This window comes from Pan paniscus, chromosome 20 (assembly GCF_029289425.2).
Source record: "Pan paniscus chromosome 20, NHGRI_mPanPan1-v2.0_pri, whole genome shotgun sequence".
Classification (NCBI taxonomy): domain Eukaryota; kingdom Metazoa; phylum Chordata; class Mammalia; order Primates; family Hominidae; genus Pan; species Pan paniscus.
Genome location: NC_073269.2, coordinates 28,336,243 through 28,453,874, shown reverse-complemented (window position 1 = coordinate 28,453,874; position 117,632 = coordinate 28,336,243). Strand labels below are relative to the sequence as shown.

The 117,632-nt window shown below is 40.7% G+C and overlaps 1 pseudogene; it reads right to left on the bottom strand.

Annotated features, from left to right (window-relative positions):
• Positions 1–43,178: 43,178 nt before the first annotated feature.
• Positions 43,179–117,144, bottom strand: LOC100967297 (zinc finger protein 254-like; annotated as a pseudogene).
• Between the last annotated feature and the right edge of the window lie 488 nt (positions 117,145–117,632).

The window sequence follows — 117,632 nt, the reverse complement described above, 5'->3', positions numbered from 1 at the left end:
TCGAACTTCTGACCTCAGGAGAGCCACCTCCCAAAATGCTGGGATTACAGTCGTGAGCCACCATGCCTGGCCGACTCGATATTATCTTTAAAGCAAAATTAGGAATACCTTTATTCCCCAGATGTTGGAATATCTGGACACTCCTCCGTCTGGTTCTGCTTAGTAAACATTATTAATTCATTTCCTTAACCATAAATATCTAGAGGCTAGGAATGCCTAACTTACTAAGAATGCAGCCCAGCGAGTCTCAGCGTCATTTTCCTAGCTCTCTCTCAAAACGGAGTCGCTCTGGTTCAAATGATTCTGTCATATTTTTCGCCTTCCTTTACAAGAGGACCCTTAATCCTAAGAGTTGCAGAGAGACAAAGATTCGTCTTCTGTAACTTTTTCAGGCTGATTAGGGGCGATAATATTCCTGCCTAACCATTGGTCTCTTGCATTCAGGGTAGAGAGAAATTCAGTCAGACAGTGTTGGTATGGTGAAGGTCGTTCATAACTTCTAGTTCCAAAAGAAGGTGATATCTAGAAGATTAATAAGCGTCCAATTTAAGAAAGCATTTAGTGAGCTTGTCTTGCATTCCTACACAAAGAATACAACCACAATATATTCCACAACAGCAAAGCAAAATTAGTACAATTATTCCAAGTAAACTAAACAGGAAAGCCTTTCAAGAGGTGGGCAGTTGTTAGAACCAAACTGATATATGGTTCACTGATAGCACATAAATGGCAGAGATGTGAGTGCCTAAAATTTTTATGCCCTGGGTTATGTTATGTAAATAGTCTGGAGCACACACAAAACATTTGGTTTTGATCAAAGCATAGGTTTCCTTTTGAGTCTCTGTTTAAATGTCTACATACCCAACAGTTTGTTCGATTATGTAGACAGGATGAAGTCTGTGCCCACTCAGTAAATAAGTTACTCTCTGCATGATTTCAACTAATTCCCAAAAGTAGAATGCCAATCTATATGTTACCCATCCCTTTCATTTCTTCTGAACAGGAGTCAAAGGTCACTGGCTCATGGGAATAAACAGGATCAGTCTCTTGTGTTCTGCCAGCCTATAGGACTTCATAAGAGACAGGTTTAATTCGAGATAAGTGGACCCAGCTATTTATTCCCAGAATTTTAACTGCAGTTGGGGTACTAAAGAGAACTTGATAGGGTCCCTTCCACTTTGGGGAAAGTTGACCTGCTGGGGATCTTTATTTCCAAGTTTTTAATAGGACCAAATTTCCTGGCTGGGTTATAACAAGATTAGCTTCCTTAGTTGGGGAAAGGAGTCTTTGATTTCCATATTCAGAGTGTGTTTTGCACTTGTCACATAATTCTGTAACTTGAAAGTATCCGTGTCTATTAGGCACAGTAAAGAAGGCATGTAGCTAAAAAAGGACTTGCATACATTATTTCAAAAGAGCTGAGCTGCAGATTTCCCTTAGAGGCCACTGGAATCTGTAATAAGGCTACAGATAGTAAAGACAGCCAGGTCTTTGATATTTCTTGGCATAGCATAGCAAGAGTCCTCTTTTGAGTTTGATTAGCTCTTTTTACGTTCACTGAAGACTGTGGCCTTCACGCTGAGTGAAGGCAGTACTAAATTTCTAGGTCTCAAGATATGTTTTGTGTATTTGTCACTGTGAAAAATAGGCCATTATCTCTGTGTAATTTCTTAGCAGCCCAAATCTAGGAATTATTTCTTTTCTTTTCTTTTTTTTTTTTTTTGCAAAAGAGTTTCACTCTTGTCACCCAGGCTGGAGTGCAGTGACACACTCTAAGCTCACTGCAACCTCTGCCTCTCAGCCTCAAGTGATTCTCCTGCTTCAGTGTCCAAGTAGCTGGGATTAGATGTGCCCTCCACCACACCTGGCTAATTTTTTGTATTTTTAGTAGAGAGGGAGGTTTCATCATGTTAGCCAGGCTGGTCTTGAACTCCTGACCTCAGGTGATCCACCTGCCTGAGCCTCCCAAAGTGCAGGGATTACAGGCATGAGCCACCTCGCCCAGGGGTGTAATTATTTCTTTTAGTAGGAGTTTGGGAATCTCAATTGCCTTTTCAGATCCGGTAGGAAAAGCCTCGATCCAAACGGTAAAGGTGTCAATGAATACTAATAAATATTTAAACCCTTTACATGGGGTCATCTGAGTATAGTCTATTTGCCAGTCTTCACCAGGGTATATTCGTCTATGCTGAATAGGCCTTACTAAAGGAGGAGGTAAACATTGGTCATTTGGGTTATTCCAGACACATTGTTCACAGGCTCAAGTAACCTGGTTTACTGTTTTAAGTAATCCTTTTTCTATAAAAAGCCAAGACATTATTTGAAACAGGGAATCTCTTCCCAAATGGGTAGAGTCATGCAAATGTTTAACTATTTTTTATTGATTAGCACCTCATATCAGTAGTTTATCAGGAGTGTCTAGCAAAATGCCTGCTATTTCAATAAGCGTCCCCCTGTCATCCACTGGTGTCCTTTAGCTTCTAGGACTCCTTGTACTTGGTGTGAGTTTTAACTTCCAGGTGTTGTTCTAAAGCCAATTTATTGGATTCATCTACCAAAAGAGAAGTTGCTGCAACTGCCCTGAGGTATCCAGGCATGATAAGAAAGTTGTGTAAGAAAACCAAGGTCTCTGAAAAACAGCATGGAGAATAGGTAAAATGGCATCTATAGGCTTCTCAGTCTACCCCTGTGACCATGAAGTTTTGGGGCAACAGAGCCCATTATATGGGTCAAAACAGAGTAAGCCATCCAGAAGAAAGTTAATATTCTTTTTTGTTTTCTTTTCTTTTTTTTTTTTGAGATAGAGTCTCGCTCTCTTGCCCAGGCTGGAGTGCAGTGGCACAATCTCAGCTCACCACAACCTCCGCCTCTTGGATTCAAGCAATTTCCAGATTTTTTTTTTTTTTTGGTATTTTTAGTAGAGATGGGGTTTCACCATGTTGGCCAGGCTACTCTCAAACTCCTGACCTCAAGTAATCCTCCCATCTTGGCCTCCCAAAGTGCTAGGATTGCAGGCGTGAGCTACCACACCTGGCAAAAATTAATATTCTTACCTGCCATGGCAAAGGTTACTGAGGCTTCTCCAGATATATGGCTAGTTGTCTGATGGAAGCTGTGGTGGAAGGTCTCAGGCCCCGTCACTCTTGGGCACTTGCCTGGCTGTTTCACCCATCATTAGTTTGGGTGCTGACGGCTCTCTTCAGAACACTGGACTATCCCTCTTCTAATGGCCTGTTTTCTTACAGTGTGCACACTGATTTATGCCCAAAGCACAGTGACTCGGATTCCCAGCTTTGAGCTTTTCACCTTTCAGCTTCCCTTGTTCAAGCCAAGACCTAGGAAGGCAACCTCCCACATGGGAGGTAAGCTTAAGGTTGCAGCCAAGAGCTGCACCTTGTGGAGGTCCTTCTTCCTCTTTCTCCTTCCTCCACTTTGCCTCTGTTATTAAAAACTAAAAATGCCATATCCAAAGCTGTTCATAGAAGTTTGGGGACCCATAGCTGCTTTTACTAGTTTTCTATGGATATCAGAGGCAGACTGGGTTATAAAGTGGACTCCCAGAAGGGTTTATCTTTACCTTGAGGCAAGATCCATGTTAGTATATTTCCTGATTGCCTCAACTAAATGCTATTGAAACAAAGCTGGATTTTCGTCTTTGCCCTGAGAAACTTCCTTAACCTTTTCATTGTTAACAGGATTTTTCTTACATTTCTTCATCTCTTCCAACAAACAAGTAACCATATGACCTCTTCTCCCAAGTCCTCACTGCCCCTTTGATATTCCATCGTAGATCTTGATCTGGAACTGCTATACCTCCTGTCTGATATATATTATGGTTCAGGCTGCAAGCCAATACCTCATCTGCATGGGTCCTAGCTGTCCCCAAAATGCATTGTTTCTCTTCCACTGTACAACACAGAGACAACAAAACATACAGATCCTGCCAAGTTAAAGTATAGGTCAGAGTTAACTTTTCAAACTCATCTATGAATTTTTCTGGATCTTCAGAGAAATGACCAAACTTGTCTTATTATAGAGCCAAACCAGACATAGAAAAGGGGACATGTCCTCTCACAATGACTTCTTCCCTATTTGCAACCTCTCTAAGTGGACAAAGATTTCCTTTTGGAGGTTGATAGGCAGCTCCACTACTAGTAGTACCCACTGAGCTCCATTCTTCAGGGCGTGGTGGGTGTAGAGAGGAACTAGAAGGGTCAGGAGGAGGGACAAAGGGTTCTCAGTAGAACTTTCAGGTGAACTGGGGCAGATAGGACTGACACATCTGAACCTTCAGACCTGACAGAAAGAGGTTCCACTTCACCCAAAAATGCTCACTGAATCAAGTGGCAGGGGGCTTGCAATAAATGATCATATTGTCTAACTCTTTTTATTCTATTTCTCTCATGAAACATGCCCATGCCTGCTGCAGGGTTTCATTCTGACTGAGCAGCAAAAATGCTTGAACTTACGATATTTTATCCCATTTTCCCTACCATGTACAGAACAAATCGAGTTGAACTATAGTATGAATACCCATTAGAGGCATTTTTTCTTGTATCATTCTGAAATTATTTGCTGATTTTCCATACATATCATCCTTAAGAAAGCGCACGCTCTTAATCCAATCTGTAATCCCTATTCCTGAGGTTTTGGTAACCTGATGTTTCTCTTTTGCTGTAGACAGCCCTGAAGATGAGTTTTCACCCCTGAGAACAGAATGACAGAAGGCCAAGATGTGGTTGAAATGGCTGGTGAGAGACATCGGGTGAGGAAAGGCCAGGCTCACCAAGCATTCAGACACACCTGTGCAACTGTCCTTGCAATTAGGAGCCAGGCCCCAGTGAGCTTCTCACCACATGTGTCTTTGAACTATGCTAGGCCATGCTGTTGATTAGTTTCCTCTACTGAGCAGGTAGCTTATAGTCAGAGTATTTACACCCAGGAGAATGTTCCAGGCCAGCCCTGAGTCAACTTAAAATAATCAAAAAGTTAAAATGTAATCTGAAATATATTTACTCAAGGTCTGATATTGAGGATGGCCATCAGGAGGACAGATTTAAGTTGCCCTGAATATATATTTCAATTAACAGCCATTGAAAGTGAGTCTTTTCAAAAAAGTGAGAAGCCAGTCCCTAAGTTATTTACCAAGAATTCATACTTAAATGCATAAGTTATTGATTGGCTACATATATTCTTTTGTTTTAGAAATTTCAGAATAAAGAAATAATGGGTGAGACTGCTAGTCAGAAACAAAATGTCTTTAAACAATTGCCCCTAGTCCCAGCACTTTGGGAGGCCAAAGTGGGTGGATCACCTGAGGTCAACATTTTGAGACCAGTCTGACCAACATGGTGAAATCCCATCTCTACTAAAAATACAAAAAAAAAAAAAAATTAGCCAGGACTAGTGGCATGCACCTATAATCCCAGCTACTCTGGATAATCATTTGAACCAGGAAGTGTAGGTTGCAGTGGGCTGAGATTGTGCCATTGCACTCCAGCCCGGCAACAGTGCAAGACTCTGTCTCAAAAAAAAAAAAAAAAAGAAAGAAAGAAAGAAATGAGTCACTGTGTTAACTCTGGGGGCATGATCACATAAGACAGTCAGAATTTTTACTGTGGACTGCACTCACCTGTGAAATCAGTATCTCCCCAGTGGGCACTGTCCATGTGTCAGGGTGACATTGCTAACATTTGGTAGGTTGTGCATATGGGAAACACAGTCTCACCTGTGTGCTTGGTTCTGTGATGACATTCTCTGTACCATCCAAAGACTTAATATAAATGTGAAAGAATAGTAATCCTCTATGATGTTATTATATAGAGAAGACACAGGAATATTCCCATTTCTCTAAGTTTAGTTACAAGTGCCAGTATCTCTCCTTTTGGCTGATTCACGGTATTAGTGTCATCATCACAACTGTGAGCTTGGGTAAGGTATATGTCACAACCCAAACTGTGAGTAGAAAAAAAACAAAAGACTAACATCACCTGGGTGCTGGGTCAGAAATATGTCACAATTTTTCCAGGGCAGAGACCAGGCAGAGAGTAATATCACCTGGTTGCCTGGCCAGGGTTATGTTACAATTTTCTCCAGAAAGCAGGGCACAAACAGCAAAGACATATTACCTGGGTAATGGGCCCAGGTATATGTCACAATTTTTTCTGCAGGTAAGACCTGGGTACAAGAAAAACACCACCTGGTTGCTGAACCCAGAAGTAAATCACAATCTTCTGTGTGGGCATGATGCAGATGCAAGAGGAAAGTCATACCTCAAAGTCAAGGATGCAGAGAAATGTCACAAGGCCTCTAGTGGGCAGGGCCCAGGCTAGAGCCTCTCACCCACTTGATTTGACCCAGCAATATGTTTTAATACCTAAAATAGATGGGGCCAATTTGAAAGAGGAGAGTGATAAGGGCTGGTGCAGTGGCTCACGCCTATAATCCCAGCACTTTGGGAGGCTGAGGCTGGCAGATCGCTTGAGGTCAGGAGTTGGAGACCAGCCTGGCAAACATGGCAAAACCCCATCTCTACTAAAAATACAAAAATTAGCCAGCTGTGGTAGCACACACCTGTAATCCCAGCTACTCAGGAGGTTAAGGCAGGAGAATCACTTGAACCTGGGAGATGGATGTTGCAGTGAGCCGTGATCACACCACTGCACTCCAGCTTGGGATACAAAGTGAGACGTCATCTCAAAAATAAAAGACAAAAGAAAAGAAAAAAGAGGGTGATATCACCAGATGCTGGGTCCAGTGATATGTCACAATCCTCCCTTTATACAGGGCTCAGGTAGAAAAGGAGAGTTACATCACTTAGGTGATAAACAAAATATGTCATAATTCCCCTATTGGAAGGGCTCATGTGGGAGAGTTAGATCACATAGGTGTTGGACCCAGCCGTATTTCAATATACACAGTTTTTAACATACACAATATACAATTTGTATATTGAAATGTGGCTGGACCCAACACCTAGGTGATGGAACTTTTGAAATATGCCCTTTTTGGGCAGAGCCCAAGCACTAGAAGAGAGTAACATCACCTTATTACTAGGTGAAAAAAATACGGGACAATACTTCCTGAAAAATGAAGAGCCCATGCAGCAGTCTACCTAAATTAGAGCTTCAGAGATATGTCAAAACACCCTGTGTGGGCAAGGCTAATGCCGAAGAGAAAAGTCATAACCTAGGGCCTTCACCTAGTTATATGTCACAATCACCCCAGTGGGCAGTGCCCAAGGATGGGAAAAATATTATGTAAGTGCTGAGAAGAGTGATCTGTCACAATCCCCACTGTTGACAGGTCTGAGACAAAAATAAAAAGTCATATAATCCAGTTTAGTGGGCCAGGGACATTCACTATGTCCTCTGTGGACAGGTATAAGGCAGAAAAATTACATCACCTGTGAAATGTCACTAGGGATTAGTCACTCTCGCTTCTGTGGTCTGGGTCCAGATAGGAGAAAAAAGAAACGTTACATATGTCTCCTAGGGAAAAGCCCATGTAAGAGTGGAAAGTAACCCATCAAATAGATGGGTCCAGGAATATGGCAAAATGCCTCCTGTAGCCAAGGTCTAGGGCAGAGATTCATATCTCCTGGGTGTTAGACCCAGCGATATGTTACAGTAGCCAATGTGGGCAGGGCACAGAAAGGACAAGCACATTACCTGGGTGCAGGGACCAGTGATATGTCACAATGCCCTCTTTGGCAGCACCAAGGCATGAGTTTAGGGTCACATCACCTACATACTGGTTCCAACAATATATCCCAATCCCATCTGTGTGCTGGGCCCAGGCAGGAGTGTCAAATCACTCAGGTTATGAACAGAGATGAGTGTAACAATCACACATGCAGAAAGACTCAGGGATAGCATGAATAACTTTTCACATATTCCCATTCTAGGTATGAGAGTCAAGACCATTTGGAGGTTGGGTCTAAGTACGCAAATCACAATCTCAATGTGGACAGGTTTATGAATAAGAGTCTCATTCTCTCCTTCAGACTGTGTCTCCTCAGTAAACTCCATAGTCTCACAGGTGTGCTGAATCTTGATCTGAGTCAGCAGCCTAGCTGTGGACCAGATCCACATGTGAGAGTCAATTTTGCAGCTTTCCACTTCCTCCAGGGATGAGATTCAGAACTTCAGAAGTAGATTGTGTTTATCTAAAAGGATGACGTATTTACTGTTGACTGGTTGTGAATACCAGTATCACAATGTCACCTGTGTGCTGGACCATATAAGGGCATTCAATATATTACCTGAGGGCTTTATTGCTGGGTCTGTCCCACAGACCCTGGCTGATGGATGAAATGAGTACTCAGACACAGGTATGCAGTGTAAGAGCAGCTAGGCGACTGCCTGGCTATATTGGACAGAGTGCAGCCCTGAGAAGCTGGGCTGCTTTCTTTTATTCAGTGCAGGTACAATGCCGAAAACCTGGAGCCAATACAACCTGCAGGTAATTAACATTTATTGTTCCCCGTTCAAGAAACATCACATGTGCAAATGATCAAAGGTCAGTTCCTGGTCAACATAAGTAAACAAGCCTCTTTAAGATAAAGTTCCCTCACACTCCCTTGTATTTACTCCTCACCCCCTGACTCAAGGTTATAGAACAGGTGCCTTCAGCTATTATCCCCTGGGGCTCTGCAGGACCTTCCAAATTTTCAGGAGGTTTGCATTCTTTCCCTATAGATTTTTCACCACTCTGACCGACACCCCCCCAAGCCTTTTTTGCATCAAGTTTTGATGATTGAAGCATACAGATGTGAGCAGTGACTGGCATAGTGGTTACAGCTTGTGTTCCAGCTTTGCATCTTAGAACCAGTGAATAATATAAAACAAACATGAGTATAATCAATATTATTTTTTACAATCAAGGAGTGATATGTAATGGTACTTGCCACCTCAGTCCAATGTATGCCATTACTGAGGGACTCCCACTGGAGATATGTCAATCCCTCCCAGCCAATCAGTCACATTTTTAGAGGCTAGGAAGAGGGTCTCTGCCAAAGTAACAGTGCAGAAGAAAGGCGGATCTAGAAGATGGTCCCAATAGAGTATAGCAGGTATGGGTTGCAGGCAAAGTGAGAGAATAAGAAGAATCAATACCCTGCAAGAGTTACAATGTACGACAGAAAGCATAGAAAGGAACACATTATCTGAGGGAATGGTTTCTTTTTCTGCAGCAGAATTCACTCAGCCTCCAGAGTTGTCTTCTTCAGCATCCCCCAGGTAATGTCTGGGGCCTGTGATGTCTGAGAAAGTGGCATTGTCTGGGGTTGCAGGTTCTGCAGGATCATTTCCTTCATTTTTGGTACGGGGTTGGGTCCTAGCCATGCTGTGGTAAGGTTTGGTGTGTCACACTGGAATCCAAAGAGGACCTGAGGGGCTGTGAACACAAGCATATCCTCTTCCCAACATTAACAAATAATTTGGACCACACTATACATTACTATTTGCCGAGACCAGCTCAGTCATGGAGACCCTAACCCAATGGCACTAGAGGAATTAAAGACACATGCACAGAAATATAGCATGTGGAGTGGGAAATCAGGGGTCTCACAGCCTTCAGAACTGACAGCCCCGAACAGAGATTTACCCACATATTTATTGGCAGCAAGCCAGTGATAAGCATTGTTTCTATAGATTATAGATTAACTAAAATATTCCTTGTGAGAAATAAAGAGATGTGCTCTGGCTAGTTATCTGCAGCAGGAACCAGTCCTTAAGGCACAGATTGCTCATGCTATTGTTTGTGGTTCAGGAATGCCTTTAAGTGGTTTTCCCACCCTAGGTGGGCCAAGTGTTCCTTGCCCTCGTTCCAGTAAACCCACAACTTTCAGCGTGGGCATCATGGCCATCACGAGCATGTCACAGTGCTTCAAAGATTTTGTTTATGGCCAGTTTTGGGGCCAGTTTATGGCCAGATTTGGGGGCTTGTTCCCAACAACTATTTACATCTTTCCATAAAACTTGAGGTTTTATATTTTGAGAGGTTTTTGCAAAGTGCTTTTCTATGGCTGACTGAAATTTATTATCTAAATTTAAGAAATTTCGGGTAAATAAGGCTCGTGCTAATAGTGTTGTAGGGTTCCTACTCATATTCCCATTTTTGGTTTTTTAAGCATACTCTTAAGGGTGGAATGGGTACATTCCACTGTTATCTGGGTTAAATAATTGATAAATTCAACAAATGGCTCCTGGGGCCCTTGTCGTACATTTACAAAAGATCTCTGTTGGACTCTGCCTTTGGGAATTCGTTCCCAGGCCCTGTGAGTGCACAAAGACACATGCGCATAGGCTTGGAGGAAAAATTTAATTGTTGTTATACATTAACATAGGGACCCCTCCCCTGGAGCATAGTAGTTGTTATGTTTTGCCTGGCCCAACTGATTCTGGTTAACTTGTTGTTCACATAACTCATCATATTCTGCCCTCCAGAGGAGGTATTGACTGGCCTCTAAAGTTGTTTTAGCTACTATTGACCAGTCCCATGGGGTCATATGGTAGTTTTCTGCTATGGCCTCAAGTAATCCTCTCCTAAATGGGCTAGTGGCTCCATTTTCTCTAATGCTTTTTCTTTATAAGTCTTGAAAGTAATGGGTTCATGTACCTGATTGCCTTGTTGATCTTCCATCATCGCGCAGGCCAAGAGCTCCCCTTCTAATGCTGCTTACCTAAGACAGGGTCCCATAACTGTAAGGTATCCCTTGTCTTTTCCCCAATTTATTGGGAGAGGGGGCTCAGGAAAAATCTCTGCCTCCTCTGTGGCACCTTTCCTGGTAACAACCGGGCTGAGGGAGGAGGAGGAGGAGTAAGATGAGGAGGCAGTAAGGTAGATGATGATTCTTCCTCCCTTCCCTTTTTAGGCTGTTCTGTATAGAGCAGGGCCAAAGCAGCCCTAACTAAGGCCCATAACATTAAAGAACATTAAAGATGTTACTGGGACTCGTTGCCCATGTGCATAATGTTTAAGATTCCTTCTCACTTGTTCCCAGAGTTCTAGGTCTAGTATGCCTTCTTCTGGGAACCATGAGCTATGGAAAACAACAGTTTGCATTAGGTCCCTTAATTGAGCCTTTGAAACTGAGGCTCCACTAGCTTTTAGCAGTTGTTTCAATTTTTTATATACTGTTGCTGTTGAGCTGATAATTGTTGTCGCATGATAAAGCCCTAGCTTGAGTCTGGGCACAATGGCTCATGCCTGTGATCCCAGCACTTTGGGAGAATGAGGTGAGTGAATCACCTGAGGTCAGGAGTTCAAGATCAGCCAGACCAACATGGAGAAACCCCATCTGTACAAAAAAATACAAAATTAGCCGGCCATGGTGGTGCATGTCTGCAATCCCAGCTACTCAGGAGGCTGAGGCAGGAGAATCACTTAAACCTGGGAGGTGGAGATTGCCATGAGCCAAGATTGAGCCATTGCACTCCAGCCTGGGAAACAAAAGCAAAACTCCATCTCAAAATAATAATAATAATAATAATAAATAAAACCCTGGCTTGAAAAAATTCATTTGAACTTGGAAATCCCCAGTGGACACAAATTACTTACTGTGCAGTCGCTTCCCTTTCATTTTTGAGGGTTCCGTCATGATCCATTTTGTTGCTTCCCACATGGGGCACCACCTGCTGGTTCTGTTCCACACATCCTGGCTGACAGATGAAATAAGTACTCAGACATAGGTATGCAGTCTTAAAGCAGCTAGGGAACTGCCCAGCTCTTGTGGCCAGATTTCAGCACCGAGAAGCTGGAGCTGCTTGCTTTTATTCAGTGCAGGCACAATGTCAAATACCCAGAGCCAACACAACCTGTAGGTAATTAACATTTATAGTTCCCTTTTCACCACTCTGACTGATTCCCCCACACTTTATGCAATACGCATGTGAGTCACAATCTACTCTAAGACATTTGTGATGATATGGACCCATGATACTACATGTGACTCTAAGCCCAGGAATGAGAGTCAATATCTTTCCAATTGGCTGATCCATTTAGGAAAGTCCTCACCTGCCTATGAGCTACATTTAGAAGAGAGTCATCATTTGTAGCTTTAGAAATGAGCCATTCCTGGCTGGATGTTTGCATATCACAGTCACTATTCCAACTGCAGACTGCATCTGCATATGAGATTTAGGACCTCACCAGTGGGCTCTGTCCATGCTGAGGTTACAATTATAACAGGCGGCAGGAAGTTCTTTTAAGAAACACAAACTTTGGCTGAGTGCAGTGTCTCACACCTGTAATCCCAACACTTTGGGAGGCAGAGGCAGGCAGATCACCTAAGGTGAGGAGTTCAAGACCAGCCTGGCCAACATGGTAAAACCCCTACAAAAATTAGCTCGGCTTCGTGGCATGCACCTGTAGTCCCAGCTACTCAGGAGGATAGGCAGGAGAATCACTTGAACTCAGGAGGTGGAGGTTGCAGTGAGCCAAGATCGTGCCACTGCACTCCAGCCTGAATAACAGAGTGAGACTCCATCTCCAAAGAAAACAAAGAAAAGAAAAGAAACACAATATCATCTGTGTTTTTGTCCCTTGATGACACTCTCTGTGCCACCCAAGGGCTTTATACAGTATTTGAGAGCGTGGTAATTCTCTATGACCTTGGCAAAATGAAAAGACTAAGGATCGTGTTTGTTTTCCTAAGCCTAACTAGGAGAGAGTGCAACTCTTTTATTGCCTGGTTCAAGGTGTGAGAATCAACATAGCAATTGCAAGCTGGGGCAAGATATATGTCACAATTATGCTGCTGAGTAGGAAGTGAGCAGAAGAGTCACATCATCTGGGGCTGGTCTAAAGGCATGTCACAATCTTTTCTGAGGGCAAGAACCAGAGAGTAGAGTCATATCACATCACCTAGGTGCTTGGCCAGGGATGCATTAGAATTTATTCCTGTAAGATGGCCACAGGCAGACTGGGTGCATTGGCTTATACCCAGACAAGAGGGAAGGCTCTTGCATTGGGAGATCAAGACAAGTGGGTCACCTGACATCAGGAGTTTGAGACCAGCCTGTCCAACGTGGTGACACCCCACCTCTACTAAAAATACAAAAATTAGCCCAGTGTGGCAATGCATGCCTGTAATCCCAGCTACATGGGAGGCTAAGGCAGGAGAATGGCTTGAACCCAGGAGGCAGAGGTTGCAGTGAGCCAAGATCACATCACTGCACTCCAACCTGGGTGACAAGAGTGAGACTCTTTCTCAAAAAAAAAAAAAAAAAAAAGGAAAGAGAGAAAGAAAAGATGTGCACAGGCCACAAGTCACATTACCTAGGTGCTGGGCCCAGTGATACATTACAATGCTGTCTTTGAGAAACACCCTGAGTGGTTATACACACACCTGGTGGCTGATCCCAGTGATATGTTACCATCTTTTCTTTGTGCATGGTGCATGTAGGTGAGGAGAGCCCTATTTCATAGGTGATGGATGCCAAAATATGTCACAAGGCCACCTGTTGGCAGGGCCCAGGCAGGAGCCTCTCATCCCATAATGTCAGACCCAGTAAAAGTAACAATATGCAAAATATGCAAGGTCCAGTCAAAAGATGTCTTACATCATCTAGGTGCTGGGTCCAGTGATACATCACAATTCCCTTGTGGCAGTGTAGAGGCTGAAGAAGAGTCACATCACTACCTAGGTGATGAATGAAAAGATGTTTCATAATACTCTTGTGGTCAGGGCTTATGTAGAAGTCTCACATCACCTGGGTGGCAGACCCAGCTATATGTCACAATGCAAAATGTTTGTAGGGCCTAGACAAGAGAAAAGAGTCCCATCACATAAGTTCTGGGCCCAGTGATACATCACAATCCCCTTTTGGTCAGACCAAGCAGTAGAGGAAGTCACATCACCTAAATGCTGGACCCAGCAACATGTCACAATAACCCCTCAGAGGACATACGAGACAGAAAAGTCAAATCACCTAGGTAAAAGGCCCAGAAATATCTTATAATGCTATTGTTTTGTAGGGCTCAGGAAAAAAATGAGGTCAGCTAATGTAGCAGCTGGGCCCAGCTATATGGCACAATTACATTAGGCAAGGGCTTGGCTTGAGAGGAGAGTCATATCACATAGGTGCTTGGCCCAGTGATATGTCACATTTCCTACTGTGGACAGGTCCAGAAAGATAAGAAGAGACCTACCATTTAGGTGATTGGCTCAGAGATATGTCACAATGACCAATTGGGCAGGAACCAAGTGGAAGAATCACATCCCCTGTGTGCTGGGCCCAGCAATAAGTCACTCTCGCTTCTCTTAGCGTGACCCAGGCCCAAAGATATATTACAATCTAACCTATGGACAAGGTGAAGGTAAGAGAGGAGAGTCACATAAAATAGTTGATGGACAGAAAACTCACATCCTCTTCGTGTAGGGCCCAGGAACATGACACAATGTCTTACATGGGCAGGACTAAGAAAAATAAAAGTAATATCTTTCTGGTGCCTAGTTGAGTAACAGTGCCCAATCTTTCCTGCAGGAACAACAACAACAACAAAAAAATCAGCTACATGCTGTAAAATGTCTCAGTTCTTCCTATGAGCAAAGACATGGTAACACAAGAGAGTCACATCATCTGTGGGATTGGTGCAAAGACATTTCGTTCTTTCTTTTTTCTTTTTTTTCTTTTTTTTTTTTGAGATGGAGCCTCACTCTGTTACCCAGGCTGGGGTGCAGTTGTGTGATCTTTACAAATTCTGCCTCCTGAATTCAAGTGATTCTCCTGCCTCGGCCTCCCAAGTAGCTGGGACTACAGGTGCCCATCACCACACCCAGCTGCTTTTTGTAATTATTATTAATTTTTTTAGTAAAGACAGTGTTTCACCATATTAACCAGGCTGGTCTTGAATCCTGACCTTTTGATCCACCTGCCTCATCCTCCCAAAGTGCTGGGATTACAAGTTTGAGCCACAATGCCCAGCCACAGAGACATTTCAAAATGACCCTGTAGGCAAGGCCCAGACATAAAAGTTATATCACCTGAGTGTTGAATCCAGCCACATGTCACAATGGCCCAAATGGGCAAATCACAGGCAGAAGAATCACAAATTGTCAGGGCAGGGACCAGCAATATGACACAATGTCACCTGAAGGCAAAACCTAAATGAATAAAAGAGTCACATAAGCTAGGAGCTGAGTGTAGCAATATGCTGCAATTTCTCTGTAAGCAGGGACCAGAAGAAGAAGAGAGTCACATCACCTGGATGCTGGGCTCAGTAATATGTCAATCATCTTTCCTGTAATAAAGACCCAGGCAGGAGAATTACATCATCTGGTTGCTGACAACAGCAATGTGCCACAACTTTCCATGTAGGCAGGGTGCAGGCAGAAGAGGAGAGTCACATCTGCTAGGTGAGGAATGCAGAGACATGCCACAATGTCCCCTGTAGGAAGGTCCCAAGTAGGAGACTCTCATCCCTTAGGAGTTGAGTTCAGCAATATGTCACAATACCCAAATGTGTGGAGCCTGAGAAAAAGAGGAGAGTCACATCACCTAGATGCTAGGCCAGTAATCTCTCACAATTTCTCTGTGAGCAGAGACCAGGCAGGAGAAGAGAGTAACATCAGTATGGTGATGGACATTGAGTTATGTCACAAGGTCCCCTGCAGGCAGTCCCAGAAAAAAAAGTTACATCACCTGGGTGTTGAACCCAGCAATATGTAACAATGTCTAATATGATATATTGAGCCCCAATATGGCACAACATGTAAGGCACATTTGGGAGAGTCACATAACATGGGTGCAGGATTCAGCCAAAATTGACAATACTTAAAATTTGTGGGGTCCCAAAAAAAAGAAGAGAGTCAAATCACCAAGATGCTGGATCCAGTGATGAATCACAATCTTACCTTCAGACTGGGACCAGGCAGCAAAATCAAATCACTCAGGGCTGAACATAGGCATATGTAATAATCACTCTTGCAGGAAGGTCCAGTAATAAATTAACAATCCTGCACAGGTCTCAGTTCTAGGTATGAGAGTCACCACATTTTCTATGTTGGGTCTAAGTAAGGTAGTGATAACCTCACCAATGAACTGGATTGGAGCTTGAGACTCTTCATTCCTCCTGTAAACTGTGTTCACTCTAGCCCTAAGTCCAGGTAGAATTTTCATGGGTTCAGATAGAATTCTCACCTTCCAATGTACTGGGTTGATAAATCAGTCATCATTTCAACCCTGACTGGATGTTCACATATGAGAGTTCACAATTTCTACTGTGGACTGTGTCTGTGTGAAATTCAGGGCCTCACCAGTGTGCTCTATCCAAGTGTGAGGGTGACAATCCCAACAGCTGGTGGGCTGTGCACATTGCACATAAGAACTACAATCTCCCTGTGTGCTGAACCCTGGGAAGACACTCTCTGTACCACAAGAGATTTATATAGTATGCAAGAAATTGGTAATTTCCTATGACTTTGTACAAAAGGGAGACCCAGGATTATAATCATTACCATAGGCCTAGCTACAAAAGACAGCATCTCTCCTGTTAGATGGGTAGAGGTATGAAAGTCACCATTGCACCTGTGAGCTAGGCCAAAATATATTTCACAATCCCACCTGTGAATAGGCAGAGAGAAGGAGAGTCACATCACCTGGGTTTTTGGCCAGGAATACATCGCAATCTTTACTGAGGGCAGGGATCAGACAGGAGTGTCACATAACTTTAATACTCAGCCAGGAATATGTTACAACCTTCTCCTGAAAGCAAAACACAGGCAGCAGAGTCACATCACCTGGGTGCTGAGCCCAGCAATAGCTAATAACGCTTTCTATAGTCAAGACCCATGCAAGAGAGACACATCACCTGGTAGCTGGGCCTAGTGATAATTCGTAATTTTTCTTGTGAGCAGAGTACAGGCAATAACAGAGAGTCACAACTCCTAGGTGATTGATGCAGAGATATGTCACAAGGCCCTCTGTTGAAAGGCCCAGGCAGAAGCCTCCCATTTTATAGGTGTTGGGCCTGGTAATATGTTATACTATGCAAAATACTCAGGGCTTAGGCAAAAAAAAAAAAAAAAAAAATGGAGTCATGTAACCTAAGTGCAGAATTTAGGAATATATCACAATGCACCCTGTGGGCAGTGCCAAAGCAAGAAAAGACTCACATTACCTGGGTGGAAGGCCCAGCCATATGTCACCATGACACCTGTGGGCAACACCAAGCCTGGAAAAGAGAGTCACTTCTTTGAGGTGCAGAGTCCAGAGATATGTCACAGTCTCATCTGAGGGCTGAGCCAAGGCAGGAGAGTCAAATCACTAAAATGCTTAGCAGGCACAATCACACCTGCAGGAAAGTCCAGGAATGAGATTAGATATTCCATACAGGTCCATGTTCTAGATATGAGAGTCAACACCTCCTGTATGATGGGTCTAAGTTCATGAGTAACAATCTCAATAGCTGACAGAATTTTTGCAAAAGAGCTACCATTTCTTCTGCAGACTGTGTTCTGTTAGTGCAGTCACAGCCTCATATGTGTGCTGAATTCTTGGTCTGAAGTTCAGCAGCCCACCTGTGGCCCAGGCCATATTGGAGAGTCAATTCTCCAACTTTCACAGCCTCCATGTCTGAGATTTAGAACCTCAACAGTGGGATATGTTTATGTGGGAGAATGACAATCTTTATTGTCACTTGGGCATGCATTCAAGAGACATTATCTCACCTGTGTGCTGTGCACTCCTATGACACTCACCATGTCACCTGAGGGCTTTATACAATATGCAAGAGTGGTGATCCTCTGTGACCTTCGTACAAGAAGGGAATCCAGAATCTTTTCTATGGTTCTAAGCCCAGAGTCAACATCTCTCTAATTGGCTGAGTCTAGATGAGAGAGTCCTCACCTTCCTATGAGGAGGGTTTAGAAATGAGTCACCATCTGGAGGAGCCAAGATGGCCGAATAGGAACAGCTCCAGTCTACAGCTCCCAGCCTGAGCGATGCAGAAGACGGGTGATTTCTGCATTTCCATCTGAGGTACCAGGTTCATCTCACTAGGGAGTGACAGACAGTGGGCACAGGTCAGTGGGTGCGCACACCGTGCGCGAGCTGAAGCAGGGCGAGGCATTGCCTCACTCAGGAAGTGCAAGGGGTCAGGGAGTTCCCTTTCCTAATCAAACAAAGGGGTGACGGACGGCACCTGGAAAATCGGGTCACTCCCACCCGAATACTGCACTTTTCCGACAGGCTTAAAAAACGGCACACCACGAGATTATATCCCGCACCTGGCTCGGAGGGTCCTACCCCACGGAGTCTCGCTGATTGCTAGCACAGCAGTCTGAGATCAAACTGCAAGGCAGCAGCGAGGCTGGGGGAGGGGCGCCCACCATTGCCCAGGCTTGCTTAGGTAAACAAAGCAGCCGGGAAGCTCGAACTGGGTGAAGCCCACCACAGCTCAAGGAGGACTGTGTGCCTCTGTAGGCTCCACCTCTGGGGGCAGGGCACAGACAAACAAAAAGACAGCAGTAACCTCTGCAGACTTAAATGTCCCTGTCTGACAGCTTTGAAGAGAGCAGGGGTTCTCCCAGTACGCAGCTGGAGATCTGAGAACAGGCAGACTGCCTCCTCAAGTGGGTCCCTGACCCCTGACCCCTGAGCAGCCTAACTGGGGTGCACCCTCCAGCAGGGGCACACTGACACCTCACACTGCAGGGTACTCCAACAGACCTGCAGCTGAGGGTCCTGTCTGTTAGGAGGAAAACTAACAAACAGAAATGACATCCACACCAAAAACCCATCTGTACATCACCATCATCAAAGACCAAAAGTAGATAAAACCACAAAGATGGGGAAAAAACAGAACAGAAAAAATTGGAAACTCTAAAAATCAGAGCACCTCTCCTCCTCCAAAGGAACGCAGCTCCTCACGAGCAACAGAACAAAGCTGGATGGAGAATGACTTTGACAAGCTGAGAGAAGAAGGCTTCAGATGATCAAATTACTCTGAGCTATGGGAGGATATTCAAACCAAAGGCAAAGAAGTTGAAAACTTTGAAAAAAATTCAGAAGAATGTATAACTAGAATAACCAATACAGAGAAGTGCTCAAAGGAGCTGATGGAGCTGAAAACCACAGCTCGAAAACTACATGAAGAATGCAGAAGCCTCAGGAGCCGATGCGATCAACTGGAAGAAAGGATATCAGCAATGGAAGATGAAATGAATGAAATGAAGTGAGAAGGAAAGTTTAGAGAAAAAAGAATAAAAAGAAACGAGCAAAGCCTCCAAGAAATATGGGACTATGTGAAAAGACCAAATCTGCATCTGATTAGTGTACCTGAAAGTGATGGGGAGAATGGAACCAAGTTGGAAAACACTCTGCAGGATATTATCCAGGAGAATTTCCCCAATCTAGCAAGGCAGGCCAATGTTCAGATTCAGGAAATACAGAGAATGCCACAAAGATACTCCTCGAGAAGAGCAACTCCAAGACACATAATTGTCAGATTCACCAAAGTTGAAATGAAGGAAAAAATGTTAAGGGCAGCCAGAGAGAAAGGTTGGGTTACCCTCAAAGGGAAGCCCATCAGACTAACAGTGGATCTCTCGGCAGAAACCCTACAAGCCAGAAGAGAGTGGGGACCAATATTCAACATTCTTAAAGGAAAGAATTTTCAACCCAGAATTTCATATCCAGCCAAACTAAGCTTCATAAGTGAAGGAGAAATAAAACACTTTACAGACAAGCAAATGCTGAGAGATTTTGTCACCACCAGGCCTGCTCTAAAAGAGCTCCTGAAGGAAGCGCTAAACATGGAAAGGAACAACCGGTACCAGCCACTGCAAAATCATGCCAAAATATAAAGACCATCAAGACTAGGAAGAAACTGCAACAACTAACAAGCAAAATAACCAGCTAACATCATAATGACAGGATCAAATTCACACATAACAATATTAACTTTAAATGTAAATGGACTAAATGCTCCAATTAAAAGACACAGACTGGCAAATTGGATAAAGAGTCAAGACCCATCAGTGTGCTGTATTCAGGAAACCCATCTCACGTGCAGAGACACACATAGGCTGAAAATAAAGGGATGGAGGAAGATCTACCAAGCAAATGGAAAACAAAAAAAGGCAGGGGTTGCAATCCTAGTCTCTGATAAAACAGACTTTAAACCAACAAAGATCAAAAGAGACAAAGAAGGCAATTACATAATGGTAAAGGGATCAGTTCGACAAGAAGAGTTAACTATCCTAAATATATATGCACCCAATACAGGAGCACCCACATTCATAAAGCAAGTCCTGAGTGACCTACAAAGAGACTTAGATTCCCACACATTAATAATGGGAGACTTTAACACCCCACTGTCAACATTAGACAGATCAATGAGATAGAAAGTCAACAAGGATACCCAGGAATTGAACTCAGCTCTGCACCAAACGGACCTAATAGACATCTACAGAACTCTCCACCCCAAATCAACAGAATATACATTTTTTTCAGCACCACACCACACCTATTCCAAAATTGACCACATACTTGGAAGTAAAGCTCTCCTCAGCAAATGTAAAAGAACAGAAATTATAACAAACTATCTATCAGACCACAGTGCAATCAAACTAGAACTCAGGATTAAGAATCTCACTCAAAACCGCTCAACTACATGGAAACTGAACAACCTGCTCCTGAATGACTACTGGGTACATAACGAAATGAAGGCAGAAATAAAGATGTTCTTTGAAACCAATGAGAACAAAGATACAACATACCAGAATCTCTGGGATGCATTCAAAGCAGTGTGTAGAGGGAAATTTATAGCACTAAATGCCCACAAGAGAAAGCAGGAAAGATCCAAAATTGACACCCTAACATCACAATTAAAAGAACTAGAAAAGCAAGAGCAAACACATTCAAAAGCTAGCAGAAGGCAAGAAATAACTAAAATCAGAGCAGAACTGAAGGAAATACAGACACAAAAAACCCTTCAAAAAATTAATGAATCCAGGAGTTGGTTTTTTGAAAGGATCAACAAAATTGATAGACCGCTAGCAAGACTAATAAAGAAAAAAAGAGAGAAGAATCAAATAGACGCAATAAAAAATGATAAAGGGGATATCACCACTGATCCCACAGAAATACAAACTACCATCAGAGAATACTACAAACACCTCTACACAAATAAACTAACAAATGTAGAAGAAATGGATAAATTCCTGGACACATACACTCTCCCAAGAGTAAACCAGGAAGAAGTTGAATCTCTGAATAGACCAATAACACGATCTGAAATTGTGGCAATAATCAATAGCTTACCAACCAAAAAGAGTCCAGGACCAGATGGATTCACAGCCGAATTCTACCAGAGGTACAAGGAGGAGCTGGTACCATTCCTTCTGAAACTATTCCAATCAATAGAAAAAGAGGGAATCCTCCCTAACTCATTTTGAGGCCAGCATCATTCTGATACCAAAGCCAGGCAGAGACACAACCAAAAAAGAGAATTTTAGACCAATATCCTGATGAACATTGATGCAAAAATCCTCAATAAAATACTGGCAAACCGAATCCAGCAGCATATCAAAAAGCTTATCCACCATGATCAAGTGGGCTTCATCCCTGGGATGCAAGGCTGGTTCAATATATGCAAATCAATAAATGTAATCCAGCATATAAACAGAGCCAAAGACAAAAACCACATGATTATCTAAATAGATGCAGAAAAGGCCTTTGACAAAATTCAACAAACCTTCATGCTAAAAACTCTCAATAAATTAGGTATTGATGGGACATATTTCAAAATAATAAGAGCTATCTAGAACAAACCCACAGCCAATATCATACTGAATGGGCAAAAACTGGAAGCATTCCCTTTGAAAACGGGCACAAGACAGGGATGTCCTCTCTCACCACTCCTATTCAACATAGTGTTGGAAGTTCTGGCCAGGGCAATTAGGCAGGAGAAGGAAATAAAGGGTATTCAATTAAGAAAAGAGGAAGTCAAATTGTCCCTGTTTGCAGATGACATGATTGTATATCTAGAAAACCCCATTGTCTCAGCCCAAAATCTCCTTAAGCTGATAAGCAACTTCAGCAATGTCTCAGGATACAAAATCAATGTGCAAAAATCACAAGCATTCCTATACACCAACAACAGACAAACAGAGAGCCAAATCATGAGTGAACTCCCATTCACAATTGCTTCAAAGAGAATAAAATACCTAGGAATCCAACTTACAAGGGATGTGAAGGACCTCTTCAAGGAGAACTACAAACTGCTGCTCAAGGAAATAAAAAAGGATACAAAGAAATGGAAGAACATTCCATGCTCATGGGTAGGAAGAATCAATATCGTGAAAATGGCCATACTGCCCAAGGTAATTTACAGATTCAATGCCATCCCCATCAAGCTACCAATGACTTTCTTCACAGAATTGGAAAAAACTACTTTAAAGTTCATATGGAACCAAAAAAGAGCCCGCATCACCAAGTCAATCCTAAGCCAAAAGAACAAAGCTGGAGGCATCACACTACCTGACTTCAAACTATGCTACAAGGCTACAGTAACCAAAACAGCATGGTACTGGTACCAAAACAGAGATATAGATCAATGGAACAGAACAGAGCCCTCAGAAATAATGCCGCATATCTACAACTATCTGATCTTTGACAAACCTGAGAAAAACAAGCAATGGGGAAAGGATTCCCTATTTAATAAATGGTGCTGGGAAAACTGGCTAGCCATATGTAGAAAGCTGAAACTGGATCCCGTCCTTATACCTTATACAAAAATCAATTCAAGATGGATTAAAGACTTAAACGTTAGACCTAAAACCATAAAAACCCTAGAAGAAAACCTAGGCATTACCATTCAGGACCTAGGCATGGGCAAGGACTTCATGTCTAAAACACCAAAAGCAATGGCAACAAAAGACAAAATTGACAAATGGGATCTAATTAAACTAAAGAGCTTCTGCACAGCAAAAGAAACTACCATCTGAGTCAACAGGCAACATTCAAAATGGGAGAAAATTTTCTCAACCTACTCATCTGACAAAGGGCTAATATCCAGAATCTACAATGAACTCAAACAAATTTACAAGAAAAAAACAAACAACCCCATCAAAAAAAGTGGGCGAAGGACATGAACAGATACTTCTCAAAAGAAGACATTTATGCAGCCAAAAAACACATGAAAAAATGCTCACCATCACTGGCCATCAGAGAAATGCAAATCAAAACCACAATGAGATACCATCTCACACCAGTTAGAATGGCAATCATTAAAAAGTCAGGAAACAACAGGTGCTGGAGAGGATGTGGAGAAATAGGAACACTTTTACACTGTTGGTGGGACTGTAAACTAGTTCAACCATTGTGGAAGTCAGTGTGGTGATTCCTCAGGGATCTAGAACTAGAAATACCATTTGACCCAGCCATCCCATTACTGGGTAGATACCCAAAGGACTATAAATCATGCTGCTATAAAGACACATGCACACGTATGTTTATTGCGGCATTATTCACAATAGCCAAGACTTGGAACCAACCCAAATATCCAACAATGATAGACTGGATTAAGAAAATGTGGCACATATACACCATGGAATACCATGCAGCCATAAAAAATGATGAGTTCATGTCCTTTGTAGGGACATGGATGAAATTGGAAATCATCATTCTCTGTAAACTATCGCAAGAACAAAAAACCAAACACCGCATATTCTCACTCATAGGTGGGAATTGAACAATGAGATCATATGGACACAGGAAGGGGAACATCACACTCTGGGGACTGTTGTGGGGTGGGGGGAGGGGGGAGGGATAGCACTGGGAGATATACCTAATGTTAGATGACGAGTTAGTGGGTGCAGCACACCAGCATGGCACATGTATATGTATGTAACTAACCTGCACAATGTGCACATGTACCCTAAAACTTAAAGTATAATAAAAAAAATTTAAAAAAAAACAAAAAAAAAGAATAACTTGGCACTTAAAAAAAAAAAAAAAAGAAATGAGTCACCATCTCAACTGTGGCCAGATGTTCACATATGACAATGCACTGTGGAGTGCATTCATGTGAGATTCAGGACCTCACCAGTGGGCTCTGTCCATGTGTGATGGTGACAATTCTAAAGGTTGCTGGGCTGTGCATAGGACAAACACAATCTCATCTGTATGGTGAACTCTGTTATGACATTGTCTGTAACACACTGGGGCCTTATATATGTGAGAGAGTGGTAATTCTCTATGACATTTTTACAGAAGGAAAACCCAGGATTTTTTGTTTTCCTAAAAGTAGCTATGAGCAACATTATCTCTCCTACTGGCTCTTCGAGGTATGAAAGTCATCATTACATCTGTGTGCTTGACCAAGTTATATGTCACAATTCCACCTGTGAGTAGAGAACAAGCACGAGGGTCACACCAACTGTGTGCTGGGCCAGGGTTATGTCACAATCTTTCCTGAGAGCATGCACCAGGCAGGAGAGTCACATCACAGGGTCTTCAACCAGAGATGTTACAATCCTCTCCTGAAAGCAGGGCACAGGAAGAAGAGTATGATCACCTGGGTGCTGGGCTCAGCTAAATAATCACAAGGCTCACTGTAGGCAAAGCCCAGAAAAGATAGACAAAATACCTGGTTGCTGGGCCCAGCAATATATCACAATCTTCTCTATGGGAAGAATGCAGGTAGAAGTAGAGGGTTTCATCTCCTGCTGATGGATAAAAAAAATATATTCCAAGGCCCTCTGTGGGAGGGGCTCAGGCAGAAGCCTTCCAACCCCTACGTGTTTGTTTCAGTGATATGTCACAATAACCAAAATATGCACCTCTCAGGCAAGTGAAGAGATTCACATCACCTAGGTGCTGGGTCCAGCGATTTGTCACAATCTTTTCTTCTGGCAGTGCTCAAGCAGAAAAGAAAAGTCACATCACCAAGATAATAAATAAAAACATGTGTTAGAATATTTCTGTGTGAGAGCCCATGCAGGAAAGTCACATCACCATGTTGTTAGACCCACAGATATGTTGAAATACATGATGCATGCAGGTCTCAGGAAGGACAGGAGAGTAACATCACTCAGGTGCTGGATGCACATAAATGTGCATCACAATTTCTTCTTCTTTTTTTTTTTGTTTGTTCTGTTTTGTTTTTTTGAGATGGAGTCTCACTCTGTCGCCCAGCCTGGAGTGCAGTGGTGCAATCTTGGCTCACTGCAAGCTCTGCCTCCCGAGTTCATGCCATTCTCCTGCCTCAGCCTCCTGAGTAGCTGGGATTACAGGTGCACGCCACCACACCTGGCTAATTTTTTGTGTATTTAGTAGAGACAGGGTTTCACCGTGTTAGCCAGGATGGTCTCAATCTCCTGACCTCATGATCCGCCTGCCTTGGCCTCCGAAAGTGCTGGGGTTACAGGCGTGAGCCACCGCACCCAGCCCACAATTTCTTCTTAAGCACACTCCAAGCAGTAACAGAGAGTCACATCACCTAGTTCTTGGTCCAGCAGTATTTCACAATACCCCTGAGGGGAGGGCCTAGGCACAAAGTCACATTACCAAGGTGAGAAGCCTAGAGCTATGTCACAATGTCCCTTGTGGGTAGGGCTCCTAAATAAGAGGAGAGACATAGCCTAGGTGCTTGGCTTTGCTTTATGTTCCTATCACCCCAGTGAGAAGAAGCTAAAAATGAGTAAGAGTCACATCCCATAGGAGCTATGTCATGTCATATCACAATTCCCACTGAAGACAAACCCCAGAAGAAAAGAGTCACATCATCTAGGTGGGAGGCCTAAACATATACCACAGTGACTCCTGTGTGCAGGGACCAGGCAGAATAATTACATCACTGTTTTTCTTGCTTCAGCAGTAAGTCACTCTCTAATCTGTGGGCATGGCCCAGGCAGAAGAGAAATGTCACATCACATAGGTAAAAAGGGCATTTACCTGAGCTTTGCTCATAGGAGAGATTGTAATGGGTCAAGAAATATGTCACAATGCTTCCTGTGGTCAGGGGTAGGCAGAGAACTCACATCATGTTAGTGGTGGGCTCAGCCGTATGTCTCAATGCCTTCTAAGGGCACAGCCCAAGCAAAAAAGGCAATATTACCCACTGAGCATGGTGGCTCATGCCTGTAATCCCAGGAATTTGGGAGGCCGAGGTGGGTGAATCACAATTTCAGGATTTCAAGACCAGCCTGGTCAACATGGTGAAACCCTGTATCTACTAAAAATACCAACAATTAGCTGGGTGTGGTGGTGCATGCCTGCAATCCCAGCTACTCCAGAGGCTAAGGCAGGAGAATCACTTGAACCCCGGAGGTGGAGGTTGCAGTGTGCCGAGATCATGTTATTGCACTTGAGCCTGGGTGACAGGGCGAGTGCCGGGTCTGTCCCACAGACCCTTGTTGATGGATAAAATGAGTACTCAGACACAGATATGCATTGTAAGAGCAGCTAGGGGACTATCTGGCTTAAGTGGCCAGAGTTCAGTCATGAGAAGCTCAAGCTGCTTGCTTTTAGTCAGTGCAGGCACAATGCCAAAAGCCTGGAGCAAACACAATCCATAGGTAATTAACGTTTATTGTTCCCCTTTCAGGGAACATCACCAGTGTGGATGATCAAAGGTCAGTTCCTGGACAACTTCAAACAAGCCTGATCAAGATAACTTCCCCTTCACTCCCTTGCATATACTCCTCACCCTCTGCCTCAGGGTTAGAGAACAACTGCCTTTAGATATTGTAGCCCAAAGCTATGCAGAGCCTTCCAACTTTTCAGAAGGCCTGTTCTTTTCCCTATAGTTTCTTGCACCACTGTGATCGATCTCCCACATTTCCCCCTTTTTTGCCTCAGGTTTTCTGATTGAAGAGTACAGAGATGTGCAGGCACAGGTTTGACAGGTGCAGCAGTTATAGCTCGTGTTCAGGCTTTGCATCCTAGAATTACTAAATAACATAAGACAAATATGAATGTAATCAGTATTATTCTTTTCCAATCAAGGAGTGGAGGGTCCCCCAGGAGAGGGGGTCTATTAGGAGAGATGTTCTTGCACATCCTTCCATATGGCTGCTTGTTGGGTGTGTAGATTTATGGTGTTTATGGATTCTAGAACTGTTGTTTTAAGTTGCTTTACATCTGCTGTTACATTATCATGTAAGGTTCCACAGAGTTGTTGTTTCACCTCATCCCAACTTTGTACTGATCGATTCCATGGTAGAGAGGTGACACAAATATGCTTATGTTCCCAATATTATTGCTGTTGGAATGCCAGTACATCTTGTCATTTTCCTACATACTCCAAGGCAGCCTTCGGGGCTTGCCAATGTGCAACAAATTTTTGATCTATTCCCTGCTGTAAGAGAAATTCATTAGACACATATCTGGCCAGGCTATCCACAAAGGTAGCTGTTTGTACTGATTCAGTAATAGATGCAACAGCAACACTAGCTGTGGCTAGGATGACTATGGCTGAGACTATAAAGGCTATCGGTGGTGCCCTGTGTGAGGAACACAGCAATGGATCATGACAAAACCCTCAAAAATGAACAACAGTTATTCACTCAACAGCAACAGTATATAAAGATATTGAAACAGCTTCTTAAAGCTAGCAGAGCCTTGGTCTTGGAGCCCCAATTAAGGGACCTAATGCAAACTATTGTTTTCCATAACCCATGGTTCCCAGAAGATGGCACACTAGACCTAGAGCTCTGGGAACAAGTGAGAAGAAATCTTAAATGACATTCTTGTCATTTAATCTTAAATTGCACAAGGGCAACAGGTCCCAGTAGCATCTTTAACATTATGGGCCTTAGATAGGGCTGCTCTGGCCCCACTCTACACAGAAGAGCCTAAAAAGGGAAGGGAGGAAGAACCATCATCTACCTTACTATCTCCTCTTGCTCCCTCAGCCCCACTGTTACCAGGTTAAGGTGCCACAGATGAGACAGAGATTTTCTCTGAGCCCCCTTCTCCAATAAATTGGGTAGAATGAAAAGGAAACACTAAAGTTATGGGGCCACACCTTAGGCAAGCAGCATTAGAAGGGGAGCTCTGGGCCTGCTTGGTGATGGGAGATCAATAAGGCAATCGGGTACATGAACCCATTGCTTTCAACACTTATGAAGAAATAAGAAAAAGTATTAGAGAAAATGGAACCACTAGCCCATTTATGAGAGGATTAATTGAGGTAATATCAGACCCCTTTCTGGTAATGGCCACTGTTTTGATTTTTCCCCTACCCTGACATGGTTCTCTCAAAATCCTATGTGGCTAGAACAGTGGCCTTTAAAGGGAGAGAAATTACAATGAGCCCATGAATTAGTTGAGGAACAATTTAAAAGCTGGCCATATAGAACCATCAAACAGCTATTGGAATTCACCTGTTTCCATCATTGACAAGAAGTCTAATAATTGGAGACTTTTTCATGACTTACTTGCTATCAATGCTAATTTGCAACCTATGGGGCCCATTCAACAGGGGCTCCCTTCCCCCATAGCAGTTCCTTGAGATTGGCCTATAGTTATTATTGACTTAAAAGACTCCTTTTCTACTATTCCCCTTGCAGAATAAGACAAAGAAAAATTTGCATTTACAATACCAGTTATCAATAATGAAAGGCCAGCTTGCTGAATCATTGGAAAGTACTTCCTCAAAGAATGCTGAACAGTCCTACCATGTGTCAGTATCGTGTAAATCAGGATTTTCTCCCCAGTAGAAAAGGATTTCCTAATTGCAAGATCATGGATGACATCTTACTGGCAGCCCCAACGGAGCCAATACTTTTGAGTTTATATGCCTCTGTCAAAAGGAATACACAGTTTAGATGTTTAATCATAGTACCTGAGAAGGTACCGATGTCCTTCCCTTGGAAACATCTTGAATACATATTAACTTTCCGGTCAGTAAGACCTCAAAAGGTTAAATGAATACTAACAACTTACACACCTTAAATGATTATCAAACATTACTGGGTGATATTAACTGGCTTTGCCCCACCTCGGGCATAACTACTGATAAGTTACAGAACCTACTTTCTATCCTAAAGAGCAATGCAGCCTTGGACTCACCCAGGTATTTGACCCCCCACTGCAAAAAGGAAAATTGAGGAAATAGAGCAAGCTATTACTCAGAGGCTACTAGATTGCATAGACCCATGATATTAAGTCCAATTATTTGTATTTACTACTAAATATTCCCCAACAGGATTAATAAGACAGATGGCTCCAAGGCTGCACCTCCTAGAATGGGTTCTTTGCTCACATACCAGGACTAAAATACCATCTCCCTGTGTCTATCTAGTAGTAAAGTCATCTATACAGGCCACAAACAATGCAATCAATTGCAAGGTTATGACCTGGATTTTGTAAGAATACCCTTAAGTAAAAAACAATTCAAAGCAGTCATCCCCCTACCTCTATACCTTCAGATAGAACTCTCTGATTATGTGGGCCATATAGAACATGTCCTTCTCAGCTGGGTGCGGTGGCTAACACCTGTAATCCCAGCACTTTGGGAGTCCAAGGCAGGTGGATCATGAGGTCAGAAGATCGAGACTATCCTGGCTAACACAGTGAAACCCCATTTCTGTTAAAAATACAAAAAACAGCCAGGTGTGGTAGCACACACCTATATTCCCAGCTACTCGGACAGCTGAGGCAGGAGAATTTGTTGAACCCTGGAGGCGGAGGTTGCAGTGAGCCAAGATGCGCCACTGCACTCCAGCCTGGGCTACAGAGCAAGACTCCGTCTCAAAAAGAAAAAGAAAAAGAAAGAGAACATGCGCCTTTCCCACTGATAAACTACTTTGTTTATTTATTGCAAAACCTTGAAACAGCCTTCATTAAGTCCATTGTTGAGCTCACCCTGTGTGTCCTTTTTTTTCAACTTCAGCAATTGCTGGTTCAACAAATGCATCCTATTTTTATTACAAAGATTCAGGCCCACAGCTCACTGTCCAGTCCACTAGTTCACACCTATGATCAAGCAGACCTGTAGGTTATGACGTCACTGCTTGACCAAGCCACCCAATCACATCAATTTTTTCAGCAAAATTGGAGAAACTTAACTAAACAATTTTAACTTACCCAAAAACTAGCTATACAAATTATTTTACAAAGCCCAGATTGCCCTCTCACAGGCACATCCCCTCCTTCAACAGATGTTAACCCTAAAGGACTAGAACCTAATCAGATATGGAAAACTGATGTTATGCACGTCCCTGAATTTGAAAAACTAACATATGTACATGTATCCGTTGATACCAATTCCCATCTAATTAGCACTCCTGCTCTTCCTGGAGAGTCTGCCCGATATGTCGTTAAACCTCTTCTTTTAACTTTTGCATTCATGGGGCGGCCCAAAAAATTAAAACTGATAATGGTCCAGCTTACACCAGCTCACAATTTCAACAATTTTGTCACAAACAGAACATCCAACATTCCATGGGTGTCTCGTATATCTCCCAAGGAGAGGCCATAGTAGAACGTGCCCACTCCACCCTTAAAAATATGCTCAGAAACCAAAAAGGTGGGATATGAGTAACAACCCTGCAATACTATTGGCACAAGCCTTATTTACCCTTAATTTCTTAAATTTAGATGATAAATTTCAATCAGCTATAATAAAGCACTTTGCAAAAATCATTCAAGATATAAAACCTTCAATTTTATGGAAAGATGTAAATAGTAATGTATGGTGTGGTCCAAATGATTTGTTAACAGGGGAAGATGATATGCTTGTGTTCACTTTCCCTCAGGTCCTCTTTGGATTCCAGTGTGATGCATCAAGTCATACTATGATGTGGCTGAAACCAAACCTGGTACCAAAAATAAAATAACCCTGCTGGACCCACAGCCCCAGATGATGTGGCTTCCTCAGACAATACAGGCCCTGGACATTATGCTGAAAAAGACAACTCAGGAGACTGAGCAAATTCTGCTCCAGACAAAAACACCATTCACTCCAGATAATCTTCCTTGCTATGCTGTCTGTTGTACATTGCAACTCTTGTAGGGTATTAGTTTTTCTTATTCTCTCACTCTGCCTGCAACCCATACCTGCTACACTCTATTAGGCCCACCTTCTAGATCCACCTTTCTTCCACCCTATTACCTGGGCAGACACCCCTTTCCCAGCTTTTAACAATGTGACTGCCTGGCTAGGAGAGATTAACATAACCATGGTGGGGTTTCTCATTAACAGCCCTATATAACAGTGTGCAAAAACATCTCTCCTGGATAGATCCCCACTCCTGCGGGTCACTCTTTGATTGGGAAAGAATATTACTGATTATACTCATGTTTATCTTATGTTATTTACTAATTCTAGCATGCAAAGCCAGAACACAAGCTGTAACTGCTGCACCTGTCAAACCTGTTGCTGCACACATCTGTACTCTTCAATCAACAAAACCTGATGAAAAAATAAAAACAGAAAATGGGGATATGTGAGAAGTCAGTCAGAGTGGTGGGAGAAACTGTAGAAGAAGGAGCAGACCTTCTGAAAGGTCAAAAGGTTCTGAGTAGTTTTGGGAGAGAATAGCTGAAGACTGCTGTTCTCTAACCCTGAAGAATAGGGTGAGAAGTATGTTCAAAAGAGTGAGGAATAAGTTATCTTGATCAGGCTTGTTTGTCTGAAGTTGTCCCTGAACTGACCTCTGAACATCCTCGCGTGTGACGTTCCCTGAAATGGGAACAATAATTGTTAATTATCTACAGACTGTGTTTGCTCAAGGCTTTTGGCATTGTGTTTGCTCAAGGCTTTTGGCATTGTGCCTGCACTGAACAAAAGCAAGCAGCTCAAGCTTCTTGGGGCTGCACTTTGGCCACTAGAGCCAGGCAGACCCCTAGTTGCTCTAACACTGCATACCTGTGTCTGAGTACTCCTTTCATCCGTTGCTCAGCCAGGGTCTGTGGGACAGACCAGGCACTCCCTCTCTTTTCCTCCTCCTCTCCTCCTCTTCCTCCTCTTCTCCTCCTCCTACTCTCCTCCTCCTTCTCCTCTCCTCTTCCTCCTTTTCCTTCATTTTTTATCCTCTTTTCCTCCTTCTCTTCTACTTCTCCTTCTTTCCTCCTCCATATTCTCCTCTGCTCCTCCTCCTTCTCTTCTCCTCCTCTTCCTCCTGTTCTATTACTCCTTTTCCTTCCCTCCTTTTCCTACTCCACCTGTCCTCTTCCTTCTATTTCTCTTCTCTTCCTCTCTTCCTCATCCTTCTCCTCTCTGCCTCCTCCTATCCTCTTCCTCCTCTTTTTCTCTTCCTCTCCTCCTTCTCATCCATCTTCTCTTATCCTCCTTCTCTCCTCCTCTTCCTCCTCCTACTTCTCTCTTCCTCCTCCTCTTCTCCTCCTACCCCTCCATTCCTCCTCCTCTCTTCCTCCTTCTACTCTCCTCTTCCTCCTTTTCCTCCTTTTCTCCTTTTCTTCCTTCTCTTCCTCCCCTCCTCCTCTCCACCTCCTTTCCCTTTTTCTCCTCTCCTCCACCTCCTTCTTTCTCTCTCCTCCTGTTCCCCCTCTCTTCCTCCTCCTTCTCCTCCCCTCCTCTTCCTCCTTCTCTTACCCTTTTTCTCCTCCTTCTCCTCTCCTTCACCTTTTCTTTCTCTCCTCCTCCTAACCTTCTCTTCTCTTCCTCCTTTCCTTTTTCTCCTCCTCTCCTTCTCCTTTTCTCCTCCTCCTCACCTCTCCCCCTTTTCTTCTCTCTTCCTCTTTTTTCTTCCTTCTCCTCTTCACCTCCTCCTTCTCTTCATCCTCCTTTTTCTTCTCTCCTCTTCATCCTCCTTTTTCTTCTCTCCTCTTCCTCCCTTTCTTTCTCCCTTCATCCTCCTCCCCTTCTTCTCCTCTTCTCCTTCTTCTCACTGCCTCCTTTTCTTTTTTCTCCTCTCCTCCATCTCCTTTTTCTTCTCTTCTTCTCTTCCCCTTCCCTCCTCCCCCCTCTCCTCCCCTCCTCTTCTTCCTCCTCCTATTCTTTTTTCCTGTCCTACTCCTCCTTCTCTCCTCCTTTTCTCTTTTTTCTTCTCCTCTCTTCCTTCTTCTCTCCTTTTACTTCTCTTCTCCTACTCCTCCCTCACTCCTTCTCTTCTTATCTCCTCCTCTTTCTCCTCATTCTCCTCTCCTTTTTCTCCTCCTTCTATCCTCCTCCTACTCCTTCTCCTCCTTTACTTTTCCTCTCCTCCTCTCCTTCTTTCTCCTGTCATCCACCTCCTCCTCCCCTCTTTCTCCTCCTCTCCTCCTACTCCTCCTTTCCTCCTCTCTTCCTCCTTTTTCTTCTTCTCCTTCTCCTCTCCTTCTCTCCTCCTTCTTTTTTCTCTTCCTTCTTCTCCTCTCCTTTTCCAACTCTTTCTCCTTTTCTCCTACTCCTCCTTTTATTCCTCCTTCACCTCCTCTTCCTGCTCCTCATCTTCTCCACCTCTTACTTTTCTCTCTCCTCTGCTTCTGCTCCTCCTCCTTATTCTCTCTTCTCCTTTTTCTCCTCTCCTCCTCCTCTACTCCTCCTGCTCCATTCCTCCTCTCATCCTCCTCCTCTCCTCCTACTTCTCCTCTCCTTCTTTTCCTCTTTCTTCTCGTATGTATTTTCTTCTCCCCCTTCACCTTTTCTCCTCTTCCTCCTTTTCCTTCTCCTTTCATCCTCTTTCTCCTGTCCTCCTCCTTCTCCTCTTCCTTTCTCTTTTCTGCTCCTCCTTGTCCTCCTTCTCTACTCCTCCTCTTCCTTCTCTCCTTTTCCTTCTCCTCACCTCCTTTTCCTCCACCTCTTTTCCTCCACCTTCTTTTTATCCTCTCCTCCACTCCTCTTCCTCCTCCTTTACTGTCCTCCTTCTCCTCCTGTCCTCCTCCTCTCCTTTTTCTCCTCCTCTCCCCCTGTCCTTCTCCTCCTCTTTGTCTCCTTCCCTTTTCCTTCTCCTCCTCTCCCCCTTCTCTCCTCCTTTCCTCCTCCTCTCCTCCTCCTCTACTTCTTCTTTTTTCCTCCTCCTCCTCCACCTCTCCTCCTCCTCTCCTTCTCTCCTCTGCTTCTTCTTCTTTCTCTTCTCCTGCTCGTCTACTCCTCCTTCTCCTCTTTTCCTCCTCCTCTGCTCCTTCTCCTCCTTTTCTCCTTCTTCCCCCTCTCCTCTGCCTCCTCTTCTCCTCCTCCTTCTCCTCTATTCTTTCTTCTCTCCACCCCCTCCTCCTTTCTTTCTCCTTTTTCTCTTCCTTCTTCTATCCTCCTCCACCTTTTCCTCCTAAGTACTCCTTCTATCCTCTGCTTCTTCTTTCCCTCCTCCTTCTTCTCTTTTCCTCCTGTCCTCCTTATTCTCCTTTCTCCTTTTTCTTTTCTCCTACTTTTCTTCTTCTCTCCTTCTCTTTGTTACCTACTCCTTTGCTTCTCCTCGCCCTCCTCCTCTTTCCCTTCTTGTCTTCCTCCTCTCCTTCTTTTTCCTTTCCTCCTCTTCTCCAAGTCCTTCTCTCCTACGTCTTCTCTAGTCCTTCTCCTTCTTCTCCTCTCCTCCTCCTTCTCTTCCTGTTCTCCTCCTGCTCTCCTCCTTCTCTTCCTCCTCCTTCTCCACCTATTTTCCTTCCCCTCCTTCTTCTTCCTCTTCGTTTTTTCTCCTCCCCCATCTCCTCTCCTCTTTTTCTTCCTGCTCCCCTTCTCTTATCCACTTTCTCTTCCTTTTCCTCTCCTCCTTCTTGTACTTTCCTCCTCCTTCTTCTAATTTTTTCTTTTTTCTTTTTCTCCTTTCTCTCCTCCCTCTCCTTTCCTTTTCTTCTACTCCTCCTTCTATCCTTCTGCTTCTCCTTTTCTCCTCCTTTTCCCCACCTCCCTCTCCTTTTTCTCCTGGCCTCCTTCTCTTTCTCCTTCTTCTCCTCCTTTTTCTCTCCCCCTCCTTCTCCTTGCCTTTTGCTTTTTTTGTCCTCCTCCACCTCCTCTCCTCCTCCTCTCCTCCTCCTCCTATTCTCCTTCTTCTCTTCTCCTTCCTTTCCTCTCCTTCTCTTTTTACTCCTCTCCTCCTCCTCCATCTCCTCTCCTTCTTCTCTCCTCCTTTTTCTCTCCTCCTACTATTCCTTCTTTATCTCTCCTCCTCCTATTCCTTCTTTATCTCTCCTCCTCCTCCTCTCCTCCTTCTCCTCTCCTCCACGTCCTAGTCCACCGCATCCTCCTCCCTGCTTTCTCTTTCTCTCCACCTCTTCCTCCTTTCCTCTTTTTCCTTCTCCTTCTTCTCCTCTTCTAATCCTTCTTTTCCACCTCCTTTTTTGTCTTCCTTCTTCTCCACTCCTACTCCTCCTTTTCATCCTCTACCTTCTCCTCCTTCATTTCTCCTCTTCCTCTTTTTTCTTCTCTCATCCCCTTCACCTTTTTCTTCTCTCCTCCTCCTCTCTTCTCCATTCCTCCTCTCTTCTTCCTTCTCCTCCTGTCCTCTTCCTTCTCCTCCTCTCCTCTTTTTTCTCTTCTCTTCCTCCTCCTCCTTCTCCTCTGTCTCTTCTCCTCTTTTCTCCTTTTTCCTCCTTTTCCTTCTGTCCTCCTTCTCCTCCTCTCCTCCTCCTTTTGCCTTTCCTTTTCTGCCTCTACTCTTCCTCGTTTTCTTTTCCTCCTTTTCCTCCTCTCTTCCTTCTTTTTCTCTTTGCCTTCTCTTACTCCTTTTCCTCTCCTCCTCTTCTCATTTTTTCTTCTACTTTTCCTTACTCCTCCTCCTTCTCTCCTCATTCATCTCTTCTCCTCCCCCTTTTCTCCTCTTATACTTTACTTTGCTTCCTCCTCCTTCTCCTCTCCTCCTCCTCTCCTGCTCTTTCTTGCCCTCCTCCTATTTTCTTCTCCTCTTCTCCTCGTCCTCCTTCTTCTCCTCACCTTTCTCCTTTTCCTCTCCTCCACCTCCTTCTCTTTTTCTCCTGCTCTACTCCTTTTTCCAGGTTTTTTCTCCTCTTCTCTTCTAGTCCCGTTGTTCCCTTCCGTTTTTTTTCACCACTTTCTCTCTTCTATCTTCTTCGCATTTTTTTCTTCTCTTCTCTCACTTCCTCCTCCCTTCAGCTCTCCTCCTTTCCCACTTATCCTTCTCTTCCACTCTTCTCTTTTTCTCCTCCTTTCTCTCCACTCCTACATTCTTACTCCGCCTCTTACCTAGCCACTGGCAACAACAAGCAGCACCCAGCACACGTTGTGGCAGTCTCTGCAGTGCTGTGCTAGCAAGACCTGAAGTGCGTCGATATTAGCTTTTGGAAGCTAAGAATCCGGCCTAACCCAGGCGGCCGAGTTTATTTATATGTTTATTTATTTATTTATTTATTATATGAGAAAGGGTCTTGCTCTGTCACCCAGCCTGGAGTGCAGTGGCACAAGCTTATGACTAACTTTAGCCTCAAGAGATTCTCTCACCTCAGCCTCCCGAGTAGCTGGGAATACAGGCGTGGCCCACCACACCTGATTAACTATTTTTGTAGTGATTGGATCTCACCATGCTGCCCAGGCTGGTCTGAGACTTCTGCGCACATGTGTTCTGCCCTCCTTGGCCTCCCAGAATACTGGGATGAATTTATTTGTTATAACACTGCCAGGAATCGGATGGTGCAAGCCCGTAGGCCAGAAACATCTTCTCGATGCTGCTCTCCAACTTCTGCGCTGTCTCCCTGTATCCTTCCCCCTGTGAAAGGAGAAACTTTCCTTCTATGGTCTTTCCAGTCTCTCTCTGGCAGGGAAGCCTGGAAACTAGTGATCCTGCTTTCCTCTGCAGCCAGAAAGCATCGTGGGTGCTGGCCAGGAGGTGGCCTCCTGGGGTGTTCTCACCAGGGTGTTTGGTGGAAGCGCTTTCCGCACCCTGCTCTGCCGATTTGACCTTTCTGGGCAGAGGACACTGGCACTGAGGGGGCAGCAGGCAGCCCTGCACCCTTGCCCTTTCCTGGCTGGCAGTTGTGTTGTGGCTGACTACCACCTAAGGTGCCCAGGAAAGAAGGGGGCCACGGCCTGGCCATGGGGCGCCTATCATTCCTCACCCTTCCATCAGTGGGGTGCGTGTTTCACAAGGACCATCGGTGTGGAGATCACCTTCCTTGCAGAAGTGAGGGGCTCAGTGCCAGGTGCCGTCGTGAGTCCAGGAAAAAGGCAGGGGGCCTACTCCTGCTGGAACAATTTGTGGCTTGTTCTGGGGCTTCCCTTCCTCCTCCCACACCAGCCAGACACCTAGTGTCGCTTTCTCTAACCCCAGCACCAGCCTCTGCCTGGGCCCCCTCCCCTGCTGGGAAAAAGGCTTATGGGGTGCCTGTATAAACTGGCCATTAAAATATGGGACAATAAGTTGTGGAAAGCCACAGGAGGCCTCTGAGGAGGGAAGCCTCCTTATTGCCATCATGTTCCCATGACAAGAGCATGACCTGCTCTCTTATCTATAAACACTGTGCTGAAGGAGAAAGACACTCCTTTGAAGCATTGGAATGTGGCCATACTTGCTAGCTCCTAGTTAAGCCTACTCCCCACAGCTGCTCTCCCATAAGTTAAAGAATAAATCAGTAGTTAAGTTTATGCTGCTTCAGCACAAAGAAAATTTACCTAAACCGCCACTGCTATAGATTAGGTGTGTGACACACCTCCTCCCTTTCACCATTTTACCCTGAACATCTGCTTCTTAGATCTAAGTGATTGTACTCAATAAACAGTGTGGAGGCCTGAGATCAGCGCCTTTGCAGCCTCTGAATTGCACTGGCCCCCTGGCCCCCATCCTTTTGCACTCTTAATTTGTCTCTTCTCATTACTTCGTCACCACCGGAAATCAGGTACCCTACAGGTGGTGTTGAGGCTGGTCTCCAACACTCCCCCATTTCCCACTCATGTCTCTTAGGAAACTGCGACCCTAATGTTTGCTAAGGAGCAGGGGAGGTCCTTCCCATCGCCGACACTTTCCCTGGGAAGCAGCGCATTTTCTGGGCAGAGGGCGCATTGAGCATGTGATTCACGAGCCCAGATCCAGGCCAGCAGTTCACACTCAATTACAAAACTCTACACAACTTCTGAGCTAGCAGCAGCACACGTTTGGGGAACATTGGAGGGATTGTCTTCTTCTTTTGTGGGTGGTGATGTTAGTGGTTGTGAAGAGAGAGAGAAGGGTGAATAAAAACTATAATGATTTGGTAAGTTGAAAAACCTGTCTGGGAATTTCATTAATAGAAAATCGAACCCTGGTTCTTGTTTAAGAGTTTAGATTTAAGCTTACCCCTTTCAAAGTCAATAAAAACAAAATTTGCCTGTTAGATGAGAATGTTGAAAATAGTGAGACGCTTCTGTCTGGTGGAAACAAAATGATTTCTACAAAGGCAAAGTTGCCAGTGCATCCCCATATATTTGAGGGTTTTTTCCTTTTTTAGATATGTAATGGTCCCTGCACCTATGCACAATGATGCTGAAGTATATTTAATAGAAGTGGAAGGTGGGGGAAAGGGAATTGCAAAGAGAAGAATGTGATTTTGTTTTCATTTTTTCACACCCGTGAAAAGCATTTTCTAGATTTGATGCTTTTTCAAGTAGGCAGGTAGAGTTTCTAAGCCATATTTTAATCAGAGAGTCTGTTAGAGGCCAAAGGCTCGGCTAAAACCTTTTGGAAACACACAAAAAAATGCGCAGTTCTGTGCTACCTTCAAGAGTCCACAGAACTTTTGCAGGAATGGATATGAATTCCTTCAAAAGGGTCTTGTGCTCCATTTCAGGTGTTTGAAGTTGCACTGTTTATCATTTTTAGAAATTCCACTAAACTGGATGCATGTTAGCATATCTTGTTTTTAAAGGATTTGTTGGATGTGGGACAATTTTTGGAAATGCTACTGATGCTTATGGATATATGGAGTACCATTTCTGGGGTTTTCTAGGTACCACTTTATTTCTCATTAGAAATTCAGACTCTAAGCCCTGAGCATGGCAGACACGTGTTTGTTATGTGACGGTAAACATGCTTGTCACTAAGCTGTTACAGGTGACACATTCATATGTAACTTGTTACACCATCCAAGTGACTGCTTGATGAAAGAGTTTTATTTTAAGTCTCTTCAGGCAGACTCCTGAGGTCTTATTTGCATCTGACACAGGCACAGCATGTAGAAGGAGAAAAAATACATCTTACCTTATTAGTCCTGCATTAGATCAATAGCTGTTTATTAAGTACCTGGTGTATGCCAGGCACTGCACAACATAGGTGTCCTGGTAATAAATGGCTGGTAACAAATGTAGTTGTCAGAAGAACACAGTGGCTCATGCCTGTAATCCCAGCACTTTGGGAGGCTGAGGTGGGTGAATAACCTGAGATCCTGAGTTTGAGACCAGCCTGACCAACATGGTGAAACTCCATCTCTGCTAAAAATACAAAATTAACAGGTCGTGGTGTCATGTGCCTGTAATTCCAGCTATTTTGGAAGGTTGAGGCTGGAGAATTGCTTGAAACCAGGAGGTGAAGTTTGCAGTGAGCTGAGATTGCACCATTGCACTAAATAAATAAATAAATAAATAAATAAATAAATAAATAAATGTAGTTGCCCTGCATCAGGGGTCCTCAACACCAGAGCACAGACTGATACCAGTCTGTCCTGCTACAAACCAGGCCGCACAGCAGGAGGTGAATGGTGGGTTAGCAAAGTTTCATCAGTATTCACGGCCACTCCCCATCACTTGCATTACCGATCAGCAGCAGCATTAGATTATCATAGGAGTGCAACTGCTATTGTGAACTGTGCATGTGAGGGATGTAGGTTGTACACTATTTATGAGAATCTAATGCCTTAGGATCTGTCACTGCCTCTCATCACCCCCAGATGGGAACATTTAGTTGCAGGAAAACAATCCCAGTACTCTCACTGATTCTACAATATGGTGAGTTATATAATTATTTCATTATATATTACAATGTAATCATAAGAGAAACAAAGTGCACAGTAAGTGTAATGTGCTTGAATCATCCCAAATGAAAACCATCCCACCACATCTGTGGGAAGATTGTCTTCCCCAAAACCAGACACCGGTGCCAAAAAGGTTGGGGACCACTGTCCTACATTGTGCAGAGCCTGCATATACTAGGTAGCCAAAAAAATTTTTGGTGGGGTTAATTAGATAGAGCTTTTAAAAGCTGTATTTGTCTTTGGATAGCTTGCTTTGTATTTTCTCTTTTTTCCCTTTTCTCAGAGACAATGGGGTAGGATTATAGAAAATGTCTGATATTTCTGGTGGTTTAATTACTTTAAAATATTCCTTGTTTATTTTGGTGTACCTTTTTGGACTAAGTTATTTTCACCCTGTTTTTTGAAAGCACTCAGCAAAGATTTCACATTTCTACTCAGAGCAAAACTATTAGGGTTGGGTGGGTATATTGACTACTGTTATAGATGCTTTATGATCTACCCAGGGGCTGGCAATAAATTAAGCTCAGGATCCACAGTTCCTAACTATTGCTTAGCCCCATGGAACAGCTGCTTTATACAGTCAGCTTGATCTCAAAACAATGTAGTTTTAAATGTATACTGCTTATTTACCTCTGTATATGTGTGCTGTTATTTTTAATAAAGAAGACCATTATTTCTTTTCAAAATAAATTCAGTTGATTTGAAGGTATAAGGGAATTTAAAATGAAACTTTAGCTTTTGGTGGCATTGCCATTGATGAATATGATGACAGGCATCTTGTCAGTAGCTTTTCTACCTCATGGGATTGTTGTAAGCATAAAGCAAATGTTTCAGAAACTCAAAACCTACATATGGAATAAAGTGGTATATTTTGAGATCAGGAAGCTTTATGGGTGTCTACTGTGGATTTCCTTTCCAGAATTTTGAAATTTTTAGTGTCTTGCTTTGGGAAAGGGTGCTACTGGCCTTTAGTGTACAGACACTAGAAATGCTGCTCCACATATTACAATGCATAAGACAGCCCCAAATGTCAGGAGAGCTGAAGTCAACAAAGCCTGCTTGAGAGGTGTAGTAGTGGCCTTTATTGCATCCACAAGCACACTGGGTGCATTCCCTGTATTGCATGTGCTATATTTAGAAATCTGAAATTCCATAAAATAGGTAAGCTTTTATCTGCCTCTAAGGTGCCATGGTTGGCAAGGTCAAAGTTTTACAAGAAGCTTGGGATTGAGGAAAACATTAAGTGATGTTCAATGTATTTGAAAACTCCATAGTAAATAAGAGCTCTAGAACTCATCTTCTTTTACAATTGAGATGCATTGGCTCTGTAAAGCTGTTTTGGTAGGTGGCTCAGTTTTCCCAGTCACCTCCTCAGTTATTTAGGAAATTCGCTCTGATGCAGTCATCTGCCAGTCTTCCCCATGTTTCAAGTTATGTGGACTATATCTTTTTAAAAAGTTCTTTAAATTATCTCTTACTTGCTTGACAGTTAGTGTTTTTGCATTCATAGTCTCCATAATTTTAATTTCTCAAGTTCTTGCAAAATTCTTACTTAACTACCTGCCCTTTGCAAACAGCAGTGTTTCTGAGCCAGGTCTTCTGTCCTACATGTCCTCTTGAGAGGGTGGATGTCAGCCAGATGCTCTGGCTGAGGGAAATGGGGATAATACAGGGATGCAATAAAGGACACAGTAATAATTTTATGTTCTGGATCCCAGGCCTCAGACCAGAACTGTCTAGTAGAATGAAAGGAGTGATCTTTTAGCCAACCAGTGCTATTGGTCTGACCTTTGTCCTGCCCTCCCACTTTCCACGCTATGACACAAGCAGGAGATATGCAAGGGAGAAGGCAGGAAGATGAGGAGACTGAATTCCAGATAAGAAAGGGCTGCCTGCAGTAAGCAGACAGTTGCCCCCAAAGTGCTCTGGGCCCCCACTTACCTTAGAGACATGTGCAACACTTGAGAATAGTTGTTTTAAAAATCTTAAATCAGTGGACAGACTGTAAGCATTCCACTGGTGTCAGTTGCCAGTTACCCAATGCCTGTTCTCTGCAGCGACCTTTGCAGTCCCATACCTGGGGGTGAGTTCTGTTCTTGCAGAATGACCTGTGCATTCTGGTGCTTTTCTTACCTCTCCTCTAACCTATAAACTGGCAACTCTAACACTATATTTTCACTTACAACTTCTCTGAAGCTGTACTCTTTGTCATCCTGATCATACTACAAATCCCTCATCCTGTAGGTACTTGTAATAATGAAAGTAATCTCCATCCCTTCTGGAAGATGATTGCAATGTACACAACCTACTAGGCCAGGAATATTACTGATGGCTGTCCTGATGCATGTCTCTCTCACCCCCATGTCCAATCAGTCACCAGGCTCTCCCCCAAAACCATGCTCCAGTCACTGACTTTGGCTGTTTAATCACTTCTGACCTAAGGCCATCATTGAGTCATAAACACTTCTTAAGTTAATTTTCTGCCACTAATTTCTCCCTGCTGCCGTTAATTTTCCACCCTGCTGTCAGAGTCATCATCCTCAAAAACTAAAGCTTCTCTCGTTGTTTGCCTGCCTAATAATATTTCTTGGCTCCCTGTTGTCTACAAAAAGAAAAATCCAAACTCCTTAACTTGTTTTACAAAGACCGTCATCTGCTTCCAAACCAAATATATTTTCTTTTTTCTTTTTTCTTTCTTTTTTTTTTTTTTTTTGAGACGGAGTCTTTCTCTGTCACCCAGGCTGAAGTGCAATGGCACAATCTCATGTCAATGCAACCTCCACCTTTTGGGTTTAAGCGATTCTCCTGCCTCAGCCTCTGGAGTAGCTGGGATTACAGACACATGCAACCACGCCCAGCTAATTTTTGTATTTTTAGTAGAGATGTGGTTTTGCCATGTTGGCCAGGAGGGTCTCGGACTCCTGACCTCATGATCTGCCCACATCAGCCTCCCAAAGTGCTGAGACAAGCCAAATTTCTAGTGTTGGCTCTTGTCTCTATCTTCCACATCACTACCACACTGAATAATTATTTACTCCCTGTGCTGTTGCATGGGTTGCTGTTTTTGTTGTGTGTCCATCCACTTACCCCAGCAAAGAATATTTACTCCTCTGGTGAGACCCATCTCAGATACTACCTTTTCTAGGGAGAATTCAGTCTTTTGTTCCTAATAACTGTTACCCCCATCTGTCAAGTCTGTCTGCTGTAATTTATCTGTTAGCATGTTTCTCCCACCTCAAAAACATTTTTTCCATCTCCTTACCTAGCACAATTGCATGGTTGGTGCTCACTGACTACGGTATTTTGATTACTTTGCCATGTACACTGGTGGCCTGAATAAAGGAAGATGAATGTGGGAATAAAGACAAAGACAAAAAAGTTTATTTGGAAGAAGGGGTCAGGGGGCTCCTTGCTTCTAGTGAACAAGGGCCCTGAGTTCTAGAGCCCTTTATATTTATTGAGTAAAGGAGATAGGGAGAAGGGGGTGATTGTTGGTCAGCTGCTTGACTTAGTGTAGGCCTGCATGACAGCATTCTTTAAACAGTAGGCTCCAGATGTCCCAGTAGATAATCTCAAGGAGCACGGCACCAGGGAGTGGCTCCCCTTAGCATACCTTCCAGTGTCAGGCGCAGATGTGAGTTTGCCCACATTCTGCATTCATGATAAACAGTTTGCTCTTTGATCATATAGCTTCCAGTGGAATGCTGTGTTGGTCACAATCCTCAGGCTTCTGGCTCCCAACATCTCTCCCTTTCTGTTTTTGCATTAATTGAATGAATGTATGGCCAGGTTGGGCAGCTTTATTTTCTGATTGGCAATCCATCTGATTTTACAGGCTATGAGCAGGAAACAGAGACAGAACAACATTATTCCCAGAACTATATATGAGATGTTAATGTGGTACTTTAGATAGTTCCAAGGATTGAGGCTCTCCAGGCCTTGCTGGAATTCAGTCCAGGCTTCTAAAGAAGGCTGAAACTCTTGAGTTTGCTTATTTAAATCAAGAACTTTTTTTTGTAATTCACCAATGTCAAAGGTGATGTTGGATGTGAAAGCTCCCTGCAAATGGGCTTTTACAAGGTCCCATGTATACTCTTTGGTTATATTCTAAGTTGGTTACACAAATATGAGTGTGATTAAAATGACAGTGCAATTGCTGTTGCAACTGTAAGCTTTGTACTTGTTCCCCTAACCACAGAGCCATGGATTTTAACATTACCACTTCAGTTTGTAACTCAGTGTTAATTTTACTTTGAAGTAGCCATGCTTAGTTGGCTGTATGCTTCCAGTCCTCTACATACTGAGCCATTTGAACAGAACTATGCAAAGCTACAGAGGACATTACAGCAGAAGTGATTAGTGTGACCAAAGAAACAATAGCAAAAATTATCATGCCTGAGGCTCTACAGGCACGATGAGTAAGTTTAGTTAGAAGAAGTTTCACAAAGTGCCAAACAGGGGTGGCATCACAAGGCTCAGACAGATTAATGAGAATCCATAGCCCAGGAATGTGACCCAAATATCAAAGTAGAGATATTACATGTTTGCAATGTGCTATGATTAATGCAGTGATATAACCGGCAAGATTTAAGGTCAATTGAGTATTATTTACCTGGAGCTGGTCCGCCTTAGCTGCCAGAAAGACATAAGGATTAAAACCACAAACCATAAATTGAGTGGTGATATTCTTTACAAATGTAACATTAAGACTGTGTTGAGTAGCAGTACTGGTATTAGAGAGTGTTCCTACCCAGATACTACCGTTTGTGAACAGCAGTGCTGCTTTCCATATAGTTTCTTGAATTGGACCTTTCCTCCCTAGATAATGCCACTGAGGAAGAGGTGGGCTAAAGCCTGCTCCATGCCAAGCAATCCAGGTGGCAGACTGGGATTGGATCCCGGTGTGGTATAAAGAAGGAGTATTCAAAGCTTGCCACCAATGGCAGCGAAGTTTGTGTCATGATTTCTGATTTTCATCTTTTCCATCTAGTTGACCTTTAGTTCCCCAATCCACAATGTCTCCAGTTAACACAGATTCTTTTCTACCCAGTGGGCCAAGACACTGGGTCAATGGAGAGAGGTTGGAACTATTGAAGGGAATCCATTCCATATAGTCAGCACAGTTGGGGCAATTGGGCCAGGCATGGTTGGTTAGCACACCAATTACATAAATAGAACCAAGACCTATTAAGTACATAACTTTTCCATGGTGACTCAACCATGCTTGAGCTTCAGTTGTAAGACAGCTATGGTTGAGCGACATCTTTGTAGTGATACACAAGGGGAGTCCTTCCAGTGGGGTAGTATAATTGATGACATTGTTCTGAGAGTCTAACTGTTCTATGTCCGGGGGAGCCGGACATAGGGGTCCTGGAGCCCATGCTCTCTGATCACGACAGATCTCAGGAGGAGTGTCACTCCAAAGTACGGGTTGTATTGCTGGAGGATTGGGAACCTATGCCCAATATGTTTTTGACTCTGCAAGGGAAAACCTACCACACAGGGCATTATAGCTAACATGGCCAAGAACATGGAATCAGGGTTTTTTTCTGGCCTCCAGTAGTTAATCAGCTTCCTGCGTGGTTTTCTTGAGTGTCCCCCAGGTTATAGGGGTTGATGTCATCATGACTCCAGTTGGCCTTCTGTCCATTTTTGCACTCAGGCTCAGCTGGCTCATGGCCCATACCAGAGGGACTGGGCCCATGGTTGGCCACCATGGGTTCCTCCAGTCTTCCATTCCATGGTTGCACGCACCTTGAGGGCACCCACATGGTTTGTCCATCTGCTGTAAAAACATAAGCATACCCTTGTCCCCACAGCAGTAAATCCACCATACCTTTCCATTGTCCTTCTTCCAGGGATTTCCATAATAATTTCAGATAAACTTTCCTAATTTCCTCTAACACTTGCCAATGTCTTTCTGCTGCAGTCTTACCATTCATACAAGGAATCAAAAAATTTAAAGTAAATAAAGATAAACTTAGTTTTGTTTGAGGTGGTGGCTGGTGTCCTATCACCCTTTTTTTGTTTTCTCAACATGCGTTGTAACGTTTGATGTGCCTGGTGTAAGGAATTCCTGTTTTATGGGTCATAGCCCAAAGCTGTAGGAAAGTTTGAAAAGCATGACTAGTATAAGCAGGTCCATTGTCAGTTTTTAATTGTTTAGAAATCTCCATATGAGCAAATGGCGACAGACAATGTCACCATACATGACCGGATGTCTCACCCATTTGGCTTGTAGCATGTCTCTGATTAATAGAAGGCACAGAGAAGGCAAATCGAGGCTTATCCTTCTCATGTAATGGTATAGTAAAGAAAAAATCTTTAAGATCTATTACTACAAGAGGCCAGTTTTTAGGAATGGCTGCTGGGGATGGCAAGCCCTGCTGTAATGCACCCATTGGTTTAATTTGTGCACTAAAACTCTCAAATCATGCAGCAGTCGCCATCTTCTGGACTATTTTTAGGATAACAAACATTGGTGAATTCCGGGAACTGACTCCTCTAAATGTCCTGCATCCAATTATTCTTTCACCAACAGATGAAGTTGGGCTAGCTTCTCCTGTGTTATGGGCCATTGATCCACCCACACAGGTTTGTCACTAAGCCATTCTAAAGGTAAGGCAGTGGGTGGTGGAAAAGTATCAATGATCCCAATAATAAATCCTGATGTCCCAATCCTTTTTTTTTTTTTTTTTTTTTTTTTTTTTTTTTTTTTTTTGAGACGGAGTCTCGCTCTTTCGCCCAGGCTGGAGTGCAGTGGCGCAATCTCGGCACACTGCAAGCTCTGCCTCCCGGGTTCACGCCATTCTCCTGCCTCAGCCTCCCGAGTAGCTGGGACTACAGGCGCCCGCCACCACGCCCGGCTAATTTTTTGTATTTTTAGTAGAGGTGGGGTTTCACTGTGTTAGTCAGGATGGTCTCAATCTCCTGACCTCATGATCCACCCGCCTCTGCCTCCCAAAGTGCTGGGATTACAGGCGTGAGCCACCGCACCCGGCCCCAGTCCTTTTTTGTCTGTCTTTCCAGTTATTGATATTGGGTTAGGGTTTCCTTGTAGGAACTTTCCTAAACCTTTCCCACTCTGATATCCCATGTCCTTTGACATTTTAAACCCTAGGTTATAAAAGTTTTCATTTGTAAGTCTCATATCCAATGCTGTAAGTAAGTCTCGACCCCATAAATTGATAGCTATATTTGCAACATAAGGCTGGAAAGTACATGATTGTCCATCCGGACCAAGACAAGGTAAAATCTCAGCACTCCGTTGAACACTTTGAGCTGCTCCTACTCCCACTAGGGATGTGGAGATTAGTCTGAGGGGCCAGGATGGGGGTCAATCCTTACTGGATATTACTGACACATCAGCTCCTGTGTCCATAAGCCCATAATTTTTTTTTTTAATTTGTACCAAACAGGTGGGTCTATTAGAGGCTAAGGGTTGGAATAGATAGATTTTGCATGTAGTTGTGCTCCCAAACCCTTTATTTCCTCATTTCTCCTTTCATGCAGAAGGGTGTAATTTGCAGGGGATAAGCAATAATTGTGCTATATATTCCCCTGGTTCAAAAACACAAAGATCTTGTGACATTAAAACTACTTGAATTTCTCCTTAATCAGAGTCAACTACTCTGGGGACTACAGTGATGCCTTGCAAGTTAAGGCAGCTTTTGCCTAAAATTAGTCCCATGTATTCTGCTGGCAAATGTCCCCAAATGCCAGTGGGAACTTTGGAAGGTTTGTCTTCTCCAACTAATGTAATTCTATCTGTGGTGGGGATATCTAATCCTGCACTTCCTGGTGTTCCTGGGGAGAGGGAATCAATCAATATTCCTCCTGGGAACCACCCCTGAAGTGGGGTTGTGGTCTGAACTGGGAACGCCCTCATGGTTTGAGGGGCCTGGGTCCAGGCCTCCTTCTCATTTCCTGACAGGGGGTGCTATTCTGATGAAATTTTGAGTGGCATCGATGAGCCCAATGATTTCCTTTGTTACAGAGAGGACAGAGTCCTGGCATTATTTCCACTGGAGGTGGGGGGGGGGGCACCACATTGTAAGATCCCTTTTGTCCTGAGGTCTGGGGTGGCATTCCTTTTTAAAATGTCCAGTTTTTCCATAATTATAACATTCTCCCACTTTAGGGTTTGATCCTTGCCTCCTTTTAGATTTGTCAACTACTAAACTAGCCATTGCTTGAGCATGCTTGCAATCTGCATTTGCATTTCATAGGCTAGAGCTATGGTAAGCATTTCTGCAGCAGAGGCATGAGTGATCTGATGCTGCACTGCATCTTGCAGCCATGCGATAAATTGTGCATAAGGCTCCTGTGATCCCTGTGTGACATGTAGAAAAGACTGCACTGTAACTCCCTCTTCAGGAATTGTGCTCCAAACCTGCTTGGTGGCTAAGGAAGACTGGTGGTAAGTGGCCTCTCTGATGGGAGTGTTAATTGTTGTACCAGATCTGAAAAGGGGCCACAGCTCGTCAACATTTCCTCTGTAGTGTTTCCTTGAAGAGCGGTGCGATTCTGCCTAGCCTGGTCTGCACACATTTCTTGCCAATTTAAACTCCATGTCAGATATGCACTGGTGGATAAGCAAGTGCAAGCCAAAGGTTTCTCATCAAAAGGTGGAAGGCACATGGCTCTGAACACCGATTCTAACAGCCCTATAGTGAATGGGCTTTGCACTCCATTATTAACCACACCAGTTTTTAATTCTTTTAGTAATTTAAACTCTACAAGAGTGTGTTCATGTCAAAAATGTGGTGGATCATTCAGATCAAGCCTTATGGTAATAGGAAAAGCATAAGGTCCCAAAAGTTCCCCTGCCATAGCAGCAGCATGCAAAATTTGTTGTGTGGGGGTTTCTACTTCTGTTATTGGAGGGGGTGGCAGAGGCCAATTCTCTTCTCATTTTTTCTGCTTAGCAAATGGCCAATTCTCCTCCCCTTTCTCCTGCTCATTATTTTCAATATTCACTGTTGGAGGAACAAATGAGTTTTTTAATTCTTGAGACTCAGGAACTGACTTCTGTTTTCTGGCAGAATAAAGAGACAGCAGCAGTAGGACCATGCGAACCAAACCCCAAGCAGAAAAAACAGAAGGGTCTACTTTGAGACTTTTTGATGAGCCCATTTCAATCCCTCTCCTACTGTGTCCCAATTTTCCACATTAAGAGTGCCTGCCTGTGGAAACCATGGGTTATGTGTAATAACCTCCTGCAGAAGTTTAGCTAATGTCTGTGAATTAACTTGAGATCCAGACTGTTTCAACACAACTTTAGGCAACTGCACATAATGTTTTTCTTCAACAGACAAATGCTGCCCCATGGTACCATCATTCAGAAACTTCCCATTCCCAGTACTTTTTTAGAGCACTGACCTTATATCCACTGCCAGCATATTTGTCCTGGGGTCCCCATTCATCTTGTCTATTTCACTTCCTGTGCTCCAGCAGATCTTCCTCGTTCACTTCCTCGAAGTCCCTATTCATGACACCACTTTGCCACTGACCCTGGTGGACTGAACAAAGGAGGATAAATGCGGGAATAAAGACAAAGACAAAAGAGTATGTTTGGAAGAATAGGTCAGAGGGCTCCTTGCTTCTGGTGAAGAAGGGCCTGAGCTTCTAGAGCCCTTCACATTTATTGAGTAAAGGAGACAGGGAGAAGAGGGTGGTTGTCAGTCATCTGCTTGACTTAGTGCAGGCCTGCATGACAGCATTCTTTGAACAGTAGGCTCCAGATGTCCCAGTAGATAACCTCAAGGAGCACAGCACCAGGGAGTGACTGCCCTCAGTGTACCTTCTGGTGGCAGACACAGATGCAAGTTTGCCACATTCTGCATTCTTAACAGTTTGCTGTTTGATCATATAGCCTCCAGTGGAATGCTGAGTTGGTCATGACCCTCAGGCTTTTAGCATCCAGCATTTCATCCTTCCTTCCTTCTTTCCTTTCTTTCTTTCTTTCTTTCTTTTTGTGTGTGTGTGTGAAACAGAGTCTTCCTCTGTCACCCAAGTGTGGAGTACAGTGGTGCAATCTCAGCTCACAGCAACCTCCACCTCCCGGGTTCAAGCAATTCTCCTGCCTCGGCCTCTTGAGTAGCAGGGATTACAGGCATCCACCACCATTCCTGGCTAATTTTTGTATTTTTATTAGAGATGAAGTTTCACCATGTTGGTCAGGCTGGTCTCGAACTCCTGACCTCAGGTGCTCTACCTGCCTTGGCCTCCCAAGGTGGTGAGATTACAGGCATAAGCCACTGTGCTCAGACTTGTATGTTGATTTCTAATATAAAAATGAGATTTTTGAAGATTTTGGAGAAGAGGCACATATAAATTGCAAGCTAAGGCCTATCACTACACATTCAGCAAAGGAAGTGGATATAAACTACCAACTTCAGCACATCTGTCATGCAGTTGTTTGCTGCTAGGTGAAAAAGATTTAGGTGCTTTGGTGGCAAAGAATGTTGAATTACAAAAATTCTGAAAGAAGAGTTGGCTCAGCTTAAAGAGAAAAAAAAAATGCTTGTTAATGCCTTGTTGCACTAAAAGCTGTTACACTGTGGCCTTTAATAATTATAAACATTTTTAATGGATTCTAGTTTGAACATTAAATTCAACAGGAAAAATAAATGCACAGATAAAAGACACAGGTCATTTCAGAGCTTCAATGTGTGAACCCATTTTCTCTACTTAGAGTTTTGTTCATTAGTGGTATGAGTTAGTAGGAGTATTGCTTGAATATAATTTGACTTCCCTTTAGTCCATTACTTTTTGGTTTTAAAATTGAATGTGAAACCAGAAACCTACAGAATATAAATCTTGCTTGATGTGTGTATGTGCAATGTACATACGTGATAATAATTGATTATATATCATATTTATAAAAGAATTATTTTTACTGTTTTATGGAAACTTACTTTACACTGATATTTTATGATTGAAAACAACAACAAAGCACTTCTCTAAATACACAAAATCAAAATTTTAACTTTCTTTTAAAAGAGGTACATATATCTTCAGAAATAGGAGAGACACCCAGAAGATAAGGTAGGTGTTCTGAAGCACAAGGTGAACCATTTGAATGGGTTTTATTTTCAAACAATAAATTTTTAACAAATAAAATATTGGCATTGTGGGTGAAAAATTCTGAGTATCTTTTATACAAGATGAAATCCTGATTGATTGCAGATGTATTACTAACTTTAAACATCTTTTAATAAGTGCTTGCATGCTAACTAGAATTCAGACTCCTACCTGGCAGATGCATTTAGATATAATATTCTAACTTCATTTTATTTCTGAGGAGGCTTGTATATTTTCCTCTACGACACACAAAAATGGATTTTTCAGGCCATTTTATCTTTTACTTTAGAGCTATTAATTGTTCATTCAGTGGATTGTTTACAATGGTTTAATATCTCAAACAGGTTTTCTATAATTTGGTTAGTTAAATCTATATGTATTTGGTTAAAATATTCTACTTAAAAGTTTTAAACCAATAATAACTTAAAGGAGACTTAACTTCTGTTTCTCTGAATTTGATTTGTATTTAAATTATAAAAATATGTTTTCTAAGAATATTTTGTGTTCAAAAGCTTATTAAGGTATGACAACTTAATTTTCCTAAGTACAATTCCATATAAGATTAAATCTCCTTTTAGAAAAGAGAGTTTTTCACTACCAAATTTACCATTCCAGTGATGATTTTTTGTTTTGTTTTTACATTTACAGATTTTTATTTATTCCATAAATATTTAAATATCTGTTTGTGAAGATTCTGTCTTTACCACCAAGCATACTGATATGGCAAAGACAGACACTTTCTAATCTCATAGAGGATAGATCACATTGAAGGAGACTCATTCAGCCATGAACAGGTCACTTCTATCAGTGTTAACTGCTCAAAGTTAAAAGTGACATGAACCTATGAAGTAAAGTTTGGCTTTGTGTATGGGAGAGGATTGGAGGATGCCGGGATGTAGGTCAAGGAAGGTATCCTATGGAAGTGACATTTTAGCTAATATCTGAAGGATGGGTGACAGGAGGAAAAAGAATGCTTCAGAGAACAGCTTTTATAAAAGTCCTGAGTTTGAAAAAGTGGACATGTCCAAGGAAGTGGGAGAAGTACAGTGTGTGTGGAAGAAGAAAAGACACTGAATGAGGTGAAGGAACGATAAAGTAGGCAGTGGCTAGAGAAGGCTTGTAAGAACTCTGGAAAGTGGTAAAAATAATTGGGCCAAAAAGTAGTGTAATGAGATCTGCTTGTTAAGAACTATTTTTATCCATAGTAGTAAATAGACCTGGTAGAAGGAAATAATGATTGGCCTTCTGTTTGGAAGATCAGTTAGAAGGCTAGTTTATGAAAACTTTGAAAAGCAGTGGTGGCCTGAAGCATAGTGGTAGTAGAGATGGGAGCTCAGATGAGTTTGATAGAGGATTAAGAGGTAGGAGAGGCTTGCTGATGAGATGCTGTGGGGAAGGGATAGATGACTTCTTGATCTTGGATTTTATAGCTGGGTGGATGGTGTGCCTGAGATTGGAATGCTGGATTAAGCAATGTATATGAACAGGGCATGTTCCTGACCAAGAGTTATGTATATGTATTCCATGTTTTTATCTATTTCTCTACTTGTGTTTTAGTTGGTTAAAAATTATGTACCTAGCATGGATGAAGCATGAAAAGTACTTATGTAACTGAGAAACCAATGTTATGTTCTTACCTATGAAAATAATTAAATGGCTTTCTACTATTCTTTTCCTTCTTCCAATTTATTGATACTAAAATGCAATGGAAAGATTTCTTGTAGATGACCTGAGCTTTTGAATGCTTTTCAGATGAGATGCACACCTAAATGTTAAGAGTATTAGAGTTTGTGTTGATTTAATGATGCTTCATTCATTTGACTTGTAAGCATAGAATTCATGAGAAGAGACTTTGAGTAGAAACCAAGTGAGCACTCTACGATGGCTGAAGCCCATCAGAGCACTTATGGCCTGATTTTTCAACTTATTTCTTAATTGATGCCCCATAAATAACAAAAGTGGTCTTGTATTACCCTTAATGTCTTAGAGTTATATCAATATTTTGCTTCACCAGTAATCTGTGAAAATGAAGTTTATTTAGTAAACAAGAGTTGTTGTTTATCTACTATATGCTATAATATTTACTAGATCAGTCAGTGCCAAAGAAAAACACTTATTTTGCCTTTCTCACGAGGAGTAAAACTAATTTCCACAGAGTGTTTGTCTAGCCAGCATTTAAATACTTCTGGTGATGACAGACTTGCTAACTACCCCTAAGCAGTCCTTGGGTTTCTACTGTATTAATTCATGTTTTTTTTAAATGGCAAATGAAGTATTTTTGAAACAAAATAGACAGTGATGTGTTTTCTGCTGTGTTGGTACACACTGGAAGCTGGAATGCAGACATGCTCTTCTGTGATTTATGCAACTCCGGGAGACAGTGTGCAATCTGGCCCCCAGAGAGTTCCATCAGGGCACCCTTCGACTACTCACTGAGTGGCCATCTCCTACATTAAGATTTCTGCTCCTGAGAAAAAATATGTGTCTCACTTGGTTGCACAACCAACCTCTTCTGTATGAGTTGGGCCACCATCTTATAAGACCATATCACATGAAAGTCTTATTGGGACTCTCATTTTGGGTAATGCTTGTCTCTGATGTCACCCACATGACTCACCAAATCTCAGGTGAGTCCCACTGTGCTCCAGAGATGGTTCTCTTTTATGGTATCAATCCTGACAGATGTAACCAGAACATCCCTTTAGGTCCCAGATAGCTTGGTTTCCTCATTTTAAGGAGAATGGATATTTCTGCATCACCAGCACCATAAATATCATTAGGGCAGACACTACACTTTATTCCATTTCTGTGTGGGATAATATAAACTGAATAGAAGGAATAAACCTTTAAAAAGCCCTTCCTACTCCTCACTTTTTAATCTTGAAATAGCTTGGTGATGAGATGCGGGGAAGAATACTTCTAAAACTATGGTTAAGTATTTTTTTTGAAAATTTAAATCTTAATTTACTCTACAAATAACTCAGACTTTTTTGCCTCACTGTGATCTAAGCATATGCATGCATTTAGTAGTCTAATTACAAATTAGTTATAAATATATTTTACCAGATAATTACCTTGTGAATATCCAAAATTAAAATCAGTATGTTCAGAACTAATTTGTGGTGATGAATATATATAAGCCAACTTTTGAATAAGCAATTCATAGCTACTTATTTTGGAGAGTCCTGGATAGTGGTGACCATGTATGCTGTCTGTTGAGTGATGTATTCTTCCTTAAATATTTGTGTATTTGCACTGTTATAGTGTTGCTTCCTTAAGGCCTTTGTGTGTTACATTTTCTATGCTTTGGGGTATGGGTATGTCTTACATATGGCTGTCTTCTGGATATTTTAGACCATCTATTGTGGTGAGATTAAGTGAATGAAAGTAGAATATATTTCCTGTGAAGCCCATGAGGAAATTAATGAAATGTTAATAAAGAAATACATGTTTGAAATTTGAGTTTACTTAAGAAGTAATTTGAGTTTACTTCAGAGAAATTAAAAATTGTATCAGGTAAGGCAGGCCATGTGTTGTGTCTTAAGGGTGTCTGTAATATGCCAATTCTTTGCATGCCCAAAGCCAGTGTCATCTTGCTCAGAATGTGAGATAGGGATATATGCTGTCAAATTACTTTTTCGACAGGAAAATGGATGCTCTGCCTTGGAATGAGAGAGTGTGTGTGCATGTTCGGTCTTCTTGTGACAATAAGTGCTGAAAACAGGGTAGTCACCCATCTTCTCAGTTTCTCATTGATTTTGCTCCTTTTTTTAAGCAGCCCCAGATGTAGATGTGGTGAACATGGTGGTCTGTGTGTTCTGAAGCTTGCTTTGTGCCTCTGTTATTCTGTTCTGCACTGGAGAGCAGATGGTGTGTGGTCATGTGTTTGTTTTGTATTATGATAAGAAAAAGAAATAAGTGTCAGTGTATTGGGGAAGTGGAGTGGTTAACACTAGTCAAATTCTTATGTTTAGAGATTATTTCATTATTATCTTTACAGTAAATGGAATTTTATAAGGGCTCATTTGTCCAGCTTGTCTCTAGGAAGTTTTGTAGTAGCTAGGGGCTATCTCTTGTGTTTCTTCAGAAAACTAAATAAACAGAAATCAAGTCCTATACACCAGAAACTATGACATGCTTATATTACAAATGAATCGGTCTAGAGTGCCTTTTTTTTTTTTTTGATTTGGAATCTCACTCTTGTCTCCCAGACTGGAGTACAGTGGTGTGATCTTAGCTCACTGCAACACCCACCTCCTGAGTTCAAGTGATTCTCTTGCCTCAGCCTCCCCACTAGCTGGGATTATAGGTGCCTATCACGATGCCTGGCTAATTGTTGTATTTGTAGCAGAGATAGGGTTTCACCATGTTGGCCAGGCTGGTCTTGAACTCTTGACCTTAGGTGATCCACCCTCCTTAGCCTCCCAATGTGCTGAGATTACAGGTGGGTGCCACTGCTGTTGGCCTGTCTAGAATACTTTTAAATACTCTTCTAAGTTTAATCTAAAGCATTCAAATTGCAGACAAACTTTGGTGAAAAGCATTTCTTAGCCAGGTTTGCTTGTATTTGCATTAAATCAGATAAACCAGGGGTCAAGTGTTTCTATTTCTCTTCTACCTGCGCTAGACCTGTTAAGCCAAACACACTCATCATGATAGCAGTAGAAGCAGAAGTCTTAAGATCTAAGAGTTATTGAGCACTAGCTACCAGGATCCTAATTATTTTTTACACATTATCTTTTTTATTCATTGGGAGGTGGAGGCTGCAGTGAACCAAGTTTGTGCCATTGCACTCCAGCCTGACAATGGAGCAAAACTCCATCTCAAAAAAACAAACAAAAAAAAAAAAAAAAGAAAGAAAGAAAGAAAAAGAGATGTAGATGTAATTATTATCCTGAAGATTAAGATGAGGGAATAGAGACCCAGAGAGGCAGCCAGCTATTAGAACTCAAACTGTTAAGTTTGTCTCCAGGACTGTTTTTTTTTAATTATTATTATACTTTAAGTTTTAGGGTACATGTGCACCTGGGATGCAAGGCTGGTTCAATATATGCAAATCAATAAATGCAATAAATGTAATCCAGCATATAAACAGAACCAAAGACAAAAACCACATGATTATCTCAATAGATGCAGAAAAGGCCTTTGAAAAATTCAACAACACTTCATGCTAAAAACGCTCAATAAATTAGGTATTGATGGGATGTATCTCAAAATAATAAGAGCTATCTATGACAATCCCACAGCCAATATCATACTGAATGGGCAAAAACTGGAAGCATTCCCTTTGAAAACTGGCACAAGACAGGGATGCCCTCTCTCACCACTCCTATTCAACATAGTGTTGGAAGTTCTGGCCAGGGCAATTAGGCAAGAGAAGGAAATAAAGGGTATTCAATTAGGAAAAGAGGAAGTCAAATTGTCCCTGTTTGCAGATGACATGATTCTATATCTAGAAAACCCCATTGTCTCAGCCCAAAATCTCCTTAAGCTGATAAGCAACTTCAGCAAAGTCTCAGGATACAAAATCAATGTACAAAAATCACAAGCATTCCTATACACCAATAACAGACAAACAGAGAGCCAAATCACGAGTGAACTCCCATTCACAATTGCTTCAAAGAGAATAAAATACCTAGGAATCCAACTTACAAGGGACGTGAAGGACCTCTTCAAGGAGAACTACAAACCACTGCTCAATGAAATAAAAGAGGATACAAAGAAATGGAAGAACATTCCATGCTCATGGGTAGGAAGAATCAATATCGTGAAAAAGGACTGTGCTTCTTACCCCTGCCAGACTACCTACCATAGAGACATGATCCGCTCACCAAACAAACACTAACTGAAAACCTCCTGTGTGCAGTTCTCCCTATTAGGCACATCAAGGGAAAAGATGGTCAAACCAAGGGGAAAATGTAAGTGTGTCAATTCAGGGTTCTGGTTTCCAGAAATAAATTACAGCTTAGCTATTCAACAGCTCATTTTAGCTAATATTTGAGCACAAAAGTTAGACCTTCCCTTCTGTGTTGGTCAGGAATGGAGACTGGTGTTTTGTGGAGTGAGGGGCTTGCAGAGGTCGTGTTAGTACGTGAACTGACTGACGGGGATTTGTTTGCCCTTAAAAAGGGGGAGTTCAACAAGACACTAAAGCAGAACGCTGGCAGACTGAGGCCCGGTGGAAAAGTACAGTAGAACCCTGAAAAAATCCTGCCAAGGAGGAAATTTTTAACATGTTCTCATTGGAAAGGATAGCATGTGGAAGGGAGGTGGTCTTTCACATGGGGGGAGATATGCTAGAAGTGAAAAATGGTGGGCATGTATTCTACAATTCTGTTGGTCCTCTGTGTGGTGGGTAGTGGGGGGGCTCTCTTATCTCTTGTGGACACCCACTTTAATCTCACTGAAAGTGCTGAACCCTGTTCAAGGACTCATATGAAACCTACTTTTGAAGAGATTTGAAACTGTAAACTCATAAGTGTTTGGGAAATTTAGTTTTGCTTTGGGTAGGGCCAATGTCTTGAGGACAGGTCTATTGTTATTTTACATAACAGAAAATCAAGGTTTTCCCTCAGAATTTGCATTGGGGTGATCCGAAGTGGTTCATAACATGTGATATGAGTGAAGTAAGGGCAACAGTTGAATTGACTTGATTACTAATCTAAAAATTTGTCCAAGATCAAATGTGATAGCCTCTGGAAGGTATTATTTCTTTGTTGTATTGCTTTTTAAGCAGGAGGAGCAACATGTACTGGAGGACAGTGAGAGGAAGACCTTCTGTCTCCTTTGAGTGTGTTTGAGATGGGGTCACCAGTGTGTCTAGTTTCTTTTATAAGTGTGCCTGAGCAAGTTATGAAATTGGCAGGTCTTGCATTGTGGTAGACACTTAAGGGTCTGTTTTCTTCTATTTGTGGATAAGGACTATTTTGAAACTAGTAATAAATAGAGAATTGAAGTCATGCATGCTACCAGCTCAATTTTCACTGACTTATCTTCTGTATTTACTACTATTATTATTATTTTCATTGTTATTTTTCTTATGACATTGGAAGAGTTTCAGCAAAATAATAGTGGAAAGCAATATGGATTAGTAGACTAGCATTCTGGCTCCTTTCTTGTCTCATCTGTTGAAGATCACTATCAGCAAGCTTGCATTGGGAACCATTTCTTGACATCTACACCTGGTACCAGGCTCTAGAACTGCAAAGATGGATATAATATGATTCCACTTCTAAAATTCACCAGTGCCTTACAATCAGCAAGAAGAAGTGGAGAACTGGCAAGTGAGAAGCTGCAGTGGAAAGAAAAGGTGATACTCTCACATGTGCAGCTTTTCCATGTGGAGGAGAAGAATGTGGGAAAGGAGAAATATACATTTAAACCAAAAAAAGCAGTTTAAGTACAGGATTTGAAGTAGAAAAATATGAGACTTATTTGGTGACAGGGTAGGACAAGAAGTGGAGTGTGAGAAAAGAATATAGTTTGGGAGGGTCGTGTGGAGATGAGATGATAAGAGATGTTGGAAACATGAATGATTGCTTAGAATTATGATGGGGGCTCAGCTCTGTAGGGTGTTATGAGCCATCAAATGTTTTGCAGCAGGGCTGTAATATGAGCAGCTCTGTGTGTTCAGAGAGAACACTGGTAACCTTTCAAAAAGTTTAAGCTTGAAAAAAGACAATGTGTTCAGCAAAGTGCAGTGCAAACTTGGAATCTGGTACCCTCTTTGATAGAATACATTTTCCCTTTTTTAAGAGACTTTTGAGCCCAGAATGTATGGGCTGCCTTCGTAAACATGGCTAAATCATAATGGAAAAGTTAGATATTTATTTTCCACAAATCAAATTCAATTAGACAATGTTTAATCTTCCCTAACAGGGTTTTACTAATTGGTATTTAAACTCTTTAAAGAGTAGGCATATTTACAAAGCAGGGACTCCTTTTCTTTCAAAAATATTGAACCTGGACACTGGGAGCTGAATGGAGATATGTGTAAAATAATTTTGGACAAACGATTACTGTAATGGGCATGCCAAAAGCTTATATGAATCAGTAAAAAGTTAAATAATTCAATAGCAAAATAAGCAGAAGACATGACTAGGCAATTCAATTTTTTTTTTTTTTTTTTGAGATGGAACTTTGTTATTATTGCTCAGGCTGGAGTGCAATGGTGTGAGCTCAGCTGACTGCAACCTCCACCTTCCAGTTTCAAGTGATTCTCCTAACTAAGCATCCTGGGTTGCTGGGATTACAGGTATGTGCCACCACGCTGGCTAATTTTGTATTTTTAGTAGAGACGGGCTTTCTCCATGTTGTTCAGGCTGGTCTCGAACTCCTGACATCAGGTGATTCGCCCACCACAGACTCCCAAACTGCTGGGATTACAGGTGTGAGGCATCGCACCCAGCCTGGGAAATATTTTTTTAAATAACATGTTCCATTAAACTATTCATAAATGGTAAGTGTAGGGAAACAAGAGTTTTCTAACACTGTTACTGGAAGTATAATTTGATGTCATGTTTGTACATAGCAGTTTTTGCACTTTGCATCAGTGGCCTTTAAAATGTGCTATATTTCTTAATATAGCAATTTTAACTAATAAATTAATTAGTTTTAACATAATGAAGCAGGGTCACTTGTCTGGGGTATATACCTGAGATACATCATCTCATGTCAAGGAAATCGAGTAGATGGACACACAAGAAGTTGGTTTAGGCGTGGAGGTTTAATAGGCAAAAGAAAGGAGAATAGCTCTCTCTCCTGAATCTCCTGAGAAAGAGTGGGGCACCCAAGTGGGACTTCCAGCCCTCAGTGAAGCACAGCGGATTTTACAGACTGGCTTCAGGAGGCAGTGTCTAATTTACATAGGGCTCAAAGATTGGTTGGATCAGGTGTGGACATTTACACAGTGCATGAGAAACCTGGCTGCCCCACCCTAATCTTCTATTATGCAAATGGAGCATTTGCCAGCACTGTGTTGGCTGCTTCTTACTCTACATCTGGTTTACAAAGACAAGGGAAGACGGAGCTACCATTTTGAACATGCGCAGTCCACATGTAGCTCCTTTCCTATTGGCACAGCTGCTGGCATTTATTCATGCAAGCTTCCACCTTGGTTATCTATGTTTGCAGCTCGATTTTACAGGCTGCTCTTTGTTAAAAAAGAAATAATTTGTGTGTTGCTTTTTATTAGAAGGGAAACTTTACCAAGGACTTCCTTGCACTTACCATCTGCCTAAATAATTTCTTTTTAAGTCCAGTATCTACAACAGTTAATGTCATGGGAAACATTTATAACATATTTGTATGTATGAATAAGCAAGACAGCAAACTCTAGTTGTTCTTTTTAATTTATCTATACAAATGTGTTGGGTACAAGTGTAATCTAGTTACATGCATAGATTGCATAGTGGTGAAGTTAGGGCTTTTAGGGTATCCATCACTCTAACAATGTACATTAAAACTATTAAGTAATTTCTCATCACCCACCCCCTACCCTACCTACCTTCTCACCCTTTCAGGTCAGGTGTGCTGGCTTTCAATGACCAACACAACAAAGAAAAAATAATTGTTTTCTGAGACTTAGAATTAAAAATCAACCTAAGAGAAAACATGATTCCTAAGCCAGTAAAACATGTTTATATATATATATATTTGCTTATACTCAAGAAACGTATACGGAGTCTTTCCCATGCACAAACCCCAAAGTAAAGCCAAATGATTCTATGCAATAAACATCATGATAGTAACTTCAATTAAAAAAAAAGCTTTCTCCAGTGAATGTAAATTCTAAAATAAAATGAAGCAATTGTCTCTCCAGATGTGCAGAAATCAGTATAAAGACCCAGAAATACACAGGAAACACAGATAAGCAAGGTTTATGCCACTTTTAAAGAAATTCCATAATTCTTCAGTACTCTAAGAAAAAAAAATTATTGAAATGACTTTATAAGACTTTTAAAAAGGGCCAGGTGCAGTGGGTCACTCCTGCAATCCCAGCACTTTGGGAGGCCGAGGTGGGTGGATCATGAGGTCAGCAGTTCGAGACCAGCCTGACCAATGTGGTGAAACCCTGTCTCTACTAAAAAATACAAAAAAAAAATTAGCTAGGTGTGGTGGTGGGCACCTGTAATCCCAACTACTTGGGAGGCTGAGGCAGGAGAGTCTCTTCAAATTGGAAGGTGGAGGTTGCAGTGAGCCAAGATTGCACCACCGCACTCTAGCCTGGGCAATGAGAGCAAAACTCCATCTCAAAAAAAAAAAAAAAAAAAGACTTTAAAAAGACTTCAAAATATAGATTTTAAAGAAGCTCAAAGATGTTGCGGGAAGTCAGGGACCCCAAACGGAGGGACCAGCTGGAGCCACGGTAGAGGAACATAAATTGTGAAGATTTCATGGATATTTACCACTTCCCAAATAATACTCTTATAATTTCTTATGCCTGTCTTACTTTAATCTCTTAATCATGTTATCTTCATAAGCTGAAGGTGTACGTCACCTCAGGACCCTGTGATAACTGTGTTAACTGTACAAATTGATTGTAAAACGTGTGTTTGAACAATATGAAATCAGTGCAGATATCGCTAAATTCTTTTCCTAGCAAGGAATATTGATATTAATACTCTAGGAAAAGAATTTCATTCCTGGGGGGAGGTCTATAAACGGCCATTCTGGGAATGTCTGTTCTATGCGATTGAGATAAGGACTGAGATAAGCCCTGGTCTCCTGCAGTACCCTCAGCTTACTAGGATTGGGAAACTCCAGCCTGGTAAATTTTTGGTCAGACCAGTTCTCTGCTCTCAAACCCTGTTTTCTGTTAAGATGTTTATCAAGACAATACGTGCACCGCTGAACATAGACCCTTATCAGGAGTTTCTGATATTGCCCTTTGAAGCACGTGATCTTTGTGACCTACTCCCTGTTCTTACACCCCCTCCCCTTTTGAAATCCTTAATAAAAACCTGCTGGTTTTGTGGCTCAGGTGGGCATCATGGTCCTACCGATATGTGATGTCACCCCCAGCGGCCCAGCTGTAAAATTCCTACCTTTGTACTCTTTATTTCTCAGACCGGCCGACAATTATGGAAAATAGAAAGAACCTATGTTGAAATACTGGGGGCAAGTTCCCCCAATATCTGGCATGCCAACATGGTTTTATCCTAAGTGCATGTGGGAACCCGATTCCCTTTGGTAGGTGTGGAGAAATGTTTATTGGTCCAGACCACAGAAACGCTTGTTCGGCTCCCTGATGATTGGTGAGTTGTCTGTGTACTGTCTGGGGTAAGTATGGGTCACACAGAGTCTAAACATTATGCTTATCTCTACTATATTAAATTCCTGTTAAAACAGGGAGGAGTTTGAGTGACCATGGAAAATATGGTCACCCTATTCAGGGTGGTGGAAGAACACTGTCCTTGCTTTCCTGAAAAGGGAACGTTAGATGTGGAACTATGGGATCGTGTTGGTGTAAAATTCCAGGAACTGGTCCCGACAGGAAATTATGTTCCTGTCACCGTTTGGGGTGATTTGGCCTTGTAAGTGCCATCCTAATGACATACCAATCCCATAACCCCCTGCAGTTACCACAATTTTCTGAATCTGGCAACCCTCTCTCTACCTCTTCCTCAGCTTTCCTCTTCTGTTCGGCCTTTGTTATCTGCTCAGCGTCTCCCTTCACCTACTCCTCCCCCACCTGATGATGTTGAGTATTCAATATCTAACTCTGGTGACTTTGGCTTAATGTCACCCCCAGATGATCTTATTTCTTTTCATGAAGAACCAATACTTGTGGCTCTCACGGCCCTGACACAGACAGCCCAGGACCATATCTATGCTAACTCTTCCCTCTCCAAACCTTTGCGGTCTTTGCCTCTGGAGCCACCTAATGGCTCTGGGACCAAACTATAATTCACCTGTACTTCTGCAGACCATCCCCCATCTACTGCAGCCCCTCACCCTCCTGTCATTTTGGTCCCTCATCCAGTCACTTTGCCATCCATTCAACCTGCTTCTCTGTACGTTTCTTCATGAATGGATGCCAATAATCACCAGTATGCTTCTGCCTCTTCTGCTCCCCCATGCCCCTTTCTCACACTCTCATACCAGTCTGACTTCCTCAACTTAGTTTCCCTTATCTACACATGATTTTCCTGTCATTTCTATGCTGACTCTGTCTCATGTTCCTGCTCTTGAAACTTCCACCCAACGCTTATTATGCCAAAACAAACAAACAAGTGGATTAGAGGTGTGGGCTTATCTGGTCGTGCTGGAACCTCCTAATGCTCGGATACAAGTGCATCAGTATGTGCCTCTCAATCTTACGTTTTTAAAAGAATTCAAGGATGCTTGTACTCAGTATGGTCCTACTTCTCCATATGCTAAAATGGTATTACAGACTCTTTGTACTGAGGTCATTCTGCTTCCTTTAGACTGGGACATTTTGGCAAAAGCTGTTCTAACTCCATCTCAGCATTTACAATTCCATACCTGGTGGTCAGAGAAGGCCCGTCTGCAGGCTCAGCTAAATTGTGCTGATGGCATTCTAATTACTCAAGCTCAGTTCACAGGCTCTGATAATTAATCTGATACTACTGTTCAATCAAGTTTTGATGCTTTCACCATGGAACAAGTAACAAAGTTGTGTATGAGAGCTTGGGATAAATTACGTGCCCCAGGCGAAGCTCCTGTTTCTTGTACTACTGTTAAATAGGGTCACAATGAATTATATCCTGATTTTTTGGTTAAATTACAAGATGCTGTTCAAAAATCTGTCTCTGATGAGCACGCTCAAGGTATTCTCCTTCATATGTTAGCTTTTGAGAATGCGAACCATGAGTGTAAAATGGCCATTCGTTCCATCCAACGACAAAATTTACCTGATCACAAGGTGTTGCCTGCATATATTAAAGCTTGTGAAGGCATTAGATCAGAGACCCACAAAGCTATTCTGTGGGTATGGGCCATGAAGGATGGCAATCAAACTGGCTCAACTGATTCTTTTCTTGGAGCCTGCTATAATTGCAGTCAACTTGGTCATACTCAAAAAAATTGCACCGTTAAAAACTTAAAAGCAGCCAAGCTGGCTCAACAAACACAGTCAAATGCTGCTGCTACTGTTTGCCCACATTGCCATAAAGGTAAACATTGGGCAAGTACTTGCCATTCTAAGTCTGATATAGACGGAAATCCCTTGCCACAGAACCAGGGAAACGGAAAGCAGGGCCAGTCCCAGGCCCCAATATCAAATGGAACACCTCAGACTCAGACCAATGTGTTCCCACTTCAAGCAGTCCCAATGCAGCCCCCAGCACAAACAAATTTACCTACAGCCAACCCAGATGGGTCCCAGCCTCTTCTGTCTCAGTACAATGCTTGTCCACCTTCACAGTAGGGGGGTGGAGTAGTAGATCTCTGTAGTACCATTCCTCTAAATTTACTACCTAATTCTTTGCCTTTAATTGTCCCCATGGGGGTCACTGGCCCTTTACCTCAAGGTTCAGTGGGCCTGGTGTTAGGTAGGGCATCCACCTCTGCTAAAGGAATCACTGTTCATACTAGTCTCATTAATTCTGATTCCTGTAATGAGATTAAACTTATGGTGTCTGCCAAGGTTCCTGTTTCCATTCCGGTCAGTGAGTCAGTTGCTCAATTACTTTTACTACCTAATATTGTTTTAAACAAAGGAGATAAGACACGGGGCCCTGGGATGGGCTCCAGCAGTGAAAAAGCCGCTTATTGGATTAATGTAATTTCTGAACAATGGTCCACCTGCAGCATACACATTCAAGGAAAAAAGTTTGATGGCCTAGTAGATACTGGGATTGATGTTTCTATTATTTCCTCTAATTTATGGCCTTCCTCCTGGCTTAAACATCCCACTAACATGGGACTAGTAGGTGTTGGAAAAGCTGATGAAATTCCCCAGAGAACATTTATCTTGCCTTGCACTGGTCCTGATGGTCAAAAGGGTACAATTCAGCCTTATATCATGCAAATCCCCATTAATCTTTGGGGTAGAGATTTGCTGGCACAATGGGGGACTGAAATTAATATTTCACATAACTCTTATAGTGCTCCCACCCAACATATAATGAAAAACATGGGGTTTGTTCCCAGACTCGGTACCAGCCCAAAACATGAAGGAATTACTAAACCTCTCCAAGTTACTGTAAAAGAAGACAGGGTTGGTTTAGGTTATCCCTTTTAATGGCAGCCAATGCCATGCCTCCTAATCCTGTGCCTTTATAATGGGAATTGGAAACACCTGTTTGATCAGTGGCTGCTCTCTAAAGAAAAACTGGAGGCTTTAACTCAATTGGTTTCTGAATAGTTACAACTTGGACATGTGGAATCTTCTTTCCCCCCTGGAATTCTCATGTGTTTCTAGTAAAAAAGAAATCAGGCAAGTGGCGGATGGTAACTGATTTAAGGGCCATTAATGTTGTAATTAAACCTATGGGAGCCGTCCAACCTGGCATGCCTGCCCCTGCTTTAATACCTAAGAATTGGCCTCTCATAGTTATTGATCTTAAAGACTGTTTCTTTCATACTGCTTTACATAAATCGTATTGTGAAAAATTTGCCTTTACCATCTATCAATAATCAGGAGCCTGCAGTTCATTATCAATGGAAAGTACTTCCTCAGGGAATGCTGAATAGCCCTACCATCTGCCAGCTTTATATTGGACAGATGCTTTCACCAGTTCGAGCTCAATTTCCCCAGGCCTATATTCTTCATTATATTGATATTAATTCCTGACCCCACTGACAAAGAATTGACTGTTATCAATTTTTGAGCCGCTGAGTTACAGAAGCTGGATTACACATTGCTCAGGATAAAATTCAACAGACACCTCCTGTTCAATATTTAGGAATGGCAGTTGATAAAGAATGTATTCAACCTCAAAACGTTCAGATTAGGAGAGATTCTTTGAAAACCTTAAGTGATTTCCAAAAACTTTTGGGTAACTATTGGGAGCAAGCCCCCCAAAATCTGGCCATAAACTGGCCCCAAGACTGGCCATAAACAAAATCTCTGCAGCAATATAACATGTCCATAATGGCCCTAACGCCCAAGCTGAAAGGTTCTGGGTTTACGGGAATGACGGCAAGGAACACCTGGCCCACCCAGGGCGGAAAATCGCTCAAAGGCATTCTTAAGCCGCAAACAAAAACATGAGTGATCTGTGTCTTAAGGGCATTTTCCTGCTGCAATTAATTTGGCCCATCCTTTCATTTTCCTTAAGGGATACTTTTAGTTAGTTTAACATCTATAGAAACAATGTTAATGACTGGTTTGCTGTTAATAAATACGTAGGTAAATCTCTGTCCAGGGCTCTCAGCTCTGAAGGCTGTGAGACCCCTGATTTCCCATTTCACACCTCTATATTTCTGTGTGTGTGTCTTTAATTCCTCTAGCGCCACTGGGTTAGGGTCTTCCTGACCGAGCTGGTCTCAGCAAGTGGCGTCCATTCGTGGGGGCTCCAATCCAGGTCTAAGGGTCGCCAGAGCAATGGTTGGAATGGAAAGCTAGTTGGAGGACACCCAAGTACTCTTAAAGCAATCCCTGTGGTGTGAGTAAGAAGGGGAGCTAGGAAGCATCAGGGTAACAATGGGACAGGTATGGGGTCTGGTTCCTTCCACCTTGGAACTTTTTCACACTGATGACGAGGAACAAGAGTATAGCGAAGTAACAGAAGAGGTTACAGAGCATGTTTATTTGCCAGCTAAAGATAAAGTGGCAAAGGAGAGGTTTATCCCTACCCTTCTGCACCCCCTCCTTATTATTTTGAAGAAAATGACCCCCCAGATCTTTCTTTTCCAGAGGACACTGGGCAAAAAGTAGTTGCCCCAGTGACTGTTCGAGCAGCGCCTTGAGCGACGGCTCTTAGTTCTATTCAGGCAGGAATTCAGCAAGCTAGAAGAGAGGGTGATTTAGAGGCTTGGCAGTTCCGTTAGAATACACCCCCCAGATCAACAGGGAAATATTATAGCTACATTTGAGCCTTTTCCTTTTAAATTACTCAAAGAATTACAACAAGCAATAAGTCAGTATGGACCAGGTTCTCCTTTTGTAATGGGACTGTTAAAGAATGTTACTGTTTCCAGTAGAAAGATTCCTACTGATTACAACGCTCTTACTCAAGCTTGTCTAACTCCTGCTCAGTTCTAACAATTGAAAACTTGGTGGGCAGATGAAGCTTCCATTCAGGCTGCTCACAATGCCCAGGCCCATCCTCAAATTAATATAACTCAGACCAACTTTTGGGGGTTGGCGGCTGGGCTGGTTTAGATGCACAACTGGTCATGCAGGAAGATGTCACAGAACAGCTTAGAGGAGTGTGCATTAGAGCTTGGGAAAAAATCACTTCAGGTGGGGAACAATACCCTTCCTTTAGTGCTATAAAACAGGGACCCAGAGAACCATATGTTGATTTTATAGCTCGGTTACAGGAGTCTCTTAAAAAGATGATTTCAGATTTGGCTGCTCAGGATATAGTGTTGCAGTTATTAGCTTTTGACAACGCTAATCCCGGTTGCCAGGCTGCTCTGCAACCTATCAGAGGGAAAGCACATTGCGTTGATTATATCAAGGCCTGTGATGGTATCGGAGGTAATCTGCATAAAGCTACCTTGTTGACACAGGCAGTGGCAGGACTGAGAGTGGACAAAGGAAATACTCCATTTTCTGGAGCTTAACTATGGGAAGCATGATCATACTAAAAAAGAATGTAGAAAAAATCAGCAAGTCAGGTCGCCAGATATGGGAAAAAAGAAAACCGTTAAGCCTGAAATGTCTCCAAAATGTAAAAAAGGAAAACACTGGGCTAGTCAGCGTCACTCTAAGTTTGATAAAGAAGGGAACCCAATTTCGAGAAACACCACGAGGGGACCGTCCCGGGCCCAGTTCTAAACTGGGGCATTTCCAGCTCAGGCTGTACTCACCCCTGTGCAATATCTGTCCCCTGCCACAGCCGGTAGTGCTGCAGTAGATTTATGCTGCACAAAAGCTGTGAGCCTTCTGCCTGGGGAACCCCCCCAAAACGTCCCAACAGGAGTTTGTGGACCCTTGCCAGCAGGGACTATAGTGTTACTTTTAGGAAGGTCTAGTTTAAGTTTAAAAGGCATACAAATACGGCCGGGCGCGGTGGCTCACACCTGTAATCCTAGCACTTTGGGAGGCCAAGGCGGGCGGATCACGAGGTCAGGAGATCGAGACCATCCTGACTAACACGGTGAAACTACATCTCTACTAAAAATACAAAAAATTAGCCAGGCGTGTTGGCGGACACCTGTAGTCCCAGCTACTTGGGAGGCTGAGGCAGGAGAATGGCGTGAACCCGGGAGGCAGAGCTTGCAGTGAGCAAGATCGCGCCACTGCACTCCAGCCTGGGCAACATAGCGAGACTCCATCTCAAAAAAAAGAAAAAAAAGAAAAAGAAAAAAATAAAATAAAAGGCATACAAATACATACAGGAGTCATTGATTCAGATTATAAGGGGGAAATTCAAATTGTTGTATCTACTTCTGTTCCCTGGAAAGCAGAGCCAGGAAAGCACATAGCACAGCTTCTGATTGTGCCATATGTGGGAATGGGAAAAAGTGAAATTAAATGAACAGGAGGATTTGGAAGCACAAATAAACAAGGCAAAGCAGCTTATTGGGTAAATCAAATTACTGATGAACATCCTACCTGTGAAATAGCTATTCAAGAAAAGAAATTTAAAGGTTTGGTAGATACAGGAGTGGATATTTCAATTATTTCTCTACAGCACTGGTCGTCCATGTGACCAAATCAACCCACTCAATTTAACATAGTTGGACTTGGTAAAGCCACTGAAGTATATCAAAGTAGTTATATTTTGCATAGTGAAGGGCCCGATGGACAACCTGGGACTATTCAACAAATTATGACTTCTGTACCTATAAATTTATGGGGGAAAGATTTATTACAACAATGGGGAGCACAAGTTCTAATTCCAGAACAATTATATAGCCCTCAAAATCAACATACAATGCATAAAATGAGGTATGTCCCTGGTATGGGACTAGAAAAAAATTTGCAAGGTTTGAAAGAGCTGCTTCAAGCAGAAAAACAAAGTTCCCGCCAAAAATCAGGAAATAATTTTTGATGGCGGACATTGTTAAGCCTCCAGAACCTATATCTTTAAAATGATTAACAGATGAGCCAATTTGGATGGAACAATGGCCACTAAGTAAAGAAAAACTGGAGGCTTTAGAGAAATTAGTTGCTGAACAATTAGAAAATGGGTACATAGCTCCAACATTTTCTCCTTGGAATTCTCCAGTTTTCCTAACTAGGAAAAAAATCAGGAAAATGGAGAATGTTAACTGACTTAAGAGCCATCAATTCAGTTATACAACCTATGGGGGCATTAAAGCCAGGATTGCTTTCTCTTGCTATAATTCCAAAAAACTGGCCTTTAATAGTCATAGATTTAAAAGACTGTTTCTTTACTATCCCTTTAGCTGAGCAAGACTGTGAATGGTTTGCATTTACAATTCCTGCAGTAAACAACCTGCAGCCTGCTAAGCATTTTCATTGTTTTACAGATGGGTCTAGTAATGGTAAAGCTTCTTATTCTGGCTCAAAAAGTAAAGTTTTCCAGACACCCTATACTTCAGCTCAAAAAGCAGAGCTTGTAGCTGTAATTGAAGTATTGACTGTTTTTGATATGCCTATTAATGTGATTTCTCATTCCACACAGTTAATTGAAAATGCTCAGTTACGATTTCATACAGAAGAACAACTGATGACAAAAACAAAAAAAGGAGGCAAAATAGGGATTACAGGACAGCCCATAAACAATTGAATCTAGCATTATTTGGTGAAGAGATCCGATTACAAAAAGTTGGGAAATAGGTAAAATAATAACTTGGGGTAGAGGTTATGCTTGTATTTCTCCAGGCAAAATCAACAGCCAATTTGGATACCATCAAGACACCTGAAACCTTATCATGAGCCAGATGCCGAGGAAGAGATTCCGGGAGGATCCCGAGGACCCCTCTGTTGCAGCCATGTTGAGATTGACACTGAGGAGGACCCCAGCTGTCACGAGCAACACCCGTCGAACACAGCCACCCACCTGGGGACAGATCAAGAAGCTGTCATAGATGGCAGAAGAAAACCTGAGGAAAGCGGGACAACCAGTCACAATGAATAATTTAATGGTAGGTATGATAGCGGTTATCACCACTGCAGTGAGTATTCCTTCAGTAAGGGCTGGTAATAATGCCTGGATGCAATCACTCTGACACAGTTACACATGCTTTCTGATCTCAGTATTTACCATAATAACCTGCTCCTATAATTGAAGCATAGCACCCTCAAAAACCTATTTGTAAACAGGATTGGACCCAGTTAGAAAAAATGAACGTACTTGTTTAGGAAGATTGCTTTGCAGAACAGGCAGAGGTGCTGCACAACAATTCCTATGGAATCATTATTAACTGGTCCCCTAACGGGATGTTTAGGTTAAATTTCACCTCTCAGTCTACATGCCACGGTCACACTATGTTCAGATGATCTGAACAAAACGGTCAGATGGTAGAAATAAGTACAGCAAAAGTTCCTATTATCTGGAACCATGTCGGTATAGTGGCACCTCAACCTCAAATGATATGGCCCGCTCTAGGAGCTAAACATAAGGATTTGTGGAAACTATTAAATGCTCTTAATAAGATCAAAATTTGGGAAAGAATAAAAAAGCATCTAGAAGGACACTCTACAATCTTGTTTTTAGATACAGCAAAATTAAAAATATATATATTTAAAGCATCCCAGGCACACCTGACCTTAATGCCAGGAACTGGAGTGCTTAAAGGAGCTGCAGACAAATTAGCAGCTAGTAACCCATTTAAATGGATAAAAACACTTGGAAGCTCTGTGATTTCAATGATGATTGTGCTTTTAATCTGTGTTGTCTTTGTATAGTCTGCAGATGCAGATCCTGACTCCTGCCAGAAGTAGCTCACCGTGACAAAACTGCCTTTGTTTTTATCTCTTTGCTAATCAAAGAAGGGAGACATGTTGGGAGCAAGCCCCCCAAAATCTGGCCATAAACTGGCCCCAAGACTGGCCATAAATAAAATCTCTGCAGCACTGTAACATGTCCGTAATGGCCCTAATGCCCAAGCTGTAAGGTTGTCGGTTTACGGGAATGAGGGCAAGGAACTCCTGGCCCACCCAGGGTGGAAAACTGCTTAAAGGCATTCTTAAGCCACAAACAAAAGCCTGAGCAATCTGTCTCTTAAAGGCGTGTTCCTGCTGCAGTTAACTAGCCCAACCTATTCAATTAATTACGCCCATCCCTTCGTTTCCCTTAAGGGATACTTTTAGTTAATTTAACATCTATAGAAACAATGTTAATGACTGGTTTGCTGTTAATAAATACGTGAGTAAATGTCTGTTCAGGGCTCTCAGCTCTGAAGGCTGTGAGACCCCTGATTTCCCACTTCACAGCTCTATATTTGTGTGTGTGTGTGTGTGTGTGTGTGTGTGTGTGTGTGTGTGTGTGTGTGTCTTTAATTCCTCTAGCGCCGCTGGGTTAGGGTCTCCCCGACCGAGCTGGTCTCAGCAGGTAACATTAATTATTTAAGACCTACTTTAGGCATTCCAACATATGTGCTAACTTGTTTTCTATGCTGCATGAAGATTCCCATCTCCACAGTCCCAGAACTTTGATCCCTGAGGCTTCATTGGAACTGGAATTCATAGAAGAATCCAAACTGCCCAGTTGTCTAGGGTACAGCTGTCTCAGCCTTTTCAGCTTCTAGTTTTCGCTTCATTCCACTCCCCTACTGGGCTAATAGTTCAACATAATGATTTAGTAGAGTGGTGTTTTCTTCCTCATTCTAAAATAGCCACCCTAATTGGACAAGCTCGGTGTAGAATAGTTCAAATTTCCGGATTTGATCCAAATTTAATTGTGGTTCGTTTAAATCGGCTCAAAGTTCAGGCCGCTTCTCAACATTCCATACTGTGGCAAATTCACTTGGCTGATTTTATCAGCATTATTGACAATCATTTTCCAAAAAACAAATTGTTTGATTTTATAAAAATGACTTATTGGGTGGTCCCTCGACTGACCAAAGATCAGCCCATTCCTGAGGCCGTTACAGCGTTCACTGATGGCTCCAGTAACGGAAATGCTGGTTATGTGGGTCCTACAGACAAGCTTATTTCTACCCCTTATACAACTGCTCAAAAGGCAGAGTTAATTGCTGTAATTACTGCCTTACAGGGTTTCCCCAAACCTTTAAATATTGTCTCTGATTCTGCTTATGTTATGCATGCCACTAAAAATATAGAAACCGCTACTATTAAACATATTGATAATTCTGAATTGGCTTATCTTCAAGGTTACAACAGGTGGTTCACCAATGTAGACACCCTTTCTATATTTCACATATTAGATCTCATACCACTTTACCAGGACCCATGGGTGCTGGTAACCAAAAGGTAGACTGTTTGGTCTCTTTTGCAACCCAAGAGGCTCAGAAGTTCCATAATCTCACTCATGTCAATGCTGCTGGATTAAAAGATAAATTTGCTCTCACCTGGAAAGAGGCTAAGCTTACTGTCCACTGCTGCTCTCAGGGCCAAGTTTTTATACTTCCAAATCAGGAACCTGGTATTAATCCCAGAGGCCTAACTCCTAAAGATTTATGGCAAATGGATGTGACTCACATTAGCTCCTTTGCAAGACTTTCATAGGTACATGTTTCTGTAGACACCTTTTCAGGCTTTATTTGGGCTACTTGCCAAACAGGAGAAGGCACGGCCCATGTTAAAAGACGTAAGTATTCTTGCTTTGCAGTTATGGGGCTTCCATATCAGATAAAAACAGACAATGCCCCTGGATATGTTAGTAAGGCTTTTGATTTATTTATGCAACAATGGGAAATTTCCCATATTACCAGAATCCCTTACAATCCTCAGGGACAGGCTGTTGTGGAAAGGGCCAATCACACCTTAAAAACTCAATTGTCCAAACAGTCTAAACAACAAAAGAATAATTTAACCACTCCCCATTCCCAATTACATTTAGCATTGTTTACTTCAAACTTTCTGAACGTTCCTAAAGACAATACTCTGACTGCAGCTGAAAGCCATTATACAGGCAAAAAAAATTCTCCCTAAATGAAGGCAAGTCAGTGTTATGGAAAAATTCCCAGACCAATACCTGGGAACCTGGAACGATTATAACGTGCGGAAGAGGGTATGCTTGTATTTCACCAGGAGATCATCAATCCCCTGTCTGGGTGCCCACTAGGAGACTTAAACTTCGTGTGAATACTGACAATGAAAACCACAGAGAAAAGACGTCTGTGTCAGAGACCACCCTCATACCTGGTGAGATCTGTGCCGACTCCTTAGAAACTGGCACACAAATCAAAATGGGTCTGGTTCAATCCTCCCTAATGGCAATGGAGACCCCTCTAACTAATCCCACTTCTCCTAAACCAAAAAATCTCACCATTTCTATTAGCCTTAAAAATAACATCCCTCTGTTCTTCTCTTCCTCCTTCAGCACTGGATCTTGCTTAAAATAGGTTTTATTTAATATTTCTCCTCCTTATACTTTCTGTCTCACCAATTTCCCCTCATACTGACTTACCTGCTACACAAACTTATTCTTATTGGGCTTATGTGCCTTTTCCTCCACTTATTTGACCTCTCATCTGGATGGATGCTCCTGCAGAAATCTATACTAACAATAGTGTGTGGATGCCTGGAGCTAGAGATGACCATTGCCCCGCTCAACCAGGAGAAGGCGGCACTGCATTTAATGTTACTAGGGGTTATAAATACCCTCCTCTGTGCCTCAGACATGCACCTGGTTGTATCCATCTACAAACTCAAGTCTGGGCTGCTTATCTTCCGGAGAGATTAGCTACAAGAGAACCGGGACATTTGGTCTCCGGCCTCTCCCTTTCTCCTTTAAGACAAATGAAAAGGGAAGCAATAGGAGATACCCCATACTTTCAATATAAACCTGTAGGAAAACTATGTCCTAAAAATGTTGAGGGCCCATCTAAAACTTTAATTTGGGAAGATTGTGTTAACTGACATGCAGTAGTATTTAAAAAAATGACTCATATGGTTTAGTAATAGACTGGGCACCAAAGGGCTATTTAAAAAACAATTGCTCCGCTGGCAGGAGGGAATGCCTGGAGGCTACTTATTTTATTTCTTATTGGAAGGATGAGGATCATCATTCTACTTTGGATAGGAGGTTCAGCTCATTCTTTCCCTTGAAATGGGAAGATAAGGGCATTACCCACCTGAGGCCTTGTATGATATTCCCCATTCTGTGCCCAGAACACCCAGAACTTTGGAAATTGGCTATTGCCATGTCCGGGCTGTGAGTATGGAAAGCGGAAACTTTTCTGTCTGTTGTCACCACTGCCGCCCCTCGCATCCATGATTCTGAACCCCATGATAAATCCCCTTTAAACCCTTTTCCTCTTTTTGATGCCAATCTTCCTTTATGGGACCCTAATTGGCATTATAATTCTTCTCAATCCAGGTATGCCCCTCTACCTCTTTGGCATCCCTGGGCACCTCAGATTGCTTCATTATGGTGGAGAACATCGGGCATTGCCACTGCTGCTCCCCTCCCTCAGTATCAAGGTAGATTCAAGCATTCTGCTTTGTTTACCTCCAATCTGACTATTCCTATACAGAGTTGTGTTAAGCCTCGTTACATGCTGTTAGTGGGAAATATCAAAATTTGGACAAACAAACTGCCCAATGTATTAATTGTCATTTATACACTTGTATTAACTCCCATTTTGACTCCAGGAAAAGTGAAATGTTGGTTTGAGCTCGAGAAGGAATCTGGATACTGGTAACTTTACCCAGACCTTGGGAATCTTCCCCCTCAGTACATTTAATTAATGAATGTTACAATGAATTCTCAAAAGAGCTAAGAGATTTGTTTTCACTTTAGTTGCTGTGATCATGGGTGTAATTACAGTCACTGCACTGGTCACCACTGCTGGAGTGGCATTACACCAATCTATTCAAATGGCTCATTTTGTCAATGATTGGCAAGCCAATTCCACCCAAATGTGGAATTCTCAACAAGGCATCAATCAAAAATTAGTTCACCAAATGAATGATTTAAGACAGTCTGTTATTTGGCTTGGGGATCAGCTAATGAGTCTCGATCATCACATGCAAATGCAGTGCAATTGGAATACTTCTGATTTCTGTATCACACCATATTCCTACAACAAGACTGATCATTCATGGGAAATGGTCAAAGGACACCTTCTCAGTAGGGAAGATAATTTATCCTTGGACATAACTAAATTAAAGAAACAAATTTTTGAAGTCTCTCAAGCTGGTTTATATATTGTGCCTGGAGTTGAGGCATTAGATCAGGTGGCAGAAAGTCTTTCTGGACTAAACCCCATGACTTGGATTAAGTCTACTGGGGGCTCCACTGTAGTAATGTTTGGAATTATGATTATCTGTTTAATCGGCTTGTTTTTAGTGTGCTGGACCAGTCAAAGAATCATGTGTAAAAATTGAGAGAACAAACAAGCCTTCATCGCCATGGCACGTTTATATAAAAAGAAAGGGAGAGATGTTGTGGGAAGTCAGGGACCCCAAACGGAGGGACCGGCTGGAGCCACAGCAGAGGAACATAAATTGTGAAGATTTCATGGATATTTATCACTTCCCAAATAATATTCTTATAATTTCTTATGCCTATCTTACTTTAATCTCTTAATCCTGTTATCTTCATAAGCTGAGGATGTACGTCACCTCAGAACCTTGTGATAATTGTGTTAACTGTACAAATTGATTGTAAAACATGCATGTTTGAACAATATGAAATCAGTGCACCTTGAAAAAGAACAGAATAGCAGCGATTTTAGGGAACAAGGGAAGACAACCATAACATCTGACTGCCTGCGGGGTCGGGCAAAAAGAGCCATATTTTTCTTCTTGCAGAGAGCCTATAAATGGATGTGCAAGTAGGGAAGATATCCCTAAATTCTTCTCTTAGCAAGGAATATTGACATTAATACTCTGGGAAAAGAATTGCATTCCTGGGGGGAGGTCTATAAATGGCCGCTCTGGGAATTTCTGTCCTATGTGTTTGAGATAAGTACTGAGATACGCCCTGGTCTCCTGCAGTACCCTCAGGCTTACTAGGATTGGGAAACTCCAGCCTGGTAAATTTTTGGTCAGACCAGTTCTCTGCTCTCAAACCCTGTTTTCTGTTAAGATGTTTATCAAGACAATACGTGCACCACTGAACATAGGCTCTTATCAGGAGTTTCTGATATTGCCCTTTGAAGCAAGTGATCTTTGTGACCTACTCCCTGTTCTTACACCCCCTCCCCTTTTGAAATCCTTAATAAAAACCTGCTGGTTTTGTGGCTCAGGTGGGCATCATGGTCCTACCGATATGTGATGTCACCCCCGGCAGCCCAGCTGTAAAATTCCTCTCTTTGTACTCTTTCTCTTTATTTCTCAGACTGACTGACATTTATGGAAAATAGAAAGAACCTATGTTGAAATATGGGGGGTGGGTTTCCCCAATACAAAGAGATGCAAGAGAAATCTGAAAACCAATATAAAAATAAATAAATAAATTTAGAGTATGAGTAAGAAATGTGCCAAGGAGACAAACATCCTTAAAAAAAAAAAAAAAAAAGAAACAAAAATTGAAGAACTTAAAGATTTAATGAAGGAAAAAGAAAATACATTCAAAAATTCAATAATAGACTGAAACAAGCATAAAAAGAATTTTCAGACCTTTAAACAGGCCTTTTAAAATAATTTACTGAGACAAAAATAAGGAGAAAAATGAAAAAGAATGAACAAAGATTTGGAGATATTTGCAACTACATAAAGTGACTAAACAAAAATTATCAGTTTCTGAGGAAGAAAAAACATCTAAAAGTTTAGAAAACCTATTTAAGAAAATAATTGATGAAAACTTCCCAACTCTAGCAATAGAATTAGACATACATATACAGGAAGCTCAGCAATCACCACCAGAATACAATGCAAAACAGACCTCAATATGGCACATAATAATCAGAATATCTAAACTCAAAGTGAAAGAAGTAATTCTAAAATCAGCCAAAGAAAAGCATCTAGTCATTTATAAATAGAACCACATCAGACTAAAAGCAGACTTCTCAGCAGAAACTTTACTGGCCAGAAGAGAACAGGATGGTACTTTTAGAGTGTTGAAAGAAAAATGCCAGCCAAAAATTTTACACCAAGCTAGATTAACCTTCACAAGTGAAGAAGAAATAAAGTCTTATCCTGACAAATAAAGGCTGGGGAAACTAACTACCAATAGACTGGGCCTACAAAAGATGTTCCAGGGATTTCCAATATAAAAACAAAAGATTGATATTCACCATCATTAAAACATATAAAAGTATAAAACAGGCCTTATAAAACAAAGAGAGAAATAAATCACAACAGGACATAATTTTGTTAAACCACAAATATAAATAGATAAAAAGAAAAAATAAAACAAGAAAATAATTAACATTATGACAGTAACAAAGCCTTACATATTAATATAATCTTTAATATAAATCAATTAAAACCTTCATTGAAATGTATAGATTTATGAAATGAATAAGAAAAAATGATCCAACTGTGTGTTGCCTACAAGAATCTTACCTTACTTGTAAGATACATATAAACTAAAAGTAAAGGGGGTAGATATTAACACAAACAGAAACCAAAAACAGACAGCAGTATCTATACTTATATCAAATAAAACAGACTTTAAAAAGAAATATTATTAAACCTATAGAAAGAGATGGACACATCTCTTTAGGTAACACAATATCTCTATAGGTAACACAGTAATAGTGGAGAAATTCAGCATTCTACTCACAGCATTAGAGAGACCATTGAGATAGGAAAGCTGGCAAATCAACAAAGTACTCCCAAAAATCAAAATTATATCAACTACCTACTTAGACCATAGTAGAATAAAATTATGAATTGATATCAAGAGAAATTTCAGAAACTATAAATTTACAAACAATTAAAACAACATGATCCCAAACAGTCACTGTAAATGAAGTAATTAGGATGACCAGCCAGAGGTGGTGGCTCACACCTGTAATCCCAGCACTTTGGGAGGCTGAGGCAGGTGGATCACCTGAGGTCAGCAGTTTGAGACGGCCTGAGCAACATGCAAAAACCGCATCACTACAAAAAAAATTAAAAAATAGCTAGGTGTGGTGTTGCGCACCTATGATACTAGCTACTCAGGAGGCTGAGATAAAAAGATCACTTGAGCCTGGAAGGCAGAGGTTGCAGTGAGCCAAGATTGTTCCACTGCACTCCAGCCCAGGTGACAGAGTAAAACCCATCTCAAAAAGAAAATTAAGATGAAAATTAAAAATGTGTGGGGAAAAAAGATGGAAATAGAAACACAATATAATAAAACCTGTGAGATACATCAAATATAGTACTAAGAGGGCAGTTTATAGCCTAAATGTCTGCATCAAAAAAGTAGAACGCTTACATGTTAAGGACCTGACATCATACTTCAAGGAACTAGAAAATTAGTAACAAACAAAATTCCAAGTTAGAAGAAGAAAAAAAAACATAAATCAGAACAGAACCAAATGAAATAAAAACCAAAAACAATAAAAATGACCAATAGAATAAAAAATTGCTTTTTCAAAAAGACAAAATTTACAAATTGCCAGCTAGATTAACCACAAACAGAATAGAAATCTAAATAAACAAAATCAGAAATGAAAGAATAGACATTACAATGGATACAACAGCAATACAAAAAATCACTAGCAATGATTATAAACAACTAGACACTCATAAACCTGAAAACCTACAAAGAATGAATAAATTCATGGAAACATACAACCTCCCAAGATAGAGCCAGGAAGAAACTGAGTACCTGAACAAACCAATAATGAGTAGCATGATTGAGTCAGTAATAAAAAAAAGTCTTGAAAAAGAAAAGCTCAGAACTAGATAAATGCACAGCCAAATTCTACCAAATGTATAAAAATTCTACCAAATCCTCCTGAAACTCTTCCAAAAAATTGAGGATAATAAAATTCTTCCTAAGTCACTCTCAGGTCAGTACCACCCTGCTATCAAAACTAGCCATGAACACAACAAAGAAAATTGTTATTATTATTATATTATCATTATTAAAAAATAGACAAATTAGATTCAAACTAAAAAGTTTTTGCACAGCAAATAAAATAACAGGGTAAATAGGCAACCTAAAGAATAAAAGAACATATTTGCAAACTATGTGCCAACATGAAACTTATATTTGGAATTTACAAGTAACTCAAACTAAAAGCATAGTAAGAAATCCCATTGAAAAATGGACCAATAACATTACTAAGCACTTTTCAATAAAGACATACAAATAGCCAACATAAGTATGCTTAATCTCAGATAACTAAAAATAGAACTACAATTTGATTCAGAAATTTCATCATTGGGTATCTACCCAAAAAAATAGTTTATTATATGAAAATGATACCTATACTTGCATGTTTATCACAGCATGCTCACAATAGCAAACCATACATACAAGAAAAGTTTAAAATTCAAAATATATAGAAAATTCAAAGCAAAGACAAGTATAATAACAATGATAAACCAACTGAAAAATAGTCAAAACACTGAAGAAATATTTTGCCAACGAATTATATACAAATGACCAATAGATATATTTAAAAAGTGCTAAATAGCCCCTACGAACAGGCAATTACAAATAAAAACAACGATGAGCTATCACTTCAAATCTGTTAAGATTCCTAATATCAAAAAGAAAAAATAGAGGCCAGGTGCGGTGGCTCACACCTGTAATTCCAGCACTTTGGGAGGCCAAGGCAGGCAGATCACCTGAGGTCAGGAGTTGGAGACCAGGCTGGCCAACATGAAGAAACCCCATCTCTACTAAAAATACAAAATTAGCCAGTTGTGGTGGTGCATGCCTGTAATCCCAGCTACTCAGAAGGCTGCGGCAGGAGAATCGCTTGAACCCGGGAGGCAAAGATTGCGGTAAGCTGAGACCTTGCCATTGCACTCCAGCCTCGGCAACAAGAGTGACACTTCATCTCAAAAAAAAAGAAAACAGAAGAAAAAAGAAAAGACAAGACAATATAGATAAATAACAAGTAACATGTCATTGATGTTCCTGAGATTTCTGAAACAAATCTTAATATCACCACTGCTCTCACACATTTCAGACATGATGGGAAAAGAAAACCTAACAAATGATCTAACATGCAGTTTCTCAAAAATAGTTAGAGATATTCTCATATTGCCCCAAAGCAATGGAAGAGCAGGCATATCATGCAGTACCTTATAAGCCATAAAGAGGACTTTAGCTCTCATGGTACCCTCAAAGGAAAATCACTAAATAGGAAGTAGAGTCCATAAAGAACTTAATGGTATGGGACAAAAGATGCTCCTATATAAGAACTAGGGAAAAAAACAAAATGGCTTTTTAGGAACCTTTCCATTGAAGCAGAGCATCCCATACCACATTTTAAGGTCTGGAATTCTTTTTGACCTTTGTACCTCTTGTCTGTGTTATCTGCTTCATTCATGCTTATGTGCCAGAGTATTTGACCACTGTCTCATGTCTCTTTACATACCAGGGTTCTTTTATTTGCTCAAGGCAGGAGATCAGATCAGGTACAGAGACACCACGGCCTGTTTTGTTAGAAAAAAGTTAACATGATTTGTTGGGATTCTCCAGTTACCATCCTAGTACCATGTTTAGTACAGAAGAGAGAATATTATGAAAGATTCTAGAAATTTAATTCCAAAATACTGTTTTCTGACAGAACCTTTAGAATACTTAGAACATATTTTACATTTCTGGGTCCTTAGCTCTACTATCCAATACTATTGAATTTAAAATTGGTGCTGGATATTGGATTTTATTATTTGGGCAATAATATTTAATGCCACTGAATTTCTAGAATTATCATTAATCTAGAGTGAAGGATACAGATTATCTCAAAAAAAGGGGATGGTTCCTGTTAAGATAAAACATCTTGAAGATTTTTTCTATTTCAATAAACCGTCAAGTTTTCCTTAAAAGGGTTGATCTAAAAATAATTTATGTGGAGCAAAAACTCCCAAAATCATTCTACAAAGGGAGAAAATAGAAGCCTTAGGGTATATTAGGAAATCTAGTGAAAATTTATTCTGAGAGACCAGGTTTCTGTTGTTCTCTAACATTACATCTCTATACAAATTTCACTGAGCAGGATTCAGACATTCCCACTCCTCCTGAGAAAATTCTATGGCCACAGCCTTGAAAGTTAACATTTCCTAAAAAAAAAAAACAAAAACAAAAAAAAAAACACTCATATATTTAGCAAGTGGTCATGGGCAGAATTGTTAATTTTACTCTAGGTGTTTGGGAGTTAAGAGAGTTGGCTCTGTTTTACATAAGAGACTGGAATTATCCAATAAAATATTGTTTAACAGAGAAAGATTCTCTAATGTATTCCTTCATTCTGAACAAAGAGGATAAAATAAGATCCAAAAAACCAGTGTAATTACTATAGTTTTCCGAATAATACGGCATAGAACTTATGGCATAAACACAAGTATATACAGTTCTGAATGCCATATTTACATTATACAGAGTAAGCTGTGTACAGTTCTCACATGGAGAAGTCACAGTAACTTAGGAGATACCTCTCAAATTTTAATGCATACATCAATAACCTGGAGATTTTGTTAAAATACGTATTCTAATTCAAGAGATGTGGGATGAGACCTGAGTTACTATATTGCAAACAAACTCACCAGTGATGTCAATCATTCTAGCTTAAGGAAAATACTTTGTAAAACATCTAGTAACTGATAGAACCTGGGTTTTATCCCAGTGTATATGACCAGTAAACAAAGATGACCGCCTTCATTTTCCAAAGCAAAGTATAAACAAATAGAAACTATTCAGAAAAGGGGTGTAAGATAAATGGATGTGCAGTGGTCAAGAATAGGCCGTGGTAAACATCTGGTTCAGCCTGACTCAGTAAGTTTGGAGTACAAGTGCTCATCTCTGCTAATATGTAACCTGGTTGTATAAGCTCATACTTAGCTCTCAGCCGCTACTGAGTGTAAGGAGTACACAGACAGGTGAACAGGAGGAGGAGAGAGAGTAAGCTGCTCACCCTGTACACAGGGCTCATGCCCAGGCTTATGCCTAGAGAATAAAGCCATCTCAAAACTGCCCACAATTCCATGAGTGTTTTTCCAGTAACCCACAAATCACCCACCCACTCCTGTCAGACCTCAGATTGGGTTGGAACCTGACACTTGGCGTGACAGGGGAGCTTTCAGATTAAATGTGATTGTTTATGCACATTAGTCAGAAAGTTTCTCCAACGTACCTGTTAATAATACAGGTTTTTGTTTTGTTTTGTTTTGTTTTTTGAGATGGAGTCTGGCTCTGTCGCCCAGGCTGGAGTGCAGTGGCGTGATCTTGGCTCACTGCAAGCTCCACCCCCCAGGTTCACGCCATTCTCCTGCCTTAGCCTCCCGAGTAGCTGGGACTATAGGTGCCCGCCACCACGCCCAGCTGATTTTTTGTAATTTTAGTAGAGACGGGGTTTCACCATGTTAGCCAGGATGGTCTCGATCTCCTGACCTCGTGATCTGCCTGCCTCAGCCTCCCAAATAATACAGGTTTTTAAAAGAAACATTATAGGGAAGAAATCCTTGAGAAAACACGTTAACCAAGTAAATAAAATTAGTGAGACAGATTGGTATCAGGTGCTGATACATATAGGAGGATGCAACATGACTTCTGTGAGATTACTGGCCAAAAAAACATAAATCATAAAAAACATGTTTTATGTAAAGTTCAAGCCACATATGTTGTCCATGTTTTGTCTTTTTTTTTTTTTTTTTTTTTTTGAGACGGAGTTTTGCTGTTTTCACCCAGGCTGGAGTGCAATGGTGCAATCTTGGCTCACCGCAACCTCTGCCTCCTGGGTTCAAGAGATTCTCCTGCCTCAGCCTCCCAAGTAGCTGGGATTACAGGCACGTGCCACAACGCCTGGCTAATTTTTTTTTTGTAATTTAGTAGAGATGGGGTTTCACCATGTTGGTCAGGCTGGTCTCAAACTCCTGACCTCAGGTGATCTGCCCGCCTCAGCTTCCCAGAGTGCTGGGATTACAGGTGTCAGCCACCGTGCCCAGCCATGTTTTGTAATTTCTAATAGTGTATCTAAATACTCTCTCTTTAGCATTCTAGAAGGCACATTTCTTTGAATTCATTCCTTTACATATCTTTCTAAATTATTCCAGGCCATTAATTCCATCTTTTTTAAGTGTGCATTTAAAAATTATGTTATTCATAGAGCTGATGGAGCATTCAGATAGAACCTAAATGGTGCAGTTTTCTCCCTCACTGATATCTGAGGACCCAGCACCATCCCCAATAAGAATGTTTTATATCTTCACCTGCCCAGGCTCATCTGTCAACAAAGGGAATACTTTCAATATTTCACGGTATAAATTCAAGGTGAGTACTATTTGTGATATGTAAGAAGCCTGGATGGAGAGAATAAAGATAAGGCTCTGAAACACAGGGGAGAATTATTTTAATGAGGTCATTTCACTGTCATGAGAAGAAAAAAGGTACTTCAAATAATCTTGTTAGGCAAAAGCATCAGAAGTAGAAATGAAAATGATTGCAACTGTAAATACATGACCTTCTAGAAGAAAATGTGGACACAGTTTTGAGCTGGGACACATTCATTTGAGAATCAACCATTTTTTCTCTCTTCTCTGATTCCTTCTCAGGAGACAGTATCTGAACAAATCACCACCTTTATCTTCAGAATATGTCTTTAAAGGCATCAGGACAACCCTCTGAAGGAAGCAGACTGCTCCTGCAGGACCTGACAGACACCCCAAATACAGTGAGTGCCACCACTGCAGAAGTGGGAAAGGGAGACTCTTTTCTCCTGAACACAACGACCCCACTGGAGAAACTGAAAGTCTGTTTGTGGGAGAAGCTCCTTACTACCTGGAGGTGAGTCAAGTTAGAGAGCCAAGCTGAGTGAAATACAGGGGTTCAGGAGGCAACAGGGAGGCCCTGGGAGCTCGCTGAATCCCCAAGGAGCCCATTCCTGCCTGGCCCCACAGGGATCCATGGGAAGGGGAGGAGGACAGAGGAGCAAGGGGTAAAACTCCAAGGGGAGAAGGATTTCCCTAGCTGAACTTCGTAACAATTTGAATGGGGCAAGAAGCCTCCTGGCAAGAACTCCGGGAAGGCGTGAATCTGGCTTGAACACTTCACAGGTGGGGAAGAACTAAAGCCTTTTTATTTTACCACACTGAGAAACAGAAAGCCTGGGGTAATTTTCAAGCCCAACTCGCCCTCCACATGGAAACAGATTTGGGGCTGTTGTGAAGGGTGCAGTGGGTGTGAGACCAGCCTTTTGGTTTCCATTGGAGCTGAGTGAGGCCTGTGACTGCCAGCTTTCCCCCACGTCCCTGACACCCTGAATGAATCAGCAGAGACAATCATAATGCACCTCAATAAATTTAAGAAAATTGACATTATATCAAGAACTCTCTCAGATCACAGTGGAATAAAACTGGAAATCAACTCCCAAAGGAACCTTCAAAACCATGCAAATACATGGAAATTAAATAACCTGCTCCTTAATGAGCATTGCATTAAAAACAAAATCAATATGGAAATTAAAAAATTCTTCAACTTAATGACAATAATGATACAACCTATCAAAACCTCTGGGATACAGCTAAGGTGGTACTAAAAGGAAAGTTCATAGCCCTAAATGCCTACATCAAAAAGTTTGAAAGAGCACAGACAGACAAGGAACTAGAGAAACAAGAACAAATGAAACCCAAACCCAGCAGAAAAAAAAGGAAATAATCAAGATCAGAGCAGAACTAAATGAAATTGAAACAAACAAACAAACAAAAAATACAGAAGGTAAATGAAACAAAGAGCTGCTTCTCAGAAAAGATAAATAAAATTGATACATCATTAGCAAAATTGACCAAGAAGAGAGAAAATCCAAATAACCTCACTGAGAAATGAAACTAAAGAATATTATAACTGACACCACTGAAATACAAAAAAATCATTCAAGGCTCCTAAGAACACCTTTACACATATACACATAAGCTAGAAAACATAGAAGAGATGGATAAATTCCTGGAAAACGTAGAAGAGATGGATAAATTCCTGGAAAAATATAACCCTACTAGCTTAAAACAGGAAGAATTAGATACCCTGAACAGATCAATAACAAGCAGTGAGATTAAAATGGTAATTTAAAACTTACAACCAACAAAAAAAAATCCAATGGATTCACAGCAAAATTCTACCAGAAATTCAAAGTGGTACCAAACCTTTTGACACTAGATAGAGAAAGAATTCTCCCTAATTCATTCTATGAAGCCAGCATCACCCTAATACCAAAACCAGGAAAAGACACAACCAAAAAGAAAACTACAGACCCATATCCTTGATAAACATTAATGCTAAAATCCTTAACAAAATATTAGCTTACCAAATCCAACATGTCAAAAAGATAATCCACCATGATCAAGTGGGTTTCACACCACAGATGCAGGGATGGTTTAACACACACAGGTCAACAAATGATACACCACATAAACAGAATTGAAAACAAAAATCACATGATCATCTCAATAGATGCAGAAAAAACATTCAACAAAATCCAACATCACTTTATAATTAAAACTCTCAGCAAAGTTGGCATAAAAAGGACACCGCTTAATGTAATAAAAGCTATCTATGACAAACCCACAACCAACATAATAGTGAATGGGGAAAAGTTAAAAGCATTCCCTCTGAAAATGGGAACAAGACAAGGGTGCCCACTCTCACCACTCCTCTTCAACATTGTCCTGGAAATCATAGCCAGAGCAATAAGACAAGAAATAAAGGCATCCAAATCAGTAAACAGGAAGTCAAACTGTCCCTGTTTGCTGATGACATGATTATTTACCTTGAAAACCCTAAGGACTCCTCCAGAAAGCTCCTAGGACTGACAAAATTCAGAAAAGTTTCTGGATACAAGATTAATGTACACAAATCAGTAGCTCTTCTACTCACCAACAGCAACCAAATGGAGAATTAAATCAAGAACTCACCCCCTTTTACAATAGCTGAAAAAAATAAAGTACTTAGGAAATATACCTAATGAAGGAGCCAAAAGAAGGAAAACTACAAAACACTGCTGAAAGAAATCATAGACGACACAAACAAATGGAAACACATCCCATGCTCATGGATGGGTAGAATCAATATTGTGATAATGACCATACTGCCAAAAGCAATCAACAAATTCAACACAATCCCCATCAAAATACCACCATCATTCTTCACAGAGTTAGAAAAAACAATTCAAAAAATCATACGAAGCCCACATAGCCAAAGTAAGACTAAGAGAAAAAAGAACAAATCTGGAGGCAACACACTACCTGATTTCAAAGTATACTATAAGGTTATAGTCACCAAAACAGCATGGTCCTGGTATAAAAATAGGCACATACACCAATGGAACAGAGAACCCAGAAATAAACCCAAATACTTACAGCCAACTGATTTTCAACAAAGCAAACAAAAACATAAAGTGGGGAAAGGACACCCTTTTCAACAAATGGTGCTGGGATTATAGGCTAGCCACATGTGGGAGAATAAAACTGGATCCTCATCTCTCATCTTATTAAAAAAAAAAATCAACACAAGATGGATTAAGGACTTAAACCTAAGACCTGAAACTATAAAAACTCTGGAAGCTAACATTGAAAAAACTCTTCTAGGCATTGGTTGGCCAAAATTTCAAGACCAAAAACCTAAAAGCAAATGCAGTAAAAACAAAGATAAACAGCTGGGACCTAATTAAACTAAAAAGCTTTGGCATGGCAAAAGGAACAGTCAGCAGAATAAACAGATAACTCAGAGAGTGGGAGAAAATCTTTACAATCTATACATCTGACAAAGGACTAATATACAGAATCTGTAATGAACTCAAATCAGTAAGAAAAAAATCAAAAAATAGACAAATCTCAAAAGATACACAAATGGCCAACAAACATATAAAAAAATGCTCAACATCACTAATGATCAGGGAAATGCAAATCAAACCACAATGCGATACCACTCTATTCCTGCAGGAATGGCCGTAATCAAAAGATCAAAAAACTGTAGATGTTGGCATGGATGCAGCGATCAAAGAACACTTCCACACTGCCGGTGGGAATGTCAACCAGTACAGTCACTATAGGAAACTGTGGAAATTCCTTAAAGAACTAAAAGCAGAATTATCATTTGATCCAGCAATCCCACTACTGGGTATCTACCCAGAGAAAAATAAGTCATTATTTGAAAGAGATACTTGCACATGCATATTTCTAGCAGCACAATTCACAATTGCAAAATTCTGGAACCAACCAAAATGCCCATCAATCAACGAGTGGATAAAGAAACTGTGGGGGGTGTGTGTGTGTGTGTGTGTGTGTGTGTATGTGTGTGTGTTGGAATACTACTCAGCCATAACAAGTAATTAATTAAAAGCATTTGCAATAACCTGGATGAGACTGGAGACTATTATTCTACGTGAAGTAACTCAGGAATGGAAAACCAACCATCATATGTTCTCACTGATATGTGGGAGGTAAGCTATGAGAATGGAAAGGTATAAGAATAATACAATGGACTTTGGGGACATGGGGAGAAGAGTGGGAAGGGAGAGGAATAAAAGACAACATATATGATACAGTGTATACTGCTTGGGTGATGGGTGCACCAGGATCTCACAAATCACCACTAAAGAACTTACTCATCTAACCAAATACCACCTATACCCCAATAACTTATGGAACAATAAAATTAAAAATATATATATTCTTATAATTACAGACCAGTTCACATAATGAATACTTCATAAACTATTACACAGGCTGGGTGCAGTGGCTCACACCTGTAATCCCAGCACTCTGGGAGGCTGAGGTGGATGGATCACCTGAGGTCAGGAGTTTGAGACCAGCATGACCAACCTGGTGAAACACTGTCTGTATTGAAAATACAAAAATTAGCTGGGCATGGTGGCGGGCACATGTAATCCCAGCTACTTGGGAGGCTGAGGCAGAACTGCTTGAACCTGAGAGGCAGAGGCTGCAGTGAGCCAAGATGTCACCATTGCACTCCAGCCTGGGAGACAGAGCAAGACTCTATCTCAAAAGAAAAAAACAAGAACAACAACAACAACAAAAAAACTATTAAACAAACAAAAAAAGAATATTATGGGACTAGCATGAGTACCAGTCAAATTAAAACAGAGAATTTGCATGGGGAGATTCTGAACCCTGAGCCAAAAGATTGCACAGTAATAAATTCAATACAAAGCAGAGAGCATAGATTTGCTTCCACCATTTTTGAGAATTTTTGTTTTCTAGTGAATTAGGCCCCTGATTAAAATGATTTATTTTGTTCCAATATTTTTTTCTGCTAAAAATAGTTTCAAATTTATACTCACACAAACAGACTTACTTACTCCATAATTTATTTAGACCTAAAGTTTATCTTTAGACTAATAGATGTGAATATTTAACTCTATGTAAATCAATACTAACAGTCCATATGTGCTTGCAGGCAAAGGCCACATGTTCAAAGAAAAATATATTAAAATTTATAAAAATATTTATTCAGGATTTAGAAATGTATGGATTTTACATGTTTGTATATAATTTGTATTATGATGATAAAAATGACCCTGTAGTCAATAACAATTTAATTGTACATTAAAAATAACTAAAACTGTAGAATTGAATTGCTTGTAATACAAAGAATAAATGCTAGAGGTAATGGACATCTCATTTCCTCTAATGTGATTATCATATTTTGTATTCCTGTATTAAAATATGCCATATATGGCATAAACATATAAACATATATCCACAGAAATTAAGAAAAATACATTTAAATGTGAAAATAAGAATAAAAATATAACCTATAGGAACAATATTTTTTAACTTATTGGCCATTTAAAGTTACTGGCAAAAAAGATTACTAGCGATGTCAGTCCATTATCTTACCAAATAATGTATTGTTACCTACACGCTTGTGTAAGATGGAATAGGTTAAAGTTAGTGGCACAATAACATTTCAATGGATTCATGATAGTATTTAACATGTTAAAAATGTGGAATTGAAAAGTTAATTTCACAAATAATTTATAATTTAAAATATACTGTATAGTATTCCATAAAAGTACAATTAATAAAATAACATTACTAACCTAATTTTAACTAAAATTAAGAATATTTTTCTTTCATAATAATGCAGAAGAGTATTACTCTGAATACCTACCTCATGTATCACACAATATTATAAGTTAACCACAAAGAGCCTCTCTACTTAAATTTTCATTATGCATCTTACATTTTAATGTCCTTACCTTTCCACAGAAAAGGTCATAAGTAATGCTTACCTAATAAACAAGAATCTCTCATATATTTTGTCCAGCAACAATTAGTCACATGCTTTCACATTTGAATAAACCAGGAATAATGGAACAGCATGAAGTAATTTAACAGTTTAACTTCATTATTATTCACTTCAAAAAAAACCTGTATTTTCATAAAAAGTATAATTTGAATGTAATTATAACTCTCCAAAAAATATTCTACTTCTTTTAAAGTTATATACAAATAATGTTTATGCTATCTTTCGTTTTGTATTATTTTTTATACGCAGCACTCTGATTTACTATAGTGTCTAAACATTGAGTGGCCCTAGATATTTCTACTGTGGATTATTCTGATATTTACATAGACAATTTTGGATTAAATATCTTTCATATTTACTGCACCTGCAAAAATATATTTTAGTATAAACTCTTTGGTGTTTTATAATTTGTAGTTTTTGAAAAAATGTTTTTCCAAATTTATTATATTTGCAGGGTTTTCTTCAATATAAACTCGCTGATGTTGGACAAAATTTTAACAACTGCCTCAGGGTTTTCCTCTAGCACAAAATGTGTACAATAAGATTTCTGATGCAAGTAAAGGTATTACAACCCTATTTATATTTGTAGTGCTTTTTTAAAGTAAATACTCTTCTGCACTTTAAACACATATTTTCTAACAGATCTTTGGACAGTAATTACACTTTTATGCTTTTATTTCATATGAACTATCTGATTTTGAGTAAGATGTGAGCAGGTATTAATGGCTTTTTTACTTTATATTTGCACATTTGTTCTCAAGTATAAATGCTTATAAATGCTTTCCTGTGCAATAACGTGTGAGCATTAGTTAGAAGCTTGGCCATATTGTACACACTGATAGTTATCTCCAGTATAAATTATCTTACCTACAATCAAGTGTGACAATCATTTAAAGGCTTTGTCACATTCTTCACACTTCTAGGATTCTCAGCAGCATGATTTTCTTTATGTTTAGAAAAGCTTGAGTTGTTGTCAAAAGCATTGGCACATCTTTCAGGTTTGTAAAGTTTCTCTCCAGTATAAATAACCTTATGTCTGTAAAGAATTGAGGACTTTTTATAGGCTTTGACACCTTATTCACACTTGTAATATTTCTCTTCAATATAAGTTATCTTATGTGTATTAAGTTGTAAGGATTAAAGGCTTTGCCAAATTTTTCCCATTTGTAGGGTTGCTTTCAAGTATAAATTTTCTTGTGTTTAGTTAGGGCTGAGGACCAGGAAAAGGCATTGGCACATTCTTCACATTTGTAGGGTTTTAAACCAGTAAGAATTACCTTATGTTTAGTAAAGCTTGAAGACAGGTTAAAAGATTTGCCACATTCTTCACATTTGTAGGGTTTCTTTCCAGTATGAATTCTCTTATGGTTAGCAAAAATTGAAGACTGCCTAAAGGCTTTGCCACATTCTTCACACTTGTAGGGTTTTACTCCACTATGAATTACCTTATGTTTAGTAAAGCTTGAAGACAGGTTAAAAGATTTGCCACGTTCCTCACATTTGTAGGGTTTCTCTCCAGTATGAATTCTCTTATGTGTAGTAAGGGTTGAGGACTGGCTGAAAGCTTTGCCACGTTCTTCACATTTGTAGGGTTTCTCTCCAGTATGAATTATCTTATGTCGAGTAAGGATTGATGACTGGCTAAAAGCTTTTTCATATTCTTCACATTTGTAGGGTTTCTCTCCAGTGTGCATCCTCTTATGACCAGTTAGGGTAGTGAACCATAGAAATGCTTTGCCACCTTCTTCACATTTGTAGGGTCTCTCCCAGTATGAATTACCTTATGTGTAGTAAGGTGTGGGGACTGGCTAAAAGCATTGCCACATTCTTGACATTTGTAGGGTTTCTTTTCAGTATGAATTATCTTATGTATCATAAGGTTTGAGTTTTGGCTAAAAGGTTTGCCACATACTTCACATTTGCTGGGTTTCTCTCCAGTGTGTATCCTCTTATGTCTAGCTAGGGTTGAGAATTGAATTAATGCTTTGCCACATTCTTCACATTTGTAGGGTTTCTGTCTAGTATGAACTCTCCTAAGTTCAGTAAGGCCTGAGGACCAGATAAATGCTTTGCCACTTTCTTCACACTTGTAATGTTTCCCTCTAGTATGAATTCTCTTATGTTTAGTAAGGGTTGAGAACTGGGTAAACGCTTTGCCACATTCTTCACATTTGTAGAGTTTCTTTCTTCTGTGCATCCTCATATCTAGTTAGGGTTGAGGGCTGGCAAAATGCTTTGCCACATTCTTCACATCTGTAAAGTTTTTCTTCAGCACAAATTATTTTATGTGTAGTAAGGGTTGAGTGTTGCTTAAAAGCTTTGCCACATTCTTCACATTTGTAAGGTTTCTGTTCAGTATGAATTTTCTTATTATTAGTAAGGATTGAGGACCAATTAAAGGTTTTTCCACATTTTTTACATTTGTAGGACTTCTCTCTAGCATAAATGCTTTTATGTTGGGTTTTGTGTGAAAGCATGCAAAATGATTTGACACATTTTTGACATTTGAAAGGTTTTCTTCCAGTATATCTTATTTTTTGCTTGAATTTAAAAATTTATAAAGGACTTTCAAACATTTACCACATTGAAATACTTTGCTCTGAGTAGTTGTGAAACACTTGTTAAGTCCATTATAACCTTCTTTGTGCACCTGACACTCATCCACACTTTTACAGCCATTTCTCAACAGTAAATTATCATGTCCACATTTTTCATGTCTTCTCAGTATTACTTTTTAAAAGGAATCTTCCATGCCCTGCTCTGGCCAGAGGTCTTAAGCAAAATGAGGGCATATACCTAAAAAAAAAAAATTAAAAATAATAAATTACTCCACCTAATAGACTCACATGGATATAGTTTTAAAATCTTACCTTTAAAATTATACCAAATACATAAACAAGAGGGCATTGCAAAATACCACAGGCTCTAATTCATTTATAGATATATAAATGTAACTAAAATATACAGACCCAAATACATCTGTAAAAAATTTATAAATAAGTGTTTGCAGTGTTCCAGGTGAGCACAAAGAAAAAAAGGAAGTGTTAAATTCACCCAACACAGCTTTTCCTGCTTTCCACTATAACGTGGTACCTTCAGAAGTAAATTCCTAACTCTTGGTTTCTGTTTTAAAAGAAAGCTAAAATACTGGCACATTCGTTGTTATTTCTGACTTTTAGGGACCTTTTCTGACACTTGTTTCAGTCTCTCATGATATAAAGTGCTGAAAGAAATGGTGGTATATTTTGAAATGAGAGTTTGAGTCAGCTGAGACCAAAAAAAAAAGTGGTAGAGCAGCAGACTGACTGCAGTACCACAGAAAAGGAACAGGTGTAGCAAGTGATTTCTGACTCCTACAAAATAACAAGAGTAAACTGTTAATTAAAAAATAAACACAAAATTTCAGACAGCACATATCCTAAGAATATGTGTGAGAAACTCCCATAATCACCAGCCAAAACGATTGTTTTCAGACTATGCCAGGACAGAACAACATTATAAAGATTTTGACAGGTAGCTTTTTTTAATGTCCAAATCACAATCAAAGATAATATATACAAAATAGGGCAATATGATCCCACCAAAAATATTATAAAATTTTCTGAAAGAAAGCATACAAAAAATCAGAGGTATAAATTACTTTTAATAATTGGCAATAAATTGAATCGTTCTCATTGATTAAAATAGGAACAGAGACAACTATGGAAATTCAGAAAAATGAGGACAAGAACAAAAATACTTAAGATTTCAAAAAAACAAAAATTGTGGAGGTAAAAAAATTTAAAAAAAACTAATAGATCCTAAAAGTAAGAAAATATGATGTAAAAATAAAGAAGTACAACAAACTAGTATCACAGAAAGATATTTATAACAAACATGTATATAACCACAATTTCTAGTCAAAGACAAAAAGATTATCTTTGAAGCTGCAAGATAAAAGTGATGTGCCAGGCCAGGCATGGTGGCTCCTGCCTGTAATCCAGGCACTTTGGGAGGCAGAGGTGGAAGGATCACCTGAGGTCAGGAGTTCAAGGCCAGCCTGGACAAGATGGTGAAACCCTGTCTCTACCAAAACGACAAAAATTAGCTGGGTGTGGTGGCACATGCCTGTAATACCAGCTACTCAGGAGGCTGAGGCTGGAGAACCGCTTGAACCTGGGAAGTGGAGGTTGCAGTGAGTTGAAGTCATACCACTATGCTCCAGCCTGGCTGGGGGATAGAGAGACGTTTAGTCTCAAAAAAAGAACTATGTTATGGAGTCATGAAAAAGTTGTTTAAAAAAATACCTATTAAGTGAGAATTATACCATCAGTGAATCTATCCTGCCAAAAAAAAAAAAAAAACCTTCCAAAGTAATGAAATTCTAAAAAAGTATATTGGATCTGCATATGCCCTACATACAAAAGGTGCTAACAACAGTTCCTTTTACTGAAAATAACATGATTCAAAAAGCTACACATAATTATATAAAAATACATTATTTTCCAGAAAAAATATGCAAATACACTTTGTAGAATTTCTTAGCATTATCCTAGTGACGCAGAAAACATTTTTAATTATTCTCTGAAATTTGAACAATAAAAGAATAGAAATCATTATAAACATCAGTTAATGAATATACAACATAAGAAGATATAATTAGCAATATCAATGACAAATTTGAGGGAAGATGTAATAAAGAAGAATTTTTGTATGCAACCTGTTTTTCTACCAGATTAAAATGTATTGTTGTATCTTTTAGACATTATATGTAGTCCCCAAGGTACCACAAAAGTATTTGTATAAATACACAAAAGAGGTTGGGCATGGTGGCTTATGCCTGCAATTCCAGCACTTTGGGAGGCCGAGGCGGGTGGATCACCTGAAGTCAGGAGTTCAAGACTAGCCTGACCAACATGGAGAAACCTCATATCTACTAAAAATACAAAATTAGCCAGGCTGTAATCTCAGCTACTCAGGAGGTTGAGGCAGGCAAATTGCTTGAACCCAGGAGGCGGAGATTGCGGTGAGCCAAGATCAATGCCATTGCACTCCAGCATGGACAACAAGAGTAAAACTCAGTCTCAAACAAACAAATAAATAAATAAGTGAAAGCATATCAATGCAAACATCAAAAAGACACAAAGATGGAAAGAGAATAAGAGACAAAGATGCAATAATCAAATAAAATGCATAATAAAATAACAGTAAGTCTAATAATCAAAAAAGACTGTAAGTGGCAGGATGGAAGTAGACATTCCATGCAAACATTAATCAAATGAGAGCAGAAAGAGTCAAAATAATATCACACAAGCTACATCTTAAGTCAGAAAGTATAATATTTTATAAAATGTGCTTGAAATTGAAACTCCAAAGAAACAAAGAAGGACATCAAAAAATAATAGATTCATTCACAGGGAATCTATGACAAATTTGTGTGTGTGTGTGTGTGTGTGTGTGTGTGTGTGTGTCTCTCACATTAGGGTTCCAAGTATATAAAGCAAATATTGACAGAATGGAAGAAACACACAGAAAGCAATATAATTAGAACAAGATATTTTAATACCACACTTTTTGTAATAAAAATAAAACAAGAAAGAATGTTAATAAGAGAACAGACTACTTAAAGGCAGTATAAAACAATTATTCCAAACAGAGTTATGGAGAACACTCCTCAACAACATCAGAATACACACCCTTCTCAATAGCTCATACAACATTTCCCTTGAAAGACCACATCTTAGGACAAAAAGGAAGTCTTATCAAATTTTTTAAAAGTAAATTTCTATGAACTACATTCTATGACCAAAATGGAATGAGAGTATACAACGATAAAAGAAAAAAAAAACTGAAAAATTTACAAATATATAGAAACTAAACAACACACTCTTGAGTGTGCTCTTACACAAAGGTTGAAATACTTAATATTGCAGAGTCCATCCTGCTCAATGCAATCTACAGATTTAATGCAATATTTTTCAAATTTCTCATTGCATTTTTGAAGAAATAGAAATACCAACCTCAAAAGTATACAGAGACTCAAAACAAAAACAAACTACCCAACAATATTTAAAAAAAAAAGAAAGAAAGAATGCTGCAGGCATTAAAGTGCCTGATTCAAAACACATTACAAAGCTACTGAATTAAACAATTTGATATGAGTATAAAGGTGAAAAAGTAGACGAATAAAATAGAATGCAGCACATATATAAACTTTCACATATATGGTCATATAAGTGGTCATTTATAGACTCATAATTATTGCAGCATTGTTACTGTAAGCAAATAGGTAAAAGCAATGCAAATATCTTTCAATAAATCATTCAGTAGATATAATTTGATATATAAAAATTCTTCCCAGGCACGGTGGTTCACACCTGTAATCCCAGCACTTTGGGAGGCCAAGGCAGGCAGAGCACAAGGTAAGGAGTTCGAGATCAGCCAGGCCAACATGGTGAACCCTGTCTTTACTAAAAAAAAAATACAAAAATTAGCCAAACGTGCTGGCATGTGCCTGTAATCCCAGCTACTCGGGAGGCTGAGGCAAAAGAATTGCTTGAACCCAGGAGGCGGAGGTTGCAGTGAGCCAAGATCGCCCCACTGCACTCCAGCCTAGGTGACAGGGCAAGACTGTCTCTCTCTCTCTCTATATATATATTCTGGAATATACTCAATATTCAAACGCAGGAAATAGTCTACCAACTATAAATATAAATCTTGATGGCATTATGCAAAATGAAATGAGCCAATCACAAAAAGACACAGATTTTATGACATACATGAAGTAGTTATACTGTTAAAAACAAAAAACAGAGTGGTGTTTGCAAAACGCTATAAAACAGAAAAAATTGTGGCCAGGCATGGTGGCCCATACCTGTAATCCCAGCACTTTGAAAGGCTGAGGCAGATAGATTACCTAAGGTCAGGAGTTTGAAACCAGGCTGGCCAACATGGTGAAACTGCATCTTTACTAAAAATGCAAAAATTAGCCAGGCATGGTGATGGGCACCTGTAATTCCAGCTATTCAGGAGGCTGAGGCATGAGAATTGCTTGAACCCGGGAGGTGGAAGTTGCAGTGAGGTGAATCATGCCACAGCACTCCAGCCTGAGTAGCAGAGCAAGACTCCAGCTCAAAAAAAAAGAAAAAGAAAAAAAGAAAAAATTAAAAATTAGTACTTGTTATTTAATATGTGTTAAGATTTAGCTTTGCAAGATAAAAACATTTTAGCAATATGTTGCATGACAATGTCAAGATAATTGATATGACTAAATATTTAAAAATATTTTGTGGTAAATTTTGTGGGTTTTTTTTTTGACAAGAAAAAATAATAATAACTAAAAGAGATACAGAGTTATGATAGTTTTAAATTATATTCAAATCCAAAAGTGTTTCTCCCACACAGAAATCATATAGATTTACAAATAAATAGGTTGTTGAAATTATAAAAATTGTATGGGCTGAGCATGGTGGCTCACACCTGTAATCTCAGTACATTGGGAAGCTGAGGCAGGCAGATCACCTGAGGTTGGGAGTTCAAGACCAGCCTGACCAACATGGAGAAACCCTGTCTCTACTTAAAATACAAAAATATTAGCCAGGCATGTTGGCACATGCCTGTAATCCCAGCTACATAGGAGGCTGAGGCACTAGAATCATTTCAACCCAGGAGGCAGAAGTTGCAGTGAGCTGAGATCGTGCCACTGCACTCCAGCCTGGGCAAGAAGAGCAAGACTCCACCTCAAAAAAAAAGAGAATTTTATGATGACTCATCTACGCAGAATTAGAAAACCATTCACAACAAACCTACACAACAAATATACAAGTTAGAAAAAAAAATACAAGGATAACATTTATTTTTGTATACAGGAAAACAAACAGAGATAATTCTATTGGAAAAAGACGTATAGCTCATTCATATTTGACTTTCTTCCACGCTGTCTTAAATTATAAGATGTTAAAAATTAGCATGCATAATTATAATAAATACTAAAAAATCAAAACACAATTAATGAATGTGTGGTGGCATACCCTAAAATATATAACACAAAAATCTACAATTGCAAAACAAAGTTAAAACATGGAATGTAAAACTTATTAGATACCTTGGGAGGCCAAGGCAGGCAGATCATGAGGTCAGGAGATCAAGACCATCCTGGCTAACATGGTGAAACCAAGTCTCTACTAAAAATATAACAAAATAGCTGGGCGTGGTGGCGGGCACCTGTACTCCCAGCTACTCAGGATGCTGAGGCAAGAGAATGGCATGAACCCAGGAGACAGAGTTTGCCATGAGCTGAGATTGTGCCACTGCACTCCAGCCTGGGCAACAGAGCGAGACTCCATCTCAAAAAAAACAAAAACAAAAACAAAAACAAAACAAAACAAACAACTTATTAGATAACCATCAACTAGATTTAGGAAATCTTAGAAGAAGAAAATGAAGAAAAAAAATGCAGAGGTTATTTGAAGATAAAAAAGGGTGAAAACTTCCCAAATTTTGATGTAATAAAAAAAATTTTCTAACCAATAATACTTGATTTAAATTTACTTCACTTTAAAAAGAAGATGAAAATAAAGAATTTCCAACATAAAAGATGAAGATGTTCATCACCACTAGCACAGTTCTACACAAAAAGGTACATGGTGACCATCATGGCTCATGCCTGTAATCTTAGTTTTAGGAGGTCAAGGCTGTCAGAACACTAGAGACTAAGAGTTTAAGAGCATTCTGAGACTCTGCAAAAAAAAAAAAAAAAAGAAAAGAAAAAAAAAGAAATGCTATAATGAGTCAATTTTGCTTAAAAATAAAAAAATAATGAACACCATCATAAAACTGAAGTAGAGGATGTAGAGAAAACTAGTCCTTAGCCCCTCTCCTCCCAAAGAGCAAGGATGGGAAAAACAAGTTTTCCTCCTCTCCCAGCTTCCCCGTCTCTTTAGTAATTTTTCCTTAGGGAAACTCAAGGTTATTTCACAACAACTCCAGTTTCTCTGTTCTGGGCAACATGACAAGGTCACAAGACAAGCTTGAGTAAGACGTGTACCAGCTGCAAGGCCTGCTTTAGTTTGTTAACTTCCTGTTTTCCTCCCAATGCAGCTGCAAGGTCAGCATAACCTGTCACTGTTTAATTAACTGCCTTTGTTCTGCTTCTGTGAGCCTGCTTGCTTGCACCAGGAGCCTTGTGCTACTAGATGGCCACCATGCACATATAAAAGACAAGCCCTGTACTTGTCCAGGTCTCAGCTTTTTGTGTGCGAATCCACTGAGCCAGTGTGCACCTTAATAAAATCCTCTAGTTTCACCCACTGGCCTCTCCTGCCTCCTGTTTTCTGCAACACTTTGGTGAGCCAGCCAGGAGATGGAGACGACAGGTTTGCTGTCTACTTTGCCTTTAGGTGTGAGACCCCAAGCCAGGAGAGACCCATGACCTCAGGTGCCATCAGGAGAACTTAAACCTGAAGAAGGGATCAGCTCTCCCACAACCCAGTGCCCCTCCCAGACAGCACAACAGAATCTAAGGGGCTACAGGACGATTCCAGGAACAGTGCACTACAGGACCACAGTAAGGTTTTGGGGCCCAAGGCAGGAACCATCCCATAAGGACGGAAGGGGAGCCCGATCACCTTCCAAGGTGTAACTAGTAGACTGACACAGGACGCAAGAATGGTTTGCAAACTCAGGGAAACTTACACCCCAAGTGACTAGGGCATAAGAGTGGCTCGCGAAGTCAGGAAAGAAAACTGGGAGTGGGACGGTGTGTGACTGTGTGTGAAAGAGATGGTTTCGGGAGGAACCAATGCAGACAGTGACATGTGGGGGCTACAGTTCTCTTAGTATAGACTGTGCGCTCTGAGAGAATTGTGGGACCAACCGGGACTAGTGGCAATCCACATACGGCTTACGGAGGTGCCCCACAATTTAGTAATTGTGAGGGAATTAACAAACTCCAAAGCTAAGCAGTGTCTGAAAACTCCTGCGAGGGGGATGGTTTAATTGGTCTGAATCGAAAGGAAGAATGAATGTGCTGTATTGGGGAGGAAATGGGAGGGAAGTCACCAAAACCCACCCCATTAGAATGTATGTTAAGGAACTTTAAGAAAGGTTATTTGGGGGACTATGGAATTAAGTTGACCCCAGAGGCTGAGAACTCTCTGTGAAATACAATGGCCCTCTTTTGATGTTAGATGGCCAGCTGAAGGAAATGTAGATAAGGAAACAATTGGCTATGTATTTAAGGTGGTAACTGGGGTCAGAGGACAGTCAGGGCACCTAGACCAGTTCCCTTGTATTGACTCATGGTTAAATATAGTACAGACTCGACCTGCATGGTTGCAGCCTTGCCTGGCAGCTTTTTGCTTAAGCTGAGCCTAAGCCACCAAAAAAAAATCAGCTTTGCTGGAAGCTAAAGAGACAAAGGGAAAGCCACAGGAAAAACCAGTTTTGGAGGAACCACCGGAGGAGATAGAAACCCCTCCTCCCTATGCACCAATCTACCCACCTTTACCAAGGCCGGCCACTGAGCAGCCCAACTCAGATGGTATCATGCCCCAGGCTACACCCTAAAGGGGCAAATCTGAGCCCCTGTCCCAGGAGGTGAAGAAGGAAGTCAAGATGATCAAGCAGGCCACCTTCAATTTGCCCACACCAGAGCTTTGCAGATGCCCCTCCAGAAAACACAGGGACCTATTTATTATGATGAACAGGGCCAGGTCCAAGGAGGGCAACAGACTTTTATTTACCAGCCTTTTTCTACCACTAATCTCCTAACCTGGAAACATCATACCCCCTCCTACACGGAGAACCCCCAGGACCTCATAGATCTAATGCAGTCTATCTTCCTAATGCACAATCCAACCTGGCCTGATTGCAGGAATCTCCTCCTAACGCTGTTTAACACCGAGGAGTGTCAAAGGATAGCCCAGGCAGCTCTCTGCTGGCTAGAAGCCAGTGTGCCTGAAGGCACCCTTAATGTCCAGGCATATGCTCAGGGCCAATTCCCAGAAACAGATCCCAACTGGGACCCAAATGATGCAACCCAGCTTCAGCGCCTGCAAAGGTACTAAGAAGCACAGCAGCAATGATTGAGGGAAGGTGGAAAAAAGGCAATCAATGTAAGGAAGGTCTCTGAAGTACTCCAGCGAATTGATGGGAGCCCTAGCCAGTTTTATGAGAGACTGTGAGGCATTCCAGTTTTACACTCCATTTGACCCTGAGGCTACTGAAAATCAGTGCATGGTGAATGCAGCATTTGTAAAACAAGCCCAGGGTGACATCAGAGAGAAGCTGCAAAAGCTAGAGGGTTTTGCAGGCATGAATGCCACCCAGCTTATAGAAGTGGCCACCAAGGTGTACATTAACTGTGACCAAGAGGCAAAAAAGGAAACAGAGCAGAGGCTTAGGAAAAAGGCCAACCTGTTAGCGGCAGCCCTCACAAAAAGGAAAATTAACATTGTAAAGGGACGCGAACGTTCACATGGGTGTGGGCATGGAAGAGGCCAAGTTGAACAGCGAGCCAAGAGATGGCTGAGGCTAAAGGGAGGTCAATGCGCGCAGTGCAAAAAGAAGGGACACTAGAAAAATGAATGTCCAGAGGGCAATGAAGAGAATGGCAAAGGCTATGAAACAAAGAGGCCCCCAGCCAAGGGCTGCCACACCCTGAGGGAGCCAGATGCTGACCTGACCAGGCTGGCAGAGAATTAAGAATATGAGGACTAGGACCAACCGGGTTCCTTCTGCCTAGGCCCCCAGGAGCCCATGGTCACATTAGAAGTGGGGGAGGAGGGGAAGAAGCCCCTCCTCTGGGAGGCAGACCAGGAAAAGGCATTTAAACAAATCAAAGAAGCCTTAACTAGGGCTCCAGCCTTAGGACTGCCAGGTCTAACTAAGCCTTTCTTTCTATAGGCCCATGAGTGAAAGGAAGTGGCTATAGGAGTCCTAACTCAGGTCATGGGATCATGGCATCGCCTGGTGGCATATTTATCCAGGCAGTTTTCTCCATGGCACTGGGATGGCCCCCATGCTTCAAAGCATTAGCTGCCACAGCCCTACTGGCATGGGAAGCTGACAAACTAACTCTAGGACTGCAACTAACCACCTGAGTATTGCACTGAGTTACAACATTAATCGATCAGAGAGGGCACCATTGGTTATCAAATCCGATAATGAGTTGGTATCAAGGGCTTCCATGCAAAAATCCTCACGTAACTCTAGAGACTGTGAACACTCTAAACCCAGCTACTTTGCTCCCAATTCAATCAGAACCAAGAGGCCCTCTTCATTGCTGTATAGACACAGTCGATGAGGTATTCTCAAGCTGGAGAGATCTTACAGACCAACTCCTCAGGGACCCAGATATCGAGTACTTTACAGATAGAAGCAGTTGTGTACTGGAAGGAGTCCAATGGGCCAGGTATGCAGTAGTAACATTGCACTCAGTGGTGGAAGCTCAGTCTCTGCCACAGAAACTTCAGCCCTAAAAGCTTCAGCTGATAGCTCTAACAAGAGCCCTTTTGCTAGCAAAGGACAAAAAGATCAATATTTATACTGATTCCAAATATGCTTTTGCCACATTGCATGTCCATGGAGCTATATATAAGGAGAGAGGAGTTTTAACTGCCAGGGGCAAAGAAATAACATACAAAGAAGAAATTCTACAGCTCTTAGATGCTGTATGAGCCCCAGAGAAGGTAGCTGTTATGCACTATAAAGGACACCAGAAGTCAGGGACACAGGAGGCCAAGGGAAATGGAAGAGCAGACAGAGAAGCAAGACAGACAGCAATGACTGCTCCACACTCTAGAAAAGGAGCCCTGACCAGGCCTCTCCTCCCGCAATCTCCCCTCCAGGAGACCCGAAGTTACTCTCTAAGTGACAGGGCCTGGTTTGCCCAAGAATCTGGAGAACATATTGAAGGAGGATGGTGGAAATTATCTAATGTGAGACTAGCCATCCCTGAAATGGTGGCCTCCAAATTTGTGAGGCAATTCCACCAAGGAACTCACATGGGAAAAACGGCACTAGAGACGCTATTAGGACACCACTTCTATGTGCCACGGCTCACTGCCATCACATGAGCCATTTGTGAACAATGCCTAACTTGTGCCCAGAACAACCCAATACAGGGGCCCACCAGGACCCTGGGAATGCAGGAAATAGGGGCCGCACCTTGTGAAAATCTGCCTATGGAGTTGCCCCAAGCAGGGGGATATTGAAACATGTTAGTACTTGTCTGCACCTTTTCAGGATGGGTCAAGGCTTTCCCCATCAGGACTGAGAAAGCATGAGAAGTAACTAAAGTACTGTTAAGAGACATCATCCCCGGATTTGGACTGCCCCTGACTCTAGCGTCAGACAATGGACCAGCATTCATAGCCAAGATAGTTCAAGAACTAACACAGTTATTGAAAATAAAGTGGAAGTTACACATAGCCTACTGGCCACAGAGCTCAGAAAAAGTGGAACACATGAACCAGACACTCAAACAGCTACTAAAAAAATTTTGCCAAGAAACTCATCTAAGGTGGGATCAGGTCCTGCCCATGGTCCTCCTCCGAGTGAGATACACCCCACCAAACAAACTGGGTATTCACCCTATGAGATCTTGTTCGGCCAATTTAAAGGTGATCTCTGTGAACTAGAGGAATGAGCCTTAGGGAGACAGATGCAGGCTTTAAGAATAGCCATGCAAAAAATTCATGGCTGGGTATGGGAAAGAATGCCCATAAGCCTCGCAGACCCGATTTATCCCTTTAGACCCGGGGGCTCTGTTTAGTTTAAAAAATGGAATCCAACAACACTGGGACCCATATGGGATGGGCCCCATATTGTAATCTTGTCTACTCTCACTGCTGCTAAAGTTGCAGGAATCATGCCTTGGATTCACCACAGTTGGCTGAAACTGGTAGCCCAGGACAAGTGGACCAGCCAGCAGGACCCAGGCCATCCAACCCAGCTGATCCTATGATGGGACCGAGGTGCCAATGAAGACTACAACAGCCCTGCTCTGGTCACTTCGGAAGCTGACCAGTCTACACACGGCGGAAGCTTGAGGAAACAACAGCCCTGCTCTAGTCACCCCAGAAGCTGACTCGTCTATGTACGGCCAAAGCTCGAGGCATCATCAGGAAAGTAAAAGTGGTTAGAAATCTTACGTCTGGAAACTTTCCTTGTAATATTAATTGTTTTACTATTGTCCTGTTGCTTTGCTCAACCTCCTCCTCTAGGAAAGGACCTCTTCTCTCCATGCTAGGTATAAATATGTTATTCATTACTTTTGCTATTCCCCTTAACCATGTTAAAGGGAGAATCCTTAGAAGGATGCCCCCACTGCACTGACAATACGTAGACAGGAAACACCATGACTAGAACCCTGTTCTACCACTTATTATAGGTATGCAGGGACCCATTGAGGAACTTGTACACACAACCAGATAACCTACTCAATCTGCAACCCAGGAAGTGGCCAGCCTTATATATGTTATGACCCAAAGTCCTTACCTAGAACCTAGTTGGAGGTTCATGTCAGGTCAAAAGAAATAAAAGGAGAATAACCATAAAGAATTAAAGATAATGAATGGCCACCTGAAAGAATAATGCAATACTATGGCCCAGCCACATGGGCAGATGGATCATGGAGATACCGCACCCCTATTTACATGCTAAATCACATCATATGGTTGCAGGCAGTACTGGAGATCATTACAAATGATACTGCAAGAGCCTTAAATTTGCTGGCTCGGAAATCTACAGAAATGAGAAATGCCGTTTATCAAAATAGACTGGCTTTAGACTACCTCCTAGCCAAAGAGGGAGGAGTATGTAGAAAGTTCAGCCTAACTAATTGCTGTCTAAAAATCGATGACAATGGAAAGGTCGTCAAACAAAAAGCTGCAAGAATTCAAAAATTAGCCCATATTCCAGTCAAGACTTGGAAAGGATGGTCTCCAGATTCCCTCTTCAGGGGTTAGTTCTCATCCCTTGGAGAATTTAAAACCTTAGTAAGAATAGTTCTAGCCATATTAGGAGTCTGCCTCATACTCCCTTGTCTCTTACCCCTCCTTGTCAAAAACATCTAAACGGCCACAGAGGCTCTTGTAACCAGGCAAACTACTACACAACTAATGGCCCTAACTAAATATCAGCCTTTGCCAAATGAAGAAAACTTGCCTTTTCATGAAAAATTAAGTCATAGTGATGCTTTCTATTAAACGTCATTTATAAAAAGCATCAAAGGGGAAAATGAAGTAGAGGATGTAAAGAAAACTAGTCCTTATCCCCTCTCCTCCCTTAGAGCAATGATGGGAAAAACAATTTTTCCTCCTCTCCTAGCTTCCTCCTCCCCTTAGTAATCCTTCCTTAGTGAAACTCAAGGTTACTTCACAACAACTCCGGTTTCTCTGTTCTGGATAACATGACAAGGTCACAAGTCGAGCTTGAGTAAGACATGTACCAGCTGCAAGGCCTGCTTTAGTTTGATAAATTCATGTTTCCCTTCCAATGAAGCTGCAAGGTCAGCATAACCTGTCACTGTTTGATTAACTGCCTCTGTTCTGCTTCTGTGAGCCTGCTTACTTGCACCACGAGCTTTGCGCCATTAGATGGCCCATGCATGTATAAAAGACAAGCCCTGTCTTAGTCCAGGGCTCAGCTTTTTGGATGCGAATCCATTGTGCCAGGGTGCACCTTAATAAAATCCTCCAGTTTCACCTACTGGGTGTCTCCTGCCTCCTATTTTCTCTAACAAAACCACATATAAAATAAGTCTATATTAAATGTAAATATACAAATATAGAAATCTTTACTATCATAATAATGATGCATAAAACCCTTAAAGCTCCTCTGTAGAATATTTAAAACAGAATACAATCTGCATAAATGTTAATAAATACACAAAATAATTTTTATTTATTTATTTTATTTTGAGATGGAGTATCGCACTTGTTGCCCAGGCTGGAGTGCAATGGCACAATCTTGGCTCACTGCAACCTCTCCCTCCCAGGTTCAGGCAATTCTCCTGCCTCAGCCTCCCGAGTAGCTGGGATTACAGGCATGCACCACCATGCCTGGCTAATTTTGTATTATTTAGTAGAGACAGGGTTTCTCCATGTTGGTCAGGCTGGTTTCAAACTCCTGACCTCAGGTTATCCACCCACCTCAGCCTCCCAAAGTGTTGGGATTACAGGCGTGAACCACTGCACCCAGCCTAAAAATTTTTAATATTAATAACAAACTGAAAAACATAGAGGTATAATTTTATATTCAATTGAAGTTGTCATGAAATTAAAGTATATTGTTTGAATTTTAAGATATTTAATGTAAACTCCATTTTTTAAAATAATATGGTTTGGCTGTGTCCCAACCCAAGTCTCATCTTTAATTCCCACATGTTGTGGGAGGGATGTGGTGGAAGGTAATTGAATCATAGAGGCAGGTCTCTTCGGTACTGGTCTCATGATAGTGAATAAGTCTCATGAAATCTGATGGCTTTATAAGGCAGAGTTTTTCTGCACAAGCTCTCTGTCTGCCACCATGTGAGACATGCCTTTCACCTTCCACCATGATTGTGAGGTCTCTTCAATCACATGAAACTGTAAGTCCAATAAACTTCTTTCTTCTGTAATTTGCCCAGGGTAAGGTACGTTTTTATCAGCAGCATGAAAACACATGAATAGATAACATGATTATAAAGATAATAATTAAAGAAACTATGCAAAACAAAATTAGAAAAATAATTGAAGCACATCACTACACAATCAAAATAAAATTTAAGGCAATAAAACAGTAAATAAGAAAAAACATACCACTCAGGAACACATAAAACAATTAAAATAAAACCAGTAACTTCATTTTTAAGAAGCAGTTTTAAATATAAATTAAATTACTTAATAAAAAGAAATGTAATCTCAGGACTTTGGGAGGTTAAGGCGGGCTGATCACTGGATCTCAGAAGATTGAGAACAGCCTTGACAGTGTGGCAAAACTCTGTCTCAACCAAAAATACACAAAAAGCTGGCTAGGCGTGATGCTACACACTTGTAACCCAGCTACCTAAGAGGCTGAAATGAGACAATCTTCTGAGTTTGTAAGTTGAGGCTGCAGTGAGCCATGATCACAACACTGCAAACTAGCCTGGTTGACAGAGTGAGACCCTATCTCAAAAATAAATGAATAAACAAGTAAATAAACGAAATTATAAAAAGAAAAAATAAAATGCTTTACTAGCTCAAGAAAAAAGCAAACAGTATGTTGCCTACAAGGGAATCATTTCAGCACTAAGTCAAATAGGCTGAAAACCACAGAGTGAAAAAAAAAAACATTTTATGAAAATAGTAACTACAATTGTGTATTAGATATAATACGTTTTAAGTCAAGTGCTAACATGAGACAAACACTGATATTACATACTCATAAAATAGGTTGATTTACCACAAATCTATAATGATTATATCTATCTACCTATCTGTATGTATATGTATATATAACATAAGGTCTCCAAAATATATAAAGCAAATATTGACAAAAGTAAAGCAAGAAATACATAGAATATAATTGTAGACATCAATACCCCATTTTTAATAATAAATAGAAAATTCAGATTAAAAAATCAACAAGAAAACAAAACCTAGACGACACTGTAGACCGTATTAATCATTTTGCATATAGAGGAATACCTAAGTGGATAATTTATAAAGAAATAAAGATTATATGGCTCACAATCCAGCAGACTGTACAAAAAGTGTGTGCCAGCATCTGCTTCTGGTGAGTGTCTCAGCAAGTTTACAATCATGGTTGAAGGCGAAGAGTAACTGTACATGTCACACAATAACAGACAGAGCAAGTATGAGGTGAAGGAGCCAGGTTCTTCTAATAAACCTGCTTACATTTGAATTAATGGAGTGTAAACATTTTGATTACCAAGAGGATGGTGCCAAGCTATTTATGAAGACTTTGCTCCCATGACCGAAACACCTCCCACCAGGTCTCACATCCAACATTAAGGATTACACTGCAGAATAAGGTTTGGAGAACATGAACATCAAAACCATGTTACAGACCAACTAGGTTTAACACATGAGTACAAAACTTTCCAGTCAAAAGCAAGAGAATACACAATATTCTTATTTGCATCTGGTGTATTCTGTTAGGACACATACTAAGTTTTATTAAATTTAAGAATGCCAGCTGGGTGGTGTAGCTCATGCCTATAATCCCAACACTTAGAGATCAAGGTAGGAGGATCACTTGGAGTTAAAAGTTTGAGGCCAGCCTGGGCAACATAGTGAGACTCTATCCCTACAAATAATCAAAGAATTATTCAGACATGGTACTTTATGTTTGTAGTCCCAACTACATGAGACACTGAGGAGGAAAGATCACTTGAACCTGGTAGGTTGAGGCTCCAGTGAGCCAAAATCATGGCAGTACACTCCAGCCTGGTTGACAGAGTAAGATCCTGTCTCCAAACAAAAACAACAAACACAACAACAACAACAAATATATTTAAGAAGACCAGAATTATACACTTTGTGTTTTCTGACCAAAACTGAATTAAGCTAGAAATTAAAACTAAAAAAAATCCAAAAATATAAGAAAATAAAACATACTCTTCAACATATGTTTGCTCAGGAATCAAAAAATAATAGTTTTTCAAAGATGTCAATACAACTTACAGTGGTAGACAAATTCAATATAATCTTCATAAAAATCCCAACAGCAGTTTTTTAAAGAAATATTGTTTAAAATGTTAAAATTTTATTATGACCTCTAGCCAAACACCCATGAAAAAGAACAAAGGTGCATTATAATTTCTGATTATGAAACATATTAAAAGCAGCAATAACAAACACAATGTGGTACTGACAAAAAGATAAACAGATGAAAGAACAGAGAGCCCAGAAATAACCCTTCTGAATATGGCCAAATAATCTCCCACAAAATTGACATGAGCACACACTAGAAAAAAGATAATTTTAAAACTGAATATCCATACTGAATATCCATACTGAATTATCCATACTGAATATCAATACTGATAAAATTAAGTTCGATTATTTCCTGAAACCATAAGTGAAAAATCTTTTAATTAGACATAGAAGATAACTTCTTTTTTGTTTTGTTTTTATTTTGAAATGGAGTCTTGCTCTGTTGCCCAGGCTGGAATGCAGTGGCACGGTCTCAGCTTGCTGCAACCTCTGCCTTCCAGGTTCAACCAATTCTCCTGCCTCATCTTCCCAAGAAGCTGGGATTACAGGCGCCCGCCACCATGCCTGGCCAATTTTTATATTTTTAGTAGAGATGGGGTTTCATCATGTTGGACTGGCTGGCGCGGTGGCTCACGCCTGTAATCCCAGGATGTTGGGAGGCCGACGTGAGCAGATCACAAGGTCAGGAGTTCCAGACCAGACTGACTAACATGGTGAAACCCCATCTCTACTAAAAATACAAAAATTAGCCGGGTGTGGTGGCACGTGCCTATAATCCCAGCTACTCAGGAGGCTGAGGCAGGAGAATCGCTTGAACCTGGGAGGCAGAGGTTGCAGTGGGCTGAGATCATGCCACTGCACTCCAGCCTGGGCAACACAGTGAGACTCTGTCTCAAAAAAAAAAAAAAAGAAAGAAACCGGTGTTGATTGTCGGTAGAAAACAAGCAGGCATCCATTATTTTATGTTATAAATGTACTTCTTATAATTAAAAATAAAATTATTATCAAATACAGCAATTCCATTTATTAATCTATATCTAAAATATGCAACATAGGACCTTCAAGACATATTTGATACAATGGAATATTATTCAGCCTTAAAAAAATCTTAAAAATCTTGACACATTTAAAGATACACTTTGAAAATATTACGTCAACTGAAATCAGCCAGTAGTGAAATCATAGATATTATGATTTCACTTATGTAAGATATATAAAATAGTCACACTCATAAAAACAGAAAGTGGAAGGGTGTTTGTTAAGGGATGGAGAGAGCATAAAATGGGTAAATGTTATTTAATGGATATTGAGTCTTAGTTTTACAAGATATACAATTTCTAGAAGTCTTTTGCATAACAATGTGAATATAGTTAACATACCTGAAATACACAACTTCTTTTTTTTTTTTTTTTGAGACAGGGTCTCAATCTGTCACCCAAGCTTGAGTGCATGGCACAATTATGGCTCACTGCAGCCTCACAGTCCCAGGCTCAAGTAATCCCGCCCCTCATTCTCTCAAGTAGCTGAGACCACAGGTACACACAACCCTGCCTGGCTATTTCTTAGAAAAAAAAATGTTTGTAGAGAGGGTGTCTCCACATTTTGCCCAGGCTGGTCTCAATCTTTTGGGCTCAAGCAATCCTCCTGTCCTGGCCTCTCAAAATCCTGGTTTTACAGATGTAAGCCACCACCATGCCTGGCCGTGACATGTACATTTAAATAGATTTAAGAAACTAAATTACATGTTACGTGTTTTTACAATTACTTTTTAAAAAACTGAAAAAAATACCAAATTATAAATCTTTTTAAAAATTACCTCCAAATCACAAAGTGTTTGTCTCACACAAAGGAAATACATATTCATCATTAAACACATGACAAAAATGAGACTATTTCCAAGACTACTCACTTAGACAAGATAAAACCAACACTGAAAATGAGCTAAGAGGTAGGGCACAGTGGCTAATGCCTGCAATCCCAGCACTTTGAGAGGCTGAGGTGGGCAGATCACCTGAGGTCAGGAATCCGAGACCAGCCTGACCAACATGGAGAAACCCCGTCTCTAATAAAGAAAAATACAAAATTTGCCAGGCCTGGTGGCACATGCCTGTAATCCCAGCTACTTGGGAGACTGAGGCAGGAGAATTGCTTGAACCCTGGAGGCAGAGGTTGCAGTGAGCCGAGATAGTGCATTACACTCCAGCCTCAGCAACAAGAGCAAAACCCCATCTCAAAAACAGAAACAAAAAAAAAAAAAAGAGAAAAAGAGAATGAGCTAAGAAAGAATATATACAAGATAAGCTACAACAAAAATTGGGGTCACATTTGCAGATATAAACACACACATATCTGATTGTGATAGACATATGGCCCATTTATCTTTTAATTAAACCCCACATTAACTTAAAGTATACAAACAGAATTGCCAATTATCTAAAATTATAATACATAAGTAAAACCAAAAACACAATAAATTGATATTAAGAAATTTACAGTAAAAAACCACAATATAGAACTACAAGACAATAATAAATGTTTACTCATAAAATCTAGTTGGCAACATCAATGTACATTAACAAATAATTTGTCTAGATAACTGCAATGCTTGACTGTAACTGTGCATTCCCGGAAGGCAGGCATTTTAAATTACTGATATCTATTGTATGGCAATAAAATTTCAGAGAAAAGGAAATACTATCATAAACAGGAGATGCTAATGAGAAACTTTTAATAGATAAGCATTTAAAAGAAACTACGCCAATTTTTGTTTTAAATGTTTGCTATTTTTACACAAAAAACTACTGTAATCCAAATATAGAAGCAAATAATACCTTACATTGCTAAATTATACATATATTTAGCAGAATATGGTTAGAGCCTCATATATAAAACAAATATTTGGGAAATAAACTATGTTATTATTTAGATATAGGCTGACAAAAGCGGTTGAAAATTTTATAATTCCTTTTTGCCTGCCTGCATACTAATTACCTAATTTAATTCAGGCACAACATGTAAATTCTAGTATATTGCCCTAAATGTCTGAATCTAAAATTGCAGACAAATTTAAAGTAGAAAATAGAAAGTAAAAATTTATATGGAGAGTGATATTAACAAGATAAAAAAAAAAAAGGCATCCTATTTGCTTATCCCCTGACAGCAAGAAAATTTGTCAGTCATTCCTGACGAAAATGCCTTTTTAAGAGAATCACGCATCATGGTTTACACCGGTAATGACAGCTACATGATACATTAAAGAATTGCTTGCAGTCAAAATACTAAAACTTGCCTGGGTTATGTAACAAGACCCCATCTCAAAAATAAGTGCCTTTGGCCAGGCACATTGGCTTACACCTGTAATCCCAACACTTTGGGAGGCTGAGGTGGGTGGATCACCTGAGGTCAAAAGTTCAAGACCAGCCTGGCCAACCTGGTGAAACCCAATCTCTACTAAAAACAAAAAATTTAGCTGGGTGGTGGCGGGCACCTGTAATCCCAGCTACTCAGGAGGCTGAGGCAGGAGAATCGCTTGAACCTGGGAGCCGGAGGTTGCAGTGAGTCAAGATCGTGCCACTGCATTCGCCACTGCACTCCAGTCTGTGTGACAGAGCAAGACTCCGTCTAAAAAAAAAAAAAAAAAAGTGCCTTTAAGAGAGTTCTGAGATCCAGGAAGGGAGTTGTGAAACTCTGCTAAAGCCCAAGATTGAAGATCATTCTGTTTAGAAGGCAGGCCCTCATTCAGGTGGCAAACTACAGGACTACTGTTGTTGGCTACAGACAAGACAATGTTCCACCTAACTTGGTTCCAGTGAGAATTCTGAACTTACTCTGTAACAATCCCAAACTCTTCCCAGTCACAGTCTGGGGGAGGTCCTGCTCTTCCAGAGGCCTAGAGGAAGACACCCATTTATAGCTATGCTGAGAGGCCTGCAGACCTTGGCCTTTACTGTGGTCTCTGAGGCAGTTCCATGACTCATTTCCAGCTCCCTGAGCCACAGTTCATGGCCGGTTCTGCCTACGTAGAAACCCAGAGTGACCTGGGAAAATTCTCTCTTGTACTCAGTGAAAGCCACTCTCATCACATCCTGATATAAAGAACACCATATGCAGACCCGACTGCAGAAACCTGCCCCTGGGTCTGCAATGCACAGCAAAGTCCTGAAAGATATTCACTCTGTCCAAAAAATTAAATGAGAACTACAACTATCCAAGCCCTTTTTTTTTTTTTTTTTTTTTTTGGAGAGGGAGTCTCGCTCTGTCGCCCAGGCTGGAGTGCAGTGGCACGATCTCGGTTCACTGCAAGCTCTGCCTCCCGGGTTCATGTCATTCTCCTGCCTCAGCCTCCCGAGTAGCTGGGACTACAGGCGCCCGCCACCACGCCCGGCTAATTTTTTTGTATTTTTAGTAGAGACGGGGTTTCACCGAGTTAGCCAGGATGGTCTTGATCTCCTGACCTCGTGATCCACCCGCCTCGGCCTCCCAAAGTGCTGGGATTACAGGCATGAGCCACCGCACCCAGCCTATCCAAGCCCCTTTTAACGAGACAACTAAAGGTGAACCCTTGTGCAAACCCAGCAGCCTTAAGACCAAGCTACAACCCTTCTTCACCACAAACCCAGAGGGCATTCTATCACATTGGGGGGCCAAACAAAAATTTATTTTTACTCTCTGAAACCAGTTTATAAAATCTTGAAGAGGTGTTTGCTCCTTTAAATTTATAGACCCCATTGCAAAACAATTGTTTCTTATTGTCAATGCTTCTATTTTAACATAGCACTGAAAGTAAGTGGATGAAGAAATAGTCAAAAGAAAAATTTAAAGTCATTGAAATTGAAGACCAAAAGTAAAACGTTGCTGTTGGTAGACCATGTAATCTTATATATAAAAAAAAACATAAACAGTACATTAAAACTTGTTTAAACTAAAAATATAAAATTAACATACAAGTATAAGTTATGGTTCCATACACTTAAAACAAACGGTCTGATAAGAGAAAAAAAATCTTATTTACAATAGCAATGAAATAATTAATTTTAGAACAAATTTAAACAAGGAGCTTGTAAATCTTTTAAGTGAAAGATATATCAATAAAAAAATTAGAGGACACAAATAAATTTAAAAATATTTTATTTCTACTGAAAGAATAAGTATTATGAAACTGCCATATTATCCAAAGTGATCTCTAGATTCAATAAACTCCCTGTCAAAATTCCAGTGTTTTTTTTTCACAGTAATGAAAAACACAACCCTAAAACATACATGAAACTACAATAAACTTTGAATAGCCAAAGCAATCTTAAGAAAAAAGAACAAAGCAGAAGGACATCATATTTTATAATTTCAAACTATATTTCAAAACTATGGTAATGAAAACCGGATGAAATGTGCAGAAAAAATGAACAAGAAAACCAATGAAACAGAAACCACCACTCTCACGCATTTCAGACGTGATATAAAAAGAGAACTTAAAAAATAGTTTAACATAGAGTATCTCAAAATTATGGAGATATCTCTCTGTCCACAAAAACAAGAAAAAAGAAGTCAGATTGTGCACTCTTTTTGTATGTCATGAATAGTACTTTAGCTGTCACTGTAAATTTGAAGGAAGAACACTGAAGGGAAATTAGAATTCTTAGAAATTTTATAAACATAAGACATAAGATGCCCCTATGTGAGAGTATAATTTTTAAAAATTTCAGGCTTTCCAGAAACTATTTCCTTTTGAACACAGCTTCCCAAATCACTTTAACGACTTGCTTTCTTCTTGATTTGGACCTCTCATCCATGTTGTCTGTTGTATTCACTCTAACCTACCTGGGAGTTCATCCACCATCTCATGTCACTTCATATTCCAGGGCTCTTTTTCTTGCTCCAGATAGGTGATCAGGTCTGGCTTAGAGACAGTAATACCTGTTTTATTAAAAATAACAAACATGAATCTTGCTCATATTCTCCAATTACCAACTTAGTAATGTGTTCAGTAAAGAGGATATAATATTCTAATAAATTTATCCCAATACACTAATTTATAACAGAAATGTTTAAATATTTAGAAAATACTTTTATTGGTCAGGCGCGGTGGCTCACGCCTGTAATCCCAGCAATTTGGGAGGCCGGGATCACAAGGTCAGGAGTTTGAGACCAGCCTGCCCAAGATGGTGAAACCCTGTCTCTACTAAAAATACAAGAATTAGCTGGGCATGGTGGCAGGTGCCTGTAATCCCAGCTACTTAGTAGGCTGAGGCAGGAGAATCGCTTGAACCTGGGAGGCAGAAGTTGCAGTGAGCCGAAATCATGCCACTGTACTCTAGCCTGGGTGACAGAGCAAGACTCCATCTCAAAAAAAAAAAAAAAATTTAATTTTGTAGGTTCTTAATTTCACTGCCTGGTACTACTGAATCAAAAATTGGTGATGATAATTAGATTTTAAGGTGTGAGTAACAATATTTTATGCAACTAAACTTCTGAAATTACCAATAATCTAAAGTGAAGGACGCAGATCCGCTCAGGAATGTGGAAAGTTCAGGTCAAGATGAAACATCTTGAAGAAATTCTTTTCTAAACAGACAAATCCCCAGGATTTTCTTGAAAACAGAAATTTGAAAGCATAAATTACCAGAAAACATTCTACAAAAGAGAAATGAAACCTTTAGTTTATATAAGGAATTTTGTATTAAAGTTATCCTCACCCAGGAAGGCCAGGTTTTCATAACATTCCTCTATAAATTCTGCTGTGCAGTGTCCAGGCACTGCTACTCCTCCAGAGAGAATTCTATGGCCACACACCTAAACGTCAACAGTCCCTGGAAAACACACACAAACACACATATTTACAAAGTGGCCATTGGCAGAATTTTCCATTTGACTCAAGGCAAAATGAGAAAGTAAATAAAACTTGTTCTGACTTATAAGAGTGACTGAAATTATCCAATAAAATAATTGTCAACACACAAACCTTTTCTAATGTATTCTCTAACTCTGAGAAAAGAGAGTGGCATAATATCCACAACATCAGTGTATATATGATACTTGTCTGGATGATAAAGTATAAAATTGAGGGCATAGACACTAACATGCACATTTTTGAGTACTATATTTACATAATACAGAATGAGTTGCATATGTTTTTCAGATGAAAAAGACATAGTTCTTTACATTTTTCAGAAAAAATAGACATGTTGACTTAGAAGGTACCACTCAAATTTTAATGTGTACAATAAACTGGACATCATGTTAATGCAGATTACTTTTTCAGGAGATCTGAAATAAAGTCTGAGTTACTGAATCTCTACCAAGTTTACCAGTAATGCCAATGTTTTGGCCCCAAAATATCATTTTGTCAAACATCCAGTAAGTGGAAGAGCCTGTGTCTTTTTCAGTTTTTCTGGCCTGTAAACAAAGATGAGAGCTTTCATTTACCAAAGAAAGATAAATACAAAGAAAACCTCAAAAACAGGGCAGCTGCCAGATTAAATGTGATGGTTTATGGACATCAGCTGCATAAAGATGCTTAATGATGAAGAGGAAAAAAAAACTCTATAGTGCAAAAATCTGTAAGAGAGTTTATTAAGCAAGTGAGTTATTAACATCAAATGCACTCGAACAAGTTTTTATAGTGTGCTGATGCACCCAGAAGGACACAGCATCACTACTGAGATATGGCCCCCCACTAAAGTAAATTACAGTCTCAATTTAACCATAAGAAAACATCGGTTATATGGAAAGTCCAAGATAGAGATATTTTCCATGTTCTACAATTTTTAATAGTGACTTTAAGTAGTCTCTCTTTAGCACCCAAATAAGCAGGTATCTCCTGGTAATTTTTTTTTTTTTTTTTTTTTTGAGACTCAGTCTCGCTGTCACCCAGGTTGGAGTGCAATGGTGCGATCTTGGCTCACTGCAACCTCTGCCTTCAAGGTTCAAGTGATTTTCCTGCCTCAGCTTCCCTAGTAGCTGGGACTACTAGCACGTGCCACCATGCCTGGCTAATTTTTTGTATTTTTTGTAGGGATGGGGTTTCACCGTGGTAGCCAGGATGGTCTCAATCTCCTGTCTTCATGATCCATCCACCTCAGCCTCCCAAAGTGTTGGGATTACAGGCATGAGCCACATGGCCCAGCCACTTTTTTCAGAACTTTTTGGGTAATAAATGCCATTCCGTTTAAATGAGCATTTTCTTAATGGTGTAATGCCATTAAGAACACAGAAGGAACCTCAACATTACATGTACTCCATCTTTACTAAGAACCCCAGGTTTTCCCCATAGAAATGTAGTGTATCATTGCTGGATGCTGCGGCTCATGCCTATAATCCCAGCACTTTGGGAGGCTGAGGCGGGTGGATCATGTGGTCAGGAGTTTGAGACCAGCCTGACCAACATGGTAAAACCCCGTCTCTACTAAAAATACAAAAATTAGCTGAGTGTGATGATGCGTGCTTGTAATCCCAGCTACTCAGGAAGCAGAGGCAGGAGAATTGCTTGAACCCGGGATGTGGAGGCTGCAGTGAGCCGAGATCATGCCACTGCACTCCAGCAGGGACGACAGAGTGAGATTCCGTCTCAAAAAAAAAAAGAAAGAAAGAAGGATAGATAGATAGATAGATAGATAGATAGATAGATAGATAGATAGACAGACAGACAGACAGATAGATAGAAAATCCACACCTATCCATGTTCAACAGCCAAAGACAACATTTTTATTATTGCAGATCACGAATTCATGGTGAGAATTCTGCATGGCATATAAGAAGCTGTGATGTAGAGAAGGCTGTGATATATAGAAACGAAATATTTTTCAGAGACCCTTGACTATCATAAGCATTTATAAAAGTAGTTAAGAAAAACTCATTAGGGAGAAAAAACACAAGTATAGAAGTAAAGATTTGCACATACTAAGCACATGGCAATCCAGGAGGCACAGCGGACACAGCTCTTGATGTCAGAAATGCTTAGCTGAAAAAAAGTCATTTTTTTCTCTTTCTCCTCCTCCTCTAGAATTATTTCTCAGATGACATTTTCTGGACTAATTATACCTGCATCTTGAGAATATGCCTTAAAAAATTTGAGCACCACATGTTCATCTCTTACCACCACACCCAAAGGCAGAAAGCCCAAGACAGAAAAACTCTACCCATTTCTGTCCTTTATAACAGAAATGATTTAGGAACTATAAATTTCTCTGCAGCTGGGCAAGGTGGCTCATGCCTGTAATCCTGCACTTTGGGAGGCTGAGGTGGGTGGATCACTTGAGGTAGGGAGTTCGAGACCAGCCTGACCAACATGAAGAAACCCCATCTCTACTAAAAATAGAAAATTAGCAGGGCGTGGTGGCACATGCCTGTAATCCCAGCTACTCAGGAGGCTGGGGGAGGAGAATCGCTTGAACGCGGGAGGTGGAGGTTGCAGTGAGCCGAGATTGCACCATTGCACTCCAGCCTGGGCAACAAGAGTGAAACTCCATCTTAAAAAAAAAGAAAAGAAAAAAAGTGTGTGTGTGTGTGTGTGTGTGTGTGTGTGTATGCTTTTT